Below are 138,185 nucleotides of genomic sequence, written 5' to 3'. Positions count from 1 at the left end.
TTAGTGGTAATATTTTAGGTAACAAGACACGAAGATTCGCAGCAAGAGCCTTAGCAGCAGATATTTTAAGGCTTTTAGTAAGGAGAAAACCTTTGTAGCCAAGGTCATCTGCTACTTGTATGCAGCATCCGTAGGCCTCGTCGTTTGAGCCAAGATGCGTACGCACGACATGTTTCAATCTGAAGATAGCTTGATGTTTTAAAGCACTGTTGTTTGTGAATAGCATTGAGCAACCTCCTGAACGGAAGAGGAGCATCATGGATTTTTCTTTGCCTTGGTACCAATTTGAACCTAATGATTCTGTACTCACAACAATAGCGAAGGCATTCTTGTATGACTTGAACAAGTGTTGCACCAGATCAATGGCTACAATGCTTGTACTGCAGCCCATTCCGGAGAGGTTGAAAGTTTTAACGTTTGATCTCATCTTGTAACGATTAACTACTCGAGCTGTCAGAGAAGGTGCAGGAGAGAACAAAGAAACATTGACAACAAGTATGTCAATTTCCGATGGAGAAATTCCTGTTTTGGCAAATAGCTTGTCGAGCGTGTCAAAGATGAGACCATCCATTTCCGAAATGGAGTCTTTCAGGGTCGGAGAATCCTCTTGGCCTGAGATAACGTTTCTAGGGCCATACGTTTCTTCACCAATGCCCGAGCTAACAATAGTTTTTAAGAGAAATTTGTATTCTTGTAGCCCCAGGTTCTTATTTCTGAGGACTATTCTTGCACAAGTGTCTGTGTCAAGCTTCCTATCCTATGGAGCTTTGTAGCATTCATAAGCCATCATATAGCAGCAGGCTTCTCTGTTCTGAAAAACCAACTTACGAAGGCAGAAAACAATGAAGAAGAGAAGGCAAAATATCATGATCGGCTCCACATGTCTATCTGCTTGCTGGTTCAGTCAAAACTTGGGATTGTTGAAAGAAAAATCTCTCACAACCTCCACGAATTGTTACATACAGTAAATTGAAGTTGTAGATATGCACGCCAGAGCCATTGTTTGGGGGCAGGCCTATAGCAAAGTACTAAACAAATGGACCGGATAATTGACATTTACACGCTGAAACCATCGTCCACGATTTCACATGCACACAGATTTCTAATTCGGAAGAGCAAAATGAACAAGAATGATTTTATACGCACGAAGTAGGCGATTTCTTATAGCATTGTTCTTATTTTGTCTTGATCAGCAAGTCCCAAATTATTAAAATTAATAATTACAGAAAACTGCCAATTACAACTTGGTTGCTTAAGTATTGCTGGACAGCCACAGCCACAGCCACAGCCTGCCAAGATTTGAGATTGCCGGGGCAAAGCCGTAAACATTGCACCAATCCACGGAAAGTTTGAGGCTGGTAAAAAAAACCCTTTGCCTATCGCATTCACAACAGCCTTTTTATAGCTAGAGACAATAAATGCCATAAATGAGGTTGATGAAGCTGCAATTTTCTTCGAGATAAATTAATGAGCAGGACGGAGGTCTCTGACAACCCTGTTCTTGACCACTTAAGCACTTAACATGTACACAGCTCGTGCCAGGAGGGGGAGGGCTAGAAAATTGCAGCCCCGCTCACCAGCAGATAAGCAACGTGAGCCTGTCTAGCTAGTCACTTTTGGGCTTCCTTTATTGTATATTACATCCTTATTTTTCACGATTCGCGGGTCAAACCTGGCCTAATTGGGTCGCAGAAGTCTCATTAACAGCTTGCTGGCCTCTGCTGGGTCAATGGTGATGGCAGGCCCAAGGTTTGACACTTCACCCCCACCCAATTTTGGGTCTCGGGGCCCTAATTGGGGAAAAAAACAGAGAGAAAGAAATAAAGAAAAGGGCAAATAAAGCAATCCATGACGTGTCAAAATGTTAAACTTGACCTTTCAAAGGTAATTCCGTTAATTGGGTTTTTTTTAGTATTATTTATTTTTTAAAGTATTTTTTATTTAAAAATATATTAAAATAATATATATTTTTATTTATTTAAAAATATTTTTGATATTAATATATTAAAATAATTTTTAAAAAATTAATTTTAAATAAATTAAATTAAATTTTTATAAAACTCCGTAAATGCTGTTAATAAACTGTTCAGCTTTGAATATTTCCTGCCGACTAATAAACGAAAACAAAGTTCTCAATTCCATAAGCAACGAACAAAGCAGAAAAAGCAAATGGCCACGCTGCCTTACGCTGACGTGGATTCCAGCTTGAGAGCCATGGCCGGTCGAGCAGAAGGGTTTGGCCGGTTCTCCATCGGTGGCCTCCACGGTCCTCTCTACTCTGTCACCACCTTGGCTGGTCTTTTCTCCTCTCAAACTTTCTTTTCCAATCAATCGTTTCCTTGATAAAAAATTAATTAATCCTTCATTAACAACCTTAAAATAATCGAATTATATATGTTCATGTTGTTTTTTAGATGATGGGCCAGGATCACTACGAGAGGGTTGCAGGAGACAAGAACCATTGTGGATTGTTTTCGAGGTTTCTGGTACAATTAATCTTGTGTCACAATTAAGCGTGTCATCTTATAAAACAATAGATGGCAGAGGTCAAAGAATTAAGGTTGCAGGTAAAGGATTAAGATTGAAAGAATGTGAACACGTAATTGTCTGTAACCTGGAATTTGAAGGTGGTAGAGGACATGATATTGATGGCATCCAAATAAAGCCTAATTCTAGACATATTTGGATTGATCGATGTAGTCTTCGTGATTATGATGATGGTCTTATTGATATTACCAGACAAAGCACTGATATCACTGTTTCAAGGTAAGTTTTCCCATTTCTTAAATGCAGGATTCTTATTTTTTTATTCCTTTCGACTTCTTGTGTTTTTAGAAGAAGAACAAGGCATTTTCTTTTTTTGAAAGGTTATTTAATCCTTGTTTGCTAATGTTGGATTATAAAGGGTTTTTTCCTTTCTTTGTTGATGTTGTACTAGGTGTTATTTTGCACAACATGACAAGACAATGCTGATTGGAGCAGATGCATCTCATGTTGGTGATAGATGCATAAGAGTGACAATTCATCATTGTTTTTTTAATGGAACAAGGCAAAGACATCCGCGTCTTAGATTCGGGAAAGTTCATTTGTACAACAACTATACAAGGAATTGGGGAATTTATGCTGTTTGTGCAAGTGTAGAAGCCCAGGTAGGAAAAGGAGAACGGTGCTTTGTTGTGATTAAACGTGTGTGTGTGTGTTTTCATATAAAGGTGAGACCAACGATTTGCAGCAGGATATGCAGCTTCTAAATTGTAGTCTCATTCTATTGCGTTTCATCAGATATATTCTCAATGCAATATATATGAAGCAGGACAGAAGAAAAAGACTTTTGAATTTTACACAGAAAAGGTAATGTGATGCTCTTTTACTTATTATACCTCAGGCCTTTTATTTTTTGTCGAATAACCTGAATGCTTTCGTCTAGAATATTGCAGATCAGTATCTGCCGAATGAAATCTATTCTATGTCAAATAGGTTTCGTTGCATATTACATCGGGTTCCTCATCCCGGATTGTTTTTCTTTCACTTGTGTGTAATGATTCACAGGCGGCAGACAGACAAGGGGCTAGTTCTGGTTTAATAAGATCTGAAGGAGATGTATTGCTGAATGGAGCTCAATCATGCTTATTACAAGGTGTTGGAGAAAACTGTGTGTTCCATCCAGGTGAATATTATCCAACTTGGACCCTGGAGTCCCCCTTGGATTCTCTGAAAGATGTCCTCCAAATCTGCACTGGTTGGCAATCTATTCCTCGACCAGCAGGGATGTAGATAGTTGCGTAGTTCCATAGATGTAGATAGTTGCGTAGTTCCATATGTATTTTCGAGCTTTATATCTGTTTGTGATTTCGACCAACAAAAACATATACTGATGTGTCAAGTAAAAAAGGTAATGCTGGGTTACAAATTCCTTGATCTTAGATATATATCAAACTTTAAAATCTTGTTCTAAAACGTGGTCAATCAACTTAGACATCCTCAACTTACCCAGGTTGGCTTTGGCCTTTGCATTTTTTTTCCCCTGGTTGACTGATATTGTAGCTGATATCTTCACAGGTTCGTTGACTTTCAACTTGATCTATACCCTTCATTCATATTTAAAAATTTTCAGTTGAAATCTGTATATGTGCTTCACCTATTTGGATATTTAGCCATATTTTATCAGCTAAAAATAATCATTCTGATATACCTGTTTGCAAACTGCAAATAAAATCAACATCTGTGCAGAATAGGAGAAGAAATTCAAAGGGATTATAGTTAATTTTCTGCGGCATTGGCTGACTGCCTATTGTACCGTACGAAATTCACAAAAAGACATGATTGGAAAGGAAGTTAATAGATTCTATAATGGTGTTTTTGAAATGTATTTATTATATGATTTCACTTGGATTTACATTATCGCGGAGTAGGAGGTGGGGAGCTGCCTGAAAGGGCAGTTCCATGAAACAAATGCGCGATGTAATTCCCAAGATCGTCAGGCGTGAACCTTACAAACATCTCAAAATTATTCTCCCGCAACATCATCCTGTGCGTGTCATAAAACTCTCTGTATGCTGGTATAAGTTCCTTCGCAATTGACACCTTCAATTCATCCCTCAACTTCCTATCTGGCACAACCCATGATATTTGTTTCTTGTATGCTTCTTCAAAAGCTGCGTTAAACCTCTGAAAGCATTCCTTTGCTTCTTCAGGTGATAGTGGTGGAGAATTTATGTCTGGTAGAGATGAGAATACCTTACCCCATGCCATTGTTTCATAGGTGGAAGCATATTGTATAACCTTCTTGGCATGCTTGAACACCCAATCTTCACCGAGAAGCACGTTAAGGTGAGTCGTACAGACCTTGTCGAGGACAATCTGAACATTGTTAGCTAGGAATAGGTATGACAAGGACATATCTTTGTACACTTCTGCTTTCCTATCAAGCTTGCATAAAAGGACAAATAAGAGCCAAGCTAGGTGCACTGAAACTGCTGGTGTTAAACCGGAATCAGAGGTTGGACTCTCGAAGTAAGCTTCAGGCAAAGCTGTATCCCTTGGTGGTGGAGAATCGGAAACAATGTCAGAGAGAATCCTGCTGTAATCTGCAAGTGAAGATATGTAACTCGTAACCTTTTGGGTCAGTGGGTGAATCCCACCACCCACGATTAGAGTTTTTGACGAGTCGTTTTGAATTGTTGATACAAAGTCAGAAAGAATGGCACGGATTGACTCGCCAAGTCCATGTAGTGATGAAACAACTTGCAGTTTAATATCTGAGGTTGATTCAGAGTTGAAAATCAACTCTACCTCTGGCTGGAGATCAGAGACTGCTTCGTAGAGTTCCATCAGCGGGAAAATCCTCTCTGGCAATTTCTTGCACTTGGCTACATGCACAGGAAATCTAAATAGATTTATTGCTCCTTTGGTTATCTCAGAAAAGCATGATTCCTTGATTGTTTGAGATGCCGAAAACACATGATCACAGAGAGCTTTTTCTCCACTAAGGAGTGTTTTTACAGCAATCACTGCATTCATCCAGCTCTTTATCATATGCTCGAGTGCTTCCCAATTCATTTTGTGAATTCGAGAAGACCTGAATTTTTCGATTCCTAGCAGATACAATCCTTCATCTACTACTGATTTTCTGACAAGTTTGTATATTTTGACACACTCAATGCTGTAGCCAGAACTTATCATACAATCAGCTATAGATTTGAGATCTGACATGGCAACTGCTACGACTCTCACCACATTAGTGATGGACTCACCGGCTGTTTTGAACTCTTCTTCCGATCCAAGCTCATTCTCATCTTCGATCGAGCCATCCGGTGATCGAACTGAAATAGACTCTGGATCCAGTTGATCGCGTGTTGCAGCCAATATCTGATAGAATTCTTTTTGGAGTCTTGCCATGGCCATTTCCATGAGTTTCTGAGAAAGCGCAAGCATAACAGAGGTGGAATGCTCAGAGACTAATGTGTGCATTGCTCGACGCAAGTCCCTGACACTTGAGAGAAAATCTTCGGCTTCATCTCTGTTACCGTGGAAGAGGGAGGTGACTCTGGTGATAGATGAAGAGTTCGGGTCCCATTTGGTGATGATCAATTCAGCCTTTTCTATAGTTTTCTCCGTCACGGATTTGGAGAGCTTGTGGGAAGAGGAGGAAGGAGTGGAAAGGGTTGAAAATGAAGAGGAAAACGAGCGTGTTTTAGAGGATGCAAAAAAGTGGGCTAACATCCCTCTTCTTGCTGCAACGCTCTTCGGAGTCTCGGACCGAACCATTGAGCCCTGAAAATGGGAGCTCAAAAGTAAGGAAGGAGAGTTTGTAATTCAACTCAAGGAGGAAGCTTACAGTTATTGGTTGTTGTTATTGAGTGTTTGTTATGGGTGGGGGTTATATAGGGAAGAGGAGCTCCTAAGTTTCCAATTGAGGAAGGTTGTTTTCTTGCACTGTTAGGCCTGAAACCATTGACCAACTCAAGTTGGATATTATTGGATAAAGCTAGATTGAGAGTGCAGTAGCTGTTTTAAAATATTTTTAATTTAAAAATATATTAAAATAATTTTTTTATTTTTTAAAAATTATTTTTAATAACAACATATTAAAATATCTAAAAATATAAAAAAATTAAAAAAAAATATTTTTTCTACAAAAAAAAAAAACAAACAATACACTATTGTTTCACCAATTACAGCCCTTTCAACTCTCTATCTTTCTTGTGTACTTTAAGAACTTCAAATCTATTCTAGATTTATTTATTATTTTTTTTTACTATTTTTTTCGGATTTTATCTCCCCTTTTATCGAGGATTTATCTCATTTAAATAAATGTTTTGGTATCACATTTTATGATGTAAAAGAAATTGACACCCTCGTAGAGAGATGAAATCTTTCATCATTGAAGTCCAGTAATGCGACTTGTTCTTCACTAATTGATGATAATTTGAATATGTGTGAGAGAGAGAGAGAGAGAGAGAGAGAGAGAGAGAGAGAGAGACTTGTTTTAAAACGCTCTTATTTATTGCTATTTTGTGTTCAGTCTCGTTGCAATATTCCTTTATATAAAAAAGGGGCCGGGTTTACCAGGCAAAGTCGTGCTTAGCCAGTCTTAGAACCAGACAGTTGGCTACTACCGATATTGTTTAGAAAATTATTATTTATTGCTTAGGCATTGATTAGTAATTCATGATGAGTTTCTTGAGATATCGAGAGACTATTTAAAAACAGAGAAAGACTCCGTTTTTTTGAAAAAATAATTAATTCGGGAAGTTGGAATTTCTTGTTCAAATATAAAATTTGTCTTTCGAATAATTGAAAATTTAGTTTTCTAGCTCTTTAAGTTTATACCGAGTTCTGAGAACACACTTTACAATTTCTCTTTAGAATTCTTCCATTTTTTTTTTAAAAAAATAAACTAAAATGATAACTAGTAAGATATTTTTATTTTATATGCACGCTTTTAACAAAACATTAATTTCTATTTTTACTTTTTTATATTTCTTAGTGTCATAAAATTTGTTTATTTTTATTATAAATCTAATATAAAAAGTTTTAGTTATTTATGATAATTCTTAATTTGAATGAAATTCAAATTAATATTTTTTAGTTAAATTATTATAAATATAAGATATTAAGATGATTATTATGAACTATAGTTTTGATTTTTTTTAATGAAAAATAGTTATAATTTGAGCATTTCTTATTTGTTTTTTTTTTTTAATTCTTTTTAGTTCTTCCCGATTGTTTACTGAAAGAAAGAAAAAAACTGTAAAAGGAAAAGAAAACTAAACAGGAGAAGAAAACTGGTTTTCACCTTAAATATGACTTGAGCAACACACTTTATTCAGAATTTCTTTGTTTTTTTTATAGTCGAATGACTTGCGAAGTGCATGCTAGACGGGCAAGAAATCTGCTGAGACTCTTTGGCTCCCCACTCTCCATTTTAGAACTCTGCTATTGATATCTCCAGGGGAAAATATGTTTGAACGACGCTGTGACTATATATGGCTAGCTGCACTGTTACATAGGAGAATTTCTTGTGGAGATTTCTTTCTCCTTTTTTTTTTTTTTTGTTTTTTTTGCATTGGAGCCGGGCTGCGCCTGCAACCTACCATTTGTTGTTTTTCGGACGAAATATTTATTGCAAGGATTTCAAAGTTGAGTGTTATTCAAGGTGATTTTAAATTTTTTTTTTTTTAAGATGTGGATTAAGACTAATATTTTTTTAATTGTCTGTTGAGAAGAAAGGGAAGCTGGAAACAGCATGGAAAAACTATATATATATATATATATATATATATATATATATATATAGTGGGGTTAGACTGATTCTCTAATGCTCGATTCTTGCCTATAATTAAAAACCCATTTAATTTAGCTAGTTTTCAAAACCTAGACTTGACCCGAATCTTCTGAATGAACTCAAGTATATATTCCTAATCATTTTCAAATTATAGTTACTATACAAATAGATCAATTTAAGAGATCACAATTTTGCAAGTCTTTTCCTTTAAAAATATCAGTTTCAGCAGAGTGTTATCTAATTTTTATTCACATGTTTCTGATACATGGTAGCATTCACATCTTCCTGGTTATCAACCTAGCTACTTTGAAAATCAAATGGAGCTATAAATTTAAGCCCTAAACGTCCTCGGGGCTCAAGTAATCGGTCAAGGTTCTTAGGTCCTCAAGTTTAAAAAAACATTCGATCTCCAAGTGTGGAGGTGAAGAGGCATTGTTTTTTACTTTAACTTCATGGGATTTATTCGAACGTCATGAAGTTTCCTGGGAAAATGACTGCAAGCATGCAAAACAAGGATTCGGCTTTCTATTGTTTAACTATTTTAGCTTAAATCACACTGGTATCAATGGTTCCACTCGGTCAAGTAACTACATTAAAATGTTTCCCATAATGTTTTTCTGATTGTCTTTGCTCTTGACCAAAAAATGACGTGTAATTAATTTAAAACTGTCATTGAATTCGATAGTTTATACTCTCTAAGAAGACGATATGCTTGATAAGCACTCATGAATATGATAAACTGTCAAAGATTATTTTGACCAAACTACTCAACAAAAAAAAAACAAACAAAAACAACGCACCTGGTGGTTTGTGACAAGCAAAAAGAGACTGAGACTTGGGAGAAGGGACATAGCTGCCATTCAAATACATAGCTCGATGCAAACTTTCTTAATCGTTTTAAATTCTCAAAATTAAATATCTTGTACAGTTCCAAAACAATACATTCAATGGCGAGTTTTTTCCTGCTTAGCAGGTTCTTCTATGGCGAGTTTTTTCCTTGTTAATTGCGTAAGGACTAGGACGTCTGATATCAATTCGTTTTAACTTTGATGGGCAACCTCAATTCTTCAGCAACCATGAGAATTTATCTAGTTTTGCTTCAACTGGGGAAGCTTTCATCTGTTTTATGGGGTTTGAACTCTTATTCCACCTAGAAATTATGGAGATCATTGACTTTCTGAGATCTCAAATATCAAGCCAAGCACACATGTTGACCCAATTTTTGGAGGCAAATGAATGGCATTCTACAGGAGGTTAACGACCTCAGATAAGGTTCATGCACATGAAAAATAATATAGATATTGCTTGATAAATACACAGAAGAAATATATATATAGAGGAGAGGCGCTAGCCACTAGCAACGCCAAAGCTTGAGAATCGAGAGTTGAAATGAGAATAAAATGAAAGGTGGAGGCTCTTCCTCATGGCCGCAGGAATGTCTGACCATAAGGAGCATTCCCCCCCAGTTTTGGCCGGACTCTATAGATTTTACGTGTCATCCAAAAAACGAGCAAAAAAAGTCATCTTCTTCTAATAAAAAAATAACATTTTTTTTGTGAAAACTCAAAAGCGTGCTGATAAATAGTAGATTGGATGATCTATCGCGTATCTTGATAGGACTCGTATATATATATATACACATGCAGGACCATATATCACATGCGTACAAGATTTCTTTCGAATAACGACAATATGAATACTAAAATCAATATTATTAACCGAAACTATCGTTTTTAATTCAATGTTTCAAGGGATTGATTCGAGGGGTAGGAAGAATATCCATTCGGTTTAAGATTATTATTGTGCATTTTTCTATTTACATAGAATAATGATATTATTATACTTATTACTACTAACCAGCCAATCACTTATTGTTACGCGGGTGGTTAGTTTTTTTTTTTTTCATCACTGTAAAAAATCACACTTTTAAAAAATATATAAATAATAATCTTTCTAAAATTTAATAATATTCTCCGAAACTAATAAAATAATATTTGTTAAGAACTTAGTAAGATTTTATTGTATTGATCACATAACATATAATCTTTTGATAATTAATATTTCATTTTTTTTTCTTTCTTTTTTTATCTTCGCTAGAATTTAATTTGATGTTTTATTTTTTTGCTCATAGTATTTTCATCTGTTTTTGGTAAGATTTAATCATGATTAAAGAGTCCACACGCCTCCTAAAAACGAACACATTTTTTTTAATAATTAAAATTTTTCTTTCTTTTTTATTTTCTAGGGTGTGATTATTTTCTTTTCATTCTGTTGTTATTTAAAAAAAAAAACTAAACTGAATTTAAAAAAAAATAAAAATAAAACAAAGCACTGTTCATTAAAAAAACAAAAAACCCAAAGTAGCCATTCTTCCAAAACCTACTGTCCAGCAGCCACACAAGCCAACCTCATCTCCACCATATCCTCACCACCGTCCCTAGCCTTCCTTTCTTTTTCTTTTTTTTCCATCGCAATTATCAACCATACCCGTAGCCAACTTCATCACCCAGAGAATTAATTCCCCTCTTCATCGTCCTCCTGCCAAGAAAAACTGTAAACCCAGACCACTATCTCCCTCATTTCCTCCCCGCCATTCATACCGTAGCTCACCAAGTTAAAGCAGCCGACCAATTTTATTTCAAAAGTGGAGAGCGTACGACGCGAGGGAGTTTGGGAAGGGGCTGATGGTTTGCTAGATCTGGAGAATCATAATATTTACAACCAAGTTTTTTTATGTTAAATATTTTCATTCTTTGCAATTATTATCGACCTGTTAGATTTGCATGCAACTTTTCTTCAATAAATATTGATTTTTTTGGCTGTTTCAATTGAAATTTATGATATTTTCATGTTTTAACTTTAACGTGAGTTTTCTTGAAAGTAGTTTTCTTTTTTTTTTACTATTTTTTATATTTGAAGTATCTATTTTTTATATGTTTTTGGCAATATTTCTCACATAATTAGTTTTGATAAAGTGTCCACTACACGTCTCCACCCCCAGTTATTATTTATTACTGCAACTGTAAGAGGTCAGGCGACGTTTGGAACAAACCCTAAACACAGGCTGCGCACGCGATTTCACAAACAAATGAGCAGAAATACTCTTCAGCTGCAATTCCAAGATAAATCTAGCTTCTTGTTTAGAGTGAGATACACCCTCCCCAAAAGTATAAAAGCATAGATTGAAAAAAAGAGGAGCTCCAGTTCACAAATACCATCAAAATCAAAACTTGTCAACAGAATAGGTTCAAGAAAGAAATCAAAATAGCCTCTCTATGCTATGGATGCACCCTACACCTTAATAGCATACTTTCTCATTGGGAAGTACATCTCTTTATTCTTTTCGCGCTCAGTCTTCAATGATAGCTGCATAAACAGGCATATCAAGACGTCATGCAAGAAGGTTATATATACATTAAAAAGAAGGGGAACCAATAACAAATTCCACAAACCGCTCGGTATTTTGTTTCTTGCGGCATTGAAAATGAGATATGTACAAAAACTAAGATCCTTTAAAGGCTCATTTCAAATCGAACATGTCACTAACAATTTTAAACCTGAGTTCCTAATTAATACGCCAGTGCTAACCAACTTGGTTGTGTATCCTTACCAGCACGCATCTGTAATGTATCACCTTCTCAACACTTTTATGTTTCATGTATAAAACAATAGTTCAACAAAGGTGAAGTGATACCTGATGCTTAGTAAGCCTCCTGCGGATGGCCCTGGTCTTCTTGGGACGCAGATCAAGAGGCAAAAACTTCTTGTTCTTGTATGCATCCCTCAATATAGCCTTCTGCTTCTGTGAAATAACAGTCAACACCTGTGCAATGGACAACCTCACAACCTTGCTGCACCCCACATCAAGACCCAACACAAGAAAGAAAACACATAAATATCAATTTAAACAATGAATAAAACAATATCAATGAGGCACACCACCTACAGATAAATAGAAAACATGAAGTAGCTGTGCATGCCCTATATAAGACCTAGGCATTTTTCACTTCCAAAGTAGAAAAACTCATTTATCACTTCAAAGAGGTAGAAACTTGTCAAGTTTCCTGTTCAAAAAGATGACCAAGCACTGTATATATTTGCTAGCGAATTCAATATCTAAAACAAAGATTATTAACTTCAGTCAGTTTACTGGTTATTAAAAAGCATTACTTGATAGCTCATAAAACTAAAACCTTAATTGTCAAAATAGGTTACACCAAACACGGATTTTAACAGTCATGCAACTAGGCCTTCAATTTTTCTTTCCACGGAAACAAGAAAACAGATGGTTCAAGTTTGGCTTGTATATTGAATTTCAAAAGCAAAACCATCACCCCCCCCCCAAAAAAAATGGCAGGCTAGATGCTTGAAATCACTTAAACATTTTTTGAACACATTATTTTCATTTTGATTTTATTACAGAAAGCAGCCCAAAATGACACCAGACGCTGCCTAAATCAATAAAGCACGCTGATATAGCTTAAAGTCAATCCTAAACGAATAACTAAGAGCAAATCCAGCTTGGAAGCTCGGAAAAAAAAAACCAATACTGCCTCAATCCATAAGTACGAACCAAGAAAAAAACCCATTAAACTTAACACAGAACTAGTACCATCAATCAATCCATTCCAGTGAAAAAAAAACGCGGAGAGGCAGAAAAAGAGAGGTGAAGGGATTGTGAGTGTTTACATCTTGGAGAGCTTGTTAGGAGCACCTCCGGTGACCTTAGCAACGCGAAGGAGAGCAAGCTCCGCTTTGAGATCCTTCAACTGAGCCAAAAGATCTGCCTTTGATTTGTTTCTCAACTCATGAACCTTGATTCTTGCTGTCATTCACAAAAATCATAAATCATAAGTCGAAATAAACAATAGCAAAACCCTAATCCAAATCAAATGATTTGACATTTTCTTGATTTGTTACCCATTGCTTCGTCTCTCTCTCTGGCAACGGCTATGCGGCTGTCTGTGTTACCTCTCGGTGGATACGGAAACCCTAAATAAGCGTAGGGTTTTGAGGAACTTATCGAGCGCAGGAGATAATGGGCTGGGTTTCGAGTCTTCAGTTTACTAGGTTAGCCCATTCTCCCGAGAAAATATTTCGTTATATTTGGGCCAAAGATGATTTTATCAGCATGGGTCTGGCTTAAATGAGTTGTTGGGCCATTATATGTATACTTTCAGTTGATAACTTGATATGTGTATTTATAGGCCCAGCCACGTAATTATTTGATTGCGATCCCAGGATCCAATCATGAGGGCACTTGTTTGCTTCCGATTTTTTTGAAAAACTGAATTCTTCAGGTCTTTCAAGTAAATTACGAGTTTGAATGTGTAGTTATAGTTATTTTTTAAAATGTTTTTTATTTATAAATATATTAAAATAATATTTTTTTATTTTTTAAAAATTATTTTTGATATTAACGCATTAAAATAACTTAAAAATACAAAAAAAACTTAATTTGAAGTAAAAATAAATAAATAAAAAATTCAATTTTTTTAAAAAATATTTTTGAAATACAAAAACAAACAGGAACAGGTCTTTAAGAACCTTAGACAGAATATTTCACTGTTGTGCCTTGATTTAATATGATTGTGAACTCTGGTTGTGAATATTTATGTAATTTATTTTTGGGATACCTAGAACATTGACAAAAACAAGTTTTTTTGGTTTTTTACTGTAACAATAAACATAGTTTAATATTGGTTATTATAGTGAAATTAGTAAAATTATCTTTTGTCCTTGAGTTGAAAAACAATTGTAATGGTATTGATAGTGTTTTGATCTTTATTATTAGTCCATTAATCCTAAAAGGTTGATTAGAGGTATGTTAGTATTTCTATTTTTTTCACAATTTTATCCCTAGATTTGATAATTTCTTGAGTTTTTTAGTCTTTTAAAAAACATTGAAATTGTTAAAATATTTATCTACCCTTAAAGTTAAAAAAAAATGAGTTGTTAACTTATGGGTTTTCATTTTTATTTTTTCCACTTTGAAATACAACAGAAATACTACTATACTTTTATAAAAAGATAAAAATCAAGACATACATATAGGATGATTGTGTACTTTCACTATGATTTTTTTTTTCTTTATGATTCTCAAGTTCATAAAAGACATTGTGGTTTTTCAATTTTAGAAAACAATAATTTTATTTGAAAAAGGTGTTGGTAAGTCACGTTCATGTGCTAGCTAATAGGTGTTGTTTGTAGTGTTTGGATGATGCATGCAGACCCCTTTGATAGCCAAACATATCCTTTAATTATATTATCGGATGTGTCGTTGTGTCCTCTTTCTTATAAGATGGTGCATGTCGGCGTATTATAGTTGGTTAATTTTTTGCTAGCAATTGTTTTTTAAAAAACTATTTGCATTCTTAATATTTATTTTTACATTTAAAATTTTTAGTCTGAGTCGAATATATATATATATATATATATATATATATATATATATATATACACCTAGTTTATTTATTAATTTTTTTTTAGTTATAGGTTGATGTTTGATTTGACAATTCAACCAATTAAATTTGAATGGGAGCATATCCACTATTTGGGATCAATTCAAATTGGTTAGGTGAATTCATCGAATTTTAATTTAATCTAACTAATATATATATATATAGCTCAACAATCCAACAGTATAATTAATGCTCCATGGCTCCATCAAGTTACTGTTTGGGTTCATATTCCTAGAAAAAAAATTAATGAGATAGTTTTACCTCTATTACCTAAACCAACTATGCGAAGAATTTAAGAGATGTACAAATGCGAATGAAAAAAGACAAGGGATTTTGGAGCGACAGGAGGACAATATCGAGTCAATGTTCAACTCTCTGAGAAAAGGAATCCGAGAGAGAGAATCCCTTGAAGTTACATCAATTCAATAACATAGACGCGGTAAAGAAAGAATATGTGAGATACTTTCTATCCTCTTAAATCTTATCGGATCTCTAGTAATTTTCATTAGGTTAGGAACTGGCAGCTGGTGGTGGCAAGTGCTACCCACCACAGTTTGTATTCCTAATGGTTGGCCATGAAAGTCTTCACTGACAACGATATTGAAGAAAAACAATGGAGGGCTTGATCATATGATCATGGCTTTGATAAGTCATCATCTTGGACCCAAAGTTTTGACAAGGTGCCCATGTATATCGTTGAGAAATCAACCGAGTGAGAAGATGCTAATTTCCAGTACTGCATGCTCTTCGTTCTTGATCTTTCTTCGATATCTTTAGAATTGAGTCGGGATCTTCTGGAAAGACAGAAATTAAATACATGTGCAGAATACAGGCTGCTTGTATTATTATTTTCTTCGATGGCTATACATATTCTTTTAAATTTGGTATTGCACTTTGAGATCAAACCTATTTTTCAAATCAAGGAAAAGCTATTAACTTCTGATCAACTAAGAAATTTATGAAAATCTTATGCATGTATCGTGGAATGATTTGGGATTTTAATATTTGTCTTTATTCGACAAATTGATCAGCATGTGTTTTTGTTTCTTCGATCACTTGACAAGAAATAAATATATCAGTATATGCCTTTCCTCTTCTTCTCTCACGCGAGCACCTTAGTTGAACGGGATCGAAGAGGACCGTCTATGAGAAATTAAAGAACAGAATTTGTTTGCATGCTTTATCCTTAATGGTTGATTGAGAAATCACACTAAATTTTTTCTTCTTTCTTGCTGTTTGATTGCAGATTTGAGTGTGTTTTGGTATGGAATTGGCTTGTCACTTTTAACTTGGGTTTTTTTCACTGGACTAACCGGTTTTTGAATAACTAAAAAGGTGTTTAATAGTATGGTTATTAATAACCAATGAACGCTAGTTGGTTGCACAGGAATTCTATTTTGATCTTGATTGCTGCTTTTACTGCATTGAAGTGATCGTGTCTTATAACCTTGACGAGGGAAATCACGTAAAATGAATCTGCAAATGAAGATTACAAATTTGATAAGAAGAAGGGATTTATGCTCAATTGAGAATTACTAAATTTCGTTTTTTTTTTGGTAGTATTGAGAACGAATTGTCACATTAAAAATGAAACCTCGAAAGGAGAAAAAGAACAGGGCACTTCACTCATTGGTGCCATCGAAAATAATTGCAGGCCCCAAACGACTGTGATTGCAGAGAAGCTGACAAATCGTAGTTCACAAGCCAAGCACCACAAAATCTTATGATTTAGTGACCCTGTCTCCTCAATGATATCCATGGAGTAGAAATCATAATATCACACAAGAAAACCGCTCAAACAGAGACAGTCCACAGAAGTGTGGAAACATTATCTAGTGTTGGATTGATGTTTTGAGGTGAGAAAATACAATCCCTGTTCGGATCTCTCTTGGCTTTTTCATTGGAATACGTGGATGACATCTTCCGATCCAGACTTGGATTATCTTCGGTTGTTGTCCTCGTTCAGTCCAAGCAGAAAACAGCATGCAAATCCCTGTATCGGGCTTGTATTACGGTAACACACAGAGACATGCAATCACTACCAAATGCATAGGAAACAAAGTTACATGTGATTTGATGTCCTATATAGATTTGATATGGCCACCTAGAATCATTGAGGGGCCGGGAATGCCCTCAATGTACGCACGGCCATTAGCCATTCTTACTGTGACTTGGAGGAGCAAGTCTGTAATTCAAGTTATGTTTGAGAGAGTAATAGATCTGCAGTCCTTTGGCTAATACTCCATTAAGGGATAAACAAACGGAAACCTCAATTGTTTTGAACCGATCATTTACATTTCTGTTTGTCGTACGTTGTTTGGATTCCACAAAATCCAACGATTACAATTTATCTGTTCCTCCTAAATCCTCTATGGTGCAAGCCCTGTAGTCATTTAATAACTATATCTGCCATGGTTTGGCCATCACCATACTTTTGATTGAAGTGGACCGAACTTACACTCAAGATCAGGGGCAAACGCCAAGCAATTATCACTGTTGTTGGATAAATGATTGGCATTTGCCGCTGATCTTAATATTGAATCGTACATTAAGAATTTAACAAGAAGTAAATAATTAATATAACATAATAAGCATAACGAGATGTTGTTATTGACATACACAGTAATCATAGTTTTAAAAACTAAAATAAGAGTAGACTTAATTAAAGACCTGAGTCACGAAACAAATGTTAACCTTTTATTTTATTTTTTTGAAAAAAATTAAAATGATATTATTATGATTATTTTTTAATTTTTTTATAAAAATTAAAAGATTTTAACCTATTTTTATTTTTATTTTTATTTGATTAGGTCATAGATTAATCCAAAATTTTAACCAGACTAATTATTTAATTTTTTAAAACTCAAATCGAAACAGACTTTGAATTAACCCTCTAGAGTAGACCTGCTTGAATTTTAAAATTATAACACGATCAAAATTATGGACCCCAACACGACAACGAATGGATCCAAAAATTGCGGAAAAAGCGAGCACACAGTGGGGAGCAGATCTAACCTACCTTTCATATTTTCTACGCAATTTGAAACAATATGAAGGCATTACTTTGGAAAATAAAAAATAGATACTAATATAAATTTTGTAGGCTACAGTCGATCAAACAAAAAAATAAAAACATAAATTATAAATTATAAATAAATTTTTTTTTACAAAAAAATTAAAACAAGATTATTAATTAATTTATCTTTCATCAAATAAAATAAGATAGTTTAAATTCAAAATCTATTTTTGTTTTGTTTTGAAATATTTGTTAATAATTTGATGAGGTTCTTTTATAATTCTATCATTTTTTTTTCTAGATTTGCTAGTTCTACCAATTGTTTTTTAAATTCTTATTACAGTGATTTTTTTTCTAATTAATTAGATATATTTTATTGGTTTGTTTTGATTATACTTGGATCTTTTTTTTTTCTATATTTTATTTTTAGCAGAGCCACCAAAATTATCAATTTTTTCTTACGATATATGTTTTGATTTTAGGTTGAATGATGAACAAATTAAAAAGAATTGATTCTTTATTATTTTTTGTTTTATTTCAAAGTTTATCAAACATAAATAATGTCTCGCTTTAACTAATATTTTTTATATACTTTATATGTTTATATTTAATAGGTATAAAGACTAATAATATTAAAGTGATGGATACATTTTGAAAATAAAATTAACTTTATTATTTTAACTCAATTTAATATTGCTTTAAATATTTTATTTTATATAAAGTTCATTATATATTTGTACTTGTAGTAAGTTATTTAAATAAAACTAAATTATACAAATAATCTTTTATAACTAAATTATATTTTATTATATTAATTTTTATCTTCCCTCATAGATAATCCAACTCCGCCGGCACAGTACTGCTTGAAATTTATTCTTACATGTCCATGTTATTGATGTCACAAAAACCTATGGTCAAACTTCTGTAACGATAAAAACTTGAACTACCCGAGCACCAGTACGTGCTCTTTCTCTTTAAAGGGACAGAGTCCCGGATGACCTTCCGAGCCGGCAAAGGAAAGTGCCTGAGGCTTCCCTTAAGACACACCAAGAAAGGAATAGCGAGAACCATTGACCAAAAAGCAGTTATGAAGGATAATGACTTGATTTCTAATTTAAATATGGTAGAAATTCCACCAAGGCAAGTTGCTTATCCATGCCACAGCACTGCATGATCTAAGCAAAGAAGAATCAAATCCAAATATGAAATTAAGGAAAATCCAATACAGTTACTCAGCTTTTCCACCTTTCCCTGCTAATTTACGGTGACAGCCACGAGCAAGTTGTTAGGTTTAAAATTATCCAAGTACGGACACAAAACAGCTATATAAATATGAAGTGCGGATAGATTCTGAAGACAACTCTAACAATCAACTTTCTTTCCTTTCTCTGCCTCTGTATTCCTTGTATGTCTTATATTTCCTTCCTTATCTAGGATTTTATAGAGCATTTTCCTGTTATATCTTAATCTTTTATCAAAACCCTGAACTCTCCATAGTCTGTTTTTGTTAGCTTAGTCTTGTTCTCAACATCTATATATATACATATTACACCAACTCATCAAAATCCCAGTTTTCTATTAATACAAAAAAACAGTTCCCTGAGATTTTTTAGCATCAAGTTTCAGGTTTCCGGGATATCCTTCAACGTCATGGTATAGCTCTCTATCTGGAAAATCTGTTTCTCTATTGTTTCTGTTTGTTTCTTGTTGTTTTGTTATTTACCTTTTTCCTTCTTTCCTTTTCCTTTTCGGGTTTAATATTTTCAGGCACGAGAGGCTGGGAATGTCAGATATGATGAGGTTAGATAAGTTCATGCTTAATGTTTGTGTGGCCATAGTTCATTTGTTATTTTTGTTTTTGAATTATATTATTATTATTCTTTTTATCAATTTTAAAACTGTTTTCTTCTGTGAATTTTTATAGGAGTCTGTGTTGAATTCTCGAGGAATGAAGCTTTTCACATGCAAATGGATTCCCATGAACCAAGAACCAAAAGCCTTGATCTTTATTTGCCATGGTTATGCCATGGAATGCAGCATCACCATGAATAGTGAGTACCTGCAAATTAAATCTACATGTTAAGGCTCTAAATTAACATGTTAAAGAAATTTGGTCTTTCAATGCTAAGGGGTGCTTTCATTATAATTTTCCAGGCACCGCTATTCGCCTTGCAAAGGCAGGTTTTGCAGTGTATGGTATGGATTATGAAGGCCATGGAAAATCAGCCGGTTTAAAAGGCTATGTAGAAAACATGGATCATGTCATCAATGATTGCTCAAGTCATTTTACAAGCATATGTGGTCAGATTTTATTTTATTTTTCCTTGTAACATGTGATTTGTTTGATGTATCAGCTGTTTTGAAGAATTTTTTATGACCAGACTTTTGTTTTTGTTTAATTTTAGAGAAGCAAGAGAACAAGGGGAGGATGAGATATCTGTTAGGAGAATCCCTGGGTGGAGCAGTTGCTTTGCTCCTCCACAGAAAGAAGCCAGATTTTTGGGACGGTGCAGTGTTGGTGGCACCCATGTGTAAGGTAACTTTGTATATCATGTCCTTTACTTTTGGACTTTCCCCTTTGTCATCTCTCTCAGATTACTTCCTTTTTTCCAAAGTGACAAGCTCGTTTGGTAGCTTCTCCTTATATATATATATATATATATATATATATATATATATATATATATATCCTTGGTCTTCCTAAAAAATTGGATCCAGTTCTTGTTACTTTTCTTCTCCTCTCTGTTTTTTAATTTTTAAAATTTTTATTTTGAGTATGATAATAAACTTTAAGGAAAACAAAAACTAAAGCAGCTGGCTAGAATTTTGATTCAAACAAACATAACAAAAGAAGAGCGATTTACCTGTGCGACAACTACAAACAGTACGGAAATACTGTCTCCGAGAACCTTCAAGTTCAATCCTACTAGTCAATGGTCACAACAAAAGACAACTAAAAAACTCTTTCAACAGTCAACAAAACTTAGCAGAACTTGGTTAGGCAGGCAATATTTACGGTCATTTTATTGATTTGGTCCTCTATAAGCTGTTTGGACCCATTCTAGCTGAATAAAAGGCATGAGAATCTACTCTGATGATCTTGATTTTATTTACAGATTGCAGATGATGTGAGGCCACCTCAAATGGTAATTACTATTTTAGGAAAGCTTTGCAGTGTCATTCCAACTTGGAAAATAATCCCAACTAAGGATATCGTGGATGCTGCCTTTAAACTACCTGAAGTAAGACAGCAGGTATATTTCTTTCCAAATATTTATTACTAATAATTAAATTCTTTTTCCACTAAAACGATGCATTAATTTATTAATGATGTCTTAATTGCAGATTAGAGAGAACCAATATTGCTACAAAGGGAAACCTCGCTTGAATACCGGCCATGAACTTCTACGAATTAGCTTGGATCTTGAGCAGAGGCTTGAAGAAGTGTCATTGCCATTTCTAGTTCTGCACGGTGAAGAAGATAAAGTGACAGATAAATCTGTAAGCGAGAAACTCTTCAGTGTGGCTTCAAGTTCAGACAAGACCATTAAGCTGTATCCTGAGATGTGGCACGGTCTACTCTATGGAGAACCAGTAGAAAACCGTGACATTGTTTTTGGAGACATTATCGACTGGTTAGGGAACAGAACTCATCTTGGAAACACCAGATTGGAGATGGAGCAAAAACGTATGAATGATGCTCCTTCCAAGTCTAAATAAGAGCAAGAAATTCAGTGGTGATGATGATGATCTTCTCCTGGGAAAGATTTTATTCTTCAATTTGACGAGTGCTCGGTCGAATTTCAGTTACAAAATCAGCAAAGACAACATAAAAAAAGGACAGCCTAAGTGATGGCATGAGATACATCAACAGTCGCTGTTGGACCGGACGGTTCCACCTAAAGTTAACCTAAAACTATGAGATAGGGACATTTAATAAAATAAAAATAAAATGGCTTCTGATTATGCTTAATTCACTCTCCTAAACATCATCTGTACGAGAAGTTTGTTTTGTTTTACATAGCTTACCTTAATTTCATAGCGGGAAACTACCTTGATTTTGAGAACGTGTTCGTTAGCTAATTTCAGTTCTCAGGTAAATGTAAGTAACTTGTAGGATCAATAAAATGGTTGATGTCCATTTCTAGTTGATGGGCTACGATGCTTAAAAATCGCATAAAAAATTCGTGATTAATTCAACAAATTCCAGCACTGTAGATGAGAGAATCTCGAGGCAGGCAGGTAGGTTTTCCGGTGGGCAAGGAAAAAATAACAGAGAGAAGAATAGAAGAGCTTATCCAGATGAAGGACCTAAAATAGCACGATCAAAATTATGGACCCCAACACGACAACGAATGGATCCAAAAATTGTGGAAAAAGCGAGCACACAGTAGGGAGCAGATCTAACCTACCTTTCATATTTTCTACGCAATGCTCTGCTGGTTGCATTAATCCATCAGTTTAAAATTCTTCGCCCGTTTCTACTTAAAACAACAAATCTAAGCAACCATCAAATTCACAAATGATAGCATATACCATCTTGGAGATTGACATTGCAACTCTCTGTTTATCTTACAACAAACTAAGCTCTCTCTACAGCGACTTCTTCATCACCAACGAAAACTGATCTAGCATCAACCTCCATCTCTAGCTGCTGTTCAAAAAAATTATCTTTACCTCAATTAGAAAAGCTGATGCCCAGAGCACTTCACCTCGCTGTGACTACAAGAAAGCAATCATTAATTCAGATACAACGACCCCTGCACATACACAACCGCATTCTCTATCATCAGACCACATAGCATGTTAGAATCTAAATTCATAGATGTAACTGCTGTTAATGCAGATGCATATGTATGCACATGAGTTAGCAGAAATCATCATCTAAGCCTCCACTTGTTCGAAATTATCTGCTAAACACATTTCAAAGTTGTAGATCAGATTGCAGCAAGGCCATGAATTACATGCATGGCATCCCAGTACATTAAAGCCAAGCAACGACTGAATTTTTATTCTGTTTAACACCCAGAAACAAGAGAATCAAAGTTGTGGAAATTAAAAGGGATTTGAGCTTTGAGGCAAACATCCCAAATCTATCCTTTTATTAAATGCACCAAAACAATAATTGTAGCCAATTAGCATTCCAGTAAAGGATAATTCCCAACGTTGCACAATGACACATCCAAAATGGGGAAGGGAAAAAAAAACTTGCAATTCCTAGCGTGCATCTTAGAAGCTTGTTTATATAAAGATTGTGTTCTGATAGGTTCTTGCATGGCAAATAAGCCTCCAGCATCACCAATTCACAGTGAGAAAGATTGCAAATTCAGAAAAATGGAAGAAACCAAAGCAAGAAGACTTCAACTGAAATTTTACAAACTGAATGGCATGAAAACCTTTAACCAGTGAGTGCTAACCATCTAGACTTACATATGCCCCCATGTAACGCCACAAGGTCAATGACATGCCACCAGGTGGACAATGATTGCAAGTATCAACCTTCAGCCATAAATAGGGTTCACAACATGCCAAAACCACCAGCACACGTTAGGTTTGCAGAACGTGGTGCACTACATGCAAGCAAACCAATTTCCTATTTGCTTATAGAAAAAGTGAAGCTTGCTCACTCACATTTGCAGGAAGCTAAATAAAACCACACTCAGGTTACTATCTATATAGGTCCTGTGCCAACAGGTTTTGATAGAACCACTGCATGGAGAAGAGGGTTGACATTGAAATCTTCTAGCCTCTCATAGAAGGGCCAGAAGATCAAAAATCAAACCCCTTTCCTGAGGGTTCAATCATAAAGTGCGCTTCTTCGAGGGTTGCTCCAGCAATCTTCCATATGATGCAGGCTTCTAAACTTATTGGTTGACATGGCACATGGACTTTGACACTGTAAAAGAATGAAATAAAAAATAAAAAAATTACCAAATAACCTATCCTTTTAAAAAAAATATTCATTTTGATCAATTTAAAGCAGTTGTAAGAAGTTTTTTTTATGTTTTTCTTTTTACAGACCAAAAGGTATTTAAAAATCCTAAGAAAGAAGTTAGCCATATCACAGGTTCAGCAGAGCACAGACAAGCTTTCCGCAGAAGGGAGGTTGGCCAAAAACTCCAACCATAAACATTAAATATATCAGTTCAAGTATACTTTAAATACAAGTAGATTTATAGAACAAATGAAAGGGTGAATAAGAGCCTTCATCAACAACACTTGCTCATCAAAATTAACGCAAAACTAGGATGCACCATCTTCTCCCTTGTCTCGCTTAATTTATTCAATTGACTTCTTATGCCTATTTATTATATTCCATGGGTGACTACCTCAATAACCCAACACTCTTCACACCATAGCCTTTTTTATTGTACAAAAAGTTCATGTATAGTTTCAAATCTGAATCCCAAAAGAATCCACGCATACATTATCATGCATTCATGAAAATATGTCTCATTCATGCAATATCTAAAACAACTGTGCAAATGCATATTGAACTAGAAAATAAGATGATCACAATATTTACAAGGGGAAAGGGGGCACCTTCAAGTTAATCCTTCCTCAGATGATCTTGTTTCGAACTTCTTCAAGTTTCTTGAGTATCTCCCCAGGAGTTCTGTCCAGCTCATCTGCAATTTTTCTTTGTGCATCAAGCGGCAAAGTCGGGAACTGCTCACATAGATCTCCATCGATCACATCCTGCAAAATTGCCCTAAGACTTTAGCATTCTTTTAGAAAATACCAGGTAGCAGCATGGCTTAAAAAGTGTACATAAAAATATGAAGACAGGATTTTCTTAAAAAAAAAAAAAAACAAATACATTAATGAGACAAATACATGCAATGAATTGTTCCTGTTTGAAACAACTCGGTGGTTTTAGTAACATTTTAAATTGGTGTTGAGAAACTATGATCAAATGAAACCACCTATAATGACTTACCTTAACAGGAAAATAAGCAGACCTATATGCCATATGATCTCTTCCACACAAAGGTGGGTGGTCTTGTCTCAAATGCATCTCCAAGTGTGAAAAGAAGTCAACATCATCTCGAGAGGTGAATGGAAGTAGAGCCCCCACGCTCCCCATCACTGTCCCATACATGATGCATTCTCCACCACCTGGAATTAGAGATGCCTTCTGCAAGGAATTAACCACATCACCAATATGAAACTGTACTATCTCCTCTACCTTGTTTGGAGCTCCATTAAGCTTTCCCTGCTCCCACTTTATCTTTCCGCCAGTTGGATCTTCTTCTATCTCATCAGAAACATCCTGTGGCAACCTCACAAAGTAGATATTCCCAAACTTGTCTGCACCGGCCATGGTATCAAAATCTACGTGGTATGATGCTGTAAGCCATCTTGGAACACTATCATCAGCAAAAATATACAGCTGATTTTCATCCCGCCTGTACTTGCAGAAATGAAATGACTGCAAAGTAGATACCAAAAACATCATAACATTAGGAGGAAAAGTAGGACATCAGTATATGAAAATGTATATAAAAATGAACAAATATCTAAAAGAAATATAGACACAGATTAAAGGTATTTTAGAAAAACATACTTCTTGAATGTCCCCCACATAAATCCGATCACGATAGGTGTGAATAGAGACAATGGAGTTGGGGAACAGCTTATTCTCACATTTTCTAAGCAACCTTTTTTTCCCCAAGTCATACAATCTCAGCACTGATCCTATTCCCGCAAGTAATCTTCCCTGAAACTGACACAAAGCAAGTGGAACTCCTTCTACTTGTGTCTTATGCAAGAGTTCCAGGCTTTTACCATCATCCACAAATTTATAAATGTGAATGAACCCAGCAATTAAGCTTCTTTTGGGCCAAAACTGCAGTCCCTTCGCTGTACCAACAGCTAAGAGAGTTCCATGCTCCTTGTCGTGGAAATTTACAGTGCATACGCTAAAAGCAGCTTCATTGTCCTGAAGTTCCAGCAAGCAAGTAGTAGTAGCTGACCTTGGGTCAAGTACTCTAATGCAAGAAACCCACCTGTCTGCCTCAGCCTTTGGATAACCATACTGCTCATCAGATAGCGGGTCATCTTTATCATCATCATCACCATTTTCCATCTTCTCAGCATTGGCACTTCCATTTTCCCCCATTCCAGCAGCTTCGAAGCACTCTTTTTTTGCTGCTTCACGCTCCTCTGCTGTATATGCTCCTTGATCACTCTCAATAATGACCAACAATTTCCGCTTAGGTTGAAGCACAAACTTTCTTGGAGTGTATCTTAGAGGTATTGCAGTTTCATTGAATGTTTCTCCCAATCTCTCAATTGTAAAAATCCTCAACGCATCCCCGGCGACAGCAACCACACCTTCTGCACACTGATCAGATGAGAATGAAGCAGCATATTCAAGAGTTTCATACGAAAGGGGTGTTAACAGAAAATGCCCTTGGTGAATATAACCAAGCCAGGGTCGGCTAGATAAGCACAGCATCGCACGTCGACCTCTCACATTAATGGCAAAAAGTTTTGGGGCCCTCAAACCCAAAAACCGGGAACGGGAGTCAGAAAGCTGGCCTGTCACCATATCCACCACTGTCCTAAATAGAACCCCAGTCTGCAAACCAGCATTGAGGAAAAGACTGGCAGGGTGATCAGCGCCATCTTCGCCACCAATTGATGCCTGAACCTCAAGAAACAGGAGGGATTCTGGAGGCGCCGAAACACTTTGCACACTCAGAATCTGCATACAGTCATCAGGATCCAAAGACAAGACACGGATGGTGTTATCATACGAACCAACTGCTAGGAATCGAGACCTCTGTCTTCCTTCTGGAACAGGGGCAATGTCCAAACAGGCCACATCTCCAGACATCTCATGCTTCTCCACCTCCATTAGCTGACCGGTCATATCCACCTCAAAATATATAAGCTCTCCTCCACTTAAAGCAATAACCACTTGAAGTCTATTTGAGCCAACTTTCACAATTGTCCTCTTTCCAGGAGTTCTCCACTCATTAATACGCCCATCTTCCCTAATATGTCTTATGCCATTTGGGTGAATTTGCATCAAAGAATCATCACCAATTAAAGACACAGCAAGGGAAGGTGTGGTATCAAGAAACCCACTCTCGCTAACTTCCTCAACTGTTTCTCCAATTGAAAGCACAAGAGTTGCGTTGTTAAAGGACACAACAATATATGCATCAAACTCATCATTAGCATTCCTTTTCACAGTCCAAACAGCACTTGGTACACCAGGAAGCTGTGACACAGCCATCTCACTAATAGCCAAACCAGGCCTCAATATCCTCAATGAGGAGCGAGGACCACGCCCACAAAGTGAAAATATCTGAGGGGTTTCTTCATCAAAAAGATTAGCAACCTTCATGTCCATAACAGGCATCAAGCTCTCAACCTGGTCAATCCTAACAAGATTCTTTAACCCCCTTGGCTGGAAAAACACAGGCTGGAAGCCTTCCTCAGTTTCCATCAAAGTAGCAGATGAGGCCTCCACATCCTCTTCCTCCCCAATGGCCTGAAACTGATACAATGCATGATTCCCAAACTCTGATGCAGCAAACAAAAACCCTGATTTCAACACACATATAGAAGAAGTAACTGGAATCGTGTCAAAATACTTAATCTTCAACTCCTTAACCTTGTCATTCTCATGATCCAATGTAACCTTAAAAATGTCACCGTACTCAGTCTGCAACAGAAAGAAAAACATCGATTTCTGCTTATGTGTTGCTGCAGAAACTATCAAAACCCCACGTTCAGCAGGCAAATCAGCACGCCTAGGAATCACAGCCCTCACATCAGGATGCCCTTGATTCTTATAAATCACGAAATTCTCCGCACAAACTAAAATACCACTTGGCCCATCACCACCTCCAGGCACTGTAACAAGCATATTAGCGCCATTATCAACCTGCTCAGACCATTTCCTAGACACGTGATTAAGCCCCAGATCAAGCTCATAAAATGTCAAATTCTTCTGCGCTTCACCAGCAGCTTGCCCTGTCGAGTCCTGATCAGCTTCCGAATAATCCAACTCAATCGCAGCAAAAATCGGATTATCAAACCCACAATCAACACCGCATACTGAGTAACATATAGTATGCGACTTATGTGCCTCTAAAGGCGAAGAAATGGTTAACCTAGCAACAGTATCTCTATTCAAAACATAAACTAGCTTCTGTTTCTCACAGGCACCAATCATAACAGCCCTTCCTTTCGGATCCACAGCCAAATACTGACCCGGAACAATACGGCGACAGCCAGATTTTCCAAAAGTTTCTTGATGAATTTTGTCAAAGACATTTCTCTCCTTGTTATATTCTAAAATTACAATCCTGCCCGAATCAGAACCAACAACAATATAATCTTTTTGAGCTCCAGTTAGTCTAAACTGAGCTAATGAGCGAATAGCACCGAATATTTCAACAGAGAGAACTGTCTGTAGCTTACCGTTCTCGTCTGGTCGGAGGAGATCGAGAACTTTGCCGCGAGCAACTACGATTTCTTGTGCTTTGCCGCCGGAGAAGTTGCCGTTTATGGCGGAAACGATTCCGGTAGCTCGTTGGAGAGTGAGACTGTAGAGGTACATGGTAATGCTGGGTTTTGGAGTGGGAGTGAAATGGTGGGGATCGGGGTTTTAGGGTTTTAAAGAAGAGAGCTAGTTAGAGAGAGACTGGATTTCTGCGACAAAAATCACTTGTCGTCTGATTATTGACTTGGCACATGAGACTGAGAACCGCTGGTAATGGACTTCAAGACTCGGGCCATCAACTATCTTCACAAGGACAGCCCCAGTAAAACGGGCTTGGAGTTTAGACCCTAAACCCGGATAGCTTATCTAAGACCGAACCGTGCTCTTAATGTTTTATACTGGACAAGGGGCATTTGTTACTTATAAAATATTTTACTTTACGGATAATGCAAAACAATATATAATTATGGCGCTGGTAGTGATGAGTGAGAGCGAGAATAAATTATAGCGGCGGTGATTAGCCAATAACAATAGTAATTATTGATAATACTGACGATAATAATATTAGTAATGATAAAAGTTATAATAATAAAAAAAATTATTAAATGATATTACAAGTTAATTATTATTTGTAAAATAATGAAAATATTTTTCAATAAATAAACTTAATTTACAGTATAGTACTAAATTATTTGATATTAATTAACTTTTTAAAAAAATCTATAGAAAAAAAAATCAGAAAGACATTTATTATAAAATATTTTATACGAAACAAATTCATACAAAGTGTGCTGATAATCAAAGAGTTGTTTGGTATCACTGTTTTTTTTTCTATTTCTGATTTTAGTTTTTTTTAAATTAGAAATTATATTTTTATGAAAAAATAACGAAACCAACTATCATTATTATAAAAAATTTAAAACTAATTTGTTAGGTTTTGAAAACTTTAACAATCGAGTGGTGGTTCTTTTGTTTTTTATTGTTAGGTTTTGAAAACTTTAAGGAGAGTGATAATTATAATTGTTTTTTTTGTTTGTTTTTATATTTTAAAAATATTTTAATTTTATTTTATTTTTTATTTGTTTTAAATTAATATTTTTTATGTTTTCAAATATTTTAATGTGTTGATGTCAAAAATAATTTTTTAAAAATAAAAAATATCATTTTAATATATTTCCAAATAAACACACCTATATAAATTAATAACCACAACTATACTCTTAAAACAACCTCAACAACAACAAGACCCACCTGTTATATATAAATTATGTTGAATAACAACGCTACTTCTCCCTTTCTCTTCTAGCTTTACAAGTGATCAAGGTTGGTCACCAAAATCTAAATTTTACCACAAATTCACAACATGAAAGGGGCTAGCCCTCTTCCATGCTGAGTTTGGTTTGCTTGCTTGCTCCTTTGCATGAATTTTATCAACCAGTCATCCTTTGCTCGAACCCTTGGCAATTCAAGTACAGGCCTCCACCACCACAAACATCACAAGAAAATAACATTCTTGCTGAGTGTGACACAAACACTTGAAGTTTCCGACATTGGCGTATCATTTCCGGCTAGAGCTACCTTGCAAGAGTCAGAATTCGGCAGTGTGACGGAAAAAAATGTTGTGGAGACAGAAGGGATTTTTTGTTGCCAGACCAGTGGAAAGATGGAAATTGCAGTACTAACGGTCAAGTTATAACTCATAGTGATTTGTATCAGCTGCAGTGCAATTGCTTTACCAGTTGTTTTCATGTAATGGGTTGTGGAGCTGAACACCAGTTTATAGAGTTTATCAGCTTTTCACAAGTGACTTGCAGGCTGGCAAGACAAATATCCAACGGATAATTTTAGGTTAAATGATCAAACTCCATATTCAACAGACTGGTTCAATTCATCACATCATTATCATAACAAGCTAGTTCTAGAAATGGAGAATGTTACTCCTGTTTCAGCTTTATCTGTTTGCTCTTAAATCTTTCAGTAAGTTCCTAATCTTCAGAAAGCAAAATACATCCCCGAAGCTGCTTCTAAGGACTAATTTTGAGAAGGTTTACAATTTCTGAGAACCTTTTTGAATTTGAAATTTCACTAGTATACATCACGATCTTACTGCTTGCTGGATATGATCTTTATTGCCGTCTTTACCAACACCAGATAAACAAGTATTATCCAAAATCTCAATGACTGTATGTAGATAGGAGGGTGCAAGGAACATGCAGGAAACTCATTAATTATCAACTTATGGACTAAAAAATATAGCAATGACAATATCATGTTATTTTCAAACTTGAATCCCTAGTTAGCCAAACCTTAATGCAGGTAATTTCTGATCCTTGCTAGGCCTAAGATTGTGAATACCATTTGCGCCAAACCATCAACTGAAAACAAATAGCATGTAATTATGCCAGAGAGAGAAGACATTATTTTAACCTAATCATCCTGCATGGTAGAGTACCTGCTCTCAAATATCACAACTTCCCTTTGTGATCTGCTACAAAAAAATAATAATTGTAATTAGCATCTGGACAAGCAAAGAAAAAAGGTGTCTATCCAATTCAGGGCGTCCATATTTCAACTAGTAGTCAAATGCAGCAATTCATGCTCATATCACGTAGAAATTTGGCATCACAACCAGAACACACAACAAAAGAGAAGGCGTGCACCAACTCCACCATATCAGCTCCACTCTCATTAGAGTCTCCTCTTAATTATATATAACCATAATAAACTCCTACTCCTGCATCACAAATCATTCCTCACATCTTACATATACCCTTAAACAACAGTTAGGTCTTTCAGAGAATCAAAACCCAAAATGGCCAAACCTCTATTCGTTACCACTACAGCACTCAAGGCCATTGTCTATCTTTTCCTGATAGCCATGACTCTCTCCTATGCCAACTCGGCAAGAATCCTTGATGAGTTGGAACCCGAAAATCCAGCTGTTGTTGGCCCTCCTGCAACAACAACAGTCCCAGCTCCCACGACTACATTGCCGAGTGGCCAAGTCCAAGCGACCACTCCCACCACCGTTGAAGATGATCAAGCAGACCCTCCTCTTCCTGATGAAACTGAAGCCCCTGTCACTGTGGCAGCACCAGTTGATGATGCAGCACCAGTTGCTCCTCCAATCACAGATGCAGCACCAGTTGCTCCTCCAGTCACAGTGGCAGCACCAGTACCTGTAGGTCCCATCAACACCACCACCAGGCCACCAAATGGGCCAGCCCCTGTAGTGGCCACGAGTGACACCGAAGCAAAACCTGCTGGCCCACAAACCACCACCACAACTTCTCCTCCATTGTCCTTCTTCATGCATGACATCCTAGGAGGATCCCACGCATCAAATAGGATCGTCACCGGGATCATCGCCCGCACTGACATCAATGGCATTCCTTTCTCCCAGCCAAACAATAACATTTTCCCACTCCAAGGTGGGACCCCACTAGTCAACATTAACAACCTCATAAATCCAAACACTGCTCCACTCCTTACAGGCCTAACAGGTGCCCAAACCAACACGTTACTTCAAAACACAGGCAACAACAACAACGTTGTCAATAGCAACAACCAGCCTTTTGTCACCGCTGGCAATCTCCCAGCTGGGTCCGCATTACAAAAGCTCATGTTTGGCTCGATCACAGTCGTCGATGATGAATTAACAGAAGGACATGAGTTGGGGTCTGCTGTGATTGGGAAGGCTCAGGGATTTTACCTGGCTAGTTCGTTGGACGGTACTAGCCATACAATGGCATTTTCAGTGTTATTACATGGAGGAGAAAATCATGGTGAGATTGAAGATACTATTAGTTTCTTTGGGGTACATAGGACAGCAACACCTGATTCACAGATTGCAGTAATTGGTGGCTGTTACATGCACAACTTAAGCCAAGGAAAGGCAGGTAGATTTCAATTGTTAAAAAGTCGTTATAGTCGTTATAGTCATGGTTAAACGCTCCGTTTCATTTAATTGGCATTGTTCATAATAACTGACTTCAAGCACACGACTTGTGTGTGCTCTCAGGCTAGAATAAAGGAAATCAGTTATAGCCAGTAGTCTAGAAGGAATGCTGTGTATATATATGGCACAATTGTAACAGAGAAGGGCATTGGAAAAAACATAATGAATGCATGATGAATGAAAGGTGCCATTGCACACATTATTCTCACTACTATCTACCTCACTATCTTTACGTGACAGACTTGCCAAAAGACTGGATTCTATTCCAGTAGGTTCCCTAGAAATAACGCTTGTATCAACTGGTATCAGAGCTTGCGAACCTTGGACACCAGTCATGCCTCCAGACACCAGAACACAGGATCTAAGGCGCTTGGAGGAGACGCTTGAGTCTGCCAACAAGGAGCATGCAGCCAAATATGAGCAAGTCACCAAGTTATTGGAAGTATATGGCCAGAAAATGGAGAGCCATGAGGTTAAGTTTGGGGAGATCAAAGACTTGATCAGCGGCTTGACATTCCAGCAAAACTCTTTTCTGCAGAAGCTGAGCTTGGGAAGAGGTGAACCAAGTGCTAACCGTGAGCAGACAGGTTGCTCCAATGGAGCCACCAGGCACAATTGGACCAGAGAAGCAGATCAACATCCTCAACAGGTATACAAACCTAGACGTGATTTTCCTAGTTTCAATGGAGACAATGTCTATCAGTGGCTATTTAGGTGTAACCAGTACTTTGAAATCACAGAAATGAATGATTCTGAAAAACTCAAACAAGCATCCTATTACATAGATGACAGAGCCTTGTATTGGCATCAGAATTTTGTTAGGCACCATCCTGAGGTCCTATGGAGTGAATACATTGAGGCATTATGCTGTCGTTTTGGAGGCCAAAAAGATCCTCTAGAGGAACTAAAAGATCTTAAACAAACAGCTGATTTAGAAACTTATATACAGGAATTTGATATTCTATGGAATAGAGCAGAGATGACAGAGAGACAGGCGTTGGTTTTCTTTCTGGGAGGGTTAGAAGTTGAGATTAAGAACATGGTCAAAATGTTTGAACCCAAGACCTTATACCAAGCTTACAATCTAGCTAGGCTACAAGAGAACACCATCAGCTACAGACAACCTCATCATTCTTATTCAAAAAATGCATACCACACTACCGGTGTTAATCCACCGAAGCCTTTCACCACCCCAAACCACACTAAAACCACTCTATACCACACTAACAACACTGAAAAAGCGATTCCCCACCACCAGAAATCTCCAAACACACCTTACAGACCTACAAAGACCCTGAGAAACAAAGAACTGGATGAGAGGAGGGCGAAGAGATTGTGTTTTTGGTGTGATGAGAAATTTATACCGGGCCATCGATGCAGAAATAAAAAGGTGTATTCCCTATGTATTTTGGACGATGAGGATGTTGCAGAAGAAGAAGTCCAAGAAGGCAGTGAGATTGATCCTGACAATTTCACACCCCAAATATCCATCAATGCCTTAGAGGGCACTTCAGGTTTTCAGACTCTACGGGTGACTGGTAAGGTTGACAAGTCTACTCTTTATCATGATCGACTCTGGAAGCACACACAATTTTATCAACACTCAGGTGGCAACGAGATTGAGCTGCACTCTCACTTCAATTCGGCCATTAGCAGTAGAAGCAGCAAATGGGGGCCAGATGACTTGCACCCATGTGTGCAAGAATTTTCTCTGGAAAATGCAAGGCGTCCAGTTCTCTACAGATGTATTTGTCGTGGAACTCAACAATTGTGATATGGTGCTCGGAGTACAATGGCTGGCTACACTAGGTAACATTTTGTCCAATTACAATGAATTATGGATGTCTTTTGTATGGCAAGGGCAAGACATATTGCTGCGAGGGGACATTCCAGTTAAGCTCCAGACTATTGGCTTTGAACAATTCAATAGCCTGATAAACAGTCCAAATCAGCTCGTGGAGGTCAATCTATGCAGTCTCAGGGTAGTGGAAGACAGTGATCATTTCATCAGCTCCATGACAACGACCCTTCAACCTAGTCTTGGAAGTGATTCAACTATAGATGAATTGTTACATTCTTACCAGGATATTTTTAAAGAGCCAACAGGACTTCCGCCTCTGAGAACACATGATCATGCTATTCCTCTCAAAGAAGGATCCCAACCAGTCAACCTCCGGCCTTATCGTCATGTTGGTTTACAAAAAGATATAGTGGAACAAATAGTAACTGAAATGCTGGATTCTGGCATTATACAACACAGCACCAGCCCTTTTGCTTCACCAGTGGTTTTGGTAAAGAAGAAGGACGACACTTGGCGATTGTGTGTGGATTACAGGGCTCTTAATAAAATGACAATTAAAGACAAGTTCCCTATTCCGATTGTAGAAGAACTGTTGGAAGAACTAGGCAGGGCTACTGTATTCTCTAAGGTTGATCTAAGATCTGGTTATCACCAAATAAGGATGAGTGCTGGAGACATACGCAAGACAGCTTTTAGAACCCATAATGGCCATTATGAGTTTTTGGTCATGCCATTTGGCTTAACCAATGCACCAGCTACTTTCCAGAGCTTGATGAACGACATCTTCCGCAGACATTTATGAAAATTCATTCTCGTCTTCTTTGACGACATCTTGGTGTACAGCCCTACCTTGGAAAAGCATGTGGAACAGTTGCAGATTGTATTCGAGATACTCAGAAGTCAGAGTCTACTTGCTAAGAGAAGTAAGTGTGTTTTTGGCAGCTCTCAAGTGGAGTATCTAGGCCACGTGATCACCAAGTCTGGGGTAGCCACCGATCCACTCAAGATCCAAGCCATTGTCAATTGGCCATTTCCTAGAAACATCAAACAGCTGAGAGGTTTTTTAGGACTCACAGGTTATTATAGACGGTTTGTCAAAGGCTATGGGGCCATCTGTAAACCTCTCACTCAGCTCCTCAAGAAGGATTCTTACAAGTGGAATGAAGAGGCTACAATTGCTTTTGAAAATTTAAAACAAGCCATGAAAAATCCTCCAGTTTTGGCCCTACCCGACATGACTAAGCTATTTGTTATTGAAACTGACGCTTCAGGCACTGGTGTGGGGGCTGTGCTAATGCAGGAAGGACATCCTATAGCTTTCCTCAGTAAGGCTCTTGGTCCTAGGCAACAAGTTCTATCTGCTTATGAGAGGGAGATGTTTGCAATTCTACAGGCCGTGGCTAAATGGAAACATTACCTTTGGGGGAGACATTTTCGCATAAGGACTGATCACGTTAGCCTTAAGCATTTGCTGGATCAAAAGGTAACGTATCCTTCTCAACACCTCTGGCTTACTAAATTACTTGGGTTTGATTATGAGATTGAGTATCGCAAAGGGAAGGATAATGTAGCTGCAGACGCTTTATCAAGGATTCATAGTGGACAATTAAGCACCATGATCTTGACTTCCATTTCCACTCCTATCATGGACGAAATCAAAATGACTTGGGCATCGGATGATAGCCTCAAGCACATTATACGTGATTTGTTGCATGATCCAAGTTCCCATCCTCACTATACGTGGGTCAACAATCACTTGAACCGGAAGGGCAAAATTGTGGTAGGCCACAATCCTGCGCTGCATAACAAGCTGATCGCCTTATACCATGACAAAGCTTCAGGTGGCCACTCAGGGGTGGTGGTCACAGCCCAAAAAGTAGGCAGTTTGTTCTACTGGAAGAAACAACAGAAACATATTAGGCAATTTGTGAGGGAATGCAGTATCTGTCAACAAAATAAACATGAGAATGTGCTAACACCAGGGTTACTGCAGCCTTTACCTATTCCTCTTGCTCCATTTACTGATATCAGTATGGATTTCATTGAGGGCCTTCCTAAATCAGAAGGTAAAGAAGTTATTTTTGTGGTTGTGGACAGATTCAGCAAATACGCACATTTTATGGCCCTTATTCATCCCTATTCAGCTTCTTCGGTAGCCAGAGTTTTTATGGACAATGTTTATAAGCTGCATGGCTTCCCAGCTACAATTGTCAGTGACAGGGATCCGGTTTTCTTAAGTCATTTTTGGCAGCAATTGTTTCAACATCAGGGAGTCAATCTACATCACTCTACAGCTTACCACCCACAATCTGATGGCCAAACAGAAGTGGTGAACAGGTGCTTAGAGCATTACTTATGTTGCATGTCTGGTGGCAGTCCTCATCAATGGTCCAAGTGGGTGCCTCTTGCTGAATGGTGGTATAACACCAATTACCACACAGCCACTAAGTCTACTCCTTACGAGATCTTATATGGTTTTCCTCCTCCTCTGCACATTCCCTACTTTCCTAAAGATTCCACAGTGGAGGCTGTCGATTAGCTGCTCACTCAGAGGGAAGAGATGCTTGCGCAAATCAGAGACAACTTACTCAAAGCTCAACATCGAATGGTACAACTTGCCAATCGCAAACGCAGTGACAGACAGTTTATTCCTGGGGACTTAGTCTACCTCAAGCTACAGCCCTATCGTCAGAAATCCATAGCACGCAGAAGTTCTCAGAAACTTGCTTCGAAATTCTATGGACCTTTTTCAGTCTTAAACAAGATTGGTTCTGTAGCCTACAAGCTGCTGTTACCACCCACGGCTTCTATCCACCCAGTTTTTCATGTGTCACAGTTGAAAAAACACATAGGGAACAAGATAGTGCATTCCACATTGCCTATTACTCCTTCAGCTCCCATAATCATTCCACAAGCAGTCTTGGATCGCAGGATGGTAAAAAGGGGTAACCAGGCCACTACACAAGTTCTACTCCACTGGAAGGGTCTTGCCCCATCTGATGCTACATGGGAGTTTGCTGATGACATTAAATGTCGGTTTCCAGAATTCTCCCTTGAGGACAAGGTAGTTTTCGAAGGGGGAATACCTGTTACATGCACAACTTAAGCCAAGGAAAGGCAGGTAGATTTCAATTGTTAAAAAGTCGTTATAGTCGTTATAGTCATGGTTAAACGCTCCGTTTCATTTAATTGGCACTGTTCATAATAACTGACTTCAAGCACACGACTTGTGTGTGCTCTCAGGCTAGAATAAAGGAAATCAGTTATAGCCAGTAGTCTAGAAGGAATGCTGTGTATATATATGGCACAGTTGTAACAGAGAAGGGCATTGGAAAAAACATAATGAATGCATGATGAATGAAAGGTGCCATTGCACACATTATTCTCACTACTATCTACCTCACTATCTTTACGTGACAGACTTGCCAAAAGACTGGATTCTATTCCAGTAGGTTCCCTAGAAATAATGCTTGTATCAGTGGCACTGGAAAGTATGAGAATGCGAAAGGGTATGCTTCTGTTGAGACTCTTCCACAGGTGGATCAGCACACAACCGATGGTGTGGATACAATAATGCATTTCAATGTTTACCTATCTGAGTAGAGCATGTCTGTGTGCATGGATGTGTTCTTGGTTGGGATTGGTTTACTAGCCTGTAAACCTGTCTCTCTTTAAAGATTTTCGGTGAAAGTTCGATGTATAATTAGAGCTATATATATTGGACATTGAAGGAAACAGCTTTGTTGTTGAATCAAATGTGCTTTATTGGTTACTTTGCATAATTTCTGATCTTGAATCTTGGATGAATTTGAAGAACAATATTAATAGCAATGCAAAATCAAAGAGGCTGGCATTGATGACAGCTAGCACTCTCTAAAATCAGCGAGAAATTGAATAATGTTTGGTATTAAATATTGAAGAACAATATTTTTCCTCTGCTCCACGTTCTTTTAACACACCCATCTCCCCACCTGAACCACCCAAAGAAAGGATGGTCAAAGATATAATTGAATTTAATTAAAGTTGAATTCTCATGTTTATTATTTCTTATATTGCTATGAATGGTTTCGCAGAGGAGCTGTCTACTGTTCCAATGCAGTTTGAAATTTGAATGGGCTTTGCTTTCAGTAAACATAATCGGAGCGTGACTACAATTTGTGGGCTAGGATAGGCCCAAAAGAATCTCAGAAAGGAAAAACAAACACCGTCAGCTAGCTTTGGGGCATTCCGAGAATTGAACTCGGGACCTCTCGCACCCTAAGCGAGAATCATACCACTAGACCAAATGCCCGGTTGCGTATTCATCTGAGACATATATAATATATACTATAACACAAAGAAAAGTAGGCGTATTCACCAAAGCACGTTTGATTCAACTACAAAGCTGTCTCCTTCTATCCAAAGAAATTTCAGTTTCTTGGTTATCTTTTGGAGCTTTTGTGTAATAATGGGATTTGCTTCCAAACAATTAGCATAATCAAATTAATCAGTAACGTTATGCTTTGAAAAGGAAACTTCTTTCTTGTTAATTTGCTTAGGTAGTCCAAATTCCAAAACACTCAACCGAGATGAAATGTTCTTACATAATTTGGTTATGGTCATATGTAAAATATGAGAGTTATTCCAGAGCAGGTCTAAAATCATCAGCGAACATACAAAAACAGCATGGAACTTCAAAGGGGTTTGCTTTGTCCCTATGGTTTTCAAGCAAATTGTTTTTTATCTCTGGCAAAGTTCGAGGAATGGGGTTACCCATGAGACCAATAAGTTTCCATGTGAAACTTTAGTTACCTTTTTTAGAAAAGAATTGAAGTAGACGAACAGGGACAGATGACAGCCTCATGAAAAAAAGAAACTGAGTTTCCATTTTCTCTAGATATGATTCATAAACAAAAGCAAACTTTCTGTCCAAAGAACCCAAGATATTACAAGTTCACAATCTTCAAGCACACATACAACATTCTTACAAAAACAACATTTCTCAAACAATTTGGATTAGTAGCTAACATAAACAACGAACTCCAGCAAGGTCTCAACACCATCGGTCGTATTCTGATTGGTAGAAGGGATGATCTTAATAATAGCATAACCCTGAGCATTGACATACTTTCCAGTTCCACCCATGATAGCAAGCTGAGACTCGGAGACTCCTGTTCTGAGAACCCCGAAAAAGCTAAGGCTATCAGCATAATGACCACTCTGAAACATAGCTGTGAATGCCATAGTTTGGCTGGTACCATCCAGAGAACTAGCCACATAGAACCCTTGTGCCTTACCTACAAAACTTGACCGTAAATCATGCCCCTCGGTTAGTTCGTCATCGATCACAGTGATGGTTCCAAACATGAGCTGTTGAAGAGTGGAACCAGATGGAAGATTGCCTCCATTGCTCAGTGGCAGGTTAAATGCATTGTTGAAGTTATTACCATTGTTTTGAACCACAGGCTGTGTGGTGCCACCAAGGCCAGTGAGGAAAGGTAGGTTGTTGTTGTTTATAAGGCCGTTATTGTTGCTATTTTGGGGCACGCCATTATTTATTGGGAGGTTTGCACCATTAGGTTTGGCAAATGGGACTTGGCCAGAGACTGCCGGGTTGCTGACTATGCCAGTCACGGCTCTAGCCGAGGGGTTTGTTCCACCAAGAATGTCATGCATGAAGAAGCTTAAGGTATGACCAGGATTACTTAGCGTGGCACTAGTGCTTGCAGCCCCAGTTGGACTAGGCTGTGTGGGTGCTAATGGTGTAGGTAGTGGTGGAACACTGGTGACAGGATCATCGACAGCATTGCCTGACTCCGGGGGAACAACAGGTACCTCTGGCTGCTCATCCAGGGTTCTAGCTGAGGTAGTAAATACAATGGTAAGAGTGAGGAAGAGAAGACAGGCTATGGCCTTGTTTGTGGTAGAGAGAATTTTGGGAATTTCCATGTCAGAGACTTGAGGGAGAAGCAAGAAAAAGAGCTCAAGAAGATTTCCGGTTTTCTTTAGTGTTTTGCTTACGCATTAGAAGGTATGAAAATGTATGTATATATAGTTTGTGTTCTGAAATAGAAGTTGATGAGATGGAGTTGGTACAGAACTTTTTTACTTTTTATGTGTGTGTGTGTGTGAGTGTAGAGGTTAGAAACCTAAACCTTTTTGTGTTCAGGTCTGGAAAGTGGAATAAGAGGAATGGTTGGGATCGTAACATAAAGGAAGTTCACACATCTGGCACCTAAGAATTGCTTTCAGCACCGAAATAAGCCCCCAGATGAAGATTTAGCATAGCCTCTAAAGGCATTATTGGACCTGGCAGTGGAGTTGTTTGTATACCTAATCATCAATGATGAATACATTAATTACTTCAGTGCCCCTCATTCACAGATCAATCATAGCTATGAAGAGGGAGCTGCTTTTGTTTCTGCCACCAGAAAACGCAATTTCAAGTGAAAACTCAAGATCTCACGGGTGCAAGTGTTAATTTGAAAAACTAAAACATATAATTCTCCATCTGCTATTCTCTACCATTCAAATCAAAACAGAGTACCGTAGTACTGGCACAAACAGTATAAATACTGGTCAGGTTCAGACTTCAGGGATAAATCATCTTTAGAATACAACATACTGAGATCAGCTAGCATACTTGAAGGATTTCGGACAGATAAAGGAAACCAACCTTACTGATAGTAAGGTATTTGCCAGATAAATTTAAAACTAAATATTTTGTTTCTTAAAAAAAAAGATTTCGTAAATATTTTTTATAAAAAAAGCCTTGGGAGTAGTTTTTTTTTTCAAGATATTTTTTAACTCTAGTCATGATTTGTTTTTTAAAAAAAGGTTTTTATAAATATTAAAAAAAAATCCCAGGAATCTGGGCATGATGAACGAGCTCTTGGGCTAAAATTATAGACAGACACGCGTGTCCGCACATTCAAGAAAAACAGAAAAACAAGTTAACATAAAAGAAATTATAAAGAAAAATATATATATCAGAAGTTTAAATAACTAAACATCCATCAACCCTATAATCCACATCTCTGACAGTGATCGAGAAAGAAAGAAAAAGGCAATTAATTAAAAACCTGGGTATAAATATAATTTTTTTTCTCATTTCACTGTAAGTTACTTTCTTTCTTTTTCTCTCGATTTTGTGTTTATTTTACTTCTTTCAACAGTTTCTTTAATTTAGGGTTCTATATATATGCCACAGTTAAGACTATAATGGATCAGTATTTATAATTGATTAACATTATTTATCTATTAAATCCAAGCCAATACTAATTATTCAAGTACTTTCTGTTCCAACAAATCATGATCTCGTCCCTTATCTCTAACTTTTCAAGCCTCGTTTCATTGAGCTTTCGCTTCATCGTTTTGCTTACTGTCTTGGGACAACAGAAATATTTATTATTGTGGTCAACGGGTAACGAGGCCAAAGATTTACATGTGAATTGAGACATGATTAGGGTTTTGATATCTGTTGCAAGAGTGGGCCAGGTTGTGATAATTGCGTGATTGGATGTTGGCTTTGGGTGGGCTTTCAAGTTCCACGTCTTTCGTTCAAGCCCAGAATTTCGGCTTTTGAAATTTTCACACACTATAGGAAGAGTTTGGCCCGTTGGTTGCATGTTTAAAAAAAAATTAAATTTTTTTATTTAAAATTATATTTTTGAATCATTTTAATATTTTAATATTAAAAATAAATTTTAAAAATAAAATATATACTAGTTAGATATACTTTCAAATAAAAAATACTTTAAAAATTATCCCTTAAAAAAGCACAAGAAGAAAGAATTATTCAACTTTGAAATTTTATTTTCAAGATTATTATTAATTTAAAAAAACATTAAAAATGCCATTAAACTACTGAAACAATACCAATTTTACACCATTTTTTTTGCATTAGTTTTATCTTAAAATTATTTTAATTTTATAATAAAATTTTTTATTAGATTCACTCTGCGAAAATCATTAACTTCCATATATGTCATATCATGATTTGAACCGATAAATCAGTGGATATATATATATAGAGAGAGAGAGAACAACAACTTAAGAAACAATAGAAGAGCTTCTAACGAACAACGCCAGCAGGGCCAGCAGTATCAGCTTGCAGCAGCAAGCCCAGGCCTTGTGAAAGGGTGATTGATATCTCTACTGTAAGAAAAATTTCTGGGCCTCTTGAGAGGGTAAAAGGATAGAATAAAAGTATTTGCTATACTTTTAACTTCTGAATGCACATTTAAATTGAGATTGAGGTGGCCAAGATTAACTTGTTTGGTTTTGAGGCTTAACCGTGATTTTTTTATTTTAAATTGTTTTTTAGTGTTTTTTTTTTATTTTAATGTGCTATATAAAAAATAAATTTAAAAAATAAAAAATATTATTCTAATTTATTTCCAAGTAAAAATTAATGTTTTTTTAAAATGCATGTTTGAAAATGTGTTAGAAGTTATTTTTTAAAATATTTTTTATTTAAAAATTTATCAAAATAATTTTTTATATCAATATATCAAAACAATATAAAAATATAAAAACCAAGCATTTTAAAATTTTAAAAAAATAAAAAATAAAAAATAAAAAAATAATTATACCACAACAACAAACAATATCTAAATAATCAAGAGTAAATAATGAAAATAGCGACGAGAAAGGGAAATGAAAGGGGAAGGCAGTCAAACAATGAATGATTGATATCTCGTTCACTTTTTTGTTCTTTCCATTTTTCGCCATTCCATCAACAATATGGTTTATCCTAAGATTCAAATAATCGAAAAAAAAATCCTAACACCACCAAGAACATCTCCGAGAACACGACCACGTTCATGTCGATGAGCAGTCTCTACTGCTACTTCCTAACTGTCCGGTCGAGTTCAAACTTGTAGCCAGACAATGAAAACATTGTAACAGACATTAAATTCATCCATCGGATCCATTTTAACGCTTTGAAAAAGAAAAAAAAGTTTCCTTGTTTGACAATTTTATCTTCCTTTATTGGCTTGTGCTCAAAAAACAAGGTCGACAGAAGATCATAAACAATCCAGTCAGAATCTCAAACACCGGACCATAAACAAGTTTCCATCATCTCGAGTTCAAATTTGAAGAAAAAAAAAGATCTAGAAAAACATTCCTGTAATTTCATTCTTTAGGGTCTTGATTATAAAAATTCTGTTCGAAATTGGAAGGGTAAATGGCTTTCAGAAAAGGCAAGTTGTTTCTGGATCAAGAAACAACCTTTCTGTAATAAACCTTTCTGAAATAACTCACATATATAACACGTCTCCTCAAAACCTAGAATATACTAATATTATCCTGAACCCCACAAAGCATAACATGTGCCCGTATCTTTTCTGGTCCGGTCCGGTCCAGTTCGCTCCGGTCCAACAGCCATCATAATCACAAAATAAATAAGCCACTAGTTTTTCACCTGTCACCAATTCCTACGATTCACTCTCTCGGTCTCTACCCCCGTCAACCTTTCACTGCTATTTCTCCCACGGACAGAAATAATGGCTTTAGAGATCTGTGTCAAAGCTGCTGTTGGTGCCCCTAATATTCTCGGAGATTGTAAGTTTTGTTTGATGTTTTTTTGGGTGTCGTTTGTTTGTGATTTTAAACCCGGGTTTTGATTGGACTTGTGTATTTTTGCTGTTTTAGGCCCATTTTGCCAGAGAGTTCTGTTGAGTCTGGAAGAGAAGAAAATTCCATACAAGTCTCATCTCATCAATCTGGGTGATAAACCTCAGTGGTATTAAAACGATCACATCTATCAGTCTTCAGAATAGTTGTGTTTATTGCAGTTTGAGGTTGTTGAGTGCAGAAAATGGGTTCCTGTTGTATCTATGTTTTATTTCCTACATGTGTAATATTGAAGCTTTTCTTGCCGTGTTGGATTACTTGTAGCTGTTGTTTTTAATGTCTCCATGTGCTCCACATGTGTGTGAGTGTGCCTGTATATATATATGCTATTTGCTTAAGAAGATACCTGCTAGTTGTAATGGTTATTGTTGACTTCGAGGGAAAAAAAGCCCCTCATTTAGTTAACCACTGAGAACACTCTATTTAAAAACGATCTTAGAGGGCAATATCATTGTTTTAATCTAAGATCGTCTTTTTTTTTAACTCAGATATGAAATGAATGCTTTAACGTGTGAAGAGGATTCAACATTATTGATAACAACCGGTATCATAAACTATGGATCAACGGAGCTTTAATGACTAGAGTACCCTTGATATGATCAAATTGAATAGGCATGAAAAATGCATGTGTGATTTTGTAGATTTTATGCGTCATGATGGATTGAGATTCGGGAGGTTGTTGTTTTGATAGGTTTTTGGAGATAAGCCCGGAAGGAAAGGTCCCAGTGGTGAAAATTGATGACAAATGGGTCGCAGATTCTGACGTGATTGTTGGTATCTTAGAGGAGAAAAACCCTGAACCCCCTCTTGCCACTCCTCCGGAATTTGCCTCTGTGTAAGCATCTTTCACCTTCCTTTACTATCTCCAGCAGTTTGAATGCGGATGTGATAGTTTTGCTGGATTATTTTTTTCTACTGAATGATGTAAATACGAGAAGTTGCTGAATTTTCGAGATAGATATTGTTTGTAAATCTCTTTCTCTCTCTATCATCAACCACTGATTCTTTTTTGTTTTCTGTGCTTAAATTTACGGTGCTTTCTCCTCGCCGTTTATGTGGAAATGGCAGTGTGCAAAAATTCTTCATGTCTCTTATATTTGTTCTCATTTCATGATAAATCATCATAAAAAAATCTTCTTACTCGTAGCTTTTTTTATTCTTCTTCCAGGGATGCATTATTGTAGGACATGTTTTCTAATTATTATAACAACAAACTGATCTATGCTTGAGGTTGTTTTCGGATGTATTTTGTGTGGTCATGCTTCTATTCTCATTGGCTGCCACTAGAAGGTTATCAACAGAGATTAATTTGCAATATAAACCATGTGGAACTACAGGGGTTCGAAGATATTCCCATCTTTTGTTAAGTTCTTGAAGAGCAAGGATCCCAATGATGGAACTGAGCAGGCTTTGCTTGAGGAATTGAAGGCATTGGATGGGCATCTCAAGGTGCACGTATGTATAAATTTGAAACACAGACTTATCTTTGAAGAGTTTATGGTTCTGTTTGACTTTTCAGTTTTGAAGTGCAATCTAATTTATTGGAGCATGTTATCAGGGTCCTTTCATTGCTGGGGAAAAGATCACAGCAGTGGATTTGAGCTTGGCTCCGAAGCTTTACCATCTTGAGGTTGCTCTTGGCCATTTCAAGAACTGGACTATCCCTGACAATTTGACACATGTCCTCAACTACATTAAGGTACTCTATCTTTTTTTGTTATCCTGTGATTACGCGCTTGTTTGTTGTTTCAGATTTGACTTCAATCAAATGAATGATGGATCTAAAACTATGACAAGCTGTTTTTATGTATGCTGTTTTTGGTCATGATATTAATCATTCATATGAGATGGTAGGTTCGCTAACCGCCTTCACACACCTGATGACCTGATTAATCATTCATCTCGCTTCTTGGCACATTACTATCTTATTGCTCATTGGTGCATATGATATGGGGGCTGCTTGTGCCTGAGGATTATCAGGTGCTCAAAGAGATAGAACTAGCTGGTAGAAAAATAAAATGAAGTTTTTATACTTGTGTGAAGATGCCCTCTTCCTTGTCAAGGTTGGTGTAGAGGTCTGGGGCAGATTCATCGAATACCATGATGTTAATGCTATCCATTTGATGGGGTCACATCATCCTGCATTAGGAAGCCAGAACCTTTTCCAGGGATGTAGCTGAGTTGTATAAGCCCTGGTTTCGGCGGATCTTACAATGTAGATAGGTTTGGCACATGATGCCCTTTTCCCGGCCACCAAATGCATCTGTATTCTTTGCGCTTAAAGAAGGGTATCATTGCAAGATATGTTAAACCAATTCCCAGTTGATATTATTACGTTGTTGTGTCAGCTTAAGAGATGGCTTAAACTCTTGGAGTTGTAGATTCATAAAGTGTTTTAGATTCAATTGTTTGATGCATGGAAGCAAAACCAACATTAAGAAATCTGCTTTGCTATGAGCAAGTGCTCTGATATTATTACCATAGGAGTAGGCTTGAACAGTGCACCATAGGATGTATCCTCCTAGGACTAAATTTCCTGAAGCCCATGCCTTTGAACCGTAAGGGAAGTAAGGAATTCACAAGGGCCTTTTGCCTTTCATGTATTTTGTGCTCAAGATACAAAAATCATTATATTGAATTGCTATAATAATTGATGCGCTAAGACTCTGGGAAAGAACTTTATCACGTTGGCTGTTAGGTGAAGTTTATTTGAAATAGAGCCAGAAGCAGGTGAAGTCTAGTCACCTTCAAAATACTGATATTACTTGATGGTTGACTGATGAAGAAGTGTTTGAATGGTGTTATTTGATTTCTGAATTTTTGTTGTTTTGAACTGTTACGATTTAGGTCAGTAGAAATATAGAACCCAAATCCCCCTGAATTGTTGGAGTTGGAAAATGATTAAAAAAATATCGTTGCTCTTGCTTTGCAGTTGTTGTTCTCCCGTGAATCTTTCAAGGAGACAAGAGCTGCCGAGGAACATGTCATTGCTGGATGGGAGCCAAAGGTCAACGCATGAATTAGTTCCAGATTATAAGATATCGGAACCTAGTCATGTAATGTGGTGGTTGAGCCTTCTCCATCAGGAAAAGAAAGAAGTGCTGAGCCTGGTGTATGTTAGAAATCTAAAACTATAAGATACACGCAGGGGGGTGCTCTATTATCTAATAAAATCCATTAACCTATCAGTGCAGTGGCCTATTAATTTGAAATGGCTGGCATTATTTTAATCTAGCTCTGTTATTGGAGCACTGGCTAATGTCCATTCTGTTACTTTGCTCCGTTGTCATCCATTAATAATTCGAGTTGAAGCTGGACTGCATTATCCCTCCGAGATTTTCCATTTGCTGGAAATGCTACACCACCACTTGGCTCTCCACGTTGGCTTGGATTCCAAGGTGAACCTTGAACAAATTAGACCGAATTAGACGAGGAATAACTTACCCAGTCAGGTTACAATATAAAGTTGAATACAAACCTGCAGATAAGTCATGAACTATCCATCTATCTCTAATGAAAGGATTTTTTATCGAGCCGTAATTGGCCACCCAATCTGCTGCTGTATTCCCCTCCTGAATTGTATGTTGAACTCTGATTTCCCATTCCCTAGCTAGGGCTTCCTTAACTTGAGTGATCAAAGCATTATTAGAATCACTTTTAGTACTAGATTTCTTAATCAAACCGACAACTAAAATCGAATCCGTGTCTAGAATTACCTGACATAATCCAAGGGTCCATGCAAGATCTAAGCCAGTGACTACTGCCCAAAGCTCTGCTCTAACTGAAGTGCATATACCCGTGTTGACTGCGAAATTTTGCATCCAGGTTCCCATACTATCTCTGATCAGCCCTCCAGCTCCTGCCACACCAGGATTGCCTTTACTGCACCCATCTACATTCAACTTAAACAATTCCTCCTGAGAATATTCCCATCCAACCCAACTGACTTCAGACTTTTTCCTACCTGAGATGTCAACACCCTTATTGACAATTGAAGTGTCCACCATCATATTCCGAATGGCAGCTATAGAATAATCAGAAAAACCTGAGCCGCCACCAAATACCTTTTCATTTCTGGATTTCCAAATGAACCAAACTACTATTCCAAACACCGTATGCCAAGGCCACCCTTCCCGTGTCTTTTCATTGCTAGAAAGGCTGCTCATTAACCACTTTCTCAAATTAGCAGCAAAAATTACCGTCTGCTTCTAGTCGGAATGGGCTGCTGGACAATCTCTTAGGGCATGAATCACATCCTCCACTCTCCTCTGAGAGCAAGGACAGCATGGGTCATGTCTAGTGACTCTTTGTCATCAATTTTCCATGAGCTACAATCCACTTGTATCTTATAAGCGAGACAGCCGTTTGTCCACCTGTACAAGGAGGGCAGCGACAGCTTGCCAGAGCATATAGCTTCTACTTTCGAGACAATAAACATTAAGGAAAAACACCGCACCAAGAAAGAGAACAAATTAAATTAAAAAGGAACAACCCCAGAAATGGATTGTGGAAACTTTATGGTTGATTAAGGGGGTGGGAAAATAGGGAGGCCCGCGCAAGCGAGTTCTGCAAAGTAAGCAGCGTCAACGCTCGGCCAGCCTATAACCCCTCCACAAATTCATGCGCACAAACTGTGTCGGCGCGGCGAGCGGCTCCCACCTCTCGCTTTGTTTTCCTTACTCATTAGTTTAAGGCAAATTTTTTAGATGGTAGCAATAGATTATTTATAGTACCTCACTTGGAGAAGGGTTGTCGTTTTTCCGATGTGGGACTGCATGATGAGATTTCACCCTCGCATCAACTATGCCGCTTTCAACGCGGGCTGCAAAGTCCACACAGCTCTCCGCGAGTAGATTCCTACCAGGGATTTTAGTGCTCGTGGCTGGAGGTAACATGATACGGATTGCTAAATATAAACAGAGTGAAGGAGCGATACAAACTGACGCAATGAATGGCATTGTTTTGTATAATACAGATTACAATCTCATGACTCCAAAAGAAAACAAACCTTACGACGAGTATTGCATTGCATTTTACAACAGTAAAGCATGCATGCAAGCAAGCAATCGAACCTTATAATCAATGATTTAGAGACAGATATCATATATACGCAGTGCCTTGAAAAATCGGCATCATATGTTCATAAAAATAATCAAGCAAATTTCAAGACTTTCGAGACAACAATGGCTCCAAGTGCGGCTTTGTATACTTGGGAGCAGAGGTTTTATTATCACCTGACTCTAACTCTGCTATTGATAAATCCTCTTCCCTCTGCTTCGATAACCTTTTAAAGATTCTTGGTTTATCCTCAGCAAATGGATCTTGTTTCTTAGGAGATTGGCTTAAGCTCTGAACATGCTGAAGGCAAACTTGAACAGCATCATGCACTCTCACAAAGTACCGCTCCTTACCAAGAAGCTCTACAATACCAGCTTTTGTTAAGGTCAGCAGAACATCTCGGTTTGGATTGGAAATACAGATCTGCAAAAGGCACAACAAAAAGCAGAGATTATACTGTGTCTCTATATAAAATGAACAACTTGTACTTGATCGTGACTTCCACAAAAACAGACACTCAACCTGAATGTCCCGTGAATTGTACTCCTGGTGCAAGTCTTTCAATGCTTGAACAGCACTGGAGTCTATGTATGTAATAGCTACAAAATAAGAAATATTTGGGGTATAGGTAAGTGGATTGTTTAATGAACCTTATTTTTTCAGCTTCAATAGCATACATGAAAAATCAGAACGAAAAAAGTTATGGCTTTAATGATAACGCCATGCTAAAATCACTGAACCCAGTGGCTATAACACAAAATATTTCATAAGAACAAAAAACTGAATCAGCATAAAAACATGTACATGGAAAACAGAAAGACGTGAAAAACAAAGCAAACAGTTTTGGTGGCCGAAAGTGACTTTTGCAAGTATAAAATCTTAGATTAGGATGAATAAGACTTACGTGACATCTCTAAAATCACAAAATAAATCTTTTCAACTTCTGGTCCACGTCTGGAAGATTTGTCAGCATCAACTTCGTATTCCCGTAACCTGACAAAGGAAATACCACTAACCTAAACTCCAAAGAACTTGAAATCCCGGGTTATATTAATTTAGGGGAACACAAAATTTCACCTGTCTTTTATGAAACTTATATTAGCAAAATAGATGGGTGCATCAATGCGAACAATTACAATTCCATTGTAAGTATATGCTTCTGGATACTGTTCAATATTTCTGTAGACGGTGGTGCCAGGAAGACGTCCCAAGACAGCTGCAGTGTACACCAAATTAAAATTATTAAATGCAGGCTTAAACTATAAACGTATCTACAATAATTCAGAACCAATGTAATATGATTTTCAACAAAAAAGTGCATCAGTCTGAAGCTTGCAGCCTTTATCTCCAGTTCCCAGACCACCCAAAAATTTGACCATTTATCGGGATAAAAAGGGCTTCTAGGGAAATTTGATCTTTTAGAAGTTCAAACAGGAAGAAAAAAAATCAAATAGAGCCATAATGAAGATGCAGATAATGTCATTGCCATAGTTGATATGATGAAGCAAATGACAAAGCTCATAATAATGATTACACAGAGCAGATAATACAGATCTACTGGGATTTAGAGAACAATTAAACCTAATCCTAACACACATAAATACTATGATGTAACAAGTCCCACTTACCAATGTGTGGATTTGCAGATTCGTGGATGACAAAAGCAAGTGATGCACCAACCTGCAGTTTCAAAACCAATTTAGAGTAAGTAATGCATGCACAATATATACAACCAGTGGCATGGTAAAGGATTATCAACCAAATTGTCTCAGAGTTATGTCAAACTGGGGACCTAAAAGGACTTCGCAAGATTATGTCAAACTATTGCACTTGAACGAAAAAGAGGTTGATAGATTCAGCATCTTATAAATAAGCCGAGAAGGCAGCTGACATGAAGTGTTTGCAGATTTCAGATAACCAGTGCATAAATCTCATATTTTACTGTCCAAATCATCACGTCTAACATTACTTCTTTAAACACTCACCCCAACAAGGACACCAATCTCAATCCCAAGGAACAATGTTGTAGTACTGGTAATGATCCAAAGAACAAAATCTTTCTTATCCACACGCCATAAGAAGATAGCCTCATCATAATCCACCTGAAATGATAGACATCCAAGGAAATAAATAAATAAATATAAATAGGATTTAAGCCACAATCCAAGCAAGGTGGTAACGAGTACAATTCACTTTCCAATACCAACACAGGTACAAATGAGCACCAACTACCAAACTCAACTTAGAAGGATTTGTGCTCTAATATTATTCATTTGATTATCTCTACTCTTGCCATCACATATGACCTTGCTTGGAGAGCCAATACAAACTGATGATTTAAAATGATATGGAAGTTTCAGTCTATTGGAGCTTCATATCAATATGCTTGAATGCTTTGTCCCACAGCATGTAGCTTTCAAAGACAAAAAGGTACAAAAATGATTTTGAGCCATAAATACTTTAAAAACATGAAATTATAGTAGAACTTCTTCATGGCTCATTTTTTTCTTTGTTCTTTTTTGTTTTGTTTTTTCATTGAGAAATATGCATCTTAACCTTGTAAACGATGTAACTTGAAAAATACAATAACAATCTCCAAAACTTCAATTTCACATGTGATGCAAAATCCAAAAGTGAATATTCGGACAGTTATGTCATAGAAATGAAAGATCGCTAGCTAGCAGAGATAGTAGATAGTCATATAAAACCCATATATAATATATTCTGAGTAAGACTCCTGCTTGCCACAGAGAAGCCAAATGTAGGGGAAAACTTGTTCTTTAAATTAGAAATTCAGCTTATGTACATTGGTGATGTAATCCATAGACAAATGTAAAACATCAATGGTGGTGGTCGTGTGCTACATGGTTTTATGGCTAATATAGAATGTGTTCTTCATTTAAAATTGACCTCTGGGCAGCAGTCTTGGGTCTTCAACTGGCTTGGCCGTGTGGTTTCAAGAAAGTTATTTTGGAAATGGATTGTAAGGTTCTAGTTGATGCTACTAATAAGGTCTCTTCCTCATTCATTCACGATCCATTATTCAACGAGGTTATGAGTTTTCTCAAGCGTGATTGGGAGATTTATACGAGTCATACTTATAAGGAAGGTAATCAGTGTGTGGATTAGTTGGCCAATCAAGCCCTTTCTATGGAGATTGGAACTCACTATTTTGATTCCTTGCCAGTTGGAATGTCTAATCTACTGTATCAAGATATTATTGGGGTAGCTATTCCCCGTCTAGTCTGTATATAAATTCTTGTTACTCTGGGCGTTTAGCCCCTTTTATTACCAAGAAAAAAAGACAAACTTGGAAAGCATAGATGTTAAACAGAATTTGTAGTCGATTCCTCAGCTTGTGATTTTATCATACTTACCAGGCCCATCACAGCAGATACTACTATTGCAGCTAGAGCACACTGCAAAGAGTAGAAACCACAAAATCCTCAATTAGCTTCCAATTTGAAATAAAAGAATATTTAGGCTCCTCAACGAACACAATGATAACGACAATGATACTTTAGATAAGGGGAAAAGGCATTGAAAAGTGATTTGCTTGGTACTATCACACATCTCAAACACATTAATTTTCTAGGACAAGAATTGCAGAGCGCTTCAAGTCAGAATTTATTTGATAGACATGACAGAATACTGTCCAGACAGCCTCTTTCTCTACAGTTTTCACAACCTTTTTATTGCAAAACAAATGTAACAGCAGGGACATAGAAACAAACCTGTGGTATGTATTCAAATAACGGAGTCAAGAATAAAAGAGAACAGCCCATAATTATTCCAGCTACAACTCCAGATAAGCCGGTTTTAGCCCCACCTTCATTATTTACAGCTGACCTAGAAAATGAGCCTGCTTATAGAAAAAGAAGCTCTCATTTTATTGAATGACATTCCAATACAAACTTCAGGAATAAACAGATGATGAAGGACAAAAACAGGTTATCAAAGTCAAATCCATGGTTAAACTTGGAGCTTTTAGCACCTCCCAGAAATCCCACCTGTTGAAGGGTATGCTGAAAATAATGAGCCCATGATATTGGCCAAACCAAGACCGAACAACTGTTGAAAGAGAAACAAAGTTAAAAATTCATTTTGTTATGCTAAAGTCTAGACCATAAATAGAGAACCAGCCAATAAGTTTCAATTAGGCCTCTTATTTATTTGCACAACCAAAAAGGAAATCAACTAGCACAAATAAAAGTTTGTAGCAGGGGTGATCATCCTATATTCATGGAGAATGGAGGCATCTAGTATGCTACATTCACCCTCAAAAAACAAAATGCTTATCGGCACCTTCCATTTCTATTTCTAAAACATACCTCTTGACTTGAATCCAACTCATACCCATTCTTTGCTGCCAATGCTTTAGCAATCCCAACAGATTCCTAAATTTCAAAGATTAATTTGAATGGATGCGGAACAACTCAAATTTAAAAAGCAGTATTGCAAGCAGATGATCCTCAAAACCTCTCTTACCAATATGGCTACTCCAGTAATAAGCATTGCTGTTGGAATTAAAGACTTTGCATACTCGAATTTTTTCGGAAAAGAGAAGCTTGGGAGTCCCTGGGGTATCTCTCCTACCTAAAACAACGCCATACTTTTAATCCCTGTCAATTCTGGGATGATTTGTTTGAAATGGAAATATGGCATTCACCAAACAAGGAAACAGTTGAGAGAAAACATTTATAAATAAAACATGTTACCATGAAGTTTATTTGGAATCCAAAGTTTCATTCGCCAAGATCAATAATAGTGTCAACTCTGTGACAGGACAGGAATGACCTAGTGAAGCAGGAAAACCACTTTGCTGGTTTTGCATTCCTCTACCTCATGTTACATCCTCCCTAAGATCCAAAACTATTATTACATGCAAAATTCGGTCCTTGGTTGTTCAAAGAGAGAAGAGGTTGGACATATTGATTGTTCTCTCAGTTAAATTCCTACGACAATGGAAATTCAGTGACACTGTGAAGACAAGTACCCTAAATCTAGAACGATTATTCTAGGTTGGAGCAATGAAACAAATATTAAGCCAGTAAATGGCATATTGGCAGTTCTAAAAATAACGTGGTTTCAATGTAGGCAATGAAACGAAACACGGAATTTCTCAGATACTTGGGCTTAGGAGAGTCCAATTAAAGCATAGATCAAATTGGCCTTGTAGCTAAGATTGGTAGAAAGCAAATGCCTCGTAGCAACCAGCTGTAGCACATTCAAATCAACTAGATTCCAGACACATAAGGACAGTCCAGTAAGATGTGACAATAAAACTTGAGTTCCAAGGCAAAAGCTGAGATGTTTCTTTTTCTACATTTTGTTATTGTAAATAAATCCAGGTAAAAAATCACATAAAACACAAAAAACTGTCTCTCACAATGCAAAATGTGAGTCTCCAAACTACAAAATGTTCATCAACTTGGTGTAGAGATTGAGGTTATAAGATGAGTGGGAAAAAAAAAACAAAAACAGAACAGAATAAACAAGCACTACTTAGAAAAGAGCGTAGACATTAGAAAGGGATCAGCATTCAAATTACCTCATCTCATCAGGGAGATAAAGGATCGATAAATCTATTCTTATATATGAAATAAATAGCTTTACGATGCATTCACTTTATATGTCATTCTCACCAAAGAAATCGAGGATGGATGAAACATTTTCACAAGAAGTGTACCCAAAACAACTCCTGTAAGTGGACCTGCTGCCCGTAGGAACCTGAACTGCTTCCTTGATTTTCCCTTAAAATAAAAATTTGATGTCATAAACGAGATCCAGGAAGAGACACTTCCTACCAGTTACCACTAAAATCTTAAGTGATTTCATACCAAATGTTTCATGACCAAAAGTATTGCAAGAATGCAAGATCCCATCACAAAAGGAGGCCAAGAGAACTACAAAAGGAAAACATCACCTGTTGTTAAAGAAAGAATTGATGAGTGGTAGTAAATAACAGCAAACATCGAACAGGAAGATAAGATCACAGCTAGTTGATTCACAAATCACATTAAATAAAAGGACTAAAAATAAATTATAAAGGGGAAATTCAGGGTGCATAAACTCAAGTTTTTAAAAATATTATAACATGAAGTTCTAGTTATCAGCCATCAAACAATCATAAAACCAGTGGTTGAAGATTGGTAGCAGCCAATTCATATATATATATATAAAAAAAAAAAATGGTAGCTGCCAGAAACATGGGGCAAGATCGGGATCATGGTACTACCATATGACTACATGCAAAAAATTACCACCATCCACTTCACACAATTTAATCATTGGGCCAGAACACCTTTTTCGATAAGCCCTTCGTGACCCTAAAATATGTAAAACTATTCTCTTAATTTAACAAGCCACAAATAACAGATTGCAACAAATTATCTCTCAACATGAATAATCCATACCTTATGTGCTCCAGATATTATGCTTTTAATCAACGGCACAATCTTGCTACTTCGTACAATATCATACCCCAAGAAATACTTTGCTTGGGACAGTGCAATAACAATGGCTGAAGCACTAGTGAAGCCAGAAATCACAGAGTGGCTGATGAAGCGGATAAGCCATCCAAGCCTACAGCAAAGAGGAAAACACGCATATTAATAGCTTAATGAATTCAGAATGCGAAAGAAATTTTATAACTAATACATTGAACGTAGTACCTCAAAAGTGCCATTATGCATTCCAATATTCCAACCATAAATGCCAATAATATCGCAAGTTCTGTGTATAACTCATCAGATGAATTGACAATTCCACCCAATACATTAGAGACTAGCAGAGAAACCAATGCCACCGGTCCAATTGCAAGTTGCCGAGATGACCCAAATATGGCATACACAAATATCGGTACAAAACCAGTGTCTACCTTGCAAAACCAACACAACCATTCTAGAGTTAAAAAGAGGGGGGGGGGGGGGGAGTGGCATATGTGATGGTATGGTGAAGTGAGGTGAGAGAAGAAAACCAATACCTAGAAGTCATCATATATATGTAAAATAATCGAACTATGATATCAGTTCAAAAGATAATAGATGCTGTCATGATTAGATCATCTTTCATCTGTGTAAGGTGCTACGATATCTAATTATTATCAAACTGAATTATAAATTATTTATTTTATCATATTTTTGTGCTTTAAAATTCTGCCACAGAATTTTTCTTGGCAAGCACTGCAAGAACTATGCTATTACAGGGAATTTCTGAATCCGAACATTCATGACCATGTTTTCAACAAAAACCTTATCAAAAGAAGTAAGATTTATAGCAGTTTTGATCTTATGGTAACTTACATAATCCATAAATTGGGTGCAGTCCTGCCAATTTCGCATAAGACATTGCCTGTTCATTACAACAAAAAATAAATGAATGAATAATCCAACCAGTCTACATAAATCTTAAATAATACACAATGCTAGCAGCAACATTATATTACGTTTAATATGCTAAAATCTGACTCAGAGGGAAAGAGCAAAATCACAGAAGGCTGTGTTTGGTTGCAGACATATCGAAATTCCACACTCAACACGTCATTTAACCAAACACGACCTAATCTAAAACAAAAAAATAATATCATTAATCCTTGAAAAATTCTCTCAATCTAAACAGCATCTCCAGTAAAACCAAATCCAGTGAATCCAATCAATCTCAGTTGAGTAATTGCCTCCGCAACAACCATGACTAATCAAACAAGGCAGAGACATGCACTACGTGAACTGTTGACAACTGTAAGACTCTGTTTGGTTACCGAGAAAGCACACGAAAATTACAGAAAAAAGAAAGAAAGAAAGATTAACAAGTTACTTAACTCAGCAACTGATTGAATAGAAAAGAAAGCAAAATCAAAATTAGCTGAGTTCGACTCGGACAACTTAGAGAAACTGAAAACAGCTGCAGAGTCGTCGACTTTTTTCTTTTCTTTCATTTTCCTTAGAGCCAAACACTTGAAGAAATTCAGCGGCTTATAGCTAACTAGCAAAGGAGGATTGCAGATTCTTTTTGTAAAGAGAAGGAGTGGAATTACCTGGGGAACGAGCATGACACCGACGGTGAGACCGGCCATGAGATCAGGCTGGAAATACTCGCGCCATTTATAAGTTCTAATCCAACGGCAACATGGGAGAAACGTGTCGATCCACTGAGCCAGGGTGGTTCGTTTAACTTTTGCTGTCCATCTCGAGAACAGGGCCCCAGGCAGGGGATTCAAGGAGGGAGACGTCGTCGTGTTTGGATGTTGAAGAGGAATGATTTTGACGGGTCGGGTCGGCATGGAGGGTCCGAGTGATGAAGAGGAAGAGGAGGGTACAGAGATTGTGGGGAGATCCCGAGAGCCTGAAGAGGCGAAGGTTCTCTCCATGCGCACCGGTGGTGCGTCGGATTTGAAAAAAAAAAAAAAACGAGGACAGTAGTCACGCAGGTCCCTCTTTCCCAAGCTTGTGATGCGGAAGGCAAGTTGCTTTTCTATCGTGGCTCCACAAGAACCACAACGGAAATCACGTGTAGCAGTAGATTATCAAAATTCCAGATTAATAAATTCATTAGAATATTTTAGATTCCACAGCGTCGACGAGTTGTGTAAAACCAAAAATAAATAAAAAGGATTTAGTTTCAGCGCGTTGAAAACTTGGATAGCTGTATGGATTATTGTTGAAACTAAAACAGAAAAAATCAAACAAGAAAATATGAGTGCAGCTTTTTAAATGAAAGTTTGATTAATGATGAAAGCTGTCATGTTAACTAATGATTGGGGTTAAATGTGGGAATCTAATTGTCAAAATTCGGGGGAAGATTTGATATTTTTGGCTGGAAGGTTGGTTATTGGCTGGAAGGTTGGTTATTGGCTGCGAAATTTGGCGGGCCTGTTGGAATTTTTGTATGTTTTTGCTGCGGGTTTAATTTCTGTGTTGAGGTCACTTGTCGGATTTGTTTGGGAATCCGATGAATGTTATTTAAAAGTTTTTAAAAAAAATTATGTTTTTCAATACTAATGTTAAAAATAATTTTTAAAAAAAATTATTTTAATATATTTATAAATAAAAAACATTTTAAACCATCACTGCTATCATAATTTCAAACAAATCAATTTTTAAAATTTTTAAAAATAATTAAATTAATTATTTTATGTTTTCAGATTGTTTTAATATATTAATATTAAAATTAATTTTAAAAAAATAAAAATATATTATTTAATAAAATACATTTTAAACTACAATAATTATCATACTCTGAAATATCATCCTTGTCGCACTCTAAAATATCAATCAAACATCTAACAAACACAAATATCATAAATTGATGTTAATCTATCCTAGGTAGGGGTGATTTAGATTTGATATTTTCCAAGTTAGTAATTTATGTGTTTCAATACTAATGTTAAAAATAATTTTAAAACAAATTTATTTTAATATATTTATAAATAAAAAACATCACTGCTATCGTAATTTCAAATAAATCAATTTTTAAAATTTTTAAAAAGAATTAAATTAATTATTTTATGTTTTCATATTGTTTTAATATATTAATATTAAAATTAATTTTTAAAAATAAAAAATATAATTTTTAATAAAATACATTTTAAACTACAATAATTATCATACTCTGAAATATTATCCTGATCGCACTCTAAAATATCAATCAAACATCTAACAAACACAAATATCATAAATTGATGTTAATCTAATCCTAGGCAGGGGTGATTTAGATTTGATATTTTCCAAGTTAGTGTTTGCCGTCTAAATGGAAACAAATGGAGGAAAACAGCTCTGGTAATTTGTGGTCAGGAATCAAGGTGGCTCTGACTGTGTATTTCTATAATTGGCAATAAAGTAACGGGAGTAATAAAGAAAATGAACTAGCCCGCAAACGGAGGAGATGCATGGAGTGTACTAGGACGTGATAGGAAGAAGGTTCAAAGAGTAGAGCGCGTGACGAACCAGATTCGTAGACGCAATCATTATTCTGTTTAGGTACCTTAGAGATGTCCAGAAACCACGTCATTTCTCAATGGCTCCATGAACATAGACCGCGAAAGATTCGATTAAACAACACCCTAATCGCCGCCGCCGCCGCCACTCGATCAGATCTGAGGTCAGCATCCAACGCTGCTAGCATAGTTACTGCCCCCACCACTACCTCGTCACATCATTTTTTTTTTTACCACCATCATTCCACTAAGTGTTTTATTTTTTTGTACAATGTCAATTTCTGTTTTTTAAATTACTTTTTATTAAAAAAAATTAAATTTAAATTTTTTTAAATATTATTCAATAATTTTAATATATTAATATTAAAAATAAAAATAAACTAAAAAATATTTTAAAAAATCACATAACATTATAATACCAAATTATATAATATACCAATGAAGTTTAATGTCCCTTTTACTAGACTAAAAAAAGCTTAGTATCTCTTTTATTATTTATCTAAACATAAATTATTATGAATTAAAATAATATAATAACAAAATTATCCTTAAAAAAAACCTTTTAAATATATAATTGGGATAAAATTATCTTTTTTCTAAGATACATTTCAAGAACAAATTAAATGCAACCAACCTGCTGTCACTTTCATGATTAATGCAACAACAACATCTTATAAACATCATCGCTCCATCTCCATCACTTCTTTATCAGTGCCACTTCACCATCATTATACCACCACTACTTTTTTTTCATTACTGACTACAGTACACAGTGGAAGATATGATCATATAAAAACACTCGCGGGAGAAGATTTAGCGGTTGTTTGGTAGTGTGTTAATGGTTGTTTTTTAAATAATTTTTTATATTAAAATACATGTTAATGATTTTTTTATTTTTTAAAAATTATTTTTAATATCATCACATCAAAATAATTCAAAATGTACAAATCATATTAAATTTTAATAAAAAAAATTAAAATTTTTTGGGAACACAATTTACACCGCGTTCCCAAACACATGTTCAAACCTAAAAAATTTAGTTTTGTCAAGTTTTAGATTTATTTCATATAAATTATTAATTTAAATTCACAAATTTAAGGCTACTAAAACTTATATTATCGTTAATTTCAAAGTCTGTATAATTAGTCGTGATACGTGCAAACTGACCCAAATACCTACATTAATAAAAAAAATCACTATCAAATAAGAAGTGTAACTCAATTGATCAAGTTATAGGTTTGTTTTTTTAAAATTATCAATTTAAATTCTATAAATTTCAGAGTTATTAAATATTTATATAATTATTAAATTTAAAATTCATAAAATTAATCAATATATATATATATATGAAATTATCATCCATTGAAAAAAAAATCATCAACGTTTTCAGATTTGAAGATGAGAATAAATGGAGTAATTACTCACTTGCGCATGAGCCATCACCTACAACATTAGATTTAGAGTATGTTTGGAAACACGGTTCAATCTGTGTTCTTAAAAAATTTGAATTTTTTTTTTGTTAAAATTTAATATGGTTTATACGTTTTGTATTGTTTTGATGTGCTGATATTAAAAATAATTTTTAAAAAATAAAAAAATATCATTAACATGTATTTTAATATAAAAAATTATTTAAAAAGCACTCATAACCAATCTTCTAGGGCCATGCATCGTCGATTTGGGTTCGTACAGGCTTGATAGGGGTTAAAAAAAACCTCAGTAAAATAAATTTGGGACCACAACATAGAGTCCCGGTGTCTACATCAACTTCCTCAAGCCTTAGTCGTTGATATAAATGGGACCACAGATCCATGGCACACTGAAAGGCTGGCGCCAGTGTTTGTTTTTTAAGTGCAATCATGTTTTTAAAGATTATATTTTTTAAAATAATAATATGATAATATTATATATATATATATAATATTTTAAAAAACATACTCTACGATAATTTCAAACACTAATGCAGACGTAAAGGTAATTCAAATACTGACGCCGTCATGAAGATAATACGCTGGCTATATTTTAGCCACCTTTGCTTACGCGGCAACGATACTACGAAAGAAAGAGATCATCGACGAAGAATAATACAAACCAAATCTGCAAGTAGCCCATCACATCATCAAATGGAGAATTTAGACAGCAACAAATAAAGAATATATATTATCGGACTCTTTTTAGCTTGATAAAGAAAGGGATTGACAAGACGGTAATCACAACCTCTTGTCAAGGATTCAAGTAGCTCTGCCAAATTGGGTTGATAAGGCTTTATTAACGAATTCACTGAAATATTTTTTACAAGAGAACCACAACCGTGGTGACAGTAAATAAATTTACCTATAAACGAAACGGTGTGTGGTTTTAACTGTGCACGATTTCCTGTTTATCTTCTTCTCATATTTTACAGTAGATTATAATAACGTAATTTTTGAAATTTCTGTCAAACATTCATTTAAGTCCCCTGTCTTTTTTAACTCTTAGGTGATTGATCCTTGAATTTTGAAAAATTTATTCAACCTGTAACGGCTAACGAAATAGCAGTATTCAAAGCTTCACACCTTGCTAATAAGAGAACCTCATTTTTCATATATAGGTCTAGAAACAGGTCGTTCGTTCACATAATGACCAGTCCAAGAATACAGCAGGCCGACTGGCTATATCATTACAAATCCTTCATTCTCAAACAGGGAATCCGGCAGTAAACTGCAGTACTAGAATTATCTATTGTCTCCCGTTTAAGCTCTTCAAAGTTTTCCAATTTGAAAAACATTTGTGCCAAACTGCTAATGGGAAATACTAATTTGCTAAACATCTTGCATACAACTCTGTCAGCAATTACTTTCTCCATTAGGCTTAGCTTGCATGGATACATGCACGGTGGATCATGTTGGAAGATGAATCAAAATACAGACCAAAGCATGGCAATAAAGAGATCATATTCACCTACAACCATTTATGACTACGAGTGCGACCGTGCATGCTCAGGTTTGTGGGTGTATTCATAGTCAAGATGAACAAAGGCACGCTCAATCTCTGGCAGTAGCTCGAGCTTCTCTTGCAAAGATTCCCCAATGTCGTGAGCCTCCTGCAAGGGCATGCTCGAAGGCAGGACAATGTCAACCTCGACAAAATAGTGAGACCCAAAGGTGTAAGCCCTAACTGTATCAATGTGTCTAATGGCCTTGTGATGGTTCCAGCAAAGGTATGTTAGTTTTTGTAGATAATCTGGTGTAGCTGATTTTCCAACAAGAGAATTCACATTCTCCAACACGGTCATTGACCATGTGCGAATGGTGTACAAGGCCAGCTGCACCAATATCAAACACATTTTTTTAGCACGTGCAGATGCAGTAAGTAAAAGCAGAGGTTTTCATTAAGCTTATTTGATTCCCTAAAACAAGGCTACCAAATGAAAGATTCAAATCTGCATCTATGAGCTCTAAATCTCGATGTGGTCAATTTCACCTTATGGAGAAGCATAATCATTCTGCGTGCCCTATTGCTTTAATATAAACAGAAGAGAGCAGGATAGTTGCACTCATCTATAATGTTGTCCTCATTTGTAACAGTTGAGCATCTCAAGAGTCCAACAGATAGCTATATGTAAGTGATAGATTCAGATACGTTTGCCAAAGAAATCAAGACTCAGTTTGCAATGCAAGCACCAGAAAGACTGTAGATGGATTTAACCATTCTAGATAGCTACTATGTATACTACTAGTGCTGAATTCAAATAGAATAGAGCTACCCTGATGCCAAAGAAGAGCAGAGAAAAGTATGAACAGGCAGGGGAGGGAGGGAGTGCAATCACTTACAACTATAGCACCAACAGGATCCATCCAGTCCTCCAAGTAATTAGCAAGAAGTGCCGCAACAAGGCCAATGGTATTTGTAATAACATCAAAAAAATGATCCTGGGCATAAGCTTTGACAATCTCATCAGTAAAGGAGCGACAATAAATCATCAGCACAAGTTTCACCAAGGTCACTGATAGCATAATGCCCACAATCCAGCGCTCTTGCTCCTTGGTCAGATCAAAGTCACTCTCCTGGAAGAGCATTACAAGAAATGTGAGATGTGGTCACACATCATCCTTACAAGTACACCTAGTAGTCCCTGCCGTCTCAAGAAATAATAAGGTCTTTGTTGATTGAAAACATTGAAAATTGTGAATTTCCAAAAATGAAATCCACTTACATCAGACAGCAATGCGCGCACTGATTCCAATATAATCTGCAATCCTAAAGTTGCCATGACAGAGGCAAAAACAAGAATCCCCTGCATATGATTCACAAGTTTGGGAAATCTATTATTTCATTAGACAGACTTCCATATTCATAAGCAGAAAAGAGAAATATGCCCACTGTTATTCAGGCATATAGCAATAATGAAACAGAAAAGGAAGAAAAGACTTAGCAATGAAACAGCATGAAGATCATGATGAAGTTTATTGCATTCGTACTGGAAAATTTGACCGGAAATTGAAAGCATAATTGATAGAGGACTGACCAAAGGCTGCATGCGTTTCTTTCCAATGGGATACTGATAAGGGTTTGGTGTTTGCATAGAGAATGCAGTAAACCATAGGATAAAGCCAGACAAAAGATCAAGAAGAGAGTCCAAAGTGGACGCAATGATGGCTAATGAACCACTTTTGATGGATGCATAAGCCTTGGCTACAAAAAGAACCATATTTGCAAAATTTGATATTCTAATTGCAAAGGTCTCACTTCTAGCCAAAATTTCCTTCTCTTCCTGCAACAACAGCAACGGCAAAAATTTCAGCTTAAACCATCAGTCATGCACTGATACAAAGGGAATGAAGCCACACAAACCTTTGACATTCCAGGAATAAATCCACGCTCTGCCAAAGCATCCATTTCATTAAAGCCCTCGAGCATTTCCATCTGCTGCTGATAGTACTCAGCTATGTCATCTTCAGGACCTAAAGCCATCAAGCAAAATGGTCGGGACATGACTCATATTCCATTATCCATAGCAATAATTTTTCCTTACATTAAAGGTACTAACATTAGCTGCAAAGAGACGACTATTCAAGCCTAGTCATGAAAGGAAGGGCTTTGCCAAAACTTTTGAATCATAGACTCTAGCTCATGACGTTATCAAAACTAACCTGCGACTAAAACCCCTGCCAATAAATCATGATTAGTTCTTCATTAATTCAATCCACCATATCTAATCATTTTTTTAATCAATTATAGTGTTAAGCATCCTATAAATGGAAAAGGAATATCGTCATATGCACGTATAAAAAATAAAAAAAACACATACCAAGCAGCCCCAATTCGTTTTTTTATCTTTTCAAACTCCGATTATACACGCACACACACTACAAAGGATGGGAGATAAACATGTAAGCTAAAGATTTGGCAATATCAAATCTAACTCACCTACATTAGTGCTTAGAGACTTTAAGTTGTTGTCATATTTTCCCATTAAAACCTCATGCTTAATTAAACACTTTAAGTCACCTATATAAAATCCTACCAGTCAAACACCAACCCATCGGATTTGTCTTTCATACCAACCTCTGCTGTAATTTACACAGCTGGAGCCAAACACTCACGGTACCATCTTAACAGCCCAGAAACGTTCAAAAAAGGATCAAACACATTTTTTTGTGACCCGAGAAAAAAACCCAGATACGCCAAACTTGAAAAAAATCAGTACTTTGACACCAAACAAGGAAAAAACAAAAAGAAAATCTGACCGAATATTGCCATTTAAGACCAGAAAAGAAAAACATTTTCAACGAGATTAAGCAAAACAAGCATGACAGTTTATTGTTACTTTAATAACACTAATTACTACATAAAAAATAAGTTTTTTTAAAAAAAATACCTAAAACTCCATAACAATCATGAATTCCGCGAGGAGGCTTTTTCTCTTTGCGTTCGGGTGATAACTGATACCCGTCGAAGTTTAACTGCCACGACCCGTCACCTTTGTTGTTTGGAGACAGCAGTGAAAGCTCCTCCTCGTTCTCGTTGTTCACCGGTTCCACCATTTTTGGGTTGATTTTCTGGTGAAGGTGATTTGTAGCCTGGGTGGTGTCTGTGTGCTCTTTACAAGTGGGTTGTATTTAGATGGTATTGGATATGTTACCCGTGCTTCTCCCTTTATATAGAAAAAAGTGATAGATTTGAAAGAAAAAAAAAGGAGTTTTAGGTTTAAAAAAAAAAGTTTGAAGTTATTGATTTAAGGGATGATTTAAATAATTTAAAAATACAAAAATTAATAAATTGAATAAAAATAACAATATAAAAATAACTACGCATGAATCTATTCAAATTATTAAACAATTCAATACTATTTTAAATAAAGAAAAAATACAATTAATTAGTATAAAAGTCATGTTAATACTTTACTAGGATGAAAGATTTGCGGTTACTCTAACTATTTGTATTATCAATATGGATATATGGACATCAATGATCTTACTAGTATTTTTTAAAATAGTCGAGTTATGTTGTCTAGATTAGGTAATGCTTCGATTTAGGTACAAATAACACATTACAACCAACATCAATATAAGTTATGCTTTGCACGCTATAATTCATCAAAATAAAAATGATGATAGCGACTGGTTAAGTCGTAATAGAGCTTATATATCACTGCGAGATGTACAGAAAAATGAGATATTTACTTAAATGCATCTCGTGATTACATGTGACGAGTATTTGATTTGATACAGGTATCACACGTCGGGTCACTACTCTGGATTATGGATTGCAATGAGTACCCGCGAGTCATATTTCTTGATATCATACCCTACTTATTATCCATCGGGTAAGAAATTTAGATATTCATAAAATAGCCATCAGATTTCGGGTATCAAGTGGATATCCATTATCTACTATTTTTTATTAATCAATAAAAATAAAAATGTTTAATGCATATATATTTGAAGTATGTATATTTATATTAAACGATATATACACGCGCGCGCGCGCGTATACACATATATTATGTGAATATTAAAGCATGTGTATATCATGTTGTATTAAAAAAATCGAAATATTCTACAATATATTTTTATAGTATAGATATTTATTTCAAGTTAAGTTTGGGTCAGATTTGACAGTTTTCATATCTTACCTGTTATCTATCATGTTAAAAAAATACACACTCATTTAGGTCCACGTCCATTGAGTGCAAATTAAATCATTATCCCCTACTTTAGATCCCGAGCAAGTTCCTCCACCTGAATACATGCAATACGAGCAACATGTCAAATAGATTCAAAATACTGTAAGTAATTTAATTTCTTTATAACAAGTATAGGTTAAACGATGGGTTTTATGTGTTCATCTTTTAACTTGACATCAATGTTTTATTAATATTATATTGGCTTCAGGCCAGAGGAGTGTCGAGAGGCCATATTCATGCTTTGTAATATTGATGAGGTAAATAAAAGTCACACTTGTATATCTTAATGGTTCAATGTTTGCCACACTGAACTTAAAACCTTTGAAAATAGGTTAACTCTTGATGATATCTCGACAGAAAACGAGGTCGCTCGGGCAAGTGCAATAACTAAATCTAGCTGTTACATTGTTGAGTTAGACTCGTCTAATAGACGACATAGATATAGATAGATGTGCAAGTCATGTTTATATATCATGGGATTCCCATTACTTGAATGTTGTGTTATTTAAACATTTGAGATTTATTTTGCATGTATATATGTTTTTTTTATTTGCATTAATGGGTCTACTCGTGATTATAAAATGCGATAATTTATTGAGTTTGATTATTGCAATATTTTGCAGTTTTTTTAAGTGAGACAAAATCTTAGATATAGTTTCTATATAGAGAAAAACCTGTCCAAATTTTGTTAAGATTATGAAATTTTCAACTCCATAAAAATAATCAATTGAATTAAATATCAGATTAACAAAGTAAATAATAAATCCATAAAATATATATTTTTGTTATATTTAGATGGGGCAATAGTCTCACTACGAATCATCTAGCTCAACTAATTAGCTTGTTGATTCAATTGTATAAACTGGTCCACCAATCCATATAAAAACTATGATTTTATAAACCTTTTCTTTTAAGTATATTTGGCGAGTCAAGATGTACATCTTTATCTAACCTACATGTTAAAAAACAGACTGTAATTAATATCTTAAGATTTTACTATTCACACAATAACTTACCTCTGTATTTACGTGTCATTTGGTTGGCTGGTTTAACTGACTATTATGAAACAGTTGACTGGATAGCCATGGAATTTAATTGATGTTACGTTTATGAATCGAGACAACAAAAAATATGTTATTTTACCAATAATTTATAACCGCAGTATTTAAACAGACATTGTATTTATAAACCGTAACATTAATTAAATTTTGTTGTTTTGAACCTCAACATAAAAAAAAGGAGCTATTTTATCCACACAAAAAATGCTCTTATATTAATTCATTATTTTTTTTTTATGATAATTGAACATTTTATTCAAAGTATTATATCCTCTAGAAAAATTATGTTGTTTACGTAGGGGTCCATTAATGGTCTTGTAGGTAAGACACGTGCTAGGTGGTGTGAAGGAGTAGGATGTCGTGTAGAGGTAAGTTACACATGCAGGGCTCTGAATGAGTCAGAATGAATCAAGAGTGGGTCCTTGACCAATGATAATTTCCTCCCGGAAGCTTATTGTGTTGCTGGGTCCGAGTTTGATATTTTGGATCGGGTGTTGGATTTTTGACTCTGGCCCTTTTGAATTCCAGGGTCGTCCAAGGAGCACGTGGGTGTGATTGTTTAAGAGGTGCTTGATATTATTATTGTTTCTGTTTATATATATATATATATATATATATATATATAATATTATTTATTTTAAAAAATATTAAATATTTTTTTTTAGTTTTTTTTAATGATTTTGATATTCTTATACTAAAACAATTGATATATTTTTTAATTAATATATTTTATAGTATAAAAAAATTGATATATTTTATAGTATTTTTAATGATTTTGATATTCTTACGCTAAAACCAAAAAATATATATCTTAATATATTTTATAATTAAAAACTATTTTAAAAATTAACTTACATTGCATTACAATCTCAAATACCTCCTTGTAACATCACCCTTGTCTCTGCCATTATGACTTGAAAATGAAAACTTTGATTTTGATTGCAAAATATCAAGAAGCATGATATGATGATGAAAATAAAAAAGACAAGGCAATCTTTGCTGTAGCAAGTTGCAATTCTTGTGGCAATTTGAAATAGAAGGATTCCTTTCCTTTTTTTCAAAAAGCAACGTGTGCTGGTTCAAGAGTTTAATTTTAATAAAATATTAAATTTAAACATTTTAAAAAAATGAACAATATTGAATGAAATAATCAAACTTTTAAAATTAAATAAATTCAATTTAATCCATGAACTTTTTAATAAACTATTTTTATAGACCTTGATTCAATGAGTATTTAGTTTATAGTTAATTTTAAGCTTGCAATGAGTATTTTCATATTAATTTAATTCAGTTTTTTTTTTAATTTCTAAAACTTAAAACCAAATCGGATTTTAAAAAAAATCCAAATCAAAATCATTTAAAAAATTCAAAAAATTATTCAAGTTAGTTTATTTTATATTGATTTTTTTACTTATTTTCACACCGTTTCTAATACACTCGTGATCTAATATTGATTGGTTCTAGAATATCAGCAAAGTGACTAACATTGTCGTGAGATATTTTCATTTCCATTTCAATTCTAAAAGACTACATATTAATTCTCTTGACTTTCCAGTTTTCCAGGGATTGGCATGCTGTCTTGTCTTGCTTTCGGATTTCCAAGATTGGATTCATGAAAGGGAGGGAGAGAGAGTTGATGCAATATTCTATTCCGATCAGAGAAAAAAATAAAAAGAAGCCACGTGGAGAGACAAGGAAATCACAACTCACCCTCTTTTCGAGACACTCAAGAAATCGAGGGGGGTCCACACCACGAGAGATGGGGGGGTCCGGTATTTTTTTTTCATTTGAAATTATATTTCGATGGGTTTTAAAAAAATATTTAATTAATATTACTTTACTGTTCTTTTATAGTTTTGGTTTGTCCATGTCAGAAAAAAATTTAATTTCTTTTAATATATTTTAAAATATTTTTTTTTAAAAAAAACACACTCCCAACACAATATTATGTGTTTGATAGTCCTTTTTTCCCTCTCTTGATACACGTTTGTGTCTTCACAGCTCAAACACTTGAAAAAAAACACTTAAAATATAATATCATTTAAATTCATCCTGGCACGTATGTTTAATATTAAATAGATAGTGTTTGTAAGTGTGATAGTAGTTATTTTTTAAAATATTTATTTAAAAAAATATATTAAGATAATGTTTTTTTAAATTTATTTATAATATCAATATATTAAAATAATAAAAAACATAAAAAATTAATTTTAAATTTTAATTAATATTACTTTACTGTTTTTTTGTAGTTTTGGTTTGTCAATATCAAAAAAAAAATTTGATTTTTTTAATATATTTTAATTTTTGTTTTAAAAAAACACACTACCAACACAATATTTGGTAATCTTTTTTCCTTCTCTTGATACAAGTTTGTGTCTTTGTAGCTCAAACACTAAAAAAAAACACTTAAAATATAATATCATTTAAATTCATCTTGGCACGTATGTTTAATATTAAATAGATAGTGTTTGTAAGTGTGATAGTAGTTATTTTTTAAAATATTTATTTTAAAAAATATATTAAGATAATGTTTTTTTTTAAATTTATTTATAATATCAAAATATTAAAATAATAAAAAATTAATTTTAACCACTCACACTTTCAAACATAGTCGTAATAATACTCGGTTCATACTCTGCACCAAAATTTATGAGATAGACCGAGAAAACTAAATACTGGAGACTTCGGAAATAAATTGAAAATACTAGCCATTTCATTATTAACATTAGAAACATCACATGAACAGTGAGAGTTGTTTGAAAATGTGATTTTTTTATCTTTTAAAAATTATTTTTGATATTGAGATTTTAAAATAATTTTAAAATACTAAAAAAAATATTAATTTAAAAAAATAAAAAAATTATTTTTTTTAAAAATATTTTTAAAACATAAAAATAATATAATCTGAATCATCAACCACAATACCTGAATTTCAAATTATAGCAATCAGTGACGTGAAATGATTGCTGGACATGCGTGTCTTGGGCTGGTACTTGTTAGCATCGAGGACCTGGTTATATAATTCTTCGACTGCGACCCAAACCTGGGAGGCCTGGTTCGTCGCGAAGAGAATTATGCGGCATTGAAGGCCGAAGCCCATCCCACGATTCAAGTTGATCCAACGAGATCACCGGGTTAGAATGGTTTTTTCATGCGGTAATAATTATTTTTTAAAGTAGTTTTTTATTTAAAATTATATTAAAATAGTATTTTTTAAAAATCATTTTTAATATTATTAAATTAAAATAATTAAAATTTTTTAAAAACACTATTTAGAATGTAATTCAGACTTCTTCTAAATTCTATGCGTGTGAGTGTGTGTGTGTAAGAAATTTTGAGGAGTTAATTGTGAGCAGAAACAGATTTGGTTGGTTGATTTCTAGTTTTAATAAAATAACTTATAGGTTATTGTAATTTTGTAGTGTTCTGGATTGTTTTTCCTGTTTGTTGGCCACGATTAAACCAGAAAGTTAATTTCATTCGAAATCATGTCATGATTGCACCCCTGCTCCTACTCCTACTGGAAATCAATTTTTTTCCCCTAGTTAAAACACTCGTTCTTCGCAACCATCCAAGGCAAAATAAGGGACATGGCTCTTGCAATTATAAAAATGAAATCTTGACCCCTTTTATTTTTTTGTGAAAATCTCTGCGCTTTTTTTATAATAAAAATCCCAACACTCTAAATCATCCTGTATATCATTTTTAGTGTGTTACTAGTTTACTAGGTTGTGCTGTGCTATGTCTTGAATAATCGGAATTTATGGAATATAAATAAATATATTTAATTTATATGAAATTATATGATATTATTATTAAACGCAACTCAGCAAATTAACATAATGTTTTTTTAATTTTTTTATTTGAAAACATATTAAAATAATATATATATTATTAAAGTTATTTTTTTGAAAATAAAAAATATATATTTTTAAATTTCTTCGAAAATACTTTAAAACAAAAACACAAACACAGTAAAACGAATTCCTAATACCACACTATCGCAAGAGTTTTGTGTTTTGATACCACTCTCTCTCTTACACCAAATTAATTCTTGTCTTCTCTGCCCTCTCCTCTCCTCTCCTCTCCTCTTCCTTCTTCTGATTGGATCTATCTAGGGTTCCTTTTCACAATCTCTCAATCAAATCGATCTCTATTTCTCCTTCACCTTCTCTACCTGTCTCTCTCTTTAGCATCGCGGATTTGGTGTTTGAATCTTGCTCGATTGCGAGTACGGTCCCCCGCGCAATTCGAGAGCTTGAACTTTTCGGTAAGGATCTTTATTGCTGTATCTCAATTTTGATGAATTTTATAGAGGATTTGGGAAGGAATTGTATCTGCCATTGGATCTTTTGAAAGATGTGAAATAATTGACCGTTAATAGCAATTTATCAATTTGTTTTGTTGTTGCAAGTGTGTGTTATTGTGATATTGAATTGAATTACAAAGAAAAAACTCGCGATTCTTGCCCTGATTTGTCAACTGTGCTGTTGTTTTAATTGAGAAAAGATAGGCAGTTCTTGCTGAGTTTTCAATTGCATGTGCTTTATCGATGTCTTAATGTAGCCGGGCTCAATAGATTTTCTTTTGTTATTATGTATTTGAAGTCCGAATTGCGAAGCTTGAGCGAATATCAGGGTTTTAATCTTTAAGAATTTATCTTAATTATTAATTAAGTGGGCGATGGGAGTGTTGCCTTTGAAATAGTATTTATTGTTTGATGTCTTTTCTAATATTTCATGAGGTACAAGATTATTTATGACTTACATTGCAAGAGTCTGGCCCAACTCGAAGATGTAGCTAATACTCTAATAGGCTGTCTAATGGAAAGGTGATCCTTGTTGGAAATAGATTTTTCATCTTGAGATATCTTGATCTTATTAGTTACTATGAGTAACTTATCACGTGATTTATGTTTGCTCAGAGTTTCCATTTATTCAACAAAAAAAGAATAAAGAGGAGAAACAATTGTGGTAAAGAGATGAAAGCAACGAGAATAAATGATTATTATGTTTAATACAAACTAGGTCGGTGGAATACTCGTGAAACAAAGAGATTGTACTGTAAAATCTATTTAAATCTACCACAGTCATGTGCATGTTGTTTGATGGTTGGGACATTTGGATAGGGGTTTTTGTCTTTGACAATTTCCAGAGAGTCTTTTTATCCCTCATCATGGAGGAGGATTTATTGATGATGCATTTAGTGAGTTTGGGATGGGACAAGACCGTGATATCTTATGTAGAAGTGGCACTGGAGCATTTGGGTGGAGTGGAATTTGACAGTAAGTTAATAGTAAAAACTTACTGCTTGTCGAAGTAGTTGCATGTAATAGGGTAATTTTTTGGTTTCTTTATCATGCTTCAGTTTGGTTGTGTTAATAGGAGCATTTTTAGTTCATATTATGCAGGATTGCTGTGCTCTTTTTGATGCAGGGATGTGTCAGGTTTAGGGCTGTAGGATTCAAGGGGTTTGGGGATTCATGAATTGAAATGCAGATATAAACTTGTAAAATATGAATCGACAATCATTAAGCTCTTCTAGCTTCGCACCAATAAAGTTAATGAAATGCTAGTTGGAGAAAGCACTATACTTTCAATGGTCTGAATTGCTGAAACGCAAAGAAGGAAGTCCTATTCATTCTCTTTAGTCTACAAAATAAAACACAGCTCACATCCATGTCAATAAAATTTAAAAATTGGACCCATCAATTCCTTGCAAAATTATTTGTCTAAAAGTTGTCATTTGCAGTCGTTATCTTTTCTTCTCTTCTGCAGTGGTTACAGTATTTCAAATAACTCTTTACGTGCCCCCCTGTGCTGCTCAACATAAATGTTATGTCTTCTGGTTTTGTTTGACTTTGATTGATGCATCCTGAGTTCATCAACTGAATTGCTTGTACTTCAACATTTCTAAAGTGCTATGTATTTCTAGTTTAGCTGTACTGCTTTTTGTGATTATGTCTAAGAGTATCACAACTTTTCTATTGCTTGTTCTGGCAGGTTTAGCTATGGAAGCGTAATCATCCTGAGCAGATAAAATTGTTTTGTTGAAAACCATGGGGACTGAAAATCCTGGTCGTCCAAATTTCCCTTTGACCGGTTCACCTTTTGCTGCTGCTCCTCCTACAACAACACCATTTTCAGCATCTGGCCCAGTGGTGGGATCAGAGGCCTCAGGCTTTAGACCCCCAGCTCAACCTCCCCAAAACGCCATGCCTTCTGTGTCATCTGGACCTGTAGTTGGACCACAGGCCTCTGGGTACAGGCCTAACAATCTCCCTGCTAGGTTTAATGATCCTCCTGTGATTTCTCCACCAACAGCATATGTCCCACCCATCGGTGGACCCCCCTTCCAGCGTTATCCAACACCACAATTTCCCTCTGCTCATCAAGCTCCACCTCCCCGAGCTCCACCCATTGGCCAACCATCATTTCAACCTCCTGCAGGTCAAGTGCCATCTCCGGCTTCCTTTCATCCTCAGCCACAAGTACATGCAGTGCCAATGGGATCTCCGCCATCAAGAGCAAATAATCCTCAATTGCCCTCAGATTCATCATCTTTTGGCTCCAGGGCAAATTTTCAGCCACCTTTCTCCTCTATGGATTCATCTTATTCTGCTTCCAGGGCCAATTTGCAGCCACCCTTGCCAGGATATGTAAAGCAGGCAAATGCAGTTTCACAAGCTCCTCCAATGGCCCCCTTTCAAGCTCAACAAGGAAGTTATGCAGCACCCACACCAACACCACCTCCCACTTTTCATCCCCAGCAAGGAGGTTTTGCTCAACCTCCACCAATAGCCGCCCCTTTTGGATTGCATTCCAGGGATCAAATCCAACATCCAGGCTCTGCACCTCCTATAGGTGGCATCCAAGGGTTGGCTGAAGATTTCGGATCGCTTTCTATCGGATCTGTTCCTGGCACAATAGATTCAGGGCTTGATCCAAAAGCATTGCCGAGGCCATTGGATGGTGATGTGGAGCCAAATTCGCTGGGAGAAGCATACTCCATGAATTGCAATCCTAGATATCTTCGGCTTACCACTTCTGCTATTCCAAGTTCTCAATCTTTGCTCTCGAGGTGGCATTGTCCTCTTGGAGCAGTTGTTTGCCCTCTTGCAGAAGCACCAGATGGGGTTAGTGTCTGTGAAATTGAAGTCAAATGGCAATCTGGATATGCTTTGTTTACTGCTTGTTTGATAATTCCTCTAATCTGTCTTGGCCATTGTTTTTCCTTTATACAGGAGGAGGTACCAGTAATTAATTTTGTCTCAACTGGCATTATTCGTTGTAGAAGATGTCGCACGTATGTAAATCCCTATGTGACATTTACAGATTCTGGAAGAAAGTGGCGATGCAACATCTGTGCTCTGCTTAATGACGGTAAATCTGAAGTACCTTCTAAAGGACGCTGATATGATATACTATTTGGTGATGTTAGGGAACCTACAAAGGGAACATGTTTGCAATCCGTGTCCTTGAGTATTCTGTTGGATCTTGCCTATTGCTAAAAGTTGATGCTAAATATATGCTTTAAGATTTTAGTCTTCTTTTTGCAAGTAGTATGAAAACAAATTATGGGCAATGAATTCTACATTCAAACTTTGGACAACTTGTTGCTGATTTGTAATGTAAAAGGAAAACTACTTTTTTTGGTTCAATTGGCATAATAATTGCTGATTGTTTTAGCTTTCCCAGCTTATTGTTGGGTTCACCTCACCCAACTGCTTGCTGTTGAATGGTGTTTAGGTGCTCCTTTGCTGGGAGTATTCTTCTATAAGTACATGTAAAATGCCATGAATTCCAAGACTGGGAATTGAAAAGCTGCACTAGCTACGTGCATTAATATTTCTGTATATGGAACTCTTTACTGTGGCTTTTGCACTCTCTCCTCAACGTTTTTTTTCTTTGCCTTTGAAGACTGGCTGTAATTGCAGAAAATGAAAAAAAAATGCACGTGTTTAATTGGTTTTTTTCTTCTTTTTTTGTGGATTTCTTTTTTATTTATTCCCCCCTTTCTCTGGGCATGAGACTGTTTCCTTTCAATTCTGATAAATAGGTGCACATGTTTTCTTTCTAGATTCTCCATTCATTGTTTTTGCTAATGTATTTGCTGACATGGTTTAACACTCATATTCAGTTCCTGGAGACTATTTTGCTCAGCTAGATGCCACTGGCAGGAGAATTGATTTGAACCAGAGACCTGAGCTTATAAAGGGTAGTGTGGATTTTGTTGCGCCAACTGAATATATGGTGCGGCCTCCAATGCCACCACTATATTTCTTTCTCATTGATGTTTCAGTATCTGCTGTTAGAAGTGGTATGATTGAGGTAAGTTCTTCCAGCTAATGCTCTAATACATCTTTATTTCTTTCTGATTGATGTCTCCACGCTTGGAGATAGAAGTGGTATTGTTGAAGCCAATTCTTCCAGATTTTGCCCCATGGCTTCTTGTTTCAGAGCACTTGTCTGTACCAGCTGATTCTTAAATTTGAACAGTAAATGTGGAGGCTGTTCTGTCCAATACATGATATACAACATATGAGGATTATTATTTGAGTGGTATGCAGTCCATTTATTGGTCAGCTACCAGATCACTGCCAACACCCTCTTTGCAGATTCTAGAATTTGTGTGGTGGGACCATACACTTATTGCAAGTGGTTTGACGCGTGCTCTCCTAAATATGGTTGAGAAAAGGGAACGATCCAAAAACTGGGTCAGTAGGTGGCACTATATAAAAGAGAATGATTTGCATATGGTTACTGTCAGTGAAATGAACAGCGGAGAAAAAAAGTAAAAGTAAGGCTTGCAAGATTCCTATTAAAAATGGTGATTTCAAAGGATGATTGATTGAAAAGTCTTGGCCATTTTGTATTTATTCTTCTAATTGATATATTCAAAAGTTCTTTAGGTCTATTCACCTTTACTCTTTGGGGTAATTTTGAGGAAGGCATCTGACCTGAGAACTAGGGCCACCATTGTGCAGTGTTTGTGCCCATGTGTATTCTTGCATTCTTAATTAAAACTTACATTTGAGTTCCCTATGCAGGTTGTGGCCCAAACTATCAAGTCCTGTTTGGATGAGTTACCAGGCTTCCCCAGAACACAGGTTGGGTTTATCACCTTTGACAGTACGATACATTTTTACAACATGAAGGTCAGTCTGTATAATCTGATGGAAGCTTATGCTATTGAGGTTTTCTTTTCTTTCCACTAACAATTAGCTGAATGTATTGTGGGATTTTTGGGTGCAGTCATCATTGACACAGCCTCAAATGATGGTGGTCTCAGATCTGGATGACATATTTGTTCCCTTGCCTGATGATCTCCTCGTTAACTTGTCCGAGTCAAAGCCTGTGGTGGAAGCTTTTCTCGATAGCTTACCCTCCATGTTTCAGGACAATATGAATATGGAGTCTGCTCTTGGCCCTGCTGTAAAAGCAGCTTTCATGGTTATGGTGTGTTATTCTGTTTCACTGCTCCTAACTTTATACATTTATTGGTTTGATTAAATATTCCTACATGCTGCTCAAATATAATTTCCTATTGGGTAAGAAATTGCTTGAAAAAGGGGTTGGAAACGAGTTGATGATGAGGGTAATGAGGTTCACCAATGATTCGCGATGACAGAACCTGACACCGGTTATAATTTTTTGGCCTTTTGATATCATTTGTTCCTCTCCCTTTTTTTTTCTCATTTGGTCAATTAATGCAGGCATAATGTAGTGTTTTTTTGCAGGAATGAATTTGTTTTCATTCTAGAAACGATTTTGATTAAATCTCAAATAGGTGCCAGTCTTAATTTTTAAAATAGAATTTGACTGGACATTCATGCTCATCCCTCCTTTTGGTTACCTTTGCTAGATATTTATCAGGATTCTGTGTAGTTTGCTGCTGCTGGGAATGTAACTGTTGATTGCTTTTCCTTTCTCAAGTATTTTGGCCATCCATTTAATTCTTCATCAACACCTCCCTCTCTCTGCAGAGCCAGCTTGGTGGGAAACTGCTTATTTTTCAGAATACAATGCCATCTCTTGGTGTAGGCCGTTTAAAGTTGCGCGGAGATGATCTTCGTGTTTATGGAACTGATAAAGAGCATGCTTTAAGAACTCCAGAAGATCCATTCTATAAAAACATGGCTGCTGAATGTACCAAGTACCAGATAGGAGTTAATGTGTATGCCTTCAGTGATAAATATATCGACATAGCCTCCTTAGGTACGATATTTATCTCAGCTTGCTTGTTATCAGCCAAAGAAATAATGAAATGAAAAGAAAATTGATCTTGCTTGTTTCTATGATTTACTTTAACAGGCCAACAGAAAATTAATCTCTTAGAAAATTAATCTTTTCAAAGTGTTTTTTGTATGAAAAAACACAAAATTGATTCCTTTTAAGGTGCTTTTCAGTGGTTTTGATACAAGGATGTCAAAATTATCAAAAAGCATCAATTTGATGCTTTTTCGGACAAAAGGCACTTTACAAATGCACTTTCAACTGCATTACCAAACACACACTTAGAGCAGTGCATATATGGGTTGTTTAGTTAGTGTTGATTCTTGCTATACCGAGGGTCTCAATTTTTCTTTTATTTGATAGGCCTTGCACGTGTGCTTAGCTATGTTGTGAGTGTCTTGGGCTTATGTAAGGAAACATTTATTAATTGATTTAAAAGTAGATCTTCACATTTGCAATTCTGACTGTTTTGCTGATTGTTTCTTGCTATATAACATTATAACTGTCTCATTCATTTGGTCATTTGTTCTTAAATGATGCTTTTAACAGTTTTATCAATGTCAGTTAAATATCGACAATTTTTATAAATTATTTTCATCTCCCTTTACAGGAGCTCTAGCAAAATATTCTGGAGGGCAGGTATATTACTATCCAAGTTTCCAGTCAGCCTCTCATGGAGAGAAGTTGAGACACGAGTTGGCTAGAGATCTTACAAGAGAAACTGCTTGGGAAGCTGTCATGCGCATAAGATGTGGAAAAGGTTTGTCCTTGACATTTCTTCCAAAACCTTCTATATTTTAGAGCACACATACTAGTGTATGAATACATCTTTGGTTTGTTGTATGGTCTTGTTGATGGATGGAAAGTTGATTCCACACCCTTCTTCTATTGCTATGTGCTTCCAGGTATTCGGTTTACATCTTACCATGGGAACTTCATGCTAAGGTCCACTGATTTGTTAGCGCTTCCAGCTGTTGATTGTGACAAAGCATATGGGGCGCAGTTGTCACTTGAAGAGACGTTACTTACAAGTCAGACGGTATATTTCCAAGTTGCTTTGCTGTATCCTTTTAAGCAGAATTATGTGAAGCTAATTTTGCATCAGAGTTCCATACATCTGCACATGTTTACTATGAACTCCCATAAGAAATCGAGTCATCATGCATAGATTGTTTCCTATATCACCCGAAAGTCAATTCTTTCTGAGCTGTTTGCTGATTCATCCAAGTTGGTCATAATTAAAATTATGAGAAAAAGAGATTTCTATACAAGTATCATAACCATCTACTGTTAATGGGATTACATTTATCTTTGCAATAGTTTTTGACATTGAAACTATGGGGCTCATTTTTTAAAGGTATATGTAGTATTAATCTCATTATTTCTCAGTGAGATTAAGTTTCCTCGTCATTGTGAGACAATTTATTGAAATTTTTCAGTTTTAGCTGTAGGATCCTATGCTGAACTCATGGTATGCTCAATCCTTCTTTTCACTTTAGCATTTTGCAAGGATTAGCCATCTCTATTCACGTTGGGTTATATTAGTCTTCTAAGTCAAATATGGTACAGTAGAATTATTGAGTATGAAAGAACAGGTTTACAGAAGTTCTCTTAACTGTCAAAAGATACACTGCTTCATGTGGAGAGAGGCGTATCAGAGTACACACAGCAGCAGTGCCTGTGGTTACAGATTTGGGGGAGATGTACCGCCAGGCTGATACAGGTGCTATTGTGTCTTTGTTTGCCAGGCTAGGTGGGTTTGATCTGGACATATTTCATTGATGACTCTGATTTTAGAAATTGGGATAAGGTGACCATTATGATTCTTCTAACGAAGCTAATTAATTTGCAGCAATCGAGAAATCATTGTCCCACAAGCTGGAAGATGCACGAAGCTCTGTACAGTTGAGGATTGTGAAAGCTCTTAGAGAATTTCGAAATCTATATGCTGTTCAACATCGCTTGGGAGGCAGAATGATATATCCAGAATCTATGAAGTTATTGCCTTTGTATGGATTAGCACTTAGTAAATCAGCAGCTCTCCGGGGAGGTTACACTGATGTTCAACTTGATGATCGCTGTGCAGCAGGATTCACTATGATGGCATTACCTGTAAAAAAATTGTTGAAGCTTTTATACCCTAGCTTGATACGAGTAGATGAATATCTTTTGAAGGTAAAAGTATTTCCTGTATCCTGCAGTACTGTTGATATTTTTGCATAACACTAATGGTGGATCTCCCATGGCATTAATGCAGCCATCTGCACAAACTGACGAATTCAAAAACATCATGAAAAGGTTACCATTGACAGCCTCGAGCTTAGACTCCAGAGGCCTTTATGTCTATGATGATGGTCTTCGCTTTGTTGTATGGTTTGGTAGAATGCTTTCACCTGATTTAGCAGTGAATTTACTTGGGCAGGATGCTGCTGCTGAGTTCTCCAAGGTGTGCACTGTCTCTATCCTATTCTAGGTTACATCAAGGCCCTTTTCACAATCATTCTGAGCTTGCATCGTTTACCATTTTGTGTAAAACGGATGCTGTTGCTCTTCAACATTGGTTTGAGGGTCTAACATGACCTTGTTTTACTTGAGCTCCATTGAGTGTATGCATATCCAAAAAATGTCCATCAAAAGTCAAGAGTGGGCAATAAACTACCTAGTAGTTTGTAGATTAATTCATTTAATGTTCTTTAGTTAACCTTTCATTTGCTTAGCTGCTTCATCACGGGACTGTAACTAACCTCCTTTTATGCTGTGTGCTAATCAGGTTTCTTTCGGTAAGCATGATACTGAAATGTCAAGAAAGTTAATGGGGGTGCTTAGGAAATTAAGAGAGAGTGATCCTTCATATTATCAGCTTTGCAATCTTGTGAGACAAGGTGAACAGCCCAGAGAAGGTTTCTTTCTTCTCACAAATTTTGTGGAGGACCAGATTGGGGGTACCAGTGGTTATAGTGAGTGGATGGTGCAAATACATCGGCAGGTCCAACAAAATGCATAAATTGCAGCCAGTGGTGTTTTCTGTTTTCTGCTAATTTCATTGTAAGGTTACTTCTTTGAAATTATTTTGACATGATTTACCCACCAGTGCGCACACAACAGTTCTTATTTAGGACATGCATGAAAATAGTGGCTACATGTGTGCTTGTTCAATATGGCAAAAGATAAGGCGTAAATTATGCAGTTGTTTTGGTACGTAATGTCATCCACTTTCTACCAAGGGGAATTACTGCTTTACATTTTCCACTCTTCTTCTTTGCCGTCTTGGAATTCTTAGGTGCATGGTTTCTAAATTTGACGTTCATTCTTTCCTGCAAAAACTTGACAGCTTTCGTTATGCAGGGGTTTTATTGTTGGTTTGCCTGTGCCACACCTCTAGAGAAACGAAACCTTTTGTTCGAAAAGCATAATTAATCAGCACATTACCATGGCTTCCCGTCAGTATTGTGGATGGTTGAGTTGGACTGGTCGCCTGATAGACTTTAGAGCTACCATTTGTTTGGCCTTTCACAATATTCAATAATTAGAGGAGATTTACTATAGTGATTAGTTTGCAGCCCCAGTTTTCATGTTGAAAAGCAAAACAGTATCTTTTTTTTTTTTTGGTATTTGATGACGTAACTATCATCAGCAACTGTTATAGTTGTGTTATATCCCCAGTTTTTTCTGCACTCAAAGTTTTGAATGTCCATTAGGCATTTATTTATTCGGAGAGATGTTTTATGTTTGCTTAAAGAACTGTAATTCGTGCTTCAGAACAATTTTATTATTTTGTGTTTTAAAAGCAATGCTTGTTCCTATAGTTACTGTTTGTTTATGGATCGATCTATTTTAGAATTGCAAGATGATACCCCTCACCCCGGCCATATGTCCTCTTCGTGCAAGGAAACCAGAATGGATTCAGAGCTGTGATCAGATCCAAGTGAAGGTGTTGTCATAGAAATTTTACAATTCGTCCCAAGTGTAAATCAAGTGGACAGTTATGAAATTTGCTTCCAGCTTCAGAAGAGGCTGATGATCGTACTCAGAACAGGAGTTTCTTACTTCTGGAGAAGCTCAAGAAATTGTGAAGTTATGTGCTTCTGAAGATGTTTTCCAAAGGTAACGAGCAGAACCACACATGCTATCATTCAAACACCAGTGTTAGAAAAACCACCTTTATGAGAGATTAAACTAGAGTTAGAAAAGCAATTTGGTGAAAAAAAAAAAATCCTTTTATGGTATTTTTCCAGTTTATTTGATTATTTTTTCAAGGAATTTGAGGCTGTCATTTGTTTTTTTTGGTTGCTTCCCCCCCCCCCCCCTGCCTTTTCATGGTTGATTTATTTTAATGGCATTTGTCCAGTTTATTTGATTTTAAAAAAAAAAATAATTAAGGTTGTCATTTGATTTATTTTTTCCTATTGTTTTATCCTTTTCCTACCTTTTCATGGGTCTTTGCGATGCAATAAAAGTTTTACATCGATTGTTAATGAATCGATTTTTAGATATTTTATTTTAAAAAAATGAGTGTCAAGTAAAAGATTAAAATAGTAGAATTAATGGTGAATTGCCCAAAAATATTGTTTCTTTGCCAACCAAGTTCTAATTTAGATCTTAGATACTGAGAAAATCTTCTATATATGTTTTTAACAAAATTAATATATATAATAAAGAAATTGAAAAGATGTTAGAAAATTTAAGAAATAAATATATTTTCTAATTTTTATGAAGAAATGAGATAGACAAATTGAAGTTGGAAAATGAAAAATGTTTTTCGATAATGAATAAATCCTAACCATTTCTTAGCATGCACGCCGTAGTTTTTTTTCCTTTTTTTTTTGTATCAATTGATATTTTTTATTACCATTCAAGATTGGGAAAATATCAAATACATCCTCAAAATATTAGAGTGATGTTAATTTTGCATCTGAATTATTTTTTAATTAAATTTACTTTCAAACTATTTTAATTTCTTAATTATGACTTTCGTTAGAATTTCTTGATGAAAACAGTTAAATTATCTATAAAATGATATCTTTTTTACAAATAAAAGTATAATTTTGATGGAAATATGGATCTGATGTTTTAAATATGGATAAAAATCCTGGCCAAAGATAGGAATTCTTTTCCAACGGTGTCAGTTCTTCTGATGAATGAAAATTTTCAAAAACTCAGGAGTAAAATTAATATAAAAATTATTCGATGGGAAGACTGAGAGGTGTTCTTGAGATTTTTAGCCTGGCAAAGAAGAAAAAAAATAGTAGTGTGGCTGCTGGGATTCGAGCCCAGGTCTCCACGGCCACAACGTGGAATTCTTACCACTAAACTACAGCCACGGGATATAAGCCGGATATCAGAATTCTATATTAGTACTATTTATTAATTTAATTTCCTCCCTGAAGATCTGATAATCCTCAAAACTTTCAATTCTTTGATTTTGGATTTTTTTTCTATATAATTCATGGTTTGTAAATTGAAGATCTGATAATCCTCAAAACTTTCAATTCTTTGATTTTGGATTTTTTTTCTATATAATTCATGGTTTGTAAATTGAAGATTGAAATCGACGCAATTTTTCAGACCTTTTTCTAGTTTTTATTTTTATTTTTTTTAAGGAGCAGTCTTTGGCTTTTTATTTATGTATTTTATTCAATACATGTTTGATATGCGGCATTTATATTCATTATGTCCGGCAAATATTAAATGTACTAGATGAGATTGTCCTTCGAAAAGGCAAGAATGACAAGTCTTGTATACAACTCAACATATTGTTTTTGGTTATTATTTTCGGACAATATTAAAAATATTTAATTTCATATTTTTTAAGTTAAAAATATTTTAAAAAAACATCTAAAAAAACTCTATCAAACATATTCTAAATTCTCAATTTATTTATTGTCCCAATTACATTCTTAACATTTTAATCAATGATATATAACTCTCAAGTAGTTATATAACATGCAAGTAATTTTTTTTCACATAAAATTAAAAAATAATTTATGATTTCACTGTATCATTTGATGGACCCGAATCTATAAAAAAACACGAATCACTTATAATTATCCATAAGATTTATTTTGTTAAATGATGAAAAAAGTACTAGTAAATAATTTATATTTTTTCAATTAAAATACTTTAAAAATGCATAAAAAACAGAACTTACCCCACTTGCAATACTCACTTTTATAAAACTAGGTTGTGTTTATTTTTATAGTTTAATTGTGTTTTTTAAAAAAAAAATTGTGTTTTTTTATTATTTTAATATACTAATGTAAAAAATAAAAAATAAAAAATAAAAAATAATTAAAATATTTTTTACTGCAATTTTAAACACGATACTGATCCAGGTTCCTCCTGATTCTTTAGGTTGTTTTTAAGGTCTGTCATATCAATCCATCCTGCAATCATTACACTATGGCTAAAAGGTAATTATCTACAACAACAAGAAGTCACAATGAATTAATTACTTAATATTAAATAAAAAATATACTGAATTTAAAGGATAAACTGTTCAATTAGCACAAAAAAAAGACATTGAATTAGCATAAAAACAAAAAATTTAGACGAAATACTATGTTTTTTTGAATGTCATGTTATAGAACAATAATATTTTATTAATTTCATAATCTAAAACCATAATATTTAATTAAATATTATATTTTTTAACTATTAAACTTTTTGGTTAGCCGACCAATCATTTTATAATAGTTAATTAAACTGACCGGTCATTTGAAACTAAAAATCTAATGTAAGCTATTACATGAATATTTATTTTTGAGATTTTAATTGGAGTTTAATTTTTAATTAACAAGTTAGACAATATATATATATATATACACACACACACACACACACACACACACACATATATATATATATATATATATATATATATATATATATAAACTTGTAAAATAATATCCAGAAAAATATGTTCATAAAATCATAATTTTTAAATGAATTGATCGACCAGTTCATATAACTAAATCAACCAGTTGATAGGTTGAGCTAGATAATTCATAATGAGGCTATTATCTTATTTAAATCTAACAAAAAAAAATTATTTTTTATATAAAAATTATTATTTATTTTATTAATCTGACATATAATTCCATCAAATTTCACGATAAATAATTTTTTTCACATGCATATAATGGTGGCCTGTCAGAATTTTGCTTTTGATCATAAGTTGGATGGCGCTTCCTACTTCCTAGTCGACCAGAGAGAGAGAGAGAGAGAGAGAGAGAGAGAGGCGATGCAGCGGGGCTGGGGATGGGGGATATGGAGGTAGAGAATAGCTACATTTTCACTTAAATCGCCCACACACGAAGTAAATGCATGGTCATTAACAATAAATACCGTAAGCGTGGAAAGAAACAGGTCAAATTCTCTGTTAATTCCCTTGTTGTGCTCAATATGACCTCGGAAAATCTCTTTGCCATTGAGTGAAAAAATCTTGTATTAAATTAGTGCCATCTCGAGCTCCTCTTTATTGCGTGGCTTTTCCATGAAGCTGTGTGCTTGTGATTTGACTGAGTGTATGAATTGTGTCTACCTTCTAAATATTTAACTAACTGTTAGAAATGAATGATGTGCACATGAGTGGTTGGAGTTGTGTACACTAACCCTCCCTTCTATTTTCTCCGCTGTGATCTTTCAGAAGTTCAGCCAGCTCTGTGCATCTGATTATGAAACCAAAACAGTACAAATATACAAAGCCCCATGGTAGACAAACCGAGATTTGCATGTCGTGGGCTCTTGCCTGGTGAGAATTATTTCTTTTGTTGAGGGAGATAGCAAACTGCAATTTTCTTTCCTATCTTAATTTTTCAATTAAAATGTTGCTTGGTTCCCTTCTTAAATACACTCTTGCAGATACGTCAAGGCACTATCTGCCGATTCATGTCATAAAGCAGATAATTGAATCAATGTCATATGCTAAACTTGTATGTAATGTTGTTGTCTGAGAGCTTTTTCTACATTACCATTCTTTTCTCCTTTTATTATTTTATCGTTATCTGATATTGGATATTACATTCAGTAGAATGTCCTCTACTGGCACATCATAGATGAACAGTCATTTCCTTTAGAAGTACCTTCCTTTCCGAATTTGTGGGAAGGTTCATATACAAAATGGGAACGATACACTGTTGAGGATGCAGTAAGATTTCTATTACCCATTCAATAAGTTTCAGTTTCAAAAACCTGTTCATTACCTATAAGAGTGTTGTGCACAAGATCATATCTCTCAGCTCATTACCAATAAGTTTCAGTTTCAAAAACCTGTTCATTACCAATACAATCACTTATATCTGCTTTAGAAATCAGGAAAACTTGGCTTCTAACTGCTTGCACTATGTGTGTGTCTGTATTTTCATGCTTATGATGTTTAGTCACACTAAATGGTTCAATATCTGACAGATTGCTGGATCTCTACATCGCATGTGAAGCAATGGTGCGTTCCTGAACTCATTTGCTTTATCATTTTCTTCACTTTATTAGTTGATATATGTGATGATGCATATTTCCAAACTGGCCTGCTCCAAAAATTTAGCTTTTAAATATATCTCACTAGAGTATAGGTTGAAGGACATGGGTAAAAACATGACCTTTAAAATTTACCTTGAAGGTGACATTGCTTGACCATTCTCATGTGCAGTTATTAGTTTAAATTTCTGATGCAAGCACGTACTAGTGCTCTTGTGTAGGAAGTTCTTAGGCAAAAATATTTGCTTTGCCTACGTCTTGTACTTGGAGAAGTCCAATACCATCTCTATGGCTTATCGTTTTAGGTTTTCACATAAGAAATAAATCTCATAAGTTAAAGAAATTAGACACGTCAAATGACGGGAGTCCCAAATGATCAGTTAAACTCCAATACAGCTAGTCCTGGACATTCCGTACTGATTGTAGTTTTCTACTACACGAAAAAGGATCTCATAAAAGATGGGCGTGTTCTGGAAATTGGTTGGGCGGGATGTTTAATCACGTCCTCCTGGCTTTTATAGAATTTTTGTTTCCAACATCTGGCGTTTTCTTTGCCCTGTTTGATAACCATTTATTGCAGAAACTTGAAAGTTGCAGGGTCCTGAGTTCAACTGATTTGCACGAAAGATGAAAATATTAAACAAAGTGATTGGCTCTGCTCAGTATTTTGATGCTTTTAATAAAAATTATGTTGTGTAATTGTACCCTATTAATGTGCTTTGATGCGTATTTAGTATTTGGGTGATCTTAGATTATAATAGATCATGGTTGCCATGCTTGCAAATGGGAATCGCGGAATCGCAAAGTGCCAGGTATTTGTGGGTGAAAAAAGGTGCCTGGTATTGAGGCAGGGTACCTGCTGGTTAATTTGCATAATATCTTATCTTGGATTCAATAAGATATAGTTGTTAGTAATATCTTATCTTGGATTCAATAAGAACTGTTTGAATCCACATCATATAAAATCATACCAGCACTTCAGAATTGGTTTTGCTCTTGGATTTTCTTTCTATGGACCTGTCATGACAAGATGACCTGTTGAAATAGATTTCTTATCCATGTTATTTGTTCCCCAAATTAGAGATATTTAGTGCTAGACATTTGACAGATCTTTATTTCATTTTCTCAGGGAAGAAACATTCAATACATTTGCATCAAACCTGAATCCAAGGACTGCAGTGCATAAGTGGTGCGTTTTTGTTTCCAGATACATCCATTCTAATATCATGCCAAGATAACAATTTTGATTTTTCAATAATGGGCTTCTGTTTCTGGTGCTGCAGGTTGGGTGGTTGGGTCTGTGCAAAGGCTGTTGCAAAAAGGTTTCAGATGCGTCTTCAGCAACCAAGGGTTTTCGGTATCTGGACCGTCTAGATGCCCCTTGGGATGATGTTTACAAAGCTGAACTACTTGAAGGAAACTTCTATGCAAGAGCTCGTGATTGGAGGAGAAGTTGGCACGCGGGCAGAGAGCTGATGCTTCAGTTGTTCACCAAACAATATGGCCTCGAGCAGCAGCAGGTACACCTATAGTCAAATGCGTCATCGTCAAGAGTGATGTTAAGAAAATGAAGTCTAATATGGAGTTTTTCAACATATTTTCAGGAACCTCTGATTAAGTTGCTGAGAATTCAGCCTGCTTCTAAAATTTACAATAGATGTCCTCTCATCCACATGAAAGAATAGGAGGTGCAAACTTTGTCAACTGAAAAGCCTTTTCCCTTCGATTAAGGGCACATTAAAATGGATGGCTACTTCAGAGTTTTAATAAATTAGTGATTTTTCGGAGATGATCTACAGTTTTGCAGATAATTGAATCAATTCATTGTGGTAGTATGCAGTTTTTTACATGAGTTAATGGTTTGTGTTTGAAGGTAAGCCTTAATTCCTTGCTTGTACTAAATCAATTTTGTTATGTTTGGATGATCTGTAACAACGTCCGTGTGTGCGTGCAAGAGAGAAATGACCTGGTTGTGCATGGATTTGAATTATAATCTTACATAAGTATTTCCTTGTATACTTGTTTTTGGCTCTTACACATGGTGTTGTGTCGTCCATTCTATGTTATTTATAGAGCGCGTCCGGAAGCAAGAGTAATTTACCATTTCTATTTATGAATTTGATCCAGTTCCTGCTGTTTTATATTCAGGTTCCTGAGCATGTCAATCTGAAGCCAATAAGCTCCCTCGGATTCCTATACATCTTCAACAGTGATTGGCTTTCCTGCAAATATTGCCTACACTGTGCTTGGCTTTTTACAGGGACAGCACGTCCCTTCTGCAACCGGCTTTTCAGAATTATGGGTCTGTCATACGCAATTGATTTCTTTATTCCTGGATCAAGTTTTCATATGAATGGAAAATATTTTTCATATGATTCCCGCATACAAAGCTTTCAGAAATTTCAGTTGTCTGGAACTAGGTCTGAGCGACAGCAAGTAAAGTCTTTCTGTCATTGTCAGCAAAAAAGAAAAATGAAGAGAAACTTTGAAAATAATTACTATCAAATAGGATGGTCAATTGAATTATTAGCTAACTGGTCAAATGCTCCATAAAAATTGAAAAATAGCAACAACTCCTTTGAAAGAAATGAACGGTCTCCGTTATTCAACGTGGTATTGATTCTTAGTTTGAAATCCACACGTTGGCATCAACTTCTTCCTTACATGTCGTCGACCAACGCTCTGATACTGTGAGGTTGTCCAACCTCTGAAGTAAAACCCAAGTTTCTGGATACCGTCCTAGGTTAGAAATCAAAGTCTAACAGCGGTCTTGCTCGAAAAGAATAACTTGATTCAACAAAACAAGAAGCCATGGATGCGAAGCATGATATCACTGTTGCCTGAACTGAACCACTGGGCCTGAGCTTTTCGTCTTTATCCATGTGCAACAACCATCTTACTTGCTGCACAAGGTAATGAAATGAAACTTCGAAAGCTGTCATGATATTGTAACAGGACTACTGGGTCCTACCATTTTGCTGTATGATGATTCCGGATAAATTTCACGATTAGGATCCAATATATATATATGAATAAAAAATAAGTAAATACAATATTTGAGTAATCCCTAAATACATAACTAATTAATCATTGATTTAATAAGTTCTAAATTCACCCTAAACACTAAATTTAATCTAAATAATTATTTAATTTCAACCAAACCAAATATAAATTAATAGCAATACAATATCTTTACCTTACTTATAAAACTACAAGAATATCTAGGGTGACAGCAGCAAAAACAACAATAATGGTAATAATAACAAAAAGAATAATGGATTTTTCAACACAAAAATATCAAATTATGCTTAAAGACTAGGACAAGGTTAATTTTTAATTGTTTTAAGAGTAAAATGTAAGTTATTAAAGGGTTTTTTTTAAAAAGATTAGAGGGTAAACAATGAATGTTTTTTTTTAGAGAGGGAGCGCTAGTGTGTTTGTTAGTGTTTAATTTATTTAAATTTTAATTAATATCGTGTTTATGAAACGCGACATCTAAAATTATCGCGTTTATGAAACACAATATGTATTTAATGTCGTGTTTTAAAAAAAATAATAAGGTCAAACTATATTATTTCATCAAATCTTTTTTAAACGATATCAATCCTTAAAATTTTTAAGTTTAATGTGTTAATTTGACAAAAAAGAAATAATAATTTCAGGAGAAAAACTCACTAGTGAAATATTTTTTCCTTGACGTGTGGCCCATGATATGAGTGTCTTCTTCCCATATATTTTACCAAAGTGTAGTTTTCACATAACAGTGGCAAGATTTGTTCATAAGTTGGTAAAGCTTATCCCATCTCCCAATTTTCCCTGTTGCAGGACCAATCTGTGGTTGGTTTTCCTTTTATTCCCGATTTCCCATCTAGTCCTTCTACTCAAGATATATGATTGACTACCTTTCTAGTCAAGAATCATGCGACTACTTCCTTTTAAAGTAATTTAGCCATGGCAACACATAGAAAAGCAGGTGAAAATAACTGGAATACTTGATTACCGAGGAAACCTTTGCTTCAAGCAGGCCTAATCTCTTGCCTTCGCCTATGGGAAAGCATAAAGGACTCCAAAAATATACTACCAATTCCTTTTATTTGACGATTAGGGTGTTATCAGAACTATGGTTAAACGTCGATGAAGTGCAGATGACATTGATTTCTGCAGAATTGGGCTGGTGTTCGATACAGCAGAACAGAATACTAGCAGAATGCCCGAAGGTGGTGATAGGAATATGCAAACTTTCTTGTACGAATCCTCATGAATTCTTGAATGATTATTAAATCACAGCAGCAACTCCACAAACATTTCCTCGTGACGTTAATTACTACTCCCTCCTTTTTCTGCCCATCCACTGGCATCCCACATTTATTTACTCGGTATATTTTGCTTTTCAGGTGACTCCCTTTAATTTCCCCAGCTCCTCCTGGTCACTGGCATGGCCAAACCAGGTGGTCGAACTGAGAAATATACCGTTGTTTTTTTAAATAATTTTTATTTTGAAATATATTACAATAATATATATATATATTATATTTTATATTAAGCATATTTTAAGAATACTAAAAATAATTAATTTAAAATAAACAATTTAATTTTTTTTAAAATATTTTTAAAACATAAAAATAAAATGATACTGAACCTGTGCTTTTGTCGTAGATCGACTGTCGTCCTATGATTACGAGCTGAGATCGATTTTAAGCCATTAAAATTTGAATATATTGATAGAGTGAGGGTGTCCTAAGTCCTAACCTCGCGCGTGTGTTTAATAATACGAAATTTCCTCCTGGTTTCTGCTTGTCTTCTTTGAATTTTTTTCAAAGGCAGCAAAGCTTGAAAAGTTTTTGCCTGCTGAGTAGAAATCTAAGTAAATTACCATTACTTTTCTATTTTTACTATAAAAAAACAAACGAAATTTCTATTTTCATTTGTTAAAAAAAAACCCTGCAAATTATACCAGACGAATTTTTTACAGTCGAGGTAGGTACGTACAATCTATTTATTTTCCCCTTAATTTTCTTTTAAAAGGTCTCCATTTTTTTAAAACAAATAAAATGAAATGAAATCCTATATTCCTTGGCATTTGTTTCGGAATTAATTCTCTGTATGCTAGCATTTACCACCTTTCGGGGGAATAAAAAAGAAAGAAGATAACTTGTTCACTCAATAAACGTGACCATTATTGAGGTTGATTTTAAATGTGTTTTTTAGTTTAAAAATATATTAAAATAATATTTTTTAAATTTTATAAAAAATTATTGTTTGCTGTTAGAGAATAATATAAATCATATCCCGGAACCTCACCTAACAGCTTAAACTTTTAGGTTGAGATGGTTCTTTGACATGGTATCAGAGCCTTGATGACCAAGTGGTCACGAGTTCGAATCTCACCATCCCTATTTATTTGATAAAAATTAAGCACAAGGTAAAATGGGCCTGTGCAAGTTTCAAGCCCAAAGGGCTTTCACTTGAGGGGGTGTGTTAGAGAATAATATAAATCATATCCCGGAACCTCACCTAACAGCTTAAGCTTTTAGGTTGAGATGGTTCTTTGACATTTGCATCATTACATTAAAACTATAAAAAAACATAAAAATTATAATTTTAAGCAAAAAAAAAAAAATTAAACTTTCACGAAATGTTTTTTTGGAATGTAGGTCGAAATGACGTCTTAAAACCTTTTTGTTTATGAGTTTTAAAAATATTTATAAAAAATTTAATTTTTTATTTTAAATTAATATTTTTAGTGTTTTTTAGATCGTTTTGATGTATTGATATTAAATATGATTTTTTAAAAATATTTTTTTAATGTATTTTTTTTAAAAAATAATAAAACAAATTTTTTATGTGAAATTTTCACACATATTTGTATATAAATGTTTTTTTGGAATGTAGGTCGAAATGACCTCTTAAAACCTTTTTGTTTATGAGTTTTAAAAATATTTATAAAAAAATTAATTTTTTATTTTAAATTAATATTTTTAGTGTTTTTTAGATCGTTTTGATATATTGATATTACATATGATTTTTTTAATATATTTTTTAAAAAAAACTTATAAAAACAAATTTTTTATGTGAAATTTTCACACATATTTGTATATAAATATTAATCATGGGTTTTATAATTTTCACACGACCGAACTCTCATGTATGGAAAGATTTTGCTTATACAACGTTGCTTGTAAATAAATAAAATAAATTGCACGTCGACTGGAAGATGATAACTGTGACACGCTAGCATTTCTTCTAGTCAGTTTTTTTCCTACAATAGCCAGGCAGGTAAGCAAGTGGGCTGAGGTGGCTGCGTTTTAAATGGAATGTTCAACGATACGCTTGTTTTTTAATTGAGAGTATTTTGATTTTGTGTTACGATATATTTTTTTATTTTTTTATATATTTATATTAAAAATATTTTTAAGGTCCATAAAAATCCTTTATGGAAACATGGCTACGAGTTTTATGCACTGCAATGCTTCTATCATGTTTGGGGCGTTTAAAAATGCAATTTTGGTTATTTTTTAAAATGTTTTTTTATTTTAAAACATATTAAAATAATATTTTTTTATTTTTTAAAAATTATATTTAAAATATATTAATTTAAAATAAAAATATAAAAAATTTTAATTTCTTTTTAAAATATTTTTAAAACGTGATGCCAATAAGAATCTTCAAAGGCTACCAGGAGTTTTGACCATGTAATCGAATTGCTTTTCTCAAAATCCAAGGGGAGGAGGGAAAGGAAAGCAATTTACTAATTACACGATATAATTGTTAAGTTCATTCATTTTTATTTTTTAATCAAAATTTTCTACAAATATACTTTAATCATACTTCCAATCACACTCTTGCTATGTTATATTGTGAATAAAAAAAAAAGCAAAGAGAAGAAAAAAAAATGTTAATGCTAGTTAAATAAAAATTAACTTTTAATTTTTTTATTTAGAAATATATTAAAATAATATTTTTTATTTTTAATATTAACATATTAAAATAAAAAAAATCTAAAATTTTCTAGAATCACGATAAACTTTCAGTCTCTTGGTAAGTTGGTATCGTTATATTGTGAATAAAAAAAAAAAAAAAAAGTAAAGAGAAGAAACGAATGCTCATGTCCTCCCCTCCCGCTCTATATATATATATATCGTCAGATAAAGAAACATTACAAGTCTCAGCTGAAAATAAAACCAAAGCAAAAAAAGAAAAGAAATAAGACTGTTTCCTTTCTCCTTCTCTTCGTTTTCTCGTTAACATCCCCAACTCTCCGCTCTTTCCTCATAAATCCTTCACCCTTCACCCTTCACCCTTCACCCTTCACCCTTCACATCATACTGTAAGTCTTGAATCCAATCCCTCCCATTTCTGTCTCTTTCCATTTCTGTGGTCTTTTGCATTAAGTAACTGATAAAACCCTAGATTTTTTTTGGGTTCTTGTTTTGGATTTGTTGGTTTCTTTAAAACTTTGATTAGTGTTATGTTTCTTGTATTATTGATTAATTTGATGTTGATTTGCTGATAATTATTTGATTGCAGTATCACTGGAACACCCTGCTTGATCTAGCTAACCCCAGCATGTTTAGTCTTGAATATTGAAGTAGAAGATCAAAGACATACAGGGTTCTTACGATTTCTGGGTTTGGTTCAAATCCTAGGTCGTTATAACCTTTTTGTTCGAGTGCGGAGTGGGCATGGTGGGCAAAGAAGATGCCTCTAATAATCCTCTGGCTCCGTGCCAGCTTCCTTCTGCCGGCGGGTCTCGCAAAGTCTTCTGGCGTTCTGCGTCCTGGTCCTCTTCTAGGACTGCTCTACAGCACCCTGGAACAGAAGAGAAAGATTGCGTTATAGATCCGAATGGGAATCCTGCCGGTAATAATAGTGGTAATGGGCAAAACAGGAGGTATCCTGCTCCTTTAACTCCGCGGTCTCAACAGAATTGTAAAGCACGGTCGTGCTTGCCACCTTTGTCGATTGCTCGGAGAAGTCTAGACGAGTGGCCAAAAGCAGGTTCTGATGATTCAGGAGAGTGGCCGCAGCCTCCTACTCCGAGTGGGAACAAGAGCGGTGAAAGGTTGAAACTTGATTTATCTTCGATTCAAAGGACCCCTGATAGGAACGGTGGGTTGGTGAAGAAGGATAGGATTGCTTTCTTTGATAAGGAATGCTCTAAAGTTGCTGAACACGTGTATCTAGGTGGGGATGCTGTTGCTAGAGATAGGGAGATTTTGAAGCAGAATGGGATTACCCATGTGTTAAATTGTGTGGGTTTTGTTTGTCCGGAGTATTTCAAGGCAGATTTTGTGTATAGGACTTTGTGGTTGCAGGATAGTCCATCAGAGGATATAACGAGTATTCTATATGATGTTTTCGATTATTTTGAAGATGTTAGGGAACATGGCGGGAGGGTTTTTGTTCATTGCTGCCAAGGGGTTTCACGGTCCACTTCATTGGTGATAGCATATCTCATGTGGAGAGAGGGCCAGAGTTTTGATGACGCGTTTCAGTATGTGAAGGCAGCAAGAGGGATTGCAGATCCCAACATGGGTTTTGCCTGCCAGTTATTACAGTGCCAAAAGAGGGTTCATGCCTTCCCTCTTAGCCCTAGTTCATTGTTGAGGATGTATAGAATTGCCCCACACTCACCCTATGACCCTTTGCATCTTGTCCCAAGGATGCTGAATGACCCTTCGCCATCTGCTCTGGATTCTAGAGGTGCCTTTATTGTTCACATACCTTCTTCAATTTATGTCTGGATCGGTAAAAATTGTGAGGCCATTATGGAAAGGGATGCGAGAGGGGCAGTTTGCCAGATTGTTCGGTATGAAAGAGCTCAAGGACCAATAATAGTGGTTAAAGAAGGCGAAGAACCAGCTCGCTTTTGGGATGCTTTCTCTTATTATTTACCTTTGATGGATAAATCTGCTAATGGAGGAGATCGCGGGGGATCCAGAGCTAAGATTTGCCCTGGTGAGAGGAAAGTAGATACATATAATGTTGATTTTGAGATTTTCCAAAAAGCTATCAAGGGGGGTTTTGTGCCTCCATTTGCATCATCAGAGAATGAACTTGAAACCCATCTTCCTGCTAGAGAAAGCAGTTGGAGTGTGTTAAGGCGGAAGTTTGTCCCGGCTGATATGAAAGAGTTTGTCTCAGCACCGAAGATATTGCTTTCCAGGGTCTACTCAGACTCTATGATGATAGTGCACTCATCATCACCCTCTTCATCTTCGCTGTCATCATCTTCCTCCTCTTCGCCTCTCTATCTCTCTCCAGATTCTATCTCTTCTGATTCTAGCACTAACTCAAAGTACTTTTCAGAATCCTCGCTAGATTCTCCTTCAGCAACTTCATGTTCTCTTCCAGTATCTTCAACCTTGTCTAATTTATCTAACTTGTCTCTCACATCTAAATCTTCTTCCCAACCATTATCAAGTATTTATGGTGTCGATATGTCCCAGCAACATTTTCCGGCAGCTTCCTCACCATCCAAAAAATCTTCACTTTCACTTGCCGAGCGCAGAGGTAGCTTGTCAAAGTCTTTGAAGCTGCCGATGGTGACTGATAATATGAGGGTGAACAATAAACCTCCAAGTTCTCTTGCCAGCCAGGAACAGGGTGCTAAGATAAACGAGAAAACTTTCTCTTGGTGCAATTCAGATAGTATAGACATTGTTTTAGAGTCCAAGGATGATGTTAAAGGAGGTAGACATTCAATTCAACAGTGCAAGTCAAATATTTCTCTGGTCAGAGTAGCTAGTCCTGACTTATATCACAAGGAAGCCTCCACTGTAAATAATTTTGATGAACTGGGTAAAAATTGCCCTGTGGGAGAAAGCTCGGGGTGTTATGTGTCAAATGGGATGGAGGAAAGTGTTGAAGAAAGTTGTAAAGTAATGCAACCTTTGGTATGCCGCTGGCCCAGTCTAGAAAGGATTGCAGCATTGGGTACCAGTGATTTAGATTCTAAAACCGCCTTTGCCATTTTAGTGCCAACCAGAGGTGTAGGCAGAGATGAGACTAGGATTCTCTACTTTTGGGTAGGAAAATCATTTTCCGATGAGAAAAACATGATTCAGTTAGATAACAACAGACTATTAGCAGATTCTGAACATATTTACTGGAGTCAAGCTGGTTATCATGTTCTAACTCAAATGGGTCTTCCGAAGGACCTTACCATTAAGGTATGGGGTTATATTTGATACCTTTTGTTGCAACTTTTGCAACGCCCTATAATTTGTGCACTTTAGTAGCGTGGTTGTCTATTTGCCCTTAAGATTATGAAGAAAAATAGAATTGCTGTTTAACAAAATCTTTTACTCATAACACCCCCCCCCCCCCCCTTCTTTTCTTAAGAAGTTCGCGCAATTGCTCAAAATTAGGTTACCCAAACTTTAAAGTTGGTGATTTAGGGAAAGAACGTAAATGGCTAGTATCCTATTGAGAAGCTTAAGTTGTTTACTTTTTTGTTTGAGGGACTAAGCAAGTGGCACAGCCAATAAATCTCTTAAAATTTTATCCTATCTTCCCTTCCTTTTCCCATTGGTTTTTATCCTATAATCTTTATGTGTGCCTTGATGGTACATACTGTGGACTAATTTGATTGTTTCCTATAGAGAGTTTGCAAGTGTTTGGGTATGGACAGATTAGAGTGATAAGAACAGAATGTTGTGTTGATTCATGAGTCAAGAAATTCTACTTTTTTGATGAAACTTGATAGGAAGAACAAATGAAAAATGCAAGGAATGCTTTCAAGCTCATGGCAAAATCTCAATGAAATTTTGATTTCCTTGGTTTTATTCTTCCATTGAAGCTTCTTGTCTTTGCCTTAGCATCACCCACTTATATGTTATCCCCGTTGCTCAAGTTGGTGGTTATTTACAGTTTCTGTACCTCTATTTTTTATTTTCATGCCTCCTGTTCTGTCAACCATCGCTACAATTCCTTACCATGCATTTTGGCAAAAAATTGTTACTTATTTATTTTCTCAGATCTGAGACAGCAGAAGCATGCTAATAGTTTTGTCATAACTGCATGTTATTGACAGGTGGTCAATGAAGATGAAGAACCAGCAGAATTTCTTGCATTGTTAAGTGCATTGTAGCAACACTGAAGAATGGAGGAATCTGTAATGCAATGGCTTAGACCTTCTTCCAATTTTTTCAGCTGCCCTAATTTTCAACACGTATTTGGGCATTGAAATCAATTCTCACAGCAAAACCACTGAGGTAAATTAATGACCTTCTGTGAACTCACATACTAGCATGTATCTATGAGTTATTATGTTTTACGTGGTTCTGCAAATAGGGATGGTAGCTTTTAGGGGGTGGGGGTTGTTTAGTTGATTCTGCCGGTGTAGGGAAATATTATAATACTAAACTTGTGCTTATGATACCTGAATCTGCATGTTTTTGTTTTATCATAAACAATTCACTTCTTCTTCTGAGTCGTTTTCTTCTCATACTATTTACAGGCGGCTGCTTTCTAAGCTTCTTTGTGGCCATTCACCTGGCTGTACAGTGCCGTAATACTTCATAACTGAATCATTTTGTCGACCAATTGAATGTTCTTGTATATTCAATTATTACCAGAAACAAATTCCTGAAGGCTTTTTCAGGCAAAATAGATACATTGAAATTTCTCTTCCGAGGTTAATTTGCTTTCCAACTTTTGAATTTCTTTTTGTTTAGATGGTAAGATATGCTCGTTGAAATTGTTTTGAATGAGCTGCCCTGATTGCCGTTGTTAAAACTAGTCATCCTTTTTTTACACCGACTGCTGTCTCTCAGGTCGGATGGGCAGACTTATCTCATCTGAGGGTATGCAGGGTAAGTTGCTGGCAGGATTAGCAATCATGACCGAAATCAACCTCGTATGGCATTTGCATTAACTTCATAATAAGTGGTGTTGACCCGGTATTCATTATTAGGAAATGCTCTTCTGATAATAACTTTGGTCATGAATGCTTGTCATTTTGCTGCTCTGGTTACCAGAGACAACTAGAGATTTCACTGATGCTTGAATCATTGTCTCCTGGTGCTTACAACATTGATGGTTCTAATAGTGGAGACTGGAGACCATTCATATGATAACAGGTACCACCCCTAACGCGCATCAATCATATGCCTTTGTGAATACAACACAGCATGTTTTCATCCATGCTCCTTGGAGTTTTGTTTTGACATAGACGCCGAGCTAGAGGCCAATTGGCCAACCACGCAGCGGTTCTTTTTTATTTGTTTTCCCTATCTTTCTCATGTCGTTTTATGTATGTTTATTAGTTTTAATTATCAATATTGGTAAACAAGGATAAGAGACAAGCAACCAGATAACCAAGGTCTTCGTAGTCTGAGCAAGTTGATACGGACCCAGATGATATTAGGTAGTCCGAGCAAGTTGAAACGGACCCAGATGGATTGACAGGGACTTCCACCTCTCTTATTATTTAACCTCTCATCTTTGACACCCCCCCTGGGCTCGAAAATCACTGAACTTAAGTGCCCGTTAATGTCATGTTGGTTTTTCTTCTTTTATGATTTTTTTTTTATTATTATGCTCCATTCGAGGGGAAAGGAAAGGAAAGGAAAATAGATGTGAACTTGATAAAGACAGGCCATAATAATTCTTGCTACGAAGGTCTTTGGTTTAGACACGGGACGTTGCCTTTTTGACTGGACAAATGTACAAAAATCCAACAAATTCGAGGATGTTTTAGTCGGCAAGGTTGAATAAGTCGCAACTTGGCAGATATTATCAACCCGAAAAGGCAGACAGTTTTGCAGAAAGTAGGAGGCAGCATCAAGCAATAATGTAGGAGATATACTACTGTCATTTGGAATATGTTGCCCAGTAATAAAACATAAATGTTGGATCCCTGAAGCTATGATCATCATGACATGTTTTATATGTTGAATAAAATTTCAATATATAAGTTATATTATTATTATTATTATTATTATTATTATTAATATGGCAATAGGAGTTGTTTTTTAATTATTATTTTTTTATTTTTTTATTTTTTTTAACATTAATATATCAAAATAATATAAAAACTAATTATAAAAAACTTTCTTTAGCGAAAAGCTTCACAACCGACAAAACAAAATAGGGGCATATAGTATTGCTTTTTTGAGCTGCTAAATAGCTCCATTATTACAAGTTCCAGTTGTTGAGGAGATTTTCTATCTTTTCTACGTTTTTAAAGTTGAATTTTGAACTACCATATCAGATAAAGTGGTTAAAAAGATTTATTTTCTCATGTAATCTCTCTATTGGAATTTTATGATCAATACAAAAGAAGCATTTATATATTAATTAAAAAATTAAACAATTTTATACAATTTAAAATTTTACATTTCATATCGATTTAATTGAAAATTTTTATGGTTTTTAAAAATGACTAGAGATACTCTCTATATTACAAAATTTCTATAATATAAAACTCATGACACACAAAAATAATAAAAATACCTCAATCTAGAATTTTTGTTTTCTATTAATATCTATTTTTTCTTTAAAAATATATTTAAAATAACTAATAAAATACCACTAAATACTCCCTCACTTGGACCAATTTAATTTAATGTATAATTCCTCTAAATTTAACTTCAAGATTTTAACTTTTAGTAGATATAGAAATTGAGTAAATCTTATGGGTCCATGGGACTATCCAATGTGTTTTAATAAGATGGTAGAGTTACTTTGAAATTTACATTAAAAAATTATTTTTTATTTTTTAAAATTTATTTTTCATACCAATAAATCAAAATAATTTTAAAATAAAAAATTAATTTTTTAAAAAACATTTGTAACCACAAAAACAAACAGCTTTGGTTAGTCCTAAAACGGAAATATTTATGAAAATATTACAGTGAGTCCTTTTGTATTAATGAGCGAGATATATTTCTTCGTTTCCTTTTCTCTTTATATGTCCTATTAAAATATATGAAAAAGGTTCTCCTGGGGGCGGGGTTATTGAGAAAAGGATCGTTTTTTTCTTGAAGAGACAAGGCATATTTTGTATTGATATATGCGTTTTGTTCGTATTAATTTAGCTAGCTATCATGTCATCGAATTTACTCTTTTCTTTCTTTTAGACTGTGATTTTGTCTTACAACATTGTTGTTGCTGTCTCTTTTCGTGAGGAATTTCTGGCGTGGGGAATTTTTTCTAACCGAGTTGTGTCTCGGACACAGCTAGTTTAGCAAGTAGTTTATAATAGTCAGTCAAGATTTTGTTGTAAAATTTTGATGCGTTTTCATGTTTTTCTTTCTATAAAAGAGGACAGTGGTTTCCAAGATGGGTTACCATACACGCCCTGTTGGGGATTCCGGCTTTTCAATACGCGGACCGGTAATATACTGATAGTTGCTCAAAGAAGAGTAAGCACACTAACACAATATTTTACGTGGTTCGGCAAAACTGCCTACATCCACGAGAGAGATCCATTTTATTAGAGATAAAGAAAGGATACAATAAATACATGTAGAGGAGGATCACTCAACTCCCAGCTTACATACTCTGCTGTCCATGACAGCAGCTTTTCTTTCTCTCTTCTTCTCTTCTCTTTACTCTCTCACATTATCCCTCACTCTTTCATTTTGCTTTTAAATAATTGCCTCTTTTATAGGCAAACATGGTAAGCATGAAGAGATCAATAATGCCTTAAAGCATGCCATCAATTGTGGCATGAATGGAGCTACCACTAAGTTTTCACTAAGTATAGTGGTGGGTGGGGCATTTGCCACGATAATGGCAACTTCCTAACACGCCCGATCATTTTAAAGTCTTGACCTTTTCATTCCTTCTGAGATCCAAAAGGACGTGTGAAAATGCAGCTACAGCAATGTATTGTGCTGAAATTACTTTATAAATACCTGTACATTGTTCTTTTGCAGTACTGGCAAATGATAGAGCCAGATACCAAACTGAGCTTGAAGTTATTGGTTGACAAGAATGCCAACAAAGTCCTCTTTGCAGAAGCTGGAAAAGATTTTGTGGACTTTCTATTCAACCTCCTTTCCTTGCCTGTGGGTACCGTGATTAGGCTTATCACAAACGCAACCATGGTTGGCTGCATTGGAAATCTTTACCAGAGCATTGAAAACCTCGATCAAACTTACATGCAGCCTAATCAAAATAAGGATTTGCTTTTAAAGCCCCATGTGCCAAACCATGTTGCTAATGTGCCTATCTTGTTGCCTGACACTAATCAAGCCGAGAGAAAGTCGTGCATGTGTGTGAAGCAATGCCGGTGTACCACAGACTGTAAAGACACCATTTGTGCTACTTGCAGAAATCCAATGTGTTATGAGGTGAAGTTTGTTGGTGAGAATAATTCTACTGCTGATTCAACCAGTGAGGGAGGATATGTGAAGGGATTGGTTACATACATGGTGACTGATGATTTGTCGGTGTCACCAATGTCAATGATATCCGGTGTTGCTCAGCTAAACAAGTTCAATGTTAGGGATTTTGGCGCTCTTGAGGAAAGGATGGCTGAGTTTGGGATCAATGGTGTAAGAATTTACGCTCTGAATTTTGTTGTTTTTAAAGTTGGTGGTTAACAGCACGAAACTTTGTCTGGACCTCTGATATTAATAGTTAATACTAGTGGCTCTGCAATTAATGTATTTGTGATGTGGATACTAAGCACTATCGATTTACTCTGTGTTTTTGCATCTTGTAGGGTCTGTAAGTGTTGAAGGCTTCTCTGCAGTCTAAGGCAGCACTTACCGCAGTCTTCCTTTCAAAGCAGGAGGTCAAGGTGGATTTCATTGCGGGGGGTGATCTTTCTCAACTCTAATTTTGCCTCGCAAGAAATTACATGTTCTGATCCCTTCTACGATTATTAGAGCATGCACATTTTGTTAGTGCTGCCCTGGTTGTTAGATTACAACGAATTCTTTCATCAATGTATGGTGAGAAACGTTATATTTTCATGGCTGGTTTATTTGCATGATGGAAAGGTAATGGAATTAATCAGCCCTTCTTTTCCCTTTGGTTCTTTTTAGACACATCTTTTGGTATCTTCCTATGCACATTTCTTGGTGTAATCATTCCATATGAAGCGATGCATTTGTTCGTGTCCTATTCGCCCCTCTGCTTTCCAACCTAGTATCAGCCGTTGGGAAAACTGTTCTCATTTCTCTCCTGAAACTAAGGCTTCAACGATAGCTCAAGCGCTCAAAAGTCATGATCCTTTGCGTCCCTTGCACCTGCTCAACACATATCTATATCTCTCAGCCCCGTAGTATCTTCTGCAAAAAATGCTTGTCCTCTTGTTATATGGGAAGGAAGGATGTGCTCATACTTTATAACATGAATAATACGAAAAACAAATGAATTGTAAGTTCTCTAGGCTTGGTTAGGATAATGTATTGCATTTATAAAAGTGCAAATCATTGGATCTGATCACCAAACCGGGAGTGCAATTATTTCAGTGCATGTCCCTTTTCTTTTCCTGTCGGGAATGTGAAAATACATGCATAATTAAAGAGTAGTAAATAATGAATGCAATTCAATAATGGCATACAATAATATTCACTTAAACCTTTCCTCTTCCCCACGAGGCGATTGATGTGCTCCCTGCTATATATACGGTTAGATAGCTCGACAAATTCGTCAGGAACCGTAAAAGCCGTAAATTCGCCAAGTTTTTTTGGCGCATCACTGAAGGCGGAGCAGCCATGGCAAACTCCAAAATCAGCTTGAAGCTTCTTATTGACACAAACCGTAACCAAGTCGTCTTCGCTGAAGCAGGAAAAGACTTCGTGGATTTTCTGCTTCGCCTCCTCTCCTTGCCTGTGGGTAGAGTTGTTAGGCTCATCAAAAAATCAGCCATGACTGGCTGCATAGCAAATCTATATGAGAGTCTTGAAAGCCTGAATGAATCGTACCTGCAGCCTAACCAAAACAAGGATTCTCTTCCGTGTCCCATTATAGTAACTAAAGTCACCAATTCCAGCTTCCTGCTTCCTTACTCAAATAAAAAACCTGAAAACCAGAAGTTATACTATTGCTCACAGCATCCAGGGTACGTGTCAGATGTTTTTAACTCTATTTGTAGTCACTGCGCATCACCAGGCTATCCTCGTTATAGAAATCAAAAAAAGAAGTTTCTTGGTACGAGTGATTCTACCACTTCCTCGGCTAAACCAAATGGCGAGGAAGGTTACGTGAAGGCCTTGGTTACATATATGGTAACGAATGATTTGTCCGTGTCTCCAATGTCAATGGTGTCTGGTGTTGGTCTGCTAAACAAGTTCAATATCAAGGATTTTGGTGTACTTGTGGAGAAGGTTGTTGACTTTGGGATTGATGAGGTGATATTCTCTCCTCTGCCTTCTATTGTTCATTTTTAACTAGTTTTACTGATCATTTTAACATATTTCTATGTGGCTTCTTTGGTCCTTGTTCTTTTATATATTTCAGGGGATTGAATTGCTGAAGGCTTCTCTTTTGTCAAAGGATGCTCTGACTGCTGTTTTTCTAAAGCAGAAGGTCAGAGATGTTGCATCAAGACGTAAAAGAGGTAGAAAATAAGCTGTTCACGAGGTCTTAATTTCCAAAATGAGTGTGTCAAGGAGGAAGTTAGATTTTACTAATTCTGTCTCCCTGAAGTTTTTGAGAATTCTGCTTTTGCTTTTGGACTGCCCTTATGGAGAGAAGAAATTGATTTTTTTTATTTTTTATTTTCTTGGCATTGGCGCAGGCGATGATGCTGCAAAGAATTACCATATGAACGTTGATGCCATGACGGTGAATATGCTTAATAGCATACAGTTCTATTTGCTTGCTGGGGTATGATGAAACGCTGTCATCTTTTTCTCTTTCAAGGCAAAATATGTCTTCGCAAGTTTTTCCCGAAAAAACTTCGGAGTCTTGGAGCCCGACCACAGAGAGACAGGTTGAGCGAGCTCGCTCGCCTGTGTCTAGGGCTTAAGAAATCTGAGTTTTTCAAATGATTTATTTATCACAAGTTGGTAATTATCATGCCTAGCAATGGAGCATAGCAAGCAAACCCTTTCTTTCAAAGGCAGATTCAAGAACTTCATGATTTGCTTCATCAAAGCAAACAGAAACACCTTAAAAAACAGGTCATAAAGGATAGAGAATAGTCAAAACTGCCTCTGATCTTATTGAAATTATTGTTTCAAGCCCGATACTACTGCAAATATTTAGGCTCCCAAGCGTTGGAGGAGCTCTCTCTTATAACAGTTATTATAGAACCAATCCCAATATTTTATTAACTCAAACTTTGTGTGCGTACTGTATACGATGATTCTGCCAACCCATAGAAATTGCAATGTAGAAACAAACAAATAAGAAAATAATTAAGTACGAACCGAGAGCCAGCCCGCTAAAGATGACGACCCGCAACGGTGAGCGGCTTATCTCCTTCGTGGATGACATGTCGTCTAATGTTGGCTCCTATCTAAAAATCTCGTTCCCGAAATTGGAATCTTCGGTCACAAAAATCACCTCCAAGATTATCCCCAATAAATAAAAAGCAGCGCATGCTAATCAACTTTATTTCATTTCATGATTATAACACAAAATCAAGACTAAAAGTCTTAATTTTTAGATCTTATCCAAGAAATTACCCAGCTATGAATAATCAATTCCTGTGGTGGCCACTTGTCTCAGAAAAAAAAAAAAAAAGAAACACAACATGGGCTTGGACTTAGGCAATCCCTGACAGTAAGGAGGAACAACCAACAAATAATGCCTATTTTTGGGCCGCAGAACTTAAAGCCCGAAGTAACAAATCCTAAGCGGAGCCCACACTAAACGCTTCTCATCAATACCTAGCCCAGCTCATAGCCAACTTCGAGGTTAAATTAGTAATTTCTAGATCTTATATATACCACCCCCAGTCTTCCCCGCCTGGGAAAAACCCTAGTTCACAGCCGCAGCAGCAGCAGCAGCAGCTAAGGTCTGTCCATCTTATCTCTGTTTACTCTCTCACCTCACTTTTATTTCTTGTTCTGTATAGGACGGTTTTTCAGTAGATTTCTTTTCTGTCATCTACGTGTAGGTTTTATCAAATCCAAAACCCCGCTTATAAATCTGCTTTTCGTCTTGAAATGAACTAAAGTTGCACTTGATCTTGACTTATTATGCTCCTTTGGCCTTTTCTTTTATAAGGTTATAGTTGTGGGATTATTGTTTTTGTTACTAAAGTTTTGGTTTTGGGCTTTTGATATCAGGTTTAGTGGTGCTTAGGAAGTGGTTGCTACAATGTCTCCAGCTAGAGGTACGTCTGTTTCTTTCTCTTACTTTTTAAATTTCGAACATCCGTTGATCGTTTATTTTTTAAGTACTATTCAATGGTCTTGAATATATGTATTATCTGTTTGCTGGGTCTTTTTTTCATTACAAATGGTTATTCTCCCATAGTTGTTGCAGCTGGTAAATTTATGCGATTATTTCATGCTTTATATTGATGTTTAATTACGATCTGTGCTGTACCGGTCAGTTAGAAAAAGGGATTTAAAAAAAAAGTGGCGTTGGTTGTAGTGAGCACAGTTGATTTGTGTGATAGTAGTAGCTTTTGGCTTCGTGTGATTTTATGTTGTTCTTGGTTCATATAATTTTTCAATTTAATTTGGATGATTTTCCAGCTGTTCCATTTTTGTTTTGAAACTGCATTGCTTTTCCGATTGTGTTGAAATCATGGTTCAATGAAGAAATTGGGCTGTGTGCTTGTAGATAAAAGCCATAATTTATATGTTATGACTGATTTTGTAATGTGTAAACTAGAAGTGTTGTGTATTTTACATATTTTGTAGTCTCATCCCGCTTCTCAAACAAACAGTTTATTGATTTTTTTTTTTTTTCTTAATCTCATTTCTTCTACCAGCTGATGCTTCCAAAAAGCCTGATGCAAAGGCACAAGCCCAGAAGGCTGCCAGGGCTGTGAAATCAGGGCCAACATTTAAGAAAACAAAGAAGATCCGTACAAAGGTTACATTTCACCGTCCCCGGACATTGAAAAAGGAGAGAAACCCCAAGTATCCACGCATCAGTGCAACTCCTAGAAATAAGTTGGACCACTATCAGATTCTGAAGTACCCACTTACTACTGAGTCTGCAATGAAAAAGATTGAGGACAACAATACCCTGGTGTTCATTGTTGACATTCGTGCTGACAAGAAGAAAATCAAAGCTGCAGTCAAGAAGATGTATGACATTCAGACCAAGAAAGTGAACACTTTGATCAGGTAAACCATAGTTACTTGAAGCCAATACATTTTGATGTTTTACATTTATGATAAGGGGATCATTTCTTGTCTGATCCTGGTGAATATTAATGCATGATATAACTGTGGCAAGAGGCGCGTCCAACTTGACAAGATGCATTACACTCTAATCTTGTTAATTAGTAATTCCAATCTAGAGTTCATGTTTACTAACCAGAGGCAACCGTATTTTAGACTAGTGAATCATCTTATACTGTGTTCATCTAGAGTTCATGTTTCATGATTCGGATTTTGCCTTTATCTTTAACTGTGTTTTGAGCTCATTGCATGATTTGATCTACTCTTCCAATGGAGTCTTAACTGTATCCATTTTAATGCAGGCCTGATGGAACTAAGAAGGCATATGTCAGGCTGACTCCTGATTATGATGCATTGGATGTGGCAAACAAGATTGGCATCATATAAATTTATGGTTTTGTAGTTATTTGATTTGATGAGCAAAGTACTGTTGACAGTTTTGTTAGGAGCAATGCAGTCGGATAGTACTCCAATGTTATGTTTATTTTTTTTCAATATATGCTGAGAACTGTTTTCCTGTTATACCATTTTCTGGTGGTGGTGTTATGCTGCCTGCTTGAATGTGTGAATGACCACCTCTATTGTTTTGGCCTTGGCAAAGACTTTACCGGTCTAGAACACTTGATGCCAGTTCGCAGTTCAAATTCTGTATGACAATCTATAGTTCTTAGAACTGCTCTTGGAGGAAACTGCAAATTCAAGTTCCCGTCTCAGTAATGATCATATTTATCTAGTGGCTTCGATTTTCTGTGAAGGGAAATGAATCTAAATTCTAACCTTCGTGTTTATATTTTCTTTCCTCCTTTCTCGTTTTTGTTTTCGAGTTTGCCCCTGTTTTCCAATCTGAAGTTGGATGTGAAGTTACTGGTTTTCACTGCCTTACCTCCCAACCCTGAACGAGGTGGTAACCGTATAAATGGTAACATGGGGACAGGCATTTAACCTAGATTATAGAAGTTATGATGTACATGATATACTAAAGAGTACAGCAATGGATGGATGGTGCCTGTATTATAATCATGACACCGAAGAATAATGAAGGGAAGTTCATTTCATATCAATACCCATAGAGCTTCGGATATCAGATGCTCCTCTACAAGAGGATACGTGGTGAAAAGAAACGTGCCTCGTACAGCTCTGAAAGAGGCTTGTTCCCAAGCAGAAAAATGAAAACTGAACAACCACATCAAACATTGAAAATTTCAAAGGAATCAACAACCGTCTGCAATTTATCTTTCATCATGACCACCATGGAAAGTTGTCCAGTTGATCATCTCAGACTTTGAAAATCCTAACGTGTTTTACCTGAAGTTCCACAAGCATTCTAGTCTTACAAGGCAAATGCGACAGCACTGAGTAAAAATGGGAAAAGTTGGAAAGAATAAAGGTGAAGGTGATGGTAGCAAGATCACTGCAAACCAATTACTCCAAATCTCTTTTAATGAAATCGTTGTGGAACCACAGGAGTAAGCCTTGAATGATGGGATGGGTGCAAGAAATTACATAAACTGCCAATGGTAATTGCACTAGGAGCATGGCAGGTAAAATTTGGAGCCTGAGCAACGGACTCGATTGTGTAATAAACTTTCTCATCAGCATCGTGCTGCACCATAATTGCACAATATATATCAGTTAACTGTTCTTTTTTCAACAAACCTTAATGGTAAATTTACATAAGCAAGATTAAATAGTCATCTAATTAAGTACTAAGAAGGGGATAGATGTGGTCTAATTTCAATAGTACAAAGAACACCGTGCATAATTGAACCGCAACAATTATTTGTAATGAGAACATGCTGCTCATAAGCATGCATGAACTCTGGTAGAAATAAATGAGGAGATGCAAGAAATCAAACCTCTTTTGCCTCGATTAGTTTTGTTTTCTGTGAAGGTGTGGCTAAAACTTTTTTGATCAACGTTTCAGCAACCTGGGATAAATGCATAACAAGTATTAGCATCTTCCATCACTTAGAGTTATGAACTCAAATTATAAACTGGCGAAAGCGCATTAAGGAAAATAATGTTACCGCCTCTGTGATGAAAAAAATCGGGTGGTAAAGTATACATGGAAAACCTGTTGTGGAGGACCAATTTCTCGAAGATCTTGTTTGACGGTAGGATCATGTTCACACTAACACTTTCTAATGGCTCAATGACATCTTTAAATACCTTGTCTTGACCTTCAATGACAACTTCCTGCCACAGACAACGGGAAATATGAAGAACCGATCTGAAAACGTTGTATCAAGTCTTTGTTTTGTGTGGCTAGCGGATATATCAACAAAAGAGAAGAATACAGGAGCTATGAACACGAGAAGAGGAACAGATAAGAAAAACTATGGGAAACCAACCACCCAAATGGGTAGAGAAATGAGTATCCATCCTCTTGTCCGTGACTAGAAGAAATCCCCCTTTAGTTTCTGCAGCAACGGAACCATATCAAGGATGTCCTGTTAGGATATCAGCAATCATGATAATATCCTGAGGGACTGACAAAGTTGATTCTAAGCTATGAGTTTATTTCTTTGCTGAACTGCTTTGGCTAATCAGAACAAAAACATCGAAAAAAGGTTGCTTACACGATGGAGAAGTTTGGTTAACCATGGATACCCACGGAGCAATGACACTCGCAGCAATCAATTCGCGTCTCCCAGATCTAACTGCAAAGAGATAAGAGCGCCATTAAACAAACCAAAACACAAAGTCTCTTCGACACTGCTTCGTTCAACTTAAAGAAAACCCTTTAAGTTCAATTTTCTACGGGGTGTGGTTCTGGCCTTTTATACAGTAATCTAAAGGTGGTTAAATCCAGTAATCTAAAGGTGGTTAAACTTCGAATTCAGCACAATCTTATTTCGTTGGGAATTGTCAAATGCCCTCATAACCAAATTGCCAAAAGAGATTCTCACAGGAACATCATTTTTCAAACAGCAGTATTTTCCTTGTATTATGAGATTCTAGTTCCATTTTTTGATCAGTAACCACTGAATTTCCAAGGAAGAAATGCTTTATCAAATCCATCAGAATTGCAATTTACAGTAACATCTACCGAGATGAGTGCCTGATGAAGTAGTGGCAAGGACATTGTTCATTCCATCAAGAAAAATATTATAGCAACTAAACTGAAGAAAAGACAAGAAGAAAACTCACCTTGAGAATGAGAAGCTGAAGACGCTGACGACTGCTCAGCCCTAACAAGAAAAGAAAGGCCTCTTCTACAGAAAGAACATTCCATGACTCTTTTGTACTCCTACCTGTACACGTAAACAAGAAACCCATAATGTGATATCAAGCATCCACGTAGATATATTGTTTGTTTACAGAGAGGGAGGCCCTGAGAGAAAGAATTTTAAGATAATTTATGTTGTACTGATGATGGTGAGAGCCATTGTTCTGTGGGGAGCCTGTAAGGACGAGACAGTCTTGTCCTCTGGGCCTCCCTCCTCACAGCCACCTGTGTGGGAGAGCCTGTCTTCCTTTCAGCTCCCCCGCCGCTTATCCGTTATTAGTTGCCTTTGGGCCTCACTCCTCACAGCCACCTGTGTGGGAGCCTTCTTTTAGTCATGGCCCTCTTGTCTCGTCGGTGCTACTTTCTGACCAGAACGGCTTCTATTAATTAAAGAATTAGCTTCGTACATCCCATCGTGTCAATACACAAGATCCCCATGCAAAAAGCTAAAAATACCTGGACGTGAAACAATACCTTAAATTAACATTCATGTAATTTCACCGTCCAATGCAATCCAGGCACAAAAAATATTCAATTATTGAAATTAAGTACCCTTTCATATCAAGGTTAAATCCATATAATCAGTCTATCAACTAATAACGTGGCCTTAAAAAGCCAAACTAGTATTGATTAACGCTAAACATTGTTATGCTGAAACTTCACCATAATTGATGACAACGAGAATACATCGTTCTTGTTGGGTGTATTGCCCACAGCATCATGTTAACAAAGTAATTAAGAACCCCTTAATATATATATATATATATATATATATATATATATATATATATATATATATATATATATATATATATTACAAGGAGACAACTTAGGAACTTGTTTGTTTTTCAGTATCAATGGAGAAAAAAAAAGGACAAACAAGTTGCGTCCAAATCAAACGCACAAAAGCATGGGATTCAAAATACAAATTAAAAAAAGAAGAAGAAAGAAGGGCCAGATGGAACAGAGCAGATGCACTGGCAGCACAGAAAAAAGCTCTCTGCAACACAACCCACCATCCCCCTCAATGATGCTGCCGCTTCCGGTCTTCCCTTATGCCATCCCCACGAACCTTTTTTTTTCCTCTTTATTTCCAAAAGCCACACTAACCTCACCTAACATTCATCCAACACCCCCACGTGTCACCTCTTAACAGCTCAAAACAGCTGTCTTTCACAGTAACCAACACAAAATATTTTTGCTTTCGATTCGCAGATATGCCCCTGCAAAACACGCCTGCTGTAAAGCCCGTGCAACACTAGAAAAACTTTTTATTCCAGGGTGGTATTTGGAATCATATGTTGATAATACACTAGAATAAGCCTTCCTATTCTTTGCAGTCAAACATTATTTGGAATCATATTTTTATCGTTCTAATGTTTTAATATTAAAAATAAATTTTAAAAATAAAAGAATATTATTTTAATATATTTTTAAATAAAAAATATTTTAAAACACATCTTGATACACTCATAAATAATCACTTTCATATATATAATAACATGAATTGTTTCTGCGGCCATGCCTCAGGGAACTGGAAAAAAAAATTGCACAGAACGATTGTCTAGTCAAAAACAATATTCTAAAGTATAAAGGGAAAAAATGCCCAGAGTTTACTGATATCGTAACAAAATAGAGGCGGGAGGTGACCGTTAACCTAACAAAAACCACCACATGCAAAAAGCCAAATAAGGGAAGAAAAGAAAGAAGTTTTAGAGGGCAGTATTCCTTACAGTCATTTCCAGTCTGGTAACCTCAGCTGGTGTGAGTCAACATCTTCTCCTTCCCTCTCTCTAAGAAATCCTCCTTTTTGACCCGGTCCAGTCACCCAAAAGAAAAAGATCCCATTTTTATTTTTTTCTTAAATTTTATTTTCAGCTCCTCAAAACGCACAAAAAATCGAATTTTGGCCTCTAAATTTAGCACAGATCTGCTGCTAAATTTAGAGGTAAAAGGAATCGATTAGGGTTTTTTAACGACAGAACGAACAGATAGTCATCTGCCCAAGATGATGATCTCCAGGGGATTATTCGGATGGTCCCCGCCGCATATACAACCGTTGACGCCGGTCTCCGAGGTTTCCGAGCCGCCGGAGAGTCCGTCTCCGTACTTAGATACCAGTGCGGAGGCGGCCGCGGCTGCTGCTGCGGCGGCTCAAGCGGAAGCAGAGGAGGAGATCGAGGAGGCTGAGGAGATGGAGCCGCCGCCAGCTGCTGTTCCTTTCTCCGGGTTGTTTGCTTGTGCTGATAGGTTAGATTGGGGGCTCATGATCGTTGGGTCGCTTGCAGCGGCTGCGCACGGGACTGCTCTTGTTGTTTACTTGCATTACTTTGGGAAGATTATTGGGGTTTTGAGGATTGCGCCGGAGGAGGAGCGATTTGACAGGTTTACTGATGTGAGTTAATTTTGCAAACCCTAATCGTTTTTAATTTTCCGGAGTTTTGAGTGAAAAATGATTCAAAATCTGTTGTTTTGCTGGGGTGGCTAGGTGAATTTAGTTAGTAACGAGGGTTATTAGGAATTGGAAAATTAGTTAAAATCTGAAGTTGAATAGTTTTTTTTTTTAGTTTAAGTTTGCTGGGTTTGGTTAATTATGCTTGTAATTTGTTCTATCTTGAGAAAGTTTCAATTTTTTGGGACTTGATATGTTTTAGTTGTTAAACATGCTTAAGCGTTGTTTAATTAGTCTTGTTTAGCTTATTGCCAGTTAGTTTGGTTAAGAAATGAAAGTGCAGCGTTATACTACTGGAGGCAATAAGAGAGAGAGGGTTCTGTTTGGGAAGCAACTGCGATTTACTGTTTTTAATATTGTAATTTTTGTGTAAAGAAACTGAACATATAGTCTAATTGTAGTTTCCCACGGTTTTTCTGTTTCTGTTTCAAAACAAATTCTTCTACCCTGATAGAAAATGTTAGTAATACACTTTTTGTCCTTGTAATCAGTAAAGGAATACTGGTAATTCTGGAGGAAGAAAAGGTTGTATAATGAATAGACTACTAAGAGCGCTATAAAATCAGGTCTTCATTTTTTTTCCAATTTGAGCAACAAATTAAGGGTTTTCCAAATAAAGCAACTAAGTACACCATACACCCCCGAGTTTCAATCCCCCCTTCCCCTCTCTCATTCTCTAGCATTAACCAAAAACTACAATAACTTGGATTGCTTATTTTTTACTTTTTGGTCAATATATGAAATTTGTGAAGCCAAGCTGGATCCGAGGTTGAATGTTAAGCAGGAGCATATGAATAAAATGCATGTTAAGTATCAGGATCCTGTACCTACTGAAGTTTGGATAGGAGTCGATTTTTACATCTGAGAACTTGATCTTTGACGAGTCATATCTCAATCTTGGAGACGTAGCTGTATGTATTCATGCACGTTAACTTCATTTGCTGTATATGTGACCATCTAAAGCTTTAATTATTCCTTGCTGATTCATTGTTTCTAATGTGTTGGTTTCCAAGGGGGGCGGGGGTCCTGAGCTTCATGTTCTCTGAAATCTATTTGTCCAGTTGAAGTTGCAAATATGTACCTTTTTTTAATTTGACCGTGTTATGCTTTGTCTGCAGCTTGCTATGCACATTGTTTATTTAGCCGTGGGAGTTTTTGCTGCTGGTTGGATTGGTAAAATTCATATATTCACCATAATGAGCTTTATTGTATTTTTGTTATCAGCTCATGAATAATGGCCTCTTTAGAGCCATCAATTCTAACTTTTTATCTGTAATAGAGGTTTCCTGCTGGATTTTAACTGGGGAACGTCAGACCGCGGTCATCAGGTCAAAGTATGTTCAGGTATTGCTCAATCAGGACATGAGCTTTTTCGATACATATGGGAATAACGGGGATATTGTTAGCCAAGTATTGAGTGACGTGCTCCTCATTCAATCTGCATTGAGTGAAAAGGTATGTTAAATCTAAATCAACTACTTCCCCCTCTACTTCTATTCTGTGCAAATGATTTCTGTAAACTGATGAAAGAGGCGCTTGATGATGCAGGTTGGAAATTATATTCATAATATGGCTACATTTTTCAGTGGTCTTGCTATTGGATTTGTCAACTGCTGGCAAATTGCACTAATAACATTAGCCACTGGCCCATTCATTGTTGCTGCTGGAGGTATCTCAAATATATTTCTTCATAGGCTTGCTGAGAGCATTCAAGATGCATATGCTGAAGCTGCTAGCATTGCTGAACAGGTTCCCCCCCTTTAAACTTCTATTACGCAATCGTGTGAAGATGCATGTTTCTATTAGTCACCATGGTGGGCATTGTAATTGCTTATATTTTTTTATTGTTTCTCTGCAATTGGGCAGAATCATAATCCTGAAAAATTAGAAATAAGGATTATATATCATGTTTCTATTACTCACCATGGTGGGCATTGTAATTGCTTATATTTTTTATTGTTTCTCTGCAATTGAGCAGAATCTTAATCCTGAAAAATTAGGAATAAGGAGTTATATATCCATGGGGATATGACTGGCAAATGAAGATATGTGTTTCCGGTGCCATACTCTTAATGGTGTTAATATATTTTCTTGATGATTTACTTGAGAGAGGGTTTTATTAAACTGAAATGTACCTCTGCAAATGCTTCTTCGCTTTGTATTTCTATTGTTGTATATGTTGGCTGTCTGTACCTTTAATTTAGATTTAATTTTTTGATGGACCATATTGTTGGGAGGGGTAGTCAAACTATTTTGAGAGGCTCTTCAAGCACTAAACAGATTGTCAGTTATGCATGAATAGAAAGCATATTCTTGCCTGTCTGGGCTTTGTAGTGTCAGCATGTGCCCGTGCAATGTAGGTGTAACCCTTTTTTAGACTGTTCTTTGGATTACAGATAGAAAATTAAAATATCGCAAGTTCTAAATTTACTTGTGATACCACTATTGTGGTGATTCATCACATGCTATTGATACTGAATACTAGTAATTTTATAAACTGTGCAGGCAGTCTCTTATAGTAGGACCTTGTATGCATTCACAAATGAAACTCTGGCAAAGTATTCATATGCAACATCACTACAAGCAACTTTGAGATATGGTATTTTGATTAGCCTTGTTCAAGGACTTGGGCTTGGTTTTACATATGGGCTTGCAATATGTTCTTGTGCCTTGCAACTTTGGGTTGGAAGGTTTCTGGTTACAAGTCATAAAGCTCATGGTGGTGAAATAGTAACAGCCCTGTTTGCTATAATTTTAAGTGGCCTGTAAGTGTCTTGTTCTCCTCTTTCTCAGCGCTGTAAACAATATTTTATGATTTTCTTGTCTCCCTTGTGTTTACAGTGGGCTGAATCAAGCTGCAACCAATTTCTATTCATTTGACCAAGGACGAATTGCTGCATATAGACTCTTTGAGATGATAAGTCGGTCATCCTCCACAGTTAATCAGGATGGGAACAACCTAGTGGCAGTGCAAGGAAATATCGAGTTTCGAAATGTTTATTTTAGCTATCTGTCTCGTCCTGAGATTCCCATCTTGAGTGGATTTTACCTCACTGTACCAGCTAAAAAGACAGTGGCTCTTGTTGGAAGAAATGGTTCTGGAAAGAGCAGCATTATCCCACTCATGGAGCGCTTTTATGATCCTAACTTAGGTATTATGGCCATTTTATTTTTATATTTCCTTTTGAGCTAATGCTATATCCTTAGCCATGTCCACATGTTTATTCCAACATTTTTGGTCAATTCATTCAGGAGAAGTTCTTCTTGATGGAGAGAATATTAAAAACCTGAAACTGGAATGGCTCAGAAGCCAAATAGGGCTGGTCACCCAGGAACCTGCCTTGCTGAGTTTGAGTATAAGAGATAATATTGTATATGGACGAGATGCTACTTTGGATCAGATTGAGGAAGCTGCCAAAATAGCACATGCACACACATTTATCAGTTCACTTGAAAAAGGCTACGAGACACAGGTAATATTTAAAGGACAGGATATTTATTAGACCTGTTTATTTTTATTGCTTTTCTCTTGGCTATCCTTCTGGAAATTAATTGCTGTACATTTCAGGTCGGTAGGGCTGGTTTAGCATTGACTGAGGAGCAGAAAATTAAACTTTCTATTGCCAGGGCAGTGCTTTTAAATCCAACAATTCTTCTGCTTGATGAGGTTACTGGTGGACTTGATTTTGAAGCTGAGAGAGCAGTTCAAGAGGCACTAGATCTTCTCATGTTGGGACGTTCAACCATTATAATAGCTAGACGTCTTAGTCTAATTAGGAATGCTGATTATATAGCTGTAATGGAGGAGGGTCAGCTTGTTGAAATGGGTACACATGATGAATTAATAACCTTAAATGGTCTATATGCAGAGCTTCTCAAATGCGAAGAAGCAGCAAAACTTCCAAGGAGGTATAGTATGAGAACAACAATGTTGTGCATTATAGTGAAATTTTCGTGTTTGAATTGTGTAACTTTTGTTGGCAGAATTAAAACGCTTGATACAAAATTTTCCTAAACAGTTAAATTGCATGCCATTATGATACTATGTTTCTGAGACATGCACCTTTATCCAGGATGCCAGTTAGAAACTACAAGGAGACTGCTGCTTTCCAGGTTGAAAAGGATCCTTCCACAGGCCACAGCTATCAAGAACCATCCTCCCCTAAAATAGCCAGGTCACCATCACTTCAGAGAGCTCCTGGTATATTTCGGCCTCCGGATAGCATGTTTAATTCACAAGAATCACCAAAAGTTCTCAGCCCACCACCAGAGAAGATGATGGAAAACGGTCTTCCCTTGGATGGAGCTGATAAGGAACCATCAATAAGAAGGCAGGATAGTTTTGAAATGAGACTACCTGAATTACCCAAGATTGATGTCCAGTCTGCACATAGACAGACATCAAATGGTTCAGACCCTGAATCCCCTGTTTCCCCACTTTTGACATCCGATCCTAAAAATGAGCGTTCCCACTCACAGACTTTCAGTCGACCCCACAGTCACTCAGATGATGTTCCAATTAAAGTGAAGGAATCAAAGGATACAAAGCATCTGGAAGAACCATCATTTTGGAGACTAGCAGAGCTTAGTTTGGCAGAGTGGCTTTATGCTGTTTTAGGAAGCATTGGTGCTGCTATTTTTGGTTCTTTCAATCCACTACTTGCTTATGTTATTTCACTGATAGTGACTGCTTATTATGGACGAGACTTGCAGCAGGATATAAACAGGTGGTGCTTGATAATTGCCATCATGGGTATGGTGACTGTTGTTGCCAATTTCTTGCAGCACTTCTATTTTGGTATCATGGGAGAGAAAATGACTGAACGTGTCCGCAGAATGATGTTTTCAGGTAAATAGCTTTAATATCTCTGTTAGTTTCTTTGAGAATATGGTGCCAGGTGTCACACCCGACACAGCTGTTATTTCCATGATTTATAGAGTTATTTGTGTGGACGATGACTTATTGATGGCCATCATCTCACAGCAATGCTGCGGAATGAAGTCGGATGGTTCGATGAAGAGGATAATGGTGCTGACACATTATCCATGCGCTTGGCAAATGATGCTACTTTTGTAAGAGCTGCATTCAGCAACCGACTTTCAATATTTATACAGGACAGTGCTGCAGTTATTGTGGCTGTTGTCATTGGGGTGCTGCTTCAGTGGCGATTGGCTCTTGTAGCACTGGCAACCTTGCCAGTTCTCACTGTCTCTGCAATTGCACAGGTTTGAACAGTTTCTGCATGCTTTTTAACCTGACATCATTTTATCATCAGAAGTTTTCTGTAAGTATTGATGACTTCATTTTGCAACAAACATTTTTTTATCTGATTTTTATGTTACATATTTGAATGAAACAGAATAAATCTTGTGTTACCACTTACTGATCAGTAATTAAAGTTTCTAGGAGTTTCTTTTATGAGTCAATTTCCTTTTTCATTCTTTTCTTTTGATTAGGGAGCTGTTAACCATCAAGCATCATCCATATGGCAGTGAGTGTCAACCTGTGAAAAGTGAACGCTGCCTTTTAGATCGTTGCATGCTTTTCCTTAACAGTTTCTTGCTTATGTGTTTAGCTTTTGTTTGGATTCGGTACAAACTGTATAAGACCAATTTTTCAATACCAGTTTTACTGGGATGGTCTATGGTCTTACTAGCTCCACAAGCACACACATACACGTAACCTTGCAATTCCAGCTATTTTCAATTTCCACTTGGATATGTTCAGTGACTGAGCTTTAATTCCATCTCATCAAGCATTTTTTTCACTTTTAACAGTTGAATTATAAACACTACATTATTTATAATTTGTTGTGCCAAAACCCTGAATGGCTGCCAACTTAAAAATTGCAGAAGTTGTGGCTTGCTGGATTTTCCAGGGGCATCCAGGAGATGCACAGAAAGGCATCATTGGTCCTTGAGGATTCTGTTAGAAACATTTATACAGTTGTGGCATTCTGTGCGGGTAATAAAGTAATGGAGCTCTACAGATTGCAACTGCAGAAAATATTTAAGCAGAGTTTTTTCCTTGGAATGGCCATTGGTTTTGGATTTGGTTTTTCTCAGTTTCTTCTTTTCGCCTGTAATGCCCTTCTTCTCTGGTACACTGCATACTCTGTAAAGAATCACAATGTGAATCTTCATACGGCTCTCAAGGAGTATATGGTTTTTTCTTTTGCAACATTTGCACTGGTGGAGCCTTTTGGATTGGCTCCCTACATTCTTAAGCGGCGAAAATCTCTTATTTCAGTATTTGAAATTATAGATCGAGAACCTAAGATTGACCCAGATGATAACTCAGCACTGAAGCCTCCAAATGTTTATGGAAGCATTGAGTTGAAGAATGTGGATTTCTGTTATCCAACTCGTCCAGAAATGTTGGTATTGAGCAATTTCAGTCTCAAGGTGAATGGAGGACAAACTGTAGCTGTGGTGGGAGTTTCAGGGTCTGGAAAAAGCACTATAATTTCTTTAATTGAAAGATTTTATGATCCAGTTGCCGGTCAGGTCCTACTGGATGGCCGGGATTTAAAACTTTATAATTTGAGATGGTTGAGGAACCATCTTGGTCTTGTTCAGCAGGAACCGATTATCTTCTCAACAACTATAAGAGAAAATATTATATATGCTAGGCACAATGCAAGCGAGGCTGAGATAAAAGAGGCTGCAAGAATTGCTAATGCTCACCATTTCATCAGTAGTCTGCCTCATGGTTATGACACACATGTGGGAATGAGGGGCGTGGACCTTACCCCAGGGCAGAAGCAGAGAATTGCAATTGCTCGAGTGGTGTTGAAGAATGCACCCATCTTGTTATTGGATGAAGCCAGCTCATCCATCGAATCTGAATCAAGTCGAGTGGTACAAGAGGCACTAGATACTCTTATTATGGGAAACAAAACTACCATTTTGATAGCTCATAGAACTGCAATGATGAGGCATGTTGACAACATTGTGGTTCTTAATGGAGGACGAATTGTCGAGGAAGGGGCCCATGATTCTTTGATGGCAAAGAATGGTTTGTATGTCCGTCTGATGCAACCCCACTTTGGAAAGGGTTTGCGACAACATCGGTTGATTTAAGGTTGGGCTACAGTGTTGAAATTTCCATCTGGTTCACCTGTATAGTTCTTATTCTGGGCCATCTTGAATTTCTTGAAACATGTATACCTGCTAGTGCTTCTAGAAATATCAGTAGGTTGGAGTTTCCAGATTACACGAGAAGCTAATGAGAATGATGAAGCTTTTGACAGCGTTTTGTATGGCTAAGATGAGATGGAGCAGTGGTGGCAGTGGTAGCTATGTTGTTCAGATGTAGGATTTAGAAATAGGGATCTTGGATTTTGTTTGGCTGGCGAGGAAATGCTCTCGAGAGAGAGGCTAGATGCCACCATATTCTTTTGGAGGGAAGCATTACGTTGTTGCTTTGTCTCCATGATTGATTTTTTCGTTAGTCAGGGATCGGGTGGAGGAGATAATTCTAGTCCTAATGGGGTGTGTTTCCTGGTTTTTGTTCTCTTTTGTGAGTATTTTTCTCCCTTAAATGAATTTATGCGACTGACTAGCTTGGGTGTGTTTACTGTAAATTTTACATTTGTGAACTTGAAATAAAGTTCAGAATAGGATAAGAGGTGAGAGAATTTGTTGCAATCTTTGTAAATAACCACGCGGTTAATTTATAACCTGTTAACTTTTACTAGTACGAATCAACAGGCTTACTCACAATCGGATTGATTTTTTTGTCAGTTAGATCAGTGCCATTGTTATGTTTTTGCTGGAAACAAGGCAGTATGATGTTTGATGCTTTATTATTATTATTACAAGGATGGATATGTTTCTGATGCCTTGAAACTGTACTATCATACCATGGTAGGAATTTCAACTTTACATCCAGCTCTTTACATCGTGAGGAATGTTTTACTACGAAAGTCTTGTTCTTGCATGGTCAAGAAAAAGAGGCATGTCATGTTTTTCAGGTGGTGGACTGACTTGATTCTGAAAATGGCCACCCCGCCCTGAATCCACTATTCGACCTTTCATTTTCCGCACAGTTTTATATCAATCATCCGGTGTTCATGGAGGCTACAGCTTCGCCTTTGTCTATGTCAATTGCAACCTAGTTTATTCATAAGAAATGTACAGTTGTGCTCGAAAGCAGCATCATTCAGTTTTTATTGCCAAACCAAGCCCCCAAGGTAAAAGCAATTTCATCACAAAAAATTGTCAACTAATTATGTGTGTTACACACGAATATTTTTCTCGTTCAACCAACGTTAACCCGTATAGCATTTTCAAGCACCTTGAAAGAGTCGGCTTCCACTTTAAGCTGACTGCGAAATCTTCTCCACCGTCACAATCAGTGTGCAAGATCTCCCTACACAGAAATACAACCATTGATCAATCCAGATTCTGAAAAGCAGTTTCATCTATATCTTTCCCTATTCTTACAGGCTTGTATCCATGTTAACACAGTATCACCTGCTGTTCGCTTCTGTTGGCATATAGTGGCAATATATATATGATGGTGACGATTCAAGAGATATGATGCTTACCATTAGCAATAGCTATGGTTGCTGTTTGGAGATGCAAGTCCGTACTCAAAAGTGAAATAGTTTTTGTCCGTCTACAGTTTCTGCGTTCAGAAGAAACCCGTCAAAGAAATTCAGTATGCCAAGAGATAATGATTTCACTTGCCAAAAGGTGAAACTTTTGCAAACTATAATCCATCACAAGAATGATTCAGCACTCATGGGCTTACAAACATAATTTTCAAGAAAACTTCTTATATTCTTGCTGCCTGTGATTGTCATACTTCGTAAACTATTTACTGAGCAAAGAGCAAGTTAAAATCTTTCGTGCAGGAAGTAGGAAATCAGCAAGCATAGGAGGGTCTGATAATCGCCGGATTTGAAGGAAGTGTTTTTAGCTAAAAGGAACCGATAAACTGAAAGGATAGGCAATGATACAACCTCCTGCATGCTATATATGGCTGGCATTTGATTTGGTGCTGTATACCTGTGCTTCACCAATTGGTAAATAACCTGACAAGGAGAAAAGCTTGTGAAGTACCTACCATATTTAGGCTTTAATGACGTGAAAAGGGAACGAAACTACAATCTTTCTGCCTCCTCCATTGGACCGCAATTCATGAATTTCCTTTTTCTCCGGTGGTATAAATCTCACCCTAACATTCTGCAATTGCCTCGTTCTGTCCTTAAAAGCAGAATAATGTCCCCTGAAGTCAAAATCCTAGGAAATAGACGACAAGTTGTCGAGTCTTGAGAGCTAAACTTCAAGCTTCCACGTTATAATATGACTGCATAACTTACTATCCAATCTGAGGGGTAATAATATGGATATCCATCTTCAAAGTTCACAGAAGATGGATAGTTTTTTGGTATCTCTGCACAATTCCACAATAGAGAGAGGTTTAACAAGAATTCATTTTTATGTACAGTAGCTACGAATATATAGAGATGACTACCAATCTATAATTACCTTCAGCTAAAAGGAGATTTGCTGGGAGGGAACTTGTGGTCATTGCTCTAACTCCTAGCAGTAGGAGGCGCCTCTTGCAGTTGCCTAGAAAACATAGATAGCTATGAGCAACAATACAATGCACGGTACAATACAATGCTCAGACATTTATGTGAATATGTGAAATAAATTGCACGGTACAATACAATGCTCAGCAGTCTCGGAATAGCCAGTCTATAAAATTATAGATTGATTAATGTAATTTATGCCTCATATCTCATCATCAAATAGCTGGATATCAAATCATTAACTTCCAAGGTTCCGATTGGTTCAAAATTGCAAAGTTTCTAATTGGAAATTTAGCCCGTTATGTATGGGCTCACACGCAGCCACGATTAGAGCCTAGCCCATATAAATTTGAGGTTTCTATTCACGACATGCAATGGTGTCCGTGGAGTGGAATGACAATGGGAATGCAAGGCCTTTGGTTCGCTGGTTCGAGTCCTGATGGCTGGTTGTTAATTTTAGGTTATTTAGGATTAATTAAAGTGGTGTGCAAATTAATCTGACGCCCACAGTTAAAAAAGAGAGAGAGAAAAAAAAGGGAAAGATCTCAATCATGGCAAGTGACGTGAGATGATGAAGGGGAAACTGGATTTGTGGGCATGGAAGAAATGGTCGGTCCAATTATGAGAATTGATGATGTTGTCCTCTGCCGGCAGCAAACAAAGAATAATAATTTGAAGGGTGCTCATAGATTTAATTTATCACATGATAAAATCAGTCAATGAGAGTGATATGCAAAAAAATAAATAAAAAAAAAAATTGAGAGCTGCCTTCACCTCGTGTCAAAATGGGGGCCTCGCAAAGATTTCTTTTTTCTAATTAACAAAAAATAAAACTTATTAGATTAAATTTGTATCCATTTAATAAGTTTGCTGGGCCTCTTGCATAATTGCATGGTGTAATGACAAATCTTAAATTGAAAATTCTGCCGAATAATTCGACCAGCCTAACCCTGTTGAATTGTTTAAATATTAGGTGCTTGGATTCTTCGGATCATGGCGCTCTAAGAATTAAAAATATTAATTAGAGGGCAAACCCTCCCCGCCACATGTTCAGGTAGCCTCTACCTAATATGGGATTCGTGCCTCGAGGATCATTGGCATATCCGCTATGGACTCTGAATCATTAAGTTTTATTTTGGATTTATATAACTAATTAAGTAGTGGATTAGCATAAACACTCCGTGGCTCCAACAAAGTACCTTACCCACTCCTTTAATACAAAGACCCGTGATTGGCTTTTAAAAATTAAAAAAAAAACCTTACGCTCCTACCTCAAACTAAATTTCATTTTTTTTTTTGATTTACATGGGTGTTCGGGTCAGCTTGCGCGCACCACGACTAATCTCACGGCCCACTGAACACCCTGCAAACCCAGTAGACATGTAAGACACCACGGGGATAACAGGCATACACATGAAGACTCGAACCCAGGAGCAGCAGGAGGAGACAAGCCCCTCCTACCGCCAGACCAAGACCCTCGGTGTACTAAATTTCACTTTGAATCATTAAGTTCGATCTAGATTTCACTTTACGCTACTATATCAAATAGAAAAATTAAAATATAATAATGGTTGTTTTTTAATTTTTTATTTAAAAATATATCAAAATAATATTTTTTATTTTATAATTTTTTTTTAATATCAGCACATCCAAACAATAAAAAATATTAAAAAAATAAAAAACAAAAATTGAACCGCAACAGCTTATAATCTTTTTATTACTATCCTTTCAGCTTGATTTTTAATCCCACAGCCAATCATTCGTTTCTTAGGCAGTGCTTCTCGCAATAATTATATTTTGCCTTGTCAAGAAGTAAGTCCTCCATCTCCCTCCTACAAGCAACCGCATGGGTTTTCAATGCAGGGTCCAGGAATTGATGTTCTTCCTAGTTGGCAGCTAATATCGAAGGTTACAAAAAAAAAAAAAACACTCTCTGTCCGTATAAATCTTTAAATTATTTTGATTTAATAATTTAAATTATTAAATATAATTTTAAAATATAATTTATATTATTTTTTAATATATTTCCTCATATTAAAAAATTTTAAACTTAAAACTTGTATAAACTCATGTTACTTATACCTAATTTTTATCAAATAAATAAAAATAGTAAGATTTTAATTTGTAACCACTTAGTTAAGCACACTATGATACTATATCAAAAAAATCATCTTCAATCAATAATTTAAATTTTTAAATAAAATTTTAAAATATAATTTATATTATTTTTTTAAAGTTAATTACCACCCAACCAACTATAACCTATTGTGTTCCTTTGGCTCAATCATCTTCCATGATCAGTACGAAACTATCCGTCCACATAAATTCGTTGCATTCTTTTTTCTACCAATAATAATTCACATGTACCCAAAAAATATATATATAGTTTAAAGTCGACGAGATTAAACCGCCAGCTATGTGATCCGTCGAGCTCATCACCTAAAACAAACACGTTTGATTTTGAATATTCAAAGGTCGGCGGTCCCTGTCCAAGTCCAAAAACTTGCCGCCCATCTCTTGTAGAACCGCAACACCAGAAAAATATTTATTTGGAGCTCATAATTATAAGCTAGTCCCTTTAATTTATCAAAGCCAACTAATTAGCTCCTATAGTATTATAACTAGCGCCATAGTTTTTATTCCAAAAACATCTTTTTCCGTAGTGAAATTATAATTATTAAATCCAGCCCGACCAACATATGTCAATCCAACGACTTGCTGATTTGAAGCACGGCCTGAGTCGGGTTTTTATTTTTAATATGACTTATTTTTACTAAAATAATATTGTTTTAGGAAAAAAAACTAAAACAAAATTGTTTTATTTTTTAAAAAATAAGATAACTTCATTTTAGTAAAAAATAAATAAATTGTCAACCCATGATCAAAGTTTTAGGTCGGACAAACCTTGAGTTAGGTCTTATGACTATGAGTTTAATTTCTTTATGTGACACCATTCTTTTTCACTTGCTTTATTTTTTAAGAAATAAAAAAAATAGAAAAACATGAGATTAGCAAAATCACTGATTTATAATCAAATTAGAAAAAATATACGTATTAAATATAAATTCATAAAAGTATAGGTACTAATTATTAGTTTTGTTAAACAACAAGGACTAAGTTATAGTTTACTCAATTAATTAGTGACAAAGACTAGCCTGGTACACAACCGCCACCTCACTTGGTCGGCGATCGCAAATCTCCTCCTTGCCAAGCTTAATTCAATCTCCACCACAAACGTGTCACCACCTTATTAACCCACAAGTCCTATTTACTAGCTGTAAAGTCACCGTCATGTCGCCTTAATAAAATGCCACTCCCTCCTGGTCTTGATGTTTTACCAGGTAACCGGTTGGACCAGTTCTTTAGCCGTTATTTCAGGTATATATAAAGGGCAAGTGTCCCTCAAGACTAGCTATAACTAAGAAAGAAAATCGACAAGAGAGCTTCTAAAACAAATATAGAGCTTGAACAAAAGTAGAAACTAAGCTCAGATTCAACGAAATGCCTATCAATAGAATTGCAGTTGGAACACCTGGAGAGGCAAGCCATCCAGATTCACTGAGGGCTGCTTTGGCAGAGTTCATCTCCATGCTTATTTTTGTATTTGCCGGTTCAGGATCTGGCATGGCTTTTAGTAAGATATCAATTCTAGTTGCTCTTTTTTGTTTCACATTTCATAGTATTTGATTACAGGGTGGATAAATTAGATCATAGTATCATATAACTCCGTGCATTGAATTTCCAGGCAAGAAATACTTGGTAATATATTGATACTGACAAGCAATTCCATCGTTAGAGAAGTTGACCCGCAAAAGTCAAATGATAAAATGGAAAAGAAATGCAATTTTACCTTTTGAAAACAACAGGCAGCATTTTTTTTTTCCTGCAAGGTGCTCACTCATGACAGGGACTAATTGGCATGATGTTTTGGCAGACAAATTGACAGACAGTGCTTCGACTACTCCTGCTGGACTAGTAGCAGCCGCGTTGGCACACGCATTTGCACTCTTTGTGGCTGTTTCGGTTGGTGCTAACATTTCTGGAGGTCATGTGAATCCTGCTGTGACCTTTGGTGCCCTTATTGGAGGAAACATCACCCTGTTGAGGAGCATTTTGTATTGGATTGCACAGTTGCTAGGATCTGTTGTTGCTTGCTTGCTTCTTAAGTTCTCCACCGGTGGATTGGTAAGACATTAACTTAAGCATACAAATCTGTTTAACAGCTTAATGCCAATCTAGAATACCAGCATGATAGCAGGCCTAAGTCGGTTTTGTTACCATTCTGATTTATTTATTTATTTTCTACTGCAGGAAACACCAGCTTTTGGGCTATCATCAGGGGTGGGGGCATGGAACGCTGTAGTTTTTGAGATTGTGATGACCTTTGGACTAGTATACACTGTGTATGCCACAGCGGTGGATCCGAAGAAGGGAAATTTGGGAATTATTGCTCCTATTGCAATTGGTTTCATAGTTGGTGCCAACATCTTAGCTGGTGGTGCTTTTGATGGTGCATCCATGAACCCAGCTGTCTCTTTTGGTCCTGCTGTCGTGAGCTGGACCTGGACTAACCACTGGGTTTACTGGCTTGGTCCATTCATTGGTGCTGGCATTGCTGCCCTTGTCTATGACAACATTTTCATTGGCAGTGGTGGACATGAGCCCCTTCCCACCAATGATTTCTAAGCATTGCATCCCTTGTTGAAATTTAAATCTCTCTCTCCCCTTTTAGACCAGGGAGGGATAAGGTTGGGATTTCCGGTAGTTTGGTTGTTGATTTTTGCATTGTTGTTGTTTCCACTGATTTTACAGCAGTGGATGGTTCCTTGTTTAATTGTGTTTTACCTGTTGAATCAATGGAAATGTTTGGTTTTCTTTGAAAACATTTAGTCTGAAAGCTGTTCTTTCGATGACTGACTTTCTTGGACACATTTAATCATATCAGGGCATAACAGAAAGTTGTTCAAGTGAAATGAGTAATAAAGCAATACCAAAACTCCGAAAGTGAAAAAAAAATGCAGATTATAAGCATTAATATTAACAGAAAGAAGCCCAGGACAAGGTTTTAAGCACCAAACCCTAGACATCACTCCTTATCCTGTATTTCATCAAATTTATAAGAACATTTATGTTCATATGGCTGAGTGCTGCCACTTCTGGTCTATTCTGCTCGAATTTGGCTGGATTGAGGATGCCTAAATCAAACTTCGCAAGCAATTCCCATCTCGCGATGCTAGGATTGATAAGCTCAGTGGTGACCACCTTTCCTATATATTCGGCCGAGAGGATTTCATCCTCGTGATTTGCAAATCCATCCTTTATCAGTTTTAGATGTTGCAACTGTGTGCTCCTGCCAGCTTGTATAAGATTTGGCTCCTTCAATATTGAAATTAACACAACATTGAATGAGGCAATTTGCAGGAGTTGTACCGTACATTCAGGTTTTTGAGTTGGATTGTACAGGCTCATCTTCAAATTTTCTCATTCCAAGGATTAATTCTTCAGATGTTCATAACATTGAGGATGAGTTTCGAAATATTTAACTAGCATTGGTTCCTATGACATCTACATGTCTTATGATCTCAATATTTCATCTATCAAAGTTGGAACAATAAAGACAGGCTTGTCTGTGTACAAAAGAGTGTCTCGTTTGGATGTGAGGATTGCCGTGTTTCACAGGTGGTATAATAACATAGTAACAAGAACATTTTTTAGCTGTGCTGTAGCTATTTCTGTTACTGTTTTACTCATCACGTCAGGATTATAATGAAGGATTCCCGTATAAGCTTGGTCAATGTAAACCAAGTCGATCGCATTTTGGGGATCTTAGCAAGACAAAGCACTTTCAAGGCCTAACACGTAGCTTCTTATCAGTTGAAGCCTTTTATGGATTTTGCCCTCCCTTACCAAGTCCTCTCTCAGAAATCCAACAAACTAACAAAACAAAGAGCTCTTCGAACAGAATTACCCTGCATGTCCTTCCCTTACTTTCTCCCCGATATATATACTTCTTCTCTGTCTAAATACACGCATTTTAGTATCTAAACTAGTTAAATGCCCCGCGCGATGCCGATGCCGCAGGTCAATTATTTTTTGCATTTCAAAAAAAGTCAAGATCTAAAAGTGTTAGGTTTTTTTGCAAAGTTATACCTAAGCGTCTTAAGTTTGGTTGAAACGTTTGACCCAAAAGTAATGTTTATAATATTAATAATAACATTAAACTTGGGTTAATCCACAGTTAAAGGCATAAAAACAACAAAAAAACAAAAAAAAAAACTAAAAGCATCAGTCGAGAACTACTTAGAAAAAAATTTAATATTAATAAACTAAATTAATTAAAAAGAAAAAATAAAAGAAAAAAAATCTCTAAGAAGAAAAAAAACTAAATAGAAAGAAATTTAACATTAACAAACTAAACTAAACGAAAAAAATTAAAAAGAAAAAAAAGCAAAAAAAATTTACAAATTAACTTGTCAAATTAGGTTAACCCGTTAAACCTGGGATTCGTGTCATGAATGTCTTGTAACTAAATAAAAAAAGTGAAAATTAACAAACTGAACCAAACAAAAAAAATTAATTAAAAAAGAAAAAAATTCGGGTTAACTCGTCAAACCATATTAAACCCACCATGCTAACCCGTTAAACCCAGGATTTGTGTCATGAAAGTCTGATAACTAAATAAAAAAAATTTAACATTAACAAACTAAATTAAACAAAAACAATTTATGAAAATAAAAAAACAAAAAAAATTGACGGTCAACCCATAATTAACTGGGTTCACCTGTGAAATCAGGTTAACCCGTGAAACTCGGGATATGTGTCATGAAAGTTTGATAACTAAATAGAAAAAAAATTAGCATTAACAAACTAAACTAAATGAAAAAAATTAATTAAAAAGCAAAAAAAAGTAAAAAATTTTTTCTGGGTTAACTTGTTAAACCAGGTTAACCCATTAAATCCGGAAAACGTGTTATGAAAGTCTGATAACTAAATAAAAAAAATTTAATATTAATAAACAAAATTAAATTAAACAAAAAATTTTGTTAAAAGAAAAAAACAAAGAAAGAAGCAAAAAAATAATCCCAAAAGGCATAAAAAAAGCTAAAAAAAATGAGACAACTTAAAAAAAAAAAAAAAAGCCTAAAGCATCAGTGTTTTACTGTGGACTGCACTGTGCAGTCCACAATAAAACATTAATCCCTTTTAGTATATGTTACAATTAATTAAAAAGCAAAAAAAAAATTTCAGGTTAACTCGTGAAACCCGGGATCCGTGTCATGAAAATCTGATAACTAAATAAAAAATTTAACATTAACAAAAAAAATTAAACAAAAAAAATTCATTAAAAGAAAAAACACAAAGAAAAAAGCAAAAAAAAAACCCATAAAAGCTAGAAAACGAGAAAAAACAAAAAAAAAACAAAGAAAAAACAAAAAAGAAGAAGAAGAAGACAGCTCAACGTTTCACTGTGGACTTGCACAGTAAAACACTAAGCAGTTTTAGTTTATTGTCAATTAACAAACTAAACTAAACGAAAAAAATTAATTAAAAAGAAAAAAAAATTCTGGGTTAACTCGCCAAACCAGGTTAACCCGTTAAACCCGGGATCCGTGTCATGAAAGTTTGATAACTAAATAAAAAAATTAACATTAACAAACTAAATTAAATAAAAAAAATTATTAAAAGAAAAAAATAAAAAAAATTGACGGCCTGTGAAACCAGGTTAACCCGTGAAACCTGAAATATGTGTCATGAAAGTCTAATAACTAAATTGAAAGAAATTTAATATTAACAAACTAAAGTAAATGAAAAAAATTAATTAAAAATAAAAAAAAAACAAAAAAAAAATTCTGGGTTAACTCGTCAAACCATATTAACCTGTTAAACCCGGGATCCATATCATGAAAGTCTGATAACTGAATAAAAAAAATTTAACATCAACAAAATAAAAAAATTATTAAAACAAAAAAAACAAAAAAAAGCAAAAAAAAAACCTAAAGGTGTAAAAAAAAATGAAAAAAAACAGCTCATCTTTTTCTAAATAGAAAGAAATTTAACATTAACAAACTAAAGTAAACGAAAAAAATTAATTAAAAAAAAAAAAAACAAAAAAAAATTCTAGGTTAACTCGTCAAACCATATTAACCTATTAAACCCGGGATCCGTGTCATGAAAGTCTGATAACTGAATAAAAAAAATTTAACATTAACAAAAAAAATTATTAAAAGAAAAAAAAACCATAAAAGTGTAAAAAAAACAAAAAAAAAACAAAAAAACCGTCATGAAAGTCTAATAACTAAATAGAAAGAAATTTAACATTAACAAACTAAAGTAAACGAAAAAAATTAATTAAAAAGAAAAAAAAGCAAAAAAAAAATTTCTGGGTTAACTCGTCAAACCGTGTTAACTTGTTAAACGCGAGATCCGTGTCATGAAAGTCTGATAACTGAATAAAAAAAATTTAACATTGACAAAATAAAAAAAATTGTTAAAACAAAAAAAACAAAAAAAAAACAAAAAAACACCCTTAAAAGTGGAAAAAAAAATGAAAAAAAAAACCAGCTCATCCTTTTCTAGATAGAAATAGATTTAACATTAACATACTAAAATAAACGAAAAAAATTAATTAAAAAAAAAAATCTAGGTTAACTCATCAAATCATGTTAATCTATTAAACACAGGATCCATGTCACGAAAGTCTGATAACTGAATAAAAATATTTAATATTAATAAAAAAAATTATTAAAATAAAAATAAAAAAAAAAACCCTAAAAGTGTAAAAAAAAAAAAAAAATCACATTCCACATTCTGTTCCTTCCCACCAAACACTACCGATGTCAGCTCCTCCGCTACCACTACTGCCATCACCACCACAGCAGCTATCTTCTTGTTTGTCCTAAAGCTCGTACCAACAATCACCTACAGCGTGGTCTCATTGCCTGTATCAATAGGTTTAAAACAGACGATGATGATTAGTCTGGATATGGTACTGCGGTTTAGCTACTGGTTTTTAAGGGCTGATTTTGATGCGATGGCCAGAAGTAGCATAGCACACAGTTTACGTTTTTTTCTGATTTATTTAATAGACTAATCCCTGATTCCAATTTAAACTTTGTTTACTGCAGGAAGTATCAGCATTTTCTCTATCATCAGGTGTGAGTGTGAGTGATGGAATGTGTTTTGTGATTGTGGTGACCTCTGAACTGGTCTTCGCCGTGTTTGCCACAGCAGAGGATCCAAAGAAAGGAGGTTTGGGCATCACTGCACCTATTGCAATGATTTCATAGCTGGTGCCAACATTTTATCAGTCTCTTTGGGTCCTGCTGCGGCAAGATAGAATTGGATTCTCCACTGAGTCTACTGGTTCAGTCTGGTGATCGTTGCCGCCATAGCTGCCCTTGAATGATAACGTGACTTCCCACTAAGGATTTCTAAGAATTGCGTCCCTTTTTAAGATATAAATATCTCTCCGCTTTCAGATGAAAGAGAGATCAAGTTTCGAATTTTTGTAGTTTTGTTAAAGGTTTTGTATTCTTCTTATTTCCACTAATTCGGTGTCAGTAGGCTAAGACCGCGTTGTCTTTTACTCGTTGAATCAATGGAAGTATTTTGTTTGCTTTGCAACCATCCAGCCCGAAAGTTCCTTTCTTTTGTTGGCTTACATAAATACTAGATGTCATATCAAGATTTGTTCAAGTTAAATAAGTAAGAAACCCATCCTAGAACTCTGAAGGTGAAACGAGAACGGATAACAATCACTGATAGACAGATAGAAGCCAGGGACAAGCTTTAAAGAAGCAAACCTTTTCTTAATTAAGAACATCCAAATCAGTGCATTTTTCCTTTTAAATTTTTTAACTCGTGAGAAACTGAAACTCTGACAACATGGAGGAAACATGTCATAAAGTGTGTTCAAACAAACTGGCGTCCTCATTGTTTACAAGAACGAAACCTCTGCATTATAGATTCTGCAGGGCCTCATGGACGAAAAAAAGGTGGCTAACTTGAAAATAAGTGTAAGTAACAGAATATGATTTATGCACAGAATCCGAGTTCACAGACCCATATGAACATGTTTAGGATGCAGTTCCTTCGTATCCTGAACTTCCACAAATTTATAAGAACACTTCCTTTCACATGACTGGGGCGCTACCTCTTCCAATTTGTCTGTACTGTTCTGCTTTGATTGGTTTGAGCTTACCTCAACAAATTTTCGCAAGCAAATCAGATCTGATGATGTTAGGATAAGTGGCTCGGTAGTGACAACCTTTCCTATACGTTCTGCCAAGAGTACTTCATCTGCTTGATTTTCAAATCCGTCTAATTTAACCAGTTTTAGATGATGCAGTTGCGTATTCCTGCCCGCTCGTATAGAATATTTACTGCTGCTTTTCATGAAGTAGCTTTTAGGATCAATCTGCACAGCGATATAAAAAATCTTAATCGTAGTTTAAGATATGAAAAACAATTTTCAGAAAATAATTTAAGTCCCTTGGACACAAGTTCATCAAGGTTTTAATCTATTACATATGCTTTTTTTTGGTATTGGAATAAAGCTAAGTTCATATCGGAAATTTTGCAGTTCTTAGGAACTAGTAAAATCTCTGTCAACATAAATAAAAAGTCTGACCTCCGTATATACTTAAAACACTTACTGTCACGAAGAGCTGCTGCAACGAAGGACATAATTTCAGGAAAGAGATTAAAGCTTCGCCGCCATCATATCTTTTGTTTGAATTATCAATCCACCACAACTCTTTTAAATTATAGAATTGGAAATCTGCAAGTAATGTGGATAGCGATGGGCAGATCAACGCCTACAGCAAAAAGTCCTAGAACTTACTTTCTTACAATAACAGTCAAAATAAACAATTCAGAACTTGTATAACAAGAAAGACTAAAGATCAAAACCAAGATTAGAGTATACCTCAAAAGTCCATTTGCATAGAGTAAGCACTTTTACGTTCTTTATAGTCAATAGAACCGAGTCAAAGTCACGGCCAGAGAAGCTACTGTAGCCAGGGCCTTGTCTGGAATCAAGCAAGGCATCAGCCAGGTTAAAGTGATATTCAGGCCTAAACCAAGGTAGCGGTCCTCGATAGCGGAAAGTGCGAAGCTTATAAGATCTGATGTGGAGAGATTTTAGTTGTGGACAGTCGAAAATGGTTAAGCTTAAAAGCTTTGTATCAGAGCCAATACTTAAAGATTGCAAACAATTGCAGCAAGTGATTTTCAAGGTCTCAAGAATCTGAAAGTTTGTCATTATGGAAGAAACTACCTCATTAGTAAGATAGGTCACTGACATCAGATGAAGACTTTTAACATAAAAGGAAGACGGAGATGGTTGGCTGGCTAGGTTTTGATGATTGAACTCTAATTGCAAGCCAAATTGCTGAGGAAACTCTTGTTTCCCAGTAGAGAAATGGAGACGAAGGCTGCCATTACGTGCAATGATAACCAAGAGGACACTACCATTGCAAAAGTGGAACCGAAACTTCCTGGTATTCTTTGATGGATCTTTCTCGTCAAAATTGGCAAGGAAGCCAGACATTGCATTAGCAACATCCTCTTCAGTGCCATGTTGCACTAAAGCAGTCTCCCACAGAAGCCTCCATCGGTTTGAAAGAAAAATTGTTTGTGCGGCGGATTCAAAGGGGAGTGAAGAAAAGATGCGGAAAAGGATCTCATCTGGTAAACTACTGATCAAATCATCCATATTGGCTTCTGTAAGAAGGACCCTGTTCAAAAATAAGAAAATCAAAATTAGTCTTGTTTCAGTTCATTTTAATCAGACTGCTTTAACAATAGTAGCGCAAACAACATAACTAACTAGTACATGCAAAATCCAGAAGAACAGAACAGTAAGCTCCTGTGGCAAAAGGCAAAAGATCACTCACATAGGCAGACAGCAAATATTATACATGTTAGCCATCTACTATATTGGATGTATATATAAAGCCTCGTTGAGGTTGCAAGTTGTTCATCAATTATTGTCCTATAATATGGTCAACGCATACCATCTTTCACGAAAATCCGTTGATCAAGGCATACACAAGGGAAATTCTTCTTTGAGTCAAGTTATCGTTGTCTAGTGGAATAGCTTCCTCTGACCATTTCAGAATGAGCTTGACATAATATTACTTAATTGTTTCTAGAGGTTCGAACACGTCAATACTAATACACTCGATGCCTGATTCATACAAAAAGAATTAAGCAGTGATAGATCAAGTACTCAATGAGATAAATAGAGCTAGTAAGAAAATCCGGTCCTGCTTCCTAATCCAAACTAATAGTAACTCAAAGAGTTCAACAAAGACAATAGAAATGCCACAAATGAACCGATAGAACTCAAGATCCACACTTAGCAAAAGATTTTACGAGTAAATAAAATATATTTATTAATTATTTTTTATGAAATAAAATTAGTCACTTAACAAAAGACCATAACTACATATAAAATAAAAATTGCTTAAGACTTCACTTATTAAACATACATAAAAAAAATATTTCTTAAATATTTTAAAAGATTTTATTTAGAGTTTTATACAAACCGTCATCTACCTTTACAAGTTTTTATTTAATATGACTAGTTGTGCAAGTAATTTACATGCTTTTAGTCCATTTAGAGAATCAATAGGATAAAAAAAAAGGGAATTATTAAAAAATGCAAGATCCCTGGTATCATGGAAGAATGAAGAAAACCCAGTACTCCAGTTCGCTCAATAAACAAGGCCAGAGAGAATTGACAATGATCCATTACATGCTTTGAACTTTGAAGACGGTGCGCCGCGTAAACAAACAGAAACGTAAAAAGAAAGAACTAGTAATTGATGATACCTTAAAATGGTCTGTCAAAGGTTTCTTGAAGATGCCCCTGGCTGAACATATCTAGAAGACCCATCTGGTTCTCTCAAAGCTGAACATGCCGGGTTTTCCTTGCTTTTTGGTCGAACTGGAAGTAGTTCAGGAAGAAACAATGGTGTCCAGTACTGTACTTTATGTTAATGATTTAGTTACTTACAGTGAAGGACATCATCTCTTACAGGGGTGTTCGTTCGATTCCAATCCAAATGCATTTATTACATTAATTAATCAATACTCTAAAAGGTGGGGGAAAGTAAGCAGCTTCCGTACATGTTTATTATTATTATTATTATTATTATTATTTTGTTTTACATGTTTTTTTCTTTTCTCAAAATTGACTTCTTCTTTTTTTTTTATTTTTAATTAATCAATACTCTAAAAGTTGTGGGAGAGTAATCAGCTTTCTTTACATGTTTTTTTTATTATTTTTATTTTGTTTTACATGTTTTTTTCTTTTCTCAAAATTCACTTCTTCTTTTTTTATTTTTTTTTAAATTATCTTAACCAAAAAGGTGTGGGAAAGTAATTAGCTTTTTTTATATTACATGTTTTAAATTGTTGCAATGTATTTTTTATTGTTTTTTTTATAATTATCTTGATAAATTTTATATGTTTTTTTATTGGATTGATTGAAACTTTAGTTTTGTAGTTTTTATTTTAAAAACACGGTGGATTATTATAGTGTTTCTCTATATGATTTTTTTTGTTATGATTTTTTCTAAAATTATCTTTATCGATTTTATTATTTTTAATATTAAGCTGGTTAAAAATTATTTTAGATTTTCTCATGAAACGCTATAGATTGCTATAGTGTTTCCCGGCTTTGTTTTTTTCCTTTTATTTTTTTTATGATTTTTTCTAAAATTATCTTCATTAATTTTATTTTTTAATATTAAGTTAGTTAAAAATTTAATTTTGTAGTTTTCTTCTTATAAATATAAATATTATGGGCTGTAAAAAAAAATTCATATAATTTTTTTTATAAATTTACGATAATGCAACAACATGTCATAACCCACCACGCATGGCACGGGCATCACACTAGTATCTATCAACTACGTGTAGAAAGACAGGTTTGTTTTGTTTCCTTGTGATTCTTGAACACGGTATGGGGGACAGGGAGCCTTGAGCAACTACCTAGAGCATGACCCTCAACGACACGTCAGTTCTACTTTTAATGCTGGATTGAAAAGTCAAGCTCAATACTCAATATCCCGTCTCCAGATCCAAATCCAATAAAACTATTCCAGCTCTGTTTAGGGCCCAGGAGAAGATTTCATAGAAACTAGAAAGGAGACATTTGAGACGAAAGGCCTCGTGACTTGGCTTTTTTATTTGTCTTTTTTTTTAACAAGGTATTTTGAGGTTAATTGTTCATTTTCACATTAACAAAAATCTAAAGCACGTAGAAAAAGAAGTGTTGAAATATCTTGATTCATTATGGATTAAAATATTGTGATTGTTATTTTGTTGTTCTAAAAAAATTAATTTTCTTTTAGAGGTAAATGAATGTTAGGGACTTGATTAGGAACAATTCGATCTATTTTTTTTTGCACAGTATAATTACTTAATTATTTTTAAAAACAAAATATTATTAAACTTAGGTTTGGAAGATTTTTTAATATTTTACTTTTTACAATAAAGTGAAATGACTTTGTTGTCTTTAAAATCAAGATTTCTTTACTTTGTTTTCAAGAATTTATTTATACTTACCAGGAGCAACTTGATCTTTTTATATTTTTTTATAAAATATAATTACTGAATTACTTTTAAAAACAAAATTTCACTTGGGTTTAGGAGCTTTTTTAATATTTTACTTTTCACAACACAATAAAATAACCTTATAGCCTTTAAAATCAAGATTTCCTTACTTTACCTTGAAGAAGTAACTTGGTTTTTTTATATTTTTCTTTGAAGAATATAATTACTTAATTGTTTTTAAAAGCAAAATAATAATAATTTAGATTTAGGGGTTTTTTCGATATTTGACTTTTTATAATATACAAAAAATAACCTTATTGCCCTTGAAATAAAAAAAATCCTTGTGGATTTGCTTTGGTTGCAAAATAAAAAACATCCTTAGTGTTTTTTTATTTGTCACAACGGGGTTTATCTCTTTAAACAGCGCGTGTGGCATAATTCCTTCTGGCTTAGCACCAATTTGCTTTTCCTTTTCTTATCTTTTATCCTCAATATCCATGCTTTACTTTTCAAAATTTCACAACAACCCTTTGATTTATTTTTCCGTTGAATTTAATCCTTGTTATTTTAATTGATATTTTTTAAATTATTTCATATAATTAAAATTTATTTTTAATTTCATTATTCTTTAATTTTTTTAATCAATTGTATTTGGTCTTTATTTTTTTTATTTCTATTTATTTTATTTGAAATTATTTTTTAAATTAATTTTTTTTATGATTCCATTCTTCATTTTTTCTTGCTATTTCTTTACTTTGATTTTTTTAAAAAAATAAATTAATATATTTTTTTTATAGATTTCATCATTCAACATTAAATTAAATTTTTTGATTGAGATTAGGTTAGTGATTTAATGGGTTGCAATTTGCCCGAGTTAATTTGTTTTTTTATTATTTTTTCAAGCTTGTATATTTTTTTAATTTTATCCTTTAGCATTTTATTTAATTAGAGACTGAATTTCATTGTTTATTTATTGCTTTTTATAATATTTTTTACTAATTTTAAAAATAACTTTAATTATCTCATGTATGTATAATTTTTAAAAAATGTATAGAAATGGGCTAACAATTAGACCCATTAACACTCTGTGTTTCGTGTTGAATGACGTTTCCCGACAGTGGAAAATTTAGAGGAATTGCCATCATTAGTTTCAAGGTATCTACCTAGATTTAAAGAACACTAAAATCTTAGCACTGTTCTTCATTAAAAGATCTTCACTTCTTTTCTGGGTTTGAAAAGCTGAAAATTTGATGGCAGGAAAATCTGCTTCCCTATAAAACTAAGCGATCACCATGAATCAAATTTTGTCCGATTTATCATAGTCGCTGGCCAAAATGCTGGAAATTGATAAAAAAAAAATTGGAACTGGTGGGTTACTGTGAAGGAGTCACTGCTAAAGCATAAAACATGGATGGAATCAGAGCAATGCTAAGATAACTCTTTGATTACGTTGATTCTAGGAGAGGCACACAGATGTTAAGATGTACTGAAATGAAGTTCCAATATTTTGAACTGTGAAAGTTTGAAACTTCTCTCCTAACTAGGCTGATTTCTTGTATTGATTCTACTGCAATTCTTCCATGCAGACTGAAGCTGCTGCCAAACGGGCCTTGGTTTTTGATGGATCTGACATGCGAGTAACTAAAAAACAACATTTTACTAACCTGTCCATTATTTGTGTTCGCCCACGGCTCACCCCCTCAACATGCTTATAGAACTTGTAATACTTTTTCAGGGGCGGATTTTATCTGAAAATTCAGCCTTACAGGACAACTAGAGCCAACAAGGGTGCCAATTTTGCCCCAGGAATTGTGGAGGGTTTCAACAGGATATATGTTGGAAATTTGTCATGGGATATAACTGACGATGGCCTGAGGAAATTTTTCTCAGTTTGCAAAATATCATCTATACGTTTCGGAAACAGGGGGGTTCCGTGGTTATGGTCATGTTGATTTTTCTAACAATGCCTCATTAGCACTAAAGTTGGATCAGCAGATTTTCTGTGGGAGACCCATCAAGGTAAGTTGTGTGGTTCCTAAAAGGGAGCAAAACTCCAGGGAGTCAAATGCCTATTAGTTGCAGAAGCAAACATCCAATCAAGTGCTCTGCCTATGGCTACGAGTGTGATGAAGTCAATGATGGTGTGCCGAGCATTAGCAGTGGCAAGATGAAGAGGAGGACCTGCTATGAATGTGGTGAAAACTGAAAAGGGGAACATTTCTACGGCTTGCCCAAAGAAGCAAACTAGTGATCCAAGAGATTCCAATACAAGTTAAATAAGTGGTTTTCTAAATTTGTTTTTCTTTTCTGATTTACTCACCTAGGCAAAGAGATTTGCTTACTTCATATTTTTGCTGGAGTCTCTATGAATTCCAGTATAATCTGTTTTGGACCAGTCATAGGCACTAGTTGTTATATTGTTGTATTCCAAGTTAATCTGTTAAATCAGTTGAATTGAATGCACTGGATCATAACTTGGATATTTTTATTAATTCAAAATCAAAATTCGTTGCTCATTTCTTAGCTGCATGGAAAGTCCTTTCTCTGTCTCAACTCCCAACAAGATTGGACATAGTTAGATCTAATGTCAGTTGAA

At 35.6% G+C, this 138,185-nt stretch overlaps 18 protein-coding genes, 3 long non-coding RNA genes, 3 other non-coding genes and 2 pseudogenes across 43 annotated transcripts; 13 read left to right on the top strand and 13 right to left on the bottom strand.

Annotated features, from left to right (window-relative positions):
• Positions 1-1,000, bottom strand: part of LOC133705331 (3-ketoacyl-CoA synthase 19-like) — a 2,220-nt pseudogene extending 1,220 nt beyond the window's left edge.
• A 1,109-nt stretch (positions 1,001-2,109) lies between these two features.
• On the top strand, positions 2,110-3,923 carry LOC133705989 (probable pectate lyase 4). Its single transcript, XM_062131475.1, has 5 exons — positions 2,110-2,296; positions 2,415-2,766; positions 2,939-3,149; positions 3,283-3,351; positions 3,550-3,923. The coding sequence occupies exons 1-5, from the start codon at positions 2,170-2,172 to the stop codon at positions 3,772-3,774; spliced, it is 984 nt and encodes a 327-aa protein (XP_061987459.1). The 5' UTR covers positions 2,110-2,169; the 3' UTR covers positions 3,775-3,923.
• Positions 3,924-4,323: 400 nt separating this feature from the next.
• LOC133704061 (exocyst complex component EXO70H1-like) lies at positions 4,324-6,344 on the bottom strand. The gene has a single exon (XM_062128796.1). It carries the CDS (start codon positions 6,265-6,267, stop codon positions 4,399-4,401), a length of 1,869 nt encoding a protein of 622 aa, XP_061984780.1. The 5' UTR covers positions 6,268-6,344; the 3' UTR covers positions 4,324-4,398.
• A 5,019-nt stretch (positions 6,345-11,363) lies between these two features.
• LOC133704595 (large ribosomal subunit protein uL29-like) lies at positions 11,364-13,361 on the bottom strand. The gene is made up of 4 exons (XM_062129469.1): positions 13,208-13,361; positions 12,977-13,112; positions 11,982-12,138; positions 11,364-11,653 (listed from the first exon to the last, which is right to left on the bottom strand). The coding sequence occupies exons 1-4, from the start codon at positions 13,209-13,211 to the stop codon at positions 11,579-11,581; spliced, it is 372 nt and encodes a 123-aa protein (XP_061985453.1). The 5' UTR covers positions 13,212-13,361; the 3' UTR covers positions 11,364-11,578.
• Positions 13,362-18,952: 5,591 nt separating this feature from the next.
• LOC133705542 (caffeoylshikimate esterase-like) lies at positions 18,953-21,737 on the top strand. The gene is made up of 7 exons (XM_062130806.1): positions 18,953-19,417; positions 19,532-19,564; positions 19,689-19,815; positions 19,919-20,065; positions 20,170-20,300; positions 20,881-21,018; positions 21,110-21,737. The coding sequence occupies exons 1-7, from the start codon at positions 19,415-19,417 to the stop codon at positions 21,482-21,484; spliced, it is 954 nt and encodes a 317-aa protein (XP_061986790.1). The 5' UTR covers positions 18,953-19,414; the 3' UTR covers positions 21,485-21,737.
• A 447-nt stretch (positions 21,738-22,184) lies between these two features.
• LOC133705541 (spliceosome-associated protein 130 A) lies at positions 22,185-28,508 on the bottom strand. Of its 6 annotated transcripts, none has more exons than XR_009844293.1 (6): positions 25,332-28,508; positions 24,705-25,196; positions 24,308-24,463; positions 23,396-23,660; positions 23,195-23,263; positions 22,185-22,524 (listed from the first exon to the last, which is right to left on the bottom strand). XR_009844293.1 is itself a non-coding variant. In XM_062130805.1 (4 exons), exons 1-3 carry the CDS (start codon positions 28,341-28,343, stop codon positions 24,326-24,328), a joined length of 3,642 nt encoding a protein of 1,213 aa, XP_061986789.1. In that variant the 5' UTR covers positions 28,344-28,508; the 3' UTR covers positions 22,185-22,486; positions 24,308-24,325. The 6 variants fall into 6 exon arrangements, 2 of the variants coding, with proteins under 2 accessions (XP_061986789.1, XP_061986788.1); XR_009844295.1 differs by having other exon boundaries at positions 22,185-22,486; XR_009844292.1 differs by having other exon boundaries at positions 23,195-23,660.
• Positions 28,509-31,038: 2,530 nt separating this feature from the next.
• Positions 31,039-37,663, top strand: LOC133704528 (dirigent protein 9-like). The gene is made up of 2 exons (XM_062129376.1): positions 31,039-32,099; positions 37,465-37,663. Exons 1-2 carry the CDS (start codon positions 31,039-31,041, stop codon positions 37,586-37,588), a joined length of 1,185 nt encoding a protein of 394 aa, XP_061985360.1. The 3' UTR covers positions 37,589-37,663.
• A 541-nt stretch (positions 37,664-38,204) lies between these two features.
• Positions 38,205-38,276, bottom strand: TRNAP-AGG (transfer RNA proline (anticodon AGG)). The gene has a single exon. It is a non-coding gene; the product is annotated as a tRNA-Pro (tRNA).
• A 551-nt stretch (positions 38,277-38,827) lies between these two features.
• LOC133705936 (dirigent protein 25-like) lies at positions 38,828-39,986 on the bottom strand. The gene has a single exon (XM_062131389.1). The coding sequence runs from the start codon at positions 39,911-39,913 to the stop codon at positions 38,981-38,983; it is 933 nt and encodes a 310-aa protein (XP_061987373.1). The 5' UTR covers positions 39,914-39,986; the 3' UTR covers positions 38,828-38,980.
• A 3,349-nt stretch (positions 39,987-43,335) lies between these two features.
• On the top strand, positions 43,336-46,791 carry LOC133704713 (glutathione S-transferase DHAR2-like). 2 transcript variants are annotated; one of them, XM_062129641.1, is made up of 6 exons: positions 43,336-43,531; positions 43,622-43,712; positions 44,295-44,438; positions 44,941-45,052; positions 45,162-45,302; positions 46,536-46,791. In XM_062129641.1, exons 1-6 carry the CDS (start codon positions 43,474-43,476, stop codon positions 46,620-46,622), a joined length of 633 nt encoding a protein of 210 aa, XP_061985625.1. In that variant the 5' UTR covers positions 43,336-43,473; the 3' UTR covers positions 46,623-46,791. The 2 variants fall into 2 exon arrangements, with proteins under 2 accessions (XP_061985625.1, XP_061985624.1); XM_062129640.1 differs by having other exon boundaries at positions 43,346-43,531; positions 44,941-45,058.
• Positions 46,792-48,145: 1,354 nt separating this feature from the next.
• Positions 48,146-48,300, bottom strand: LOC133706092 (U12 minor spliceosomal RNA). The gene has a single exon (XR_009844437.1). It is a non-coding gene; the product is annotated as a U12 minor spliceosomal RNA (small nuclear RNA).
• A 243-nt stretch (positions 48,301-48,543) lies between these two features.
• On the bottom strand, positions 48,544-57,145 carry LOC133704712 (sulfate transporter 4.1, chloroplastic-like). Its single transcript, XM_062129639.1, has 17 exons — positions 56,697-57,145; positions 55,966-56,014; positions 55,336-55,537; positions 55,078-55,246; positions 54,502-54,567; positions 54,307-54,414; positions 53,150-53,257; positions 52,993-53,058; positions 52,672-52,732; positions 52,396-52,523; positions 52,039-52,080; positions 50,647-50,763; positions 50,290-50,341; positions 49,739-49,877; positions 49,566-49,654; positions 49,184-49,260; positions 48,544-49,084 (listed from the first exon to the last, which is right to left on the bottom strand). Exons 1-17 carry the CDS (start codon positions 57,027-57,029, stop codon positions 48,767-48,769), a joined length of 2,124 nt encoding a protein of 707 aa, XP_061985623.1. The 5' UTR covers positions 57,030-57,145; the 3' UTR covers positions 48,544-48,766.
• A 4,010-nt stretch (positions 57,146-61,155) lies between these two features.
• On the bottom strand, positions 61,156-64,715 carry LOC133704794 (metal tolerance protein 11-like). The gene is made up of 6 exons (XM_062129788.1): positions 64,456-64,715; positions 63,429-63,538; positions 63,103-63,348; positions 62,791-62,871; positions 62,408-62,641; positions 61,156-61,899 (listed from the first exon to the last, which is right to left on the bottom strand). Exons 1-6 carry the CDS (start codon positions 64,619-64,621, stop codon positions 61,552-61,554), a joined length of 1,185 nt encoding a protein of 394 aa, XP_061985772.1. The 5' UTR covers positions 64,622-64,715; the 3' UTR covers positions 61,156-61,551.
• Positions 64,716-70,807: 6,092 nt separating this feature from the next.
• On the top strand, positions 70,808-81,316 carry LOC133704258 (protein transport protein SEC24 A-like). 5 transcript variants are annotated; one of them, XM_062129039.1, is made up of 14 exons: positions 70,808-71,091; positions 72,824-73,956; positions 74,065-74,203; positions 74,961-75,151; positions 75,871-75,978; positions 76,076-76,279; positions 76,807-77,038; positions 77,667-77,816; positions 77,962-78,118; positions 78,682-78,809; positions 78,909-79,231; positions 79,314-79,502; positions 79,827-80,101; positions 80,953-81,316. In XM_062129039.1, the coding sequence occupies exons 2-13, from the start codon at positions 72,880-72,882 to the stop codon at positions 80,058-80,060; spliced, it is 3,132 nt and encodes a 1,043-aa protein (XP_061985023.1). In that variant the 5' UTR covers positions 70,808-71,091; positions 72,824-72,879; the 3' UTR covers positions 80,061-80,101; positions 80,953-81,316. The 5 variants fall into 5 exon arrangements, with proteins under 5 accessions (XP_061985023.1, XP_061985025.1, XP_061985024.1 ...); XM_062129041.1 differs by having other exon boundaries at positions 80,945-81,316; XM_062129040.1 differs by having other exon boundaries at positions 80,895-81,316.
• A 989-nt stretch (positions 81,317-82,305) lies between these two features.
• TRNAH-GUG (transfer RNA histidin (anticodon GUG)) lies at positions 82,306-82,377 on the bottom strand. The gene has a single exon. It is a non-coding gene; the product is annotated as a tRNA-His (tRNA).
• Positions 82,378-85,884: 3,507 nt separating this feature from the next.
• Positions 85,885-87,146, top strand: LOC133705262 (uncharacterized; annotated as a pseudogene).
• A 5,522-nt stretch (positions 87,147-92,668) lies between these two features.
• LOC133705390 (protein-tyrosine-phosphatase MKP1-like) lies at positions 92,669-97,171 on the top strand. The gene is made up of 4 exons (XM_062130558.1): positions 92,669-92,855; positions 93,056-95,700; positions 96,564-96,744; positions 96,990-97,171. Exons 2-3 carry the CDS (start codon positions 93,211-93,213, stop codon positions 96,618-96,620), a joined length of 2,547 nt encoding a protein of 848 aa, XP_061986542.1. The 5' UTR covers positions 92,669-92,855; positions 93,056-93,210; the 3' UTR covers positions 96,621-96,744; positions 96,990-97,171.
• A 3,146-nt stretch (positions 97,172-100,317) lies between these two features.
• On the top strand, positions 100,318-101,514 carry LOC133704323 (uncharacterized). Its single transcript, XM_062129122.1, has 2 exons — positions 100,318-101,034; positions 101,205-101,514. The coding sequence occupies exons 1-2, from the start codon at positions 100,348-100,350 to the stop codon at positions 101,211-101,213; spliced, it is 696 nt and encodes a 231-aa protein (XP_061985106.1). The 5' UTR covers positions 100,318-100,347; the 3' UTR covers positions 101,214-101,514.
• A 643-nt stretch (positions 101,515-102,157) lies between these two features.
• Positions 102,158-103,739, top strand: LOC133704310 (uncharacterized). The gene is made up of 3 exons (XM_062129108.1): positions 102,158-102,840; positions 102,950-103,049; positions 103,230-103,739. The coding sequence occupies exons 1-3, from the start codon at positions 102,205-102,207 to the stop codon at positions 103,322-103,324; spliced, it is 831 nt and encodes a 276-aa protein (XP_061985092.1). The 5' UTR covers positions 102,158-102,204; the 3' UTR covers positions 103,325-103,739.
• A 641-nt stretch (positions 103,740-104,380) lies between these two features.
• On the top strand, positions 104,381-106,320 carry LOC133705568 (large ribosomal subunit protein uL23-like). 2 transcript variants are annotated; one of them, XM_062130849.1, is made up of 4 exons: positions 104,381-104,453; positions 104,728-104,774; positions 105,381-105,741; positions 106,101-106,320. In XM_062130849.1, the coding sequence occupies exons 2-4, from the start codon at positions 104,759-104,761 to the stop codon at positions 106,183-106,185; spliced, it is 462 nt and encodes a 153-aa protein (XP_061986833.1). In that variant the 5' UTR covers positions 104,381-104,453; positions 104,728-104,758; the 3' UTR covers positions 106,186-106,320. The 2 variants fall into 2 exon arrangements, with proteins under 2 accessions (XP_061986833.1, XP_061986834.1); XM_062130850.1 differs by lacking the exon at positions 104,381-104,453 and adding an exon at positions 104,527-104,551.
• A 462-nt stretch (positions 106,321-106,782) lies between these two features.
• LOC133705570 (uncharacterized) lies at positions 106,783-110,146 on the bottom strand. 8 transcript variants are annotated; one of them, XR_009844306.1, is made up of 7 exons: positions 110,044-110,146; positions 108,949-109,483; positions 108,378-108,458; positions 108,150-108,248; positions 107,873-107,994; positions 107,655-107,726; positions 106,783-107,401 (listed from the first exon to the last, which is right to left on the bottom strand). It is a non-coding gene; the product is annotated as an uncharacterized LOC133705570 (long non-coding RNA). The 8 variants fall into 8 exon arrangements; XR_009844307.1 differs by lacking the exon at positions 110,044-110,146 and adding an exon at positions 109,691-109,784; XR_009844305.1 differs by lacking the exon at positions 110,044-110,146 and adding an exon at positions 109,580-109,777 and having other exon boundaries at positions 107,826-107,994.
• A 439-nt stretch (positions 110,147-110,585) lies between these two features.
• On the top strand, positions 110,586-119,228 carry LOC133705517 (ABC transporter B family member 20). Its single transcript, XM_062130773.1, has 11 exons — positions 110,586-111,422; positions 112,598-112,652; positions 112,759-112,934; positions 113,028-113,228; positions 113,985-114,244; positions 114,321-114,631; positions 114,732-114,952; positions 115,048-115,388; positions 115,553-116,328; positions 116,464-116,705; positions 117,333-119,228. Exons 1-11 carry the CDS (start codon positions 111,036-111,038, stop codon positions 118,560-118,562), a joined length of 4,200 nt encoding a protein of 1,399 aa, XP_061986757.1. The 5' UTR covers positions 110,586-111,035; the 3' UTR covers positions 118,563-119,228.
• A 447-nt stretch (positions 119,229-119,675) lies between these two features.
• Positions 119,676-121,186, bottom strand: LOC133705520 (uncharacterized). The gene is made up of 3 exons (XR_009844281.1): positions 120,978-121,186; positions 120,032-120,882; positions 119,676-119,853 (listed from the first exon to the last, which is right to left on the bottom strand). It is a non-coding gene; the product is annotated as an uncharacterized LOC133705520 (long non-coding RNA).
• Positions 121,187-124,423: 3,237 nt separating this feature from the next.
• LOC133705518 (aquaporin TIP1-3) lies at positions 124,424-125,907 on the top strand. 2 transcript variants are annotated; one of them, XM_062130775.1, is made up of 4 exons: positions 124,424-124,658; positions 124,959-125,209; positions 125,336-125,672; positions 125,840-125,907. In XM_062130775.1, exons 1-4 carry the CDS (start codon positions 124,526-124,528, stop codon positions 125,902-125,904), a joined length of 786 nt encoding a protein of 261 aa, XP_061986759.1. In that variant the 5' UTR covers positions 124,424-124,525; the 3' UTR covers positions 125,905-125,907. The 2 variants fall into 2 exon arrangements, with proteins under 2 accessions (XP_061986759.1, XP_061986758.1); XM_062130774.1 differs by having other exon boundaries at positions 125,336-125,907.
• Positions 125,908-129,825: 3,918 nt separating this feature from the next.
• Positions 129,826-130,648, top strand: LOC133704122 (uncharacterized). The gene is made up of 2 exons (XR_009843996.1): positions 129,826-130,010; positions 130,150-130,648. It is a non-coding gene; the product is annotated as an uncharacterized LOC133704122 (long non-coding RNA).
• Positions 130,649-130,900: 252 nt separating this feature from the next.
• LOC133704836 (F-box protein At2g39490) lies at positions 130,901-134,094 on the bottom strand. Its single transcript, XM_062129855.1, has 4 exons — positions 133,862-134,094; positions 131,952-132,762; positions 131,680-131,841; positions 130,901-131,441 (listed from the first exon to the last, which is right to left on the bottom strand). The coding sequence occupies exons 2-4, from the start codon at positions 132,738-132,740 to the stop codon at positions 131,079-131,081; spliced, it is 1,314 nt and encodes a 437-aa protein (XP_061985839.1). The 5' UTR covers positions 132,741-132,762; positions 133,862-134,094; the 3' UTR covers positions 130,901-131,078.
• Between the last annotated feature and the right edge of the window lie 4,091 nt (positions 134,095-138,185).

Source organism: Populus nigra, chromosome 10 (assembly GCF_951802175.1).
Source record: "Populus nigra chromosome 10, ddPopNigr1.1, whole genome shotgun sequence".
In the NCBI taxonomy this organism is placed as follows: domain Eukaryota; kingdom Viridiplantae; phylum Streptophyta; class Magnoliopsida; order Malpighiales; family Salicaceae; genus Populus; species Populus nigra.
Note: the sequence above shows the minus strand (reverse complement) of the source record. Positions and strands in the feature narration are given on the sequence as shown.

Excerpts from the sequence above, each read along its gene's own strand:
- LOC133705989 (XM_062131475.1), top strand. The coding sequence starts at position 2,170 with ATGGCCACGCTGCCTTACGCTGACGTGGATTCCAGCTTGAGAGCCATG. Across the intron at positions 2,297-2,414 it reads CTCTGTCACCACCTTGGCTG|ATGATGGGCCAGGATCACTA; the intron begins GTCTTTTCTCCT and ends GTTGTTTTTTAG. Across the intron at positions 2,767-2,938 it reads ACTGATATCACTGTTTCAAG|GTGTTATTTTGCACAACATG; the intron begins GTAAGTTTTCCC and ends ATGTTGTACTAG.
- LOC133704061 (XM_062128796.1), bottom strand. The coding sequence starts at position 6,267 with ATGGTTCGGTCCGAGACTCCGAAGAGCGTTGCAGCAAGAAGAGGGATG.
- LOC133704595 (XM_062129469.1), bottom strand. Across the intron at positions 12,139-12,976 it reads CCTAACAAGCTCTCCAAGAT|CAAGGTTGTGAGGTTGTCCA; the intron begins GTAAACACTCAC and ends TGTGGGGTGCAG. Across the intron at positions 11,654-11,981 it reads GGAGGCTTACTAAGCATCAG|CTATCATTGAAGACTGAGCG; the intron begins GTATCACTTCAC and ends CTGTTTATGCAG.
- LOC133705542 (XM_062130806.1), top strand. Across the intron at positions 19,565-19,688 it reads GGAATGTCAGATATGATGAG|GAGTCTGTGTTGAATTCTCG; the intron begins GTTAGATAAGTT and ends GAATTTTTATAG. Across the intron at positions 21,019-21,109 it reads TACCTGAAGTAAGACAGCAG|ATTAGAGAGAACCAATATTG; the intron begins GTATATTTCTTT and ends TCTTAATTGCAG.
- LOC133705541 (XM_062130805.1), bottom strand. The coding sequence starts at position 28,343 with ATGTACCTCTACAGTCTCACTCTCCAACGAGCTACCGGAATCGTTTCC. Across the intron at positions 25,197-25,331 it reads ATGTGGGGGACATTCAAGAA|TCATTTCATTTCTGCAAGTA; the intron begins GTATGTTTTTCT and ends TCTACTTTGCAG. Across the intron at positions 24,464-24,704 it reads CTGCTTATTTTCCTGTTAAG|GATGTGATCGATGGAGATCT; the intron begins GTAAGTCATTAT and ends GCAATTTTGCAG.
- LOC133704528 (XM_062129376.1), top strand. The coding sequence starts at position 31,039 with ATGGCCAAACCTCTATTCGTTACCACTACAGCACTCAAGGCCATTGTC. Across the intron at positions 32,100-37,464 it reads GTAATTGGTGGCTGTTACAT|TGGCACTGGAAAGTATGAGA; the intron begins GCACAACTTAAG and ends TGCTTGTATCAG.
- LOC133705936 (XM_062131389.1), bottom strand. The coding sequence starts at position 39,913 with ATGGAAATTCCCAAAATTCTCTCTACCACAAACAAGGCCATAGCCTGT.
- LOC133704713 (XM_062129640.1), top strand. The coding sequence starts at position 43,474 with ATGGCTTTAGAGATCTGTGTCAAAGCTGCTGTTGGTGCCCCTAATATT. Across the intron at positions 43,532-43,621 it reads CCCTAATATTCTCGGAGATT|GCCCATTTTGCCAGAGAGTT; the intron begins GTAAGTTTTGTT and ends TTGCTGTTTTAG. Across the intron at positions 45,059-45,161 it reads ATGGGCATCTCAAGGTGCAC|GGTCCTTTCATTGCTGGGGA; the intron begins GTATGTATAAAT and ends GCATGTTATCAG.
- LOC133704712 (XM_062129639.1), bottom strand. The coding sequence starts at position 57,029 with ATGGAGAGAACCTTCGCCTCTTCAGGCTCTCGGGATCTCCCCACAATC. Across the intron at positions 50,764-52,038 it reads TATCTGCTGTGATGGGCCTG|GTGGATTATGATGAGGCTAT; the intron begins GTAAGTATGATA and ends CTATCATTTCAG. Across the intron at positions 50,342-50,646 it reads AGATTGGTGTCCTTGTTGGG|GTTGGTGCATCACTTGCTTT; the intron begins GTGAGTGTTTAA and ends TTGAAACTGCAG.
- LOC133704794 (XM_062129788.1), bottom strand. The coding sequence starts at position 64,621 with ATGGTGGAACCGGTGAACAACGAGAACGAGGAGGAGCTTTCACTGCTG. Across the intron at positions 63,539-64,455 it reads TGATTGTTATGGAGTTTTAG|GTCCTGAAGATGACATAGCT; the intron begins GTATTTTTTTTA and ends TGATGGCTTTAG. Across the intron at positions 62,642-62,790 it reads TGCGCGCATTGCTGTCTGAT|GAGAGTGACTTTGATCTGAC; the intron begins GTAAGTGGATTT and ends ATGCTCTTCCAG.
- LOC133704258 (XM_062129039.1), top strand. The coding sequence starts at position 72,880 with ATGGGGACTGAAAATCCTGGTCGTCCAAATTTCCCTTTGACCGGTTCA. Across the intron at positions 75,152-75,870 it reads TTAGAAGTGGTATGATTGAG|GTTGTGGCCCAAACTATCAA; the intron begins GTAAGTTCTTCC and ends TTCCCTATGCAG. Across the intron at positions 79,232-79,313 it reads TAGATGAATATCTTTTGAAG|CCATCTGCACAAACTGACGA; the intron begins GTAAAAGTATTT and ends GCATTAATGCAG.
- LOC133705390 (XM_062130558.1), top strand. The coding sequence starts at position 93,211 with ATGGTGGGCAAAGAAGATGCCTCTAATAATCCTCTGGCTCCGTGCCAG. Across the intron at positions 95,701-96,563 it reads CGAAGGACCTTACCATTAAG|GTGGTCAATGAAGATGAAGA; the intron begins GTATGGGGTTAT and ends TGTTATTGACAG.
- LOC133704323 (XM_062129122.1), top strand. The coding sequence starts at position 100,348 with ATGCAGCTACAGCAATGTATTGTGCTGAAATTACTTTATAAATACCTG.
- LOC133704310 (XM_062129108.1), top strand. The coding sequence starts at position 102,205 with ATGGCAAACTCCAAAATCAGCTTGAAGCTTCTTATTGACACAAACCGT. Across the intron at positions 102,841-102,949 it reads TTGACTTTGGGATTGATGAG|GGGATTGAATTGCTGAAGGC; the intron begins GTGATATTCTCT and ends TATATATTTCAG. Across the intron at positions 103,050-103,229 it reads TGCATCAAGACGTAAAAGAG|GCGATGATGCTGCAAAGAAT; the intron begins GTAGAAAATAAG and ends GCATTGGCGCAG.
- LOC133705568 (XM_062130849.1), top strand. Across the intron at positions 105,742-106,100 it reads AAAGTGAACACTTTGATCAG|GCCTGATGGAACTAAGAAGG; the intron begins GTAAACCATAGT and ends ATTTTAATGCAG.
- LOC133705517 (XM_062130773.1), top strand. The coding sequence starts at position 111,036 with ATGATGATCTCCAGGGGATTATTCGGATGGTCCCCGCCGCATATACAA. Across the intron at positions 111,423-112,597 it reads GATTTGACAGGTTTACTGAT|CTTGCTATGCACATTGTTTA; the intron begins GTGAGTTAATTT and ends CTTTGTCTGCAG. Across the intron at positions 113,229-113,984 it reads CTGCTAGCATTGCTGAACAG|GCAGTCTCTTATAGTAGGAC; the intron begins GTTCCCCCCCTT and ends TAAACTGTGCAG.
- LOC133705518 (XM_062130775.1), top strand. The coding sequence starts at position 124,526 with ATGCCTATCAATAGAATTGCAGTTGGAACACCTGGAGAGGCAAGCCAT. Across the intron at positions 124,659-124,958 it reads AGGATCTGGCATGGCTTTTA|ACAAATTGACAGACAGTGCT; the intron begins GTAAGATATCAA and ends ATGTTTTGGCAG. Across the intron at positions 125,673-125,839 it reads TGACAACATTTTCATTGGCA|TGGATGGTTCCTTGTTTAAT; the intron begins GTGGTGGACATG and ends ATTTTACAGCAG.
- LOC133704836 (XM_062129855.1), bottom strand. The coding sequence starts at position 132,740 with ATGGATGATTTGATCAGTAGTTTACCAGATGAGATCCTTTTCCGCATC. Across the intron at positions 131,842-131,951 it reads TATGCAAATGGACTTTTGAG|GCGTTGATCTGCCCATCGCT; the intron begins GTATACTCTAAT and ends TTTTTGCTGTAG. Across the intron at positions 131,442-131,679 it reads TGCAGCAGCTCTTCGTGACA|ATTGATCCTAAAAGCTACTT; the intron begins GTAAGTGTTTTA and ends ATCGCTGTGCAG.